A 122443-nucleotide genomic window follows, 5' to 3' on the forward strand; every position below is an offset into this window, starting at 1 on the left:
GGGTGCGGTGGCATCGCGCCGTGCCAAAGGGTTGTTTCTTGCTGAGCCCGACACCGAACCCGGCGGCAGGTGGGATTTGGTGCAGCCAGGGACGTCCGCACCCTGGAAATCGGCCGGGATGGGGCTCAGCACCCCCAGGGATTGGTGCGGGGCTGGAGAGGAGCGGGGGGAATATCCGTGCCGTGATTGCCCCACGGCTGCCAGGGTGGGATGGAGAAATTTGGGATGGAAACCAGGCAGCTCCTCCAGGTGAGGGGGACGTGGAGGTTCAGCTCAAGCCAGGGTGATGGCGGGCGCAGTCTCTGCCCCATTTTCGCCCCAGTGCCCATGTCCTGGCCGTGCGCAATCCCCCGTGTCTCCCGTGGGACGGCACATTTCCCAGCGGGGAGCAGCCGCCTGGGCAGAGCCTCGGCCGTGGTCGCCGCGGAATGGGATGGCATTGACCCCCGCAGCCCCAGTGTTCCCAGTCCCTTCCCAGCAGTGGAGCCCCGGAGCTGCCCAGGGACCCCGGTGAGGGTTTTGTGGGGCGGTGGGTGGGTGGGTGGGTGGGAGGGAAGGGACCGGCCCCCGCTGGCTGCCTGAGCTCATGGGAACAGAATGTGTCCTGCCCATGGAAGCCCAAAAATATCCCCTGGCACCGTCCGTGCCCGGCGCCAGCCCTGCTTCCTCGCGTAACCCACACCGTGCCCAGCCCCGCCGGGGCTGCCAGCCTGCGGCCGTGCCACCAGGTCAGCGCCACGGGGTGGACGCTGTCGTCGGGCTCAGGCCGCCCAGCGTTTGCTTTTGCAGCCGGGTTTTACCCAGATACGTGGGTTTGCGCCCTGCCATCACCCAGCCTGCACACCCAGGTGGGCACCTTTGGGTCCCTGGGGTGGCAGAAGCCAGCCCGCCGGTGGCCAGGAGCCAAAGTGCCTCCACAAGCCCCTCCAAATCAGCTCGATCCTTGCGGGCGCAGAGGGAAAGCTTGGCAGGGTGGGGGCAGATGAACACCCAGCCCTCTGCTCCTTTGCAGCAGGTAATAAGCTGTTTGCTGGGGATTTAAGAGTGACAATTCGGCTGTCACCGGGAAACCGACTCACTGTCCTCACTGGGGACAAACTGGGCTTATCCCGGGGGAAATGCAGGCTCTGGGCACTGCGGGCTGTAAATCCCAACTGGCTGCTGGAGCATTTTAGTCCTTGAAAAGCAGCCAGGCAGCAGCGATGGCACGGCGGCGTGCGGGGAGGGCGGCCGTAATCCATTATGTGTCCCCGAACTGCTGTCACCTCCCTCTGGGTGCCACCTTGCACCCCCAGCTCCATGCCAGCCGGGGGACGAAGCACCCCGATGGGTGCAAAGGGGTCCCCATCACATGCCCGTGTGACATTGGGGAACAAACCAGCTCCGCGGGCACCGCTCACCCCTCAACCCTCTATTTCTTTGCCTGCCCTGGGATTTTCAGCCCAAACGACCCCCGGCCGAGCGGTGCTTCCCGGCTCTGGCCCGGGGCGACCTTCCTACGGCCAGGTGGGACCGGCCCGGGCTGGAGGAGCTGGGGATGGAAGGGCCGGGGATGGAGGGGCCGGGGATGAAGGAGCCGGGAATGGAGGAGGCAGGGATGGAGGAGCCAGGGATGGAGGAGCTGGGGATGGAAGGGCCGGGGATGGAGGAGCCGGGGATGAAGGACCCGGGGATGGAGAAGCCAGGGATGGAGGAGCCAGGGATGGAGGAGCTGGGGATGGAGGAGCCGAGGCTGAAGGATCCGGGGTTGGAGGGCCCGGGGATGGAGGAGCCGGGGATGTCCGGTCCCCGCCGCTCCCGGCTTTCCTGGGGCGGCAGCGCCGCTCGCTGGGGACCGGCAGCAGCGCGGCCAACCGCCCGCTGCAAACCTGCCCCACTGCAAAGCATCCCTGCTCCAAACCAGCCCCACGCCAAAGCATCCCTGCATCCCTGCTGCAAACCTGCCCCACGGCAAAGCATCCCTGCCTCCCTGCTGCAAACCTGCCCCACTGCAAACCTGCCCCATGGCAAAGCATCCCTGCATCCCTGCTCCAAACCTAACCCACTGCAAACCAGCTCCACAACAAAGCATCCCTGCATCCCTGCTGCAAACCTGCCCCACTGCAAACCTGCCCCATGGCAAAGCATCCCTGCATCCCTGCTCCAAACCAGCCCCATGGCAAAGCATCCCTGCATCCCTGCTGCAAACCTGCCCCACTGCAAACCAGCCCCCATAGCAAAGCATCCCTGCATCCCTGCTGCAAACCTGCCCCACTGCAAACCAGCCCCCATAGCAAAGCATCCCTGCATCCCTGCTGTAAACCTGCCCCATGGCAAAGCATCCCTGCTGCAAACCTGACCCACTTGCAAACCAGCCCCCATGGCAAAGCATCCCTGCATCTCTGCTCCAAACCAGCCCCACACCAAAGCATCCCTGCATCCCTGCTGCAAACCTGCCCCACTGCAAAGCAGCCCCCATGGCAAAGCATCCCTGCTCCAAACCAGCCCCACGGCAAAGCATCCCTGCATCCCTGCTGCAAACCTGCCCCACTGCAAACCCACCCCACTGCAAATCTGCCCCACATCCCTGCTCCAAACCCACCTCACTGCAAACCTGCCCTGCATCCCTGCTCCAAACTGGCCCGGCTGCAGCCTTGCCCTGCATCCCTGCTGAAAACCTCCCTCCTGAAAACCTTCCCCGCATCCCTGCTGCAACTCTTCCCTGCTGTAAACCTTCCCCACTGCAAACCATCTCCCCATCTCCCTGCTGCAAACCTGCCCCATAGCCCCACTGCTGGCCCCACTGCCAACCCTCCCTCTGTCCCTGCTGCCAACCCCACTGCAAACTGTCCCCGTGTCCCCGCTGCCACCCCCACTGCCAACCCTGCTGCCCGTTGGGAAAGGCCCCCCCCCATCCCGTTTTCTTGCTGAGAGGCTGGATCACGGGATGGCAGGGGGACAAGGGCGCACTCCAGGAACCAGAAAATGCGAGTTGCAGCCTTCCCTCTCCCATGGGGGATTTGGAGCATCCCTGTCCCTCCCGAGAGATCGGCAAGACCTGGCTGTCCCCCCTCGGTGCGGTGGGTCTCAGACCCCATCCCCAGCGCTCTCCCTGTGCCGCAGTCGTGTCACAAAGGAGGGAGAAGAGCTGGGACCGTGTCCAGGACCCCAGCCTGTCCCTGACTGGGGGCTTCTCGGAGCAGCGGTGCCACGTACCCGGCAGAGCCCGAGCTCTGCCCGCAGCCTGCCTGGATGGCAGCCGAGGGAAATGCCCCATTTTCCTCCCTTCCCACCGGGCACAGCCATTGGGATACTCCCTGGGGACATGGGGAAAGCGTGTGCACCAAGGGCTGGAAGCTGTAATACGTAAAATGTGGGTTCTTATCTAAAAACACCTGGAAGGGGAGGGAGGAGCGGAAAACAAAGGTTCTGGGCAGCACAGAGCCCCAGCCGGGCTTCACGGCTCCCCGCAGGGACCGGTTGCCTGCGAGCAAACTCGCCAGCACCCGGCGCTTCCCAGGAGCAAAGCCTTTTCCTCTCATTATTTTCCTGACACCTCGAAGAGGTCCCTCGAACCGCCGGGGGGACTTTGGGGAGGAGGGTTTGATAGCCAAAGCCGGAGTTTTTAGCGGCTTCCATGGGCTGTCACAGCGGCCCGTGCCTTGCTGGAGCCAGGCCACGGCCCTTCGGCTCCGCATTTCGCTCCTGCGAAGATGCTGCTCGGCATCCAGGAGGTACCGGGGGCAGGGGGGGGGTTTGTGCCCTGCCCTGACCCCCTCGCAGGGTGACACCTCTGCTGTTTAATCACCCGCCGGGTGGGCTCCGAGCACGACGCATAAAATACGGCTAGTCCTGAGCGGCTGATGCCAGCCCCTGATGTGACCGAGGAAAGAGGGGGACGAGGGGGTGGCTCCGAGCACAGCACCCTGGGGTGGGCTCGTTGTCTGCTCTGCCCTACCCCCCCCACCCCCCCACCCCGCACCTTTGCACCCATGGGGTGCAAACACCGGGATGGGGACACAAGGTTTTTTCCCGTGTGACAGACCCGGTTGGCATCATTGCCAGCCACGCGTGCGTGGGACACTGGTCATACTGGTGCTGGGAAGGGCACGTCGCCCGGCGGTGGCTTCTCTGGCTGATAAAAACCGCTGTTCCTGGCTAAGACATTAGAGGAAGCTCCTTGCAAGCGCTGGCTTTGCCTTGCTAGCTCTCCAAGACGGGTTCTCTGGGATTTAGAGGCCCTGGAGGGAGCTGTCGGAGGAGGAAGGACAGGCACGGAGGAGCTGATGGATGTCCCTGGCCATTCCTGCTGGGACGGAGGGTGAGCTGGCAAGCGTCCCACCGCAGCGCCGGCGCGGCTGGAATCCGTGGGACCCCGCCACGAGCTGCTTTATCATCCCGGGTGTTTAAGAAGGGCGGTTTACGGCTTGACCCTCCCTCCTGGGTCAATCCCAGGCAAGGCTGCCTTTGGGTTTTGCTTTGGGGCGAGCGGGATGGTCATCATCATCCTCACCCCGTGCCGGTGCGGAGGCAGGAGAGCCATTTCCAGCCACCCCGGTGGCTTCTCCTTCCGTGGTTGAAACGGGAACCCCAACCGCGGCTGGAGGATGAGTCACGTTTCCCAGAGCCGGCTGCAGAAGAAGGGAATTAGACACATATATTCATGCGGAGGAAGGGAAGAGCGAGCTCTGGGCCTCTGGGCGTGTTTCCAGGGGGACTTAGCCAAAGCCGTGACACCGGGAGCCTGGGGTTTGTCACGGAGGAAGGTGACCCGTGCGTCGCGAGGGGGTGGTGGGAACTGGTGACCCCCCGCCCGGGTGATGGAGCCCGATGGGGAGAAGCCGCTGAGCATCAGCAACGCGCCCACACGCGCTGTGGGAAACCAGAGCCGTACTGGGAGCTGCGGGAGAGTGGCTGTGAGTGATTTTGGTTGTGGATCCCGACGTCGCCTGCTTTCTCCCGGCATCCCGGCGGTGCGTGATGCCGGCAGGCTGCCTGCCTGGCTCTGCTGGAGGCGCCGGGATGCTCCTCGGCTCTCTGGGCAGGGAGAGCTCACCCAAATCGGGGGGCAGGATGCTGCAGCCCCGCCGTCTCCTTGCCAGCATCCCGCAGCTGCTGGGAGCACTGGGATGACTTGAAAATAGCATCAGTGTCACCGGGAGAGTAAAAGCCGTGGTTTCCCGGCTCGGGAGACGGCCCTGGTGCAGTTTTCCCTGCAGAAATCCCTCACAGAGCCTTGAACATCCCAGGATTTATTTGCCGGAGAGCTGGAGGCCACCAATTAATGAGGCTGCGATGGAAATGTGGCACAGAGGAGCCCAGAGGTGGGGGCCAGGGGGCCTGGGGAAGGGGGGTTGGGGTTGTAGGGGATCAGGAATCCCTCGAACAAACCCACCCTGTCCAGGTAAGCGACCTGAGCGCCACAGCCCCCCAGGAACGCCGGGGTTTCGGGGGCCAGCTTTCCCTCACCGGGGTGCCAAGGGCTAAAGCCACCACCCGGGTGACCCAAGGAGCGGCATCTCAGGCTCCCCATCCCTCCTGCCGGGGCGTGGGGGGGGGCGAATTTGGTGCTGGCCGAGGCAGGGATGCCGCGGGGCCGGGAGATTTTGGGTGGTTTTGCAGTGATTTAGGGTTTGCATGGCGGTGCCAGGAGGTGGGGATGACGGTTGGGTGCCGCCGCAAACCCACAGGGTGCCCACCCCGGGAGGGGTCTTAACGCCAACGGGAACAAAGGGCTTTTGAGCCCCTCTTCAAGCACAGCAGCGGATAAAACCAACCTGTTTTATTATATAAATGTGAAGTTTTGCCTTAAGGGGATCTGACACTTGAACCATCCCTCTGGATGGACGTGGGGATCCACTAACGGGGGGGAGCTGAGCGAGACCGGCCCCCACCGGGGCTCCCCGGAGAGGATTTGGGGTTCGGCGTGGGAGGGCGCAGGGATGCAGGGGGGATGCAGGGGGGGGAGATGCTGCGGCGGGAGGGAGCGGTGTGGCCAGACAAATGGCACGGACGGACAGACAACCGCCTGCCGGGACTCGGGGGGTGGCAAATGAGCGGACAGCCGGGCTCGCCGGGCAGCGGGGTCTCGCTCGCGCCGTGGAGTCGGCATTAAGCTGTTGGCGAGGACCAGATTTTTGGGTTTTTTTCCCACTCTGGCAAGCGTTTCTGTAATCTAATGTGTTGCAGTGATTGAAAGCTTGAATATAAAAATTCATCCAAGGAAAACAGGGGTTTGGTGGTGTTCGAGCTTTCGCCGGACAGAATGGAAATTAAAAATATATATTAAAAAATATAAATAAATATCTATTCCCTTGTTTTGTTCAAGGATGTTAAACGCTCCCTCCCTCCAGCAGGTCAGATCTGAAGCCCCGTGTGTGCCCCAGGAGTGTTTTAATCCTGATTTTCTGCCCCTGGGCCAGCCGGTAGCCCCATAAAACCCCTCGCCCCGCGATTTAGGGCCATCGCCCAGCGGGGAAGGGAAGGGGCAGCGGGGTGCGGTGCCTCAGGGATGTACCGATGGCTCTGTCCCCTCGTCCCCTCATCCCTGGCTGGGCCCTGCTGCCCGAGAGCCCCTTTGGGGGTCGAGGATGTGTCACCCTGTTTCCCCAGGGGCTCCCCCACAAGCGGATTTGAACAATTAGAGAGTAAAATCTTCCCCCCACCAGTAATTAGACAGGCTGACGTGGAGGGCGGTGACAGTGTCACGTCCCTTCGGAGCCCCGTTGGGGTTGGGGTGCGGGGAGGGGAGGGGTCCTGCCCCAGCGCCCAGCCCCGGTGGGAGATGCCTTTTGCGAGGTTTTCTCTCCCCCATCGTCCCCGGCTCACCCCACACCTTGCCCCACTCCCCCCACTGTCCCCCAATACCCCCCCAGCACCTCATCGACACCCCGGCCCCAGCTTCCTCCAGCCCCCAGTCCCCCCGTGCGATGCCCGAATTGATGCCAAGTCCCCACCCGGCAGCTCCCTGTGTCCCAACTGCCCCCCCAGTGTCCCTTCCCCCCCACAGTACCCTGCTGTCCCACTGACCCCTAACCCCCCTGTCACCCCAAATCCCTCCATCTGCAGCACTACATGGCCCAAGACCCCCACCCCACAATACACCAATGCCCCAGATGACCCCAGTCCCCCCCCCAATAACCCCAGCACCCTCTTGGTCCCCAGATCCCCCCAGCCCCAAGTCCCCCAGCACCTGGATACAGACCCCAAATCCTCCTGTCCCCAAATCCTTCCTGTCCCCAAATGTTCCCCCCAGGGCACCCCATCACCCCCTGACCCCAAAGCCTCACCCCAAACCCCCCATCACCCCCTGCCCCAAACCCCCCAGCCCCCCCTCACCCACAGTCCCAAAGCTTCACCCCATCCCTCTCAGCACTCCATCACCCCCGCCCCAGCCCCCCTCGGCGCCCCCTACCCCAAACCCCCATCACCCCCTCGTCCCTTGACCCCAAAACCTAACCCCCCCGCACCCCCGCTCCAAATTCCCATGTCCTCCCTCACCCCAGATCCCCCCCAGCACCCCATCATCCCCCACCCCAAACGCCCACGACCCCCCCCTCACCCCTTGACCCCAAAGCCTCACCCCCACAGTCCCCTCACCCCCAAACCCAAAGCCTCACCCCAACCCCCCTGGCACCCTGGCACCCCCCACCCCAAACCCCAATGACCCCTGTCACCCTGGACCCCTAAGTCGCACCTGAACCCCCCCAAGACACCCCAGCATCCCTCACCCCAAATTCCCACAGCCCCCCCCACCCCAAACCCAAAGCCTCCCCCCAACCCCCCCCAGTACCCCCCACAACCCCTGTCAGCCTGTGACCCCAAAGCCTCACTCTAACCCCCCCACAGACCCCCACAACCCCTGTTGCCCCCCGACCCCAAAGCCTCAGCCCCCCCCACCAGCACCCCCACAGCTCCCCTCACCCCCAAACCCAAACCCTCACCCCAAACCCCCCCCGGCCCCCCCAGTCCATTCTGCGCCGAGGGGGCGTGGTCTGTCGCGGGAGGCGTGGCCTGCACCGGGGGCGTGGCCTATCACCAGGGGCGCGGCCCCCCCCGCGGGACGGACTACAACTCCCGGCATGCTCCCCGCCCCCCTTCCCACGGAGGCTTCCGGCGGGGCCGGCCCGGGAGCGGCGGAGGGAGCCGGCGGCGGAGGCGGGCGGCAGGTGAGGGCGGGCGGCCGGCCCTGCTGGGGGGTGGCCGGGCCGGGCCCGGTCCGACCCCTCTGCCCGGTGGCAGCGCTCCGGGCGGGGGGCGGTGTGAGGATGAGGGGCGGCGGGAGGTGAGAGGGGCCTGTGAGGGGTGGGAGAGGCCTGTGAGGGGCGAGCCCGTGGAGGGTCCCTGAGGGGAGGCGGGGGGGAGGACGGGGGCCGAAGGCCGTGCTCTCCTCACCGGGACCCCCGGAGGCTGGGGCTGTGCCGCCGGGCCGGGGGCTTCCTCGGCGGGGAAATCCCTCCGGGAGCCGGCTCGCCGTTCAAACTCTTGCTATAAAGTCGCTTTAAAACCCAAGCAGCGGCAGTTTCTCTGCGCTGCTCCCCTCTGAAGGGCTGTGACTAAAAGTCAAACCCGGTTTTCCGCCAGTGTTGCCGTCCTGGCGCTTTCTGTGGGAGCGCTTTCACCTTTCTTTCAAGTTCTTTCCGAGTCAGCCCCTTTGGTATTTCTTTGTTTGATCTGTTCTGGCTGAATGTTGGCTGAAATTTGAAACGTCCCCGCTGTGCTTTCTCCTTTAATTGTTCTTTCCTTCTGTTTGCGTGCAGATGAATTATTTACCTCTTTGCCTTTGCATTGGGTTGTGTTTGTCCAGGTGAAGGTAGGTGAGGGCTTGGTGCCCCTCTCTGGGGCTGAAGGTGCTGGGGGGGGGGAAAAAAGTGAGTGATGCGAGAAGGTGCTTAATGGAGGCTGAAACGAAGTAAAAAGCTGTTCTCAAATGTTAAGGTGTTTAAACGTTGCTTCTGCAAGCCTGGAAAGAGAACCGGGGATGCTTGTCATTGCTCCTCTAATAGATAAAGAAGCCTTGAGTTATATAGGAGTGAGTTTTAAACTTGAAGCTTGCCTTGGGAAAATATGAATATCAGCAAGTCCTGGGCAGAGCTGGGTTTGCTCGCGGTGGAGGGGGAATGATGAAGTTTTCTGTGGGCCGTTCTTGGTGGGTAAAGGATGGATTCAGCTGAATTAGCCTGATGTGCAGGTGTTATAGAAGGTGCACAGGAGTATAATTAAATTCGTCTGCTATGATTTCAGTATAAGTGCCGGTTGCTCTTCAAACGTACCGTTTAAATTAATCCGGATTACTTTTAAGAGTAGACAAGATCTAAAATTGTAACTTTAAATTGCTTCTCAAGTGAGAGTGTAAAAAGGGGGGAAATAGAGCCAAAAGGAGGTCACTTAGAGGGAGCCGTGTTGGCGCACAGTTATGCCAATTGAAGTTAATACCTTGGTGAAGGTGATGGTAAAAACCCCTTTTCCCGTTCAGAGTAGGTTTAAACTTGTTCTTCCCATCAGTGCTGGAAATGACTGCACTGCTCTGTCCTAAATTAGTGTGGTTTCAAGTGTGTCAGCTTGTACTTTCACAGGGCTTGCTTTGTTAGCGGATAATATCTCAAAGGGTGTTTTTTTGTAAGGAATGTTTCCTTTCTGGACTACCAAGAAATGGCTGGATGAGCTGTATCTGAGGCACAGAGCATCCTCGAGCCCTGGAGGATGGGGAGGGGGGAATCATTTTGGGAGTATGGGGCACTGTCAGAAACAAGGGGAATGTGATTGCATCCTTGTTTTCGTGCTGCTGGATCAGTAATCTGTGATTATACAGCCTTCTACTTCATTCAGTCACTGGTTAATTTGATTTCCAGTTTAATTTGATGACAGTTTTGAGAGCCAAATCACTTGTATTTAAACAAATGGCTTCTATTTTGATCAAATTTCATTGTGTTTGGCATGTGGTGGGGCATTATATGTATTAAAAATCGCTGAGACTGCAGTTCCTGCGGGTCTATTAGTTGCTGATGAATATTCAGTTACGAACTGTACAAAACCTGTGTCTGGCAGGGAGCGGGGGGGGGGGGGGCTTAAAGCAAAACCCACGCGATGCTGGAAGTTGCACCGATACTGGTTTTTTGTCACTGGTCTAAGTGATGCCATGCACAAGACAAGTCACAGATATCCTTGGGATCATCTGGGTCACCTCAAAACATGCTGATTTTTCAGGCAAAACCAGAACTTTGGGAGTACAAGGAAGCTGGTAGGGCTGTTGGGGGCAAAGATGTCATCTCGTTCTTGCTCCCATTAAAGGTGGGAGTGGGAGAAATACTCCATGTCGTTCAGAATCAGTTCCCTAATTTTGTTTAGTTGGGATTTTCTGCCATGTGGGGGTTTTTTTGTTTTCCTGGCGGGTTTGGAGCCCGTGGAAAACTAATGGATGTGTGACTGCGGCAGCGTCAGGCCTTGGCTTTGTGTCGAGGGGAAAAAAAAGCCCTTTCAGAGATCTATTTTTATCGTTTAATTAGTAGCTCTTGCTGACTTGTCAATGCTGCGGTGATAACTATTTCCAGTTCTTTTCTGCGCAGTGGGGTCACGCATTAGTCAGACAGCGAATGCACCAGCCAGCAGTCAGACCTTTGGCTGGGGGGTTTTAACTCCTTCCAAACTGTTCCCCCAAATCCCAGGGGGCAGATTCCAGGTGCGGAATCGGTGTATAGACGTACAGAATTCTGTGAATCTCAAGGTGATTTCCAAACGGTGACTGTCCTTACTTAATTTTTCTCTGCCTTAAGGACTTCCTGTATCTCCCAAGACACTGAGGAGTGGGGAGGTTGGTGTGGCTTCCTCATGGCTTGGGATCACCCGTAGACTGCAGATTTCCTGATTCTGGCTCTTATCTGCTGGTTTTGAACGACTCGGGTCAGTCTTTCAGGGTGGAAGGTGACTGTGAAAAACCTCTAGCGATGACTAATTATGCGTCGTTATTTATGCTCCTCGCAGATGGGGAATTGTGTTTTCCTGATGTCTAAGTGCCGAAGCCCTTAATCTATAGATACTGTTCTCGTGTTGCTGGTTCTATTGCTTGTGGTGTTGACTTGTTTTTGATTATCAGCTGTGCCGAGATGCGGAGGTGAGAGGCAGCTTTCGTCCCCAGCTACAGCCTGGTTGTCACACTATTTGAATTTCTTTGTTTACTGATGACTGTACGCTCTTTCCACGTTGCACTGGGGAAGGGATGGGGGAGGGAGGACTAATTATCTCCAGAGAGAGGCTTTTAATGCTATTAGTCAAAGGAACAGGCTTCATCTCGATACTGAATGAATTGTGTGAAATAACATGAAGCACCGGTGGCAAAGATACGAAAATTGAGAGCAGTCCAAATGATTTCTGTCTGCTGAAAACTGGAAATATATCTATTTTTTTCCCCAAGCGGTTGGCTAGCAGCAGCAATTGGAGGAGGGGGGAATGGGTAAACAGATTGTTAACTTTATTCTTTTGTGTTTGTGCTTTTGGCATGCTGATTACAAAACACGGTTCAGAATTGCTTACCTACCAGCTGCACAGCTAAGTTCAGAAGTCATGATGGGCAATGCATTATCACGAACTAATTAACCATGTCTGCTGAATGTCATGGGGCAAAATAAGGTGCATACTGATGAGGTCGGTTTGTGCAAGTCTGGCACTTCTCTAGCTCCTGCACTCAGCTCCTAGTCTGCTCCAGCTGCGGTGCCTTTTGAAACAGATTTGGTAAAGATCCTTGGACTTTGGTAAAGTCTAAAGGCACTTAAACTAGAGGGTTTGAACCTTTTCACTTTGCTGGCTCCAAAAGTACAAACCTCTTTGCAGACAATTGAGATTCTGGCAGCCAGGTTTTCCTTTAGTTAAGCAACCCGCAAAAGTGAACCCCTTGATTAGAGCTGTGTTGCCATAGACTTAGTTGTCTAAAATCCATCAAGATTAATCCCCACTATTGATTTTAAACCAGAGGCCGCCCCTTACAAGCTTCCTTCCTTGCCTTCCGCTTGCCTGCAGCAGGGCTGAATCTCTCTGAATGTGCCAGCCTTTCTCTCCTAAAGATAGTTAGCTTTTAAGGGTGCAAGCAAGAAAAACTTGGCCCGAGTCCTACTGAGAAGCTTTAATTTGTAAACTTGGAGCAAAGTCTAAGAGGCACTGTCTTGTTTGGTGTCTGCACAGCGTTTCAAGGCTCAGGGCGCTTGGTGTTACAAACACCATGGTGCGGAGGGTGTCTTAGCAAAAAAGGAGGCTATTGCTAGATGTGGCCATCAGGTAGGAGGTTTAGGATCACAAGCCGTGTCTCAGTGGGTTCACAGAGCCTTCTGCTTACAGAGGTGAAGTTTCCAGAGGTGCTTATGGACAGGGGAAACGCCAAAGGTCGTCGCCTCCGGAGAATTTGAGCTTTGAACAAAGCATGTAACTGCCTGAGCCAATTTTAAGGGGACTTTGGCATTAGCTGTACTCGCATGCCTTTGTGAAGGTTGTGTTCCCTGGTCTAATTCTTCTCTCCTACTTAAAGTCAAATCAGTGATGTTTCTGTCACCGACTAAATTCGCTGGAGTAATCGGCTGTTCTAGCAGCGCCTGCTGGAAGCATGATTCCTATCAATATTATTTCTGCCTTGGCAAGAGCTCCCCTGCAGATGCATAAAAGCACCGGTGGTGGTATGTTATTGATTACTCTCCTCTCCAGAGCTCTCTAAAAGTTTCTGCAGGTTTGGTGTGCTGCCAAGATCCGCAGGAGGTGGGTTTGCAGGTACAGCTATTACCAGCAAGCCTTCGTGTCCTAGTGCGGAAGACAGTTCGGTGGCTTTGCGCAGGGATAGAAATGGGGTCAAGAGGGTTTGGACTGGTCTTTGCTGGTTGAACAGGCTGCCTCAGGTTCTCTGGGAATGCCTTTTTTTTTTTTTTTTTTTTTTTTTTTAAAAGCTGCTTTGCTGCAATATTGACAGTGGAAATCTGGATGGACCCGCAGAATTTCAGTTGCTGATCTGTGCTCCTGTGTGGTGTGACCTTGTGCTGCCCAGGTTATCTTTATCCGCTGGGACCTAGAAGGAGGAGGATAATAATTACTGAAATAAGTGATAGGCTGTCTGATTTGTGCTAGCAAGGTTGGTCTTTTGTTGTTGGGGATATTAAGTCTAGTCTATCTGTTGCAAACCAGGTGTAATGGCAGAAGTAGGAAAAGGGCTGTTAAGTCCATTTGGGTTTGTTCCCCTGTAAAGGGTGTTTGTGTGATGCCAAAAGAGAAGAAATATTGAGACGCAAAGGCTTTTTCACGTACTTTTTTTTGATTAGCAGCAGGTGAGAAGTGGCTTGTCCCCTGTAGGGTCACTGAAGCTTCATTTACCTTGTGCTGAGAGTTAAATTAGTGCTTACATCCTGCTCCGAAGTTGATCTGTCTCCTGTTCTTCCTGGCTGTGGATCAGGGCCAGAGGTGAGCAAGGTCGTAGAATTTTTCATCTTGTACTTCCAAATCAATTTTTAACACAGACTCCCACAATTATCGACAGAAAAAACTGAGGTTGTGGGCATGTTTAAACATGATGTCTCTTGGCTCAGCTGCGCCTTTTTAGAGTAACATCAACCTTTGGGTGGAATTGTCAAATGAGTGCTGTCAGGCTCTCTTGGCTTGTGCTATTTTACAGCAGTTTTGGAATTAGCTGTGGCTTTAGGCCATCTGGCTCTTCTCTTACCTGTTCAGCACAAAGTGAAGACAGTTAATAGAGGGCCAGCGTTGGCAGAGCGGGGAAACTTGAGGAAAATTCGTACCTGCTAACTCAACCTGACACCTAACATTACAAGCAGTGGTTTTTGCTGTTGTTATTGTTCTGTTTCACTTGTCTCATAAATATTGGATTTTTTTTGTTTTTGCTGAATAAATAGAGTTTGCAGGGGGAAGTGCCTGGACTGGAAAACTTCACTTGTGCCTGGGCTGCTTGGTTGCCGATGCCTGAGTTCAGCCTGGCTTCTTCTGTACTTCACCCAGCGATGCTGTTACTGGGGAGCGTTAAGAAAGTATCCAGCATCTCTGGGGGGTGCTGGTGGGCTTACACAGAATGCATCTGGTGGAAAGAAATCAGGGAGTTTTCAAGATTAATTTATTAAGCAGGCTTTGTGCGGTGTCTAGAAGACGTTGCAGTGCGTGCAGTGGCATGCTGAAACCTGGGTGAACGCATCAGGCTTTGGAAAGCAGAACGAAGGAGCACTGCGAGACTGCTGGATCTCCAAAACCAATCTGACACTAGTGATTACATTAATCAGTACTATTTCTCATCTGCTTTTAGTTTCAAAACGAAGCCTTCAATCTGGATCCTAATGACTGGGTTCTGTCTACCTATCAAGTAGGCTGAGCACAGGGAAAATAAGGATGCTTGGGTGGACAGAAGGCTTAATTTAGCTCCCAGCTGCGTTCCTGCCGCGCTGTTTGATGTCAGGCAAGTCACTTTTTCCCTGTACCTGTCTCATCCTCTTGCCTGTCCTCTCTAAGATTACATGTGCTCAGCCAGGGCGTAGTCACGCTCGTGTTCATAGCTCGAGGGACGTGTTAATGCATTTCAGCCTTAAGGGCCATAATTAGCCGCCAGGTTATACTGGTCTAGGTCCCATCGTACTACGTGTTGTACGGTGTGTAGATGGGGCCTTTAGTAAACAGAATGTGAATAACAGGAGGAAGCATTTGTCTGAGTATGTTGGGCAAGTCCGGCAATGCAGATGGGTATTGCTGCTGTGCTCGGGTTGAATCAGCAGTGTTCAAGTACTTGTGTCTTAATTTGCACCACGTCCTACATTTTGTGAACGTGTAATTTGAAGTTTTAGCTCTGCATTATTTTTTTTTTTTAATTTGAATGTTTTTCCAGGTTTCGTGCTGGACTTTTCTCCCCATGTTTTCTGTGTTAAGTCCCTTTGCAGGGGAGGATTTTTCAGAGCTTTCCTAGTGTAATAAGAACAAGTTTGCCGTGATTCTTCAGTAAATTACTGCCGCTCTTGGAAAGTGGTATTTATAAAGCTGCTGTGTGACATTTCAGTGTGGAAAGGGAGGTGGGGGGAGAAACTAGGAAAAATACTCTTCTTTAATATGAAATTGTATAGGTGATGCTCATGCATGGAGAGAGCAGCAGTCTTTGCATAAACACTGGCTATATTAACATTTATAACTAGTAAATTTATGGATAATCTCTTCTTTTGGAGGATTTATTCTGATTTGAGAGCATTAGTCTCCGGGAAAATTAAACCTCTTTTAAATCCACTTTGTTCAGACTCTGGACTGGGGAACTGCTGGTAAGCCCTGCCATCTTCCCCCGGCTTTTCTGTGGGCTTGATTGGAAATGCAGTGCAGAGAGCTGCAGCTGGTCCGGAGGCACCTGGGGCTTGGTTTTAGGTGCTTTATCCAGTTGTGTCAAAATGGATTTGGAAACTCTTCTCTCTGTTCCTGTAATGAGTGCGTGCAGCTTTAAGCACTGCCAAAAAAATAAGAAAACACCTAACACCCCCCCCCACCCCCCCCAAGAAAAAGCCCCTAAAGCAAACAACCCAAAAGGTAAGACAGATTAAATGTTCATGGGAACTGGGAAAACTCTTAAAGCTGCTCGTCTGGACGATGCTGTGGTTTTGGGATGCTGGGCAAAAGTGTCTTCAGTGGCCGAAATGTCGGTGTGCCCGCTAGTGCTGGGCGCTTCCGTGATCGCCGAGGCGTACCTTCGTTTCAGATAGCTGATTCATGGCCCTGTGTGTTTAATCATAGTTTCTATAGCAGTGAAATCTCTAACGAGAGGGTGGAGTTCACTCTCAGTTCATCGTGGGTTTTACGTGAATATTATGGCCGATTTATTAATGTCTGCCGCTGATCAGAGTCATTTTTATAGGGGACTGATGTTGAAGGATATTCTGCATTTGTGGTGCATGTAATGAATACTGAAACAACTCTTTTTTTTTTTTAATAGTCGGTATGAGCATTTCTTTAGGTTTGTTTTTACTGTGCTGTGTGGCAGCCTTGCTAAGTAAATGCAGAGTAGGATTCCTTATGTTGGTGTGAGGTGTTTAGTTTACTACCTTTAGATTATCAGTTAAGATAGAAGAACCCAATCATATACGGGTGGATGGCGGTGAGTCCTCCTGCGGCTCTCCCACAAACCGTTCCCTCGGGGTTTAACATTATCTGTTGGCTCGTAAGTTCTCGGGATGCTCTTCACAACTGCGGTTTAATCCTGTCTTACCGAAAGCTCCAATTCTTAGGTATTTCCAAGGTGACTTTGCTGCAGGAAGCAATTCGAGCCTTCCTTCTTAATGCCAGTAGCAAGAGTTTTGATTTGCATGATCAAGATAATGCGGTGGATAGCGTTTCTTTGTGTATTTAAAGCTGCATGTCGTCTCGCTCTCGTGTCCTATAAAAATGAGGTGCATTCTTGAACTTAGAGCTTCAACAAAGCCTGGTGTGAAACTGGTGTTAGTGGTTGCTCTCGGGAAAGTGTGATGGCTCGTGCTGTCGTTTGCCTGCACCACTTGTCCATTCTCTCCATCCTTGCACCCCTTTCGAGCAAGAATGCTTTAAAAATAAATAAAGCTTTCTCCTCCAGAATTCTGGTTCTGCTGTGGCATGTGACTTGCTTGTGACAACGACGGCGGGTGAAATAGGAATCTGTTGGGAATGGGTTTGTATCTGCATTAAACAGAAGGAGAAGGTGTCTATTGCCAAGAGTCTGTCAGGGAGATGCTGGTTAAAAATCATTGTGTTTAACTTACCCTCTGCGGGCTTCACCGGCAGCAGGGTGACTTTTGCCCGTGTCCCCAAGATGAATCATGATTGGGGTTAAACCGCCGTTCAAAAACAGCCGGTAAAGCAGCTGAGAATGTGGTGCACGAGGGGCTGGGGTGGCACATGACAGCATGCGGCTCGGCTCCATCGGCGACGTTACTGTCACCCTCCGTGGTGATTAGCTCCGGCATTATTGTAGGTGTCCCTTGAAGTTGAGATCAGAGAAGCTTTGCCAGTTACATAGGAAGTTTGCAGGTAAAGTGGAGGTCCTGGATTATTTGCCTTTTCCCTTACAGTATCCAAGGCAGAAACACTTTGGTCCTTGCTTTCTGTCTGTAGTAGTTGGGACGTGAGATCTTCTATACCTGTGTTTATGGCACTTTGTCGCAGTTGCAGGCTCGAGTCTTAAATTCAGAGTCCCCACAGGCTGCCTTCAAAAAAGGATTACTTACTAGGAACTTGTGTTTCTGACGGCTGATGCTAACTGAGCTGAGCTGCCTTGCAATTGCTGTTTGACTGGGTTTGAAGTAGCCATTGTGGGGTGAAATGTTTGCTGTCTTTTCGCCGAGTGCCTGTCAAATAGTTTCATTCAGCGGGCTCAGCTTTTTAACAGATGGGATAGATTTTTGTGAGTCTGGGCAACCACAGCGATTGTTTTGCAAGGTGAGACGTTTCTGTTTTGACGGGCAGGAGAAATGATAATGTCGTGTGATTCATAAGATTCATAAGAGTCTTTGGTTTTTGGATTGGTGAACTTTTTTTTTTAAAGGCTATTAGCATTTTTCTTCAAAGAAGTCTGAGTTGAAAGCCGAAAGTTATGAGAAACATTTCCTGCGTGGTGCTGATAGGGTGGGTTCTGTGGATAGAGCTCCCAGTATGTTTGAACTGGGAGAACTGGTGCTTAGGTATGTGAGCCGCGCAGCATCGTGCTCACAAATTCTTCCCCTTGTGCTCGGGGTGCGGAGAGGGAGGATGCCATGGAGGGCAGTGCTGGGTGAGTGAGAGCTCTGCCTGTGTGCCGGTTGTTGCTGTACTGGCAGATCTGCTTCAGGTCTGCTGGGGAAATGATTAACCGCACCAGCATCCAGCCCTGCCAATAGCGCCCGGTATTTCCCATGGAGGCGTTCTGCGGATGGCCAGGTTTGCTAAACGACACATGGGGACCACAAGTACGGGGAGAAAGGCAAGAGATTTCAGTCTCTGGTGCTTGGCGTGCGTTGCAAAGCACTGCAGGAACAGCCTCTCGCACTGATTTTGCGTCTTGGCAAAGGCAGCGGCAAGTATCTGGTTGAATAATCAGCAGTCTCTGGTGGCCAGGAGCTCTGTTTGCAGAGTGCAGCCCGGCTCCTGCTGGGAACCCAGGTCTAGCCCAAATGCCTGCAGACCTGAGGGATTGCGCTGTTGAGGGCAGGTCCTGCCCGAGTGAGAAAAGCAGATCAGCTCCCACTTCAGCATTTTATTGCCTGCTCTCAGGGCTATTGCTTCCTCTGCAAAGGGGTTACTTCCTTCCTGTAACACGGTATTGAATGGGAGGAGGGTGTGCAGAAAAAGTGAAAATCTCTAGTTGTCTGTGGTGAGGACGGAGCCAATGCATTTTAAATTTAGTCACATTTACTGTTGCTATCCGGGGATATCTGGGGCAGGTGATGTGTCAGCTGGATGGCAGGACCTGTGATGCCAGTTGAGAGACACGCTCCCCAGAAGTCAGAGAAAGTGCCATGTGTGTGTTAGCGGATTGTGAGTTTAATTGGCCTAGTGTGAGTTTGAGCTGTTTTTGTGGCTGGAGGATTGCTGATTTATGTTGTGATCCCTTAACAAAACACTTCTTGTGGAGGCAGGCTCTGCCATTAGGCTTTGTGTCTCCGGCCGCTGGAGTACAAAGGCTTTGCTGGAAGTGGAGCGGGTTTTCTGTGCCTGTTGTGTCCATCTGTCTGCGCTGGCTGAGGGAGAGCTGGAATTTGGAAATGCTTTTAATTGTGCGGGGAGCAGGTGGCTTTCCATTGCATCGGTATACAATGAATTGTTTATTCCGGTGTAGATTGGGGTAGGGTTTTGTTGTTGTCTGTTGTTCCAAGAAAATGGGAGAAATGAGGGACAGAAGGGGTGGAACTGGTTGAACTGGAATTCCTGGGTCATTGGGTTGTGAACAGCAAGGTCCTGCTCCTTCCAAAACCTGGGGCTGGCAAATCCTGGCGCATTGGGATCTGTTGGCCTTTCAAGAGTTTTGCTCCTAAGTCGGAGGAGTTTAATAATAGTTTTGTAGCAGAGATCTCGTAAATATGAGTAAACAAGTCCTGTTTTGTCACAACATTAGATGCTCTGGGAGTATCTGTCATAGGTACTCGTGGCTTGGTGATCTAACTGGTTCAAACAGCATGGAAAGATAAGGATGGCACCTTCGTGTTTGCTGTGGAAAAAGGAATAGAGGAGTGGGCAGGATCTGATGATTCACGTCGGATTTTTCAAGCCTGCTTGTGGTGCTGGGAAGCCTGACTTGATGCCTTCCTAACCCAGTCTTACCCCTTCTCTGGCAGCAAACTGTGCTCTCCAGTGTGAGACCCCTCTTCTGGGTCGCAGCTGTGTCAACACCTAAAACTGCTCTCGCTGCTGAAGAAGGGGTCCTGTGTGTTCACTCCCTTCCCTTACACTCAAACAACTGTTTGTGGGCCATGTGACAAACAAATTGAGGAACTGAATTGGATTAAAACCAGCTGTTTCTGCACCAGGCTGGTTTCGACCGGGATCAGCTGCTGGGTGAGATTCCTGATGCCAGCAGAGAGGAGGGCAGCAGAGCTGCTCTGAGCGCTGCGAAGCGCCCGTCAGCTACGGCTTTCCTTGCCTTCCAAACTGAGGTATTTTGGGTTCAAGCGCAGTTGCTCTGGTCTGTGGTTGTGCCTGCGTGTCCTCACCTGGTGCTTGACACTGAATTGCTCCCTGGAGGAAGCTTTCAGGTTTAGGTGTTTCTCCAGTTTTGTTTTCAGTTCAAACTAACCCGAAAGAGCCAGGAGGCTGCAGGTATGGAAGAGCTCCACTGAACTCCACGGGGTCAGGATGGTTTGTCACTGCGGGGCTCTTCCTCATGCCTGTTAATTCTTGTGGGGAGCCTGTTCTTTGGCTCACACAGATGAATGCTTTCTCCTGAGAAAAAGCTCATTTTATCCCAGATGCACTACTGTTATATTTGTGCAAGACATCAGGGATATTGGGGTGCTTTGGTTCTTTTTGTGGTGTGCTCTCATTGCTGCAAAATACAGGCGTGCAACATAAAAACCTAATGTTTGTGCTGTGGTAAAAGCTACTCAAAGCTTGGCTCTGCAGCGAGATAGTTAATACCCAGAGCTAACCCAAGACTGAAGGCAAGTCTTAGTGATGGGAGGCAGCTGAGGAAATCAGGCACTTCATTCCTTTTGGCTGCTGAAGCTGGGATGGAGGTAGGAAAGTGTTACAGCTGAGTGATCTGAGCTAGTCCCCACTGCACAGCAGTTACAGCTCTGCCTTTCCCTGGAGCTCCCTGGCCCATCTGGAGGGACAGGAGAGGCTGCAGAGAAGGTGCAGTTAAAGGTTCCAGCAGATAAATTTACAGTGAAGCAAATGACTGAAGCTGGCAGAGCTCCTGCAGCTTTCTGCCTGCTCCATCCTCGCTGTTGGGATGCGAGAGTGCGAATCTGTTAGCTGCAGTCCCGGTGAAAGCTGCTGGAGGTTTGTGTTGGATTGGGTGTGGGTGTTTTTACAGCTCACTGCGTTCTGGGGTGGCTCTTTATTGCTGTTACGCCACTGTTGTGTATCTAAACACTGGTTTTTATGGACACCACCTTTGTGAATTGAAGTGTTCCTCAGATGGAGTCATTTAGGAAATGTCCCATTTATAGGCAAACCCCGAAGCTGGCTGATAAATACCCTCTGTGGCCTTCAAATGGATTACATCATCTGTCCAGCTTTGCCTTGTGTCAGAGGGGAAAAGGATACCTCTCAATTCTGAAGATTGCTGTGAGCATCATTAATTTAGAGTGAAGCTGGGTCAGGTTGGAACAAGCTTCAGTTCCTTCTTACATCAAAATAGCTATTCCTCAATACCCTTTCTATTGCAGAACTGAGTTCCCTTTTAAGCAACCTGTCCCCGTAGGTCAGTGTAATCTGCACAAACACTTCCTTTGGCCATCTTACTGCGAGGTGTCCTCCTAGAACGGCTGAGCTTGACATTTGGAAGTGAGAAGTGGTGGTGTGCTGGGAGTTTACATGCGACAAAGAAATCCCTCTGTGCAGGGATGGAGCTCTTTATCTCGCCTGGCAGAGGTATGCAGTGAATATGGGCCCTTGCCTGTGTGCTGAGCCACCGTGTACGTGCTGGAGGTGACTGTCAGCAGTGAGTGACAAAGTGGTGGGTTTTGTTCCTTAGAAGGTCGTGTTGTGCTGGAGTAGGGATGGAGAGGGCTTGCCGTGGATGCATCTAACAGGGTGAAGTGCTGAATGTGAGTGGGTATGTGTTGTGCAGTCTCTCTGTGGCTAACGACATCTCCTTGGAAGCAGGGGCCACGCCGAAAAATCTTTCTCCTCCTTAAAATGGAGTATTTGGAATATTTCGTCACCTGCTACCTTCTGTAAGAACTGAACCAAGGCGTGTTTCGCATGACTGATGCCAGCTTTCGTTTAAAACAAGTGGTCCTGCTGTAGGTAAGGATACAGTCCTAACAGGATTTCAGCATATTTTTACATTTCCAGAGACGCTGTCAGCTTATACGTGTGGCTGCCCGATGCTTCTAACTCCTGAGGCTTATTCAGAGCTACCTTTGAAGTCTTAAAAGCCTTAGCAAAGTGCTTTTTGTTTATATGGCTCGATATGGATTTAGGTCCTGCTAGTGTTAACACTTTTTCTTAATATACCTTTTGCCTATTGCATTTTCTAAGTGATCACGTTCTCCTTCAATTTCACTCCTTTTCAGCTCTTTTTGTTGCTCTGATATAGTTAAGTCCATGCCCAGAGACCTTCTTGTTTAAAATTTGCTGGGAGTGCTGGCGTGGGTGGAGGGAACGGGGGGTTTGTAACCATTCCTCACCCTGGCACCTATCAAAAGGTCTTGTTTGCTGAGCAAACCAGCAGTTTCAGGCTTGTCGATAGCTGTGCTTGGGAGTGTGGGGGGGGGTCACGGAGCGCGTTAACGAACCTGCTCTGATGTCCAAGGACACAGCAGTTGAACAGAACTGAAAGGCTGAATCTGGCGTACAAGAGAGGTCACCAGAAAGTCGTAGCCTACAGTTCAAGCTGCTCATTTTTTAAGCATTTTTTCCTTATTAGATTTTAATTCTCTTCTGAAGCTTCTAACAGGCTCTTTCTGGTGTTGGGCTTCTATTATATCAGCTTGTGAGGTGGATATAATTCTTGCTTAGCTCTTAGATGGGTTTATTCAAGGTGACCTGGCAAACCACTCAGGTGTGCTGGTTCCTGAGGCAGGGCTGTGAGCCGCTGGATGTACCCCGAGCGCTCCTCTCCGAGGCATGTCCCATGTGGGAGACCCTCTGCTTGTGAACTGGGAGCTCACCAGGCCAGGTATGCACACCAGAGAGCCAGCTCCAGAGAGCTTCCAGTGAATACACCCCCTCTGAAGGCATTTCCCCAGCTAGCAGCTTCTGTGTGATGGAAACGTGTTTGAGACGCTCGATGCTTTCTCCTTCTGTGTCCTGTCTCATCACTGATCTGCTGGCTGCTGTTGAAATTGATTCCTCTTGTTTAATTTTGCACAGTAGGTAGAAGAGCAGTTTTCACTGTGTTGGCTTTCTTGGATCAGATCAGCTTTAGAGAGCTGGAGCCCCTCTGCTGTGAGGACAGGCTGAGAGTTGGTGGAGAGAAGGCTCCAGGGAGACCTTCAAGCCCCTTCCAGTCCCTAAAGGGGCTCCAGGAAAGCTGGGGAGGGACTCTGGAGCAGGGAGGGGAGCCATGGGACCAGGGGGAATGGTTTTACACTGCAAGAGGGGAGATTTAGATGAGATCTTGGGAAGAAATTCTTGGCTGTGAGGGCGGTGAGCCCCTGGCCCAGGTTGCCCAGAGAAGCTGTGGCTGCCCCATCCCTGGAGGGGTTCAAGGCCAGGTTGGCCGGGGCTTGGAGCAACCTGGGCTGGTGGGAGGTGTCCCTGCCCAGGGCAGGGGGTGGCACTGGGTGGGCTTTAAGGTCCCTTCCAACCCAAACCGTTCTGTGATTCTATGAACTTGCCCGCCTGCCTGCAGGGTGTGATGTGAGATTTACTTGTTCAGTTGGGTGTTTTTCTAGCCATTGTTACGGTTGAAGGTCCTTTTGTGGCCGAAAAGACTCGGTGATAGTTTGTTGAGCTCTTAATGCAGCTAAATGTGTTGGCTGCAAATTGAAATAACTGAATTGAGAGTTAGTAGAGTAGCAATGAGAGAATGAAAGAGGGCTGAAAAAAAAAAAGAATTCCTGTTGATGGAGTTTCAGGAGATCACCACTGCCTTTTGGGGCACTGTGTCAGTCCAAAACCTCCAACAGGCCTGAAATAGCAGCGGCCGTGAGTGAATTAGCAATGGTATTGGTCTGTGGTATTTATTCCTTCCCCTTTGGAAGAGCCTTAAGAAAGGCACAACTTTCCCTTCGGATTAAGACCCAACTTGGGGCATGTTAGGTCAGATTGCTGTAGTAAGCACCATCCTCGTGCGAAGGGTGTTGCTGCTTCATAAACTTCGTGCACAGCAATGAGAACTACAAATAATTATTTTTTTTTTTTTTTTAGAGGAAATGTTCTTGTTCAGAAACTTTATGGGCTTATTTTCACGGTGGGATGCCTTGCTGCCTGTACTTGTGTTGTAAAGAGTTTGCCAGATCAGTAGTGGGAATTAATTTCTCTGTTTTCTTAGTTATGGCTGGGGCACCTTTTTATTAAAGCTGCGGAACACAAGAAGAATAAATTGCCCGGGGAGGGTTTCTTTAAGGAAATTCGATATCTTAATCAGAAGTAATTAGAAATTACTGTAATGAGACTGTGAAGAAAAAAATAAGGCTTCAACTGAACTACAAAATCTACCTGAATTTCTTAGTGTTTGACAAAATCTGAATTAAAAAAAATGAAATTTAAGGCTGCTGTAGATGCAGTGACGTGATTCCAGAGCATCCGTTCAGAAAGAGCTTTAGTTTTAAATAGCTGTGTCCAGTTAACATATGTTGACTCTGTACTTGAAGCTGATAAAGACACCTACACAGCACAGGTTTCCTGTATTTCGTGGTGTTTTTTTTTTTCAAGTGGGAACATTGCGTTGCCTTTCAGTATGCGATTTGATTAGAGGTGCCTGGTTTATGTACTCGAATGTGCACCGGTGAAAGCACGGGGGTTTAATCAGATTGCACGTACCCTGCGGGGTGTTTATCCCAGGAAGGAAGGAACGCGCGAGGTGCTTTGGGAAAGACCCATATGGCGGGACTGCAAATCCAGCTACTGCCTCGACCGCTGCTGGCTTTTTCGGAGTTCAGGTGAGCTTCTCGACAGATTCCTTTTAACGCTTTGATAGTGGCTAAACTCATTCCTGTCGTCTCTTAAAAAGAGGCAAAAAGAGATGCTTTGCAAACTGGTTTTGCGGTGGCTGAGCCCAAGAGCGGCCTCATTTCGGTGAGGAAACGGTGGTTGCAAATGAAATCATCTATCGAGTCATAATTACGGGGGCATTACCACAGCACTGCAATCTCTCCTCGGCTACTTTGTTTTCATTGAAAGTTTGACGAAAATGGAAACCGCGAAACTAAGGCAAAGTTGGGTTTGTATTTTACCCCAGAAGCCAGAGGGAAATAAGTAACCCTATTATTATGCGCCTTTAGGGTGCGTGGTATGGCGCAGTGCAGACGCAGGTTATATAGAGCCCAGATGATATGTGCAACCCACTCCTCAACTGCGCGTCTTAATGGTAGGTCGAGGCTGGAGGCTTTTGTTGCTGATAAATCCAAACGAGCTCATTCTCGTGCTTCGTGGCAGGCAGCTCCAAGCAGAAGGCTGAGTTTGTGTTTTCAGTAGCATCCCTCAGGTTAAAAATGGATTTTGGTCAATAGATGCCGGGTTTTTCTTGGGAGGTGCTGTTGGGTTGTAGAAGTGGCTTTTGCTGCTTCAAAAGCTGTAGGCTTTCTCCGGAACGGAAAAGCTTTTTCACGAAATCAAGAGCTGTATTTAGTGCTGAGACCTAATGAACGTGATGATTATCTCTCATTAGTCTTTTGTGGCGGAGGTGTGAGATTCTTCATTGGTCTCTGCGAATTCAAAAAGGGCGGAAAATCGTTAAAACTGGGGGCAAAAAAATTGAATTTCTTATGTACAGTCAAACGCAAGCCAGCAGGTGTATTTATTTACATCGTGAAGTTGCCATCATGAGCCTGATTTTTGGATTTTAGCTTCAGAGAAGCTGTCTCGTGCTTTCAGGCCGTTGCAGTTTCTTCACCCTGGAGTCCGTAATCCTCTCCCTTCTAATTGTGCCCATGGATAGAGTTGGTCAGAGGTTTTTAGAGTAAATTGAAATTCCCTGCGAGGTGTGGTACGAGAACAAACTGTTGTATGAGCAGGTATGTAGTGATCACAAAGGCGTTTTTAATTTCTGACAGGCCCCATTGTACTGAAATCAGTTGTGCAGAAAGACACGGTGGAAACGTGCCAGTTCCAGAGTTGGAACAAGTGTGGTGCTGCTGGGACTGGGATTTCACGGGCCCTGTGAGTAGCTTTTGGAAGGGAGACCCGCAGCCCTGTGTCTACCATGTTTTCTCCCTTAAAAAAAGATGGGGTTAGTATTTCTGTGGCAATGCAACAAACTGGGAAAGATCTAGGTGAAGATGAATCCTTTCATCGGTGGCCTGCATTTAGGGTGGTTTAAGGCAGTCAGATTTTTGGGTTTGAATCTTAGATGCTCGTTGTTTAATATGGTGTGTGTTGTTTTATAGTCTTTAGGGGAGAGAAAAAAAAAAAGGCATCTCAAGACTTTCTGTTCTTAACATTCACAGGTCTGAGGACCAGGAACCACACTCCTGAATGCTTTCCCTTTACGCTAGTATAACCCTCTCTGAAAGGTGAATTGGACTCTAGGCATTTCCCGGTCTCCTGCGTGCTTCCTATTACTGCGCTAATTAATTTATACAGCCCTTGCTCTGGTGCAGAGGCTGGGCTGTGGGCTAGGTTTGCCGAGGCGCAGCTGGTATTTTCGTAGCTGGTGAGGGACGCTCGGCTGCTGCGGTGGCTCCAGCAGCAATAACGGTATTCCTAATCTGGGATTTATGCGGTCAAGAATTCAGTTTGTCACCTCCTGCTTTTTGGAAAGAGGGAGAAATAGAAAGTACAGCTTAGATTTTGGGCAAATGAACTCTGCACTTCAAATGCTCATTGGTTTTTGCTTGCAGTATCCTGAAGCAGGTGCAGGTGGAACTGGTTCATTTTCTTAAGTCCCACCGTGCAAAGATGAATTTGGGTACTTGGATAACTGGGATCCTGCGTGGAAACCACTTTACAAATACATCAGTTCTTTTCTTCTCTCCTTTTGGTGTGCCCAGACTTCTCTGGGTAATAGCAAAATGTGTGAATTGTGTTCTTCAGTATTAAGAATTTATTAACACTCACGGTTTGGGGGTTTGTATGTCTTGATAGGTTAAGTAGCGTGTTTTAGTTTTGTGGATGTCCAGAACATCTTTAATATCCTGGGTTTAATTATATCAAGCTTGCTCTTCTGGCTTTTTTAAAATTTTAGCCCTGGGTTGCTTGTAATTCTCATCTCTGATCTCCAAATGGGCTATTTTGTTTGTTCTGTGTTATAATTAAATGTACATCATCCTCTCTTGAAAAGATGTCTGCAGTAGAAGTGTTTTGCAGCTGCGGTGGGGAGCTTTGAGCGTTCTGGTTCAAGTGTTAGGTGTTGAACCTTCTTGCTGAGCCAAGCTGAAGTCACGTCTTCTCCGAAACTTTTCCAAGCTGAAACCTGCATTGCTAAACGTTGGGCAGACAGCTCATGAAACGGAGTTTTGAGAGGATGGGGCACTAAATACCAGCTGCAAACAGACGTGTGGTAACCTGCAGGTGATGAGTCCGTCTGTCAAGCCTTCCAGGGAAAAACTTCCACCTCTCCTCAACAGTAGAGGTAAATCTAAAGTTTTACAGCCTCGCTGTCCGTCAGGAATCCAGAGGGTAAATAGCCTCTTGTTCTCGGGTGACTTAAGACTTCTGTCTTTTGGGAGGTTGATCAAGGAGTAGCCATGCCTTGCCACCTCCCTTTGGATGCTCTTATTCCTGTGTCGTCTTCCACGATAATAAAAAGAGCATCTGCCCCCTGCACAAATCAGCCATTCTGCTTTAATTTTTACCCTCTGCTTTTAGCGGGAAGATAATTTTGGCAGAGGCAAGCCCTTCAGCCGCTTCAAGGACAGCGAGCAGGGAGGTTGGTTTGCTGTATTCGTACTGCAGGGTTTTTTTTCCCCCCCTGCGTGCATCCATACCACCGGAGTGGCTGATCAGCTGCCAAAAGGTCTGGAGGCGAATTATAAGTGTTTACCCTACTGATAGCTGAACAGAAATAGCATTTGTCACTGGGAGCTGGCTTGGAAGTCATGTTGTGTTCATCTCTGTGCCATGCTTCTCTATAGGCTGCTGGCTTTTGTTTAAGGTTTGGTAAATATGGCTCATTCAGTGAACTGAAGCACCTGGGAGGAGCTATAATGGCTTTTTTGAGACTTTGTATGGTTTGTTTCAAGTAGAAGAATGAAAAAAATTTGCTGTGTTTGTCTTGTTGGCTGAGTGAGGTGTCCAGGTGCTGCTGTGGGAGTCCTGTACAAGGCAGCGGTTTCGAAGAAATGGAGGATTGCGAGGTTTCATTTGGTTTTGAATTGCTTTACAAAGGATGTTAATCCCCTCTTGAAGAGGGGGAAACTGAGGCACAGACAGACAAAGGGCCTTATCCAGAGTGGAACGTGCTGGTCAGTAGCAGAGCTGCGAGTGAAGGTGAGTCTGGAATGGTTCAACGTTCCGCACAGCGCGTCGATGAGTATTTTTAAGGCTTACTTTGCACAAGTGATGAAAACACCCGCTCGCCTACCACATCTCGCAGCTCCCTTCCCTTTCCAGTTCCTCTCTGGTAATGTTATATTACTGTGCCACCCACAGGCAGCTACCGCGCTGCTGAAAAATATTTGCCGTTTGCATGGGGAGCCGGTTATCAAATGTTAAATCTGTGACGAAAAGCCGCCGGTTTCGTTTGCTGTAATATCAACTGTATTTAGATTTCTCAAACCTAGTTATTCTAGTTAAATTGCATTTATAGTCATTATACTATTTTCTGATTTTTTTTTTTCCACAAAACCTTTTCCTTGTGCTGAGCAGCTGCTGCGTTCCTGCTCGAAGGCATTGCTTTCCAACAAGCGAAGAAACGCAAGCCGTGTTCCCGTTTGGAGTGTTGGGATCCTCGTGAAGGGAGGAAAACTGCAGGGCTGTTAATTACCGGTGCACCCCGTTCATTGACGCATTGCCGGATGAGGCTGGGAGAACGACTTGGTTTCATCTGTGTCTTTTTATTGAAGGCGGGGGGAAATAACTCTGATTTATCTCCAGGATGTGCAGGAGTTGACCTCTCCATTGCTCTGGGCGCGATTAGCGCAGAACAAACTGGGTCAGCAGAGGCTGCTTGGAGGATTTTGAAACCAGCATACCCGTTTGTAGGGAATGATATCCAAAACACGTATCCAAAGGACATGAGCAAACCAAGGGTTTTAGGTGGAGTCGGTTGGTTGTTAGATGAAGTCAGAAAAACAGACACGCTTTTTGGCATCTGCTGATCCGCCGAAGGGCTTGCGCGTCTCTCTTCCCCTCTGTACTGCTCAGTCCCACACGAGGTTAACTCTCCCGTCACACCTTGTCTTGTAATTTATAGTAGGGCATCGGGCATGGTTGATTTGTTTAGGTTTTTTAAGAATTTCCCTTGTGATATTTAAACTCTGGTCTGTGCACCCGTGCTAGAAGCTGCCCCTTGGGAGAGCTGTTCTGTGCTGTTGAGTTATTCTGCTTTGTAGGACAGAATTTTAATATTGTTTACTGTGCTCTTAATCTTATGACTGGCAGATAAATTGAGTTACTTTAGCCCTTCCTCTGGGGACCTCATGGGGCTTCATGGACAGCATACCCAGAGCATTAGGTGGAGTTATCTCAGCTTTGCAAAAATCCGCTCATCTGGCTTCCCGGAATGAGTAATTGATTGGTGAGAGAATAAAATGCTGATTTTTTTTTTTTTAATATTTTTTTTAATTGCATTTATAAAAAGGGCTGGACAGACAGATCTGGTGGTGCGGTTGGGAAGTTTGTGCTGGGAGCCCAGCCTTTCGGAAACACCTGCAGCTGGGCTTGGCTCAACCATTTGAGTAAAGGTTGGAAGCCAGGGATGAAGACTCAGAATCTCCCTGGATACCCTGTGTGATGAAGAACAGGCTGCTCGGTGCCTGGCCTCGGTCTCCCAGCTGGCCTTATTGTTGTAACTCTTGTTATTCTTGTTATAACTTTTTCTTGTTATAACTGTGAGCTCTCGCAGGCAGGAGAGTCCCTCACGAGGCTCATCTGGTCCAGCGGGGACCGGCTCCGGATTTGGGCTTCTGGGTGCTGCTGGAGTAATATAATTTTTAAAAGGGTGTAAAGCCAAAGGAGTGAACGAGCATAATTAATTATAATATATTCATTTATCGACAGTTAGTAGCACCATATTAGGTCGAAATAAAATATCTTCTGGGAGGCTGTCAAGTGATTTTGGTTTCCTTTCATGGGTATGTCGCTTGAGCGCTCGGAAGCGGTCTGTATTAATGCAGGACCTTGTTCCTCAGGCTGCTGAGCGTTTGTTAACGCTTCCCTTTCCCCTCCCTCTCCCTCCAACCGACGGGTAGAGTTCAAGACTGTTCTAAGAACATCCTTTCTTTCCCCCACATGCTTTTTTCCCCAAGACAGCCTCCGGTTTTGTGTCTCATTACAGTAAGAGCCCTGTAGGAGCTGCCCAGCCGCTGTCGCGTCCCTCGCTGGAATGGTGATTTAGAGCTGAGCCAGCATGGAAACTGGCTTTCCACGCCTAAGGCAAGCCTGTTAGCAGGCACTGCGGAGACGTCATGTGCCACCTCTGTTTGGAAGAGTTGTCAGTTTCCTAGTTTAGTTGGGGAAAAAGAATCAAAATTGGCTTGGTTTTTAGTTGGACTTTTGGAAACATCCCTTTGCCTTTTGAAGGAAGGTGCTCAGTGTCGCTGGAGGAGATGAGCAGTCCTAGATCACAAACGCCTCTGAGGACAGAACTAATGAGCTTCACCGTGGAGGAAGCTGAAAGCGTAACGTTCCAGAGGTCTGGGTAAGAGCTGCTGAAAATGAGACCATGAGAAAGTGGATAAGCTGGTAATCAGTAGAGCTCGTAGCTGAACTAGGTGGATTGCCCGAGGCTGGAAAAAAACAAACCAGCAGCACCTTAGTGTGCAGCTTCGTGGTGACTTGGTGTTTGGAGTTGGGGCTGTTGAGGTCCTGACCTTCCCAACCCACCGCGTGCTCCTCTTAAAGTGCTGAGTTTGCATCTGGGTCAGCTTTCTGGCTGCTCCCTGGGTGGCTGGAGCGGTGCTGGCCAAGGAAGGGCTGGGAAGGCACGGGAGGAGGTCTGGAGTCCGGACTTCAGTCCATCTGTGTTGCCGTGGGACTGCACCCTCTGGAGGATGCAGAGCTGGGACAGATGAAATTCCTGGTTTCAGCAGAGAGCGCGTTAAGACTGAAGAAATGGGATAGAAAACAGCATAGAAAATGGTACAGCATGGCTGCGGAGCAGTCGTTTTCTATTGTGTGTGGATTAGCTGCCTAGCTGGAAAAAAGCCATCACCTTGCTGCTGGGAGTTCAGAGACGGGTCAACAGAACGAGAATATATTCTTAGATTGGTACGAAGAGCTGGAGAGGGGGGGAAGGCGAAGCGTTTGAACTAACAAGCCAGACAAAGGCTGCGCTTCTGCTGGCTGCGCCGCTGAGCAGCAGCGAGGGGCAGGAGCAGGGCTGCAAAGCAGCGTGTCCCCGAGCGGTGCCGGTGACAGAGGAATTTCACACAGTTGTCAGGCCCAGGGAATGTCTGAGCACTTGGAGGACATGAATATTCAGAGGGGCTGTAGCGTGTGTCATACCAAAGGAAATGCAAAATCCAAGTTTTCTCAGGCTTACGTACCTGGGAAATGTCTGACAGTAGAGGATAAAAGTAATTTTCTGTTCTGCAGGGCAGGTTATCTCAAACTGTCCGTAGCAGCGTACAGCTTCCCAATTAGCCAGTCCAAGTTAACGCCGGCAGCGGGATCTGCGCCGCTTCATCCATTGCTTCGGTGAGAACGTGCCTGTTTCTTAGCGCTCCTGCGTGGGCAGCCTCCTGGCAATGCTGCGGGAGTCCTGACTGTTCCCTCTTGCTCTAACCTGGCATCACTTTTTTCCCCTTCTCCGATGTGCCTTTTATGCTTGTTCTATTAATAACGGTGGATTTAGTGTTTTGCTCAGAAGGATCCCTCCCCGTAGAGGCTGAGGTGCTTCCAGCCGCGCTGTCAGGCGATGACAGATGTCCTTGGTGCGTACAGCGAGTGTCCAGCAGCGACACTGCCAGCATTAGTATTCCAGGCACAAATGTGCCCCTTGTAATATGCAAAGCTCAGCGCAGCCTGTGCAGGAATGCCCTTGAAAGGCAAATTAAACCGAACTCCCGGGTGGCTCTGGGGGAGTAGGAGGGTTGCTGTCATCTATGCTGAGGTTCCAGTAGGTTTTGAGGTGTCTGCGTTTGTTTCTCTTCTGCCTTCCCTCCCCAGAAGGGCTCACTGAAAGGACAGGCAGGGAGACCTTACCTGCAAACGCCCTGTACGGTAGAGTTGCTACTAACTTGGGGGTTTGTGTGAAGATGCTGACTTGATAATGGTATTTGTAAAAAAAAAAAAAAAAAAAAAAAAAAAAAAAAAAAAAAAATCGTTATGGCTCTTCTGCCTTCAGTGGGGGGAGCATTTGTTCTAGTTTTTGCGCGTGGTGTCCTTGATGCAGCCTTCAGAATAGGCGCATCGCGTGGCTGTACCGAATGGCGCATCCAAAAGGCACGTGAAAGTTAGCTGTGTTTTAACAGTGTCAATGGATTAAGCTGGAGGGGTTCTGAGGGTGTTTCCCAAGTAACCTCGTGGCGATCTGCCTCTGACAGGAAGACCATCTGACGTTCTTGGGCGATTGACTGGCCACACAGATAGCGCGGCTTTTTGCTAAGCTGTTTAAATGCTGTGCTTGCCGACGGTGTTTTGAGAGTTTAATGGCTTTGTCGAGGCGTTCTCCCCATTTAAGAATAATGCTGCCATGGTATTCTAGCTGCCACGGAGAGAAGTAGCCTGGAGCGTGGTTGTCTGATCAAAAGAAGCGTTTCGCCCACGCAGTTGAGCAAAGCAAAGCTAAAAAGCCCTGCTGGCGATCGCTTGTTGAGGCACACTTCCAGTGACGGTGTGGTGGGGTTATCTCCGCCGCCGCCGCAGCCCTGTGATGCTCCCACGCTGTCTGTGCAAGCTGTGCACGTGCTGTAAAATCAGCACATCGTCAGATGGAGATGATCCACCTGAGCTGATGGGGCGTTACAGCCAACAAACTGCGCTTTGCTGCCGGGAGGTGCAGTGATGAGCCGTCCTGGACTTGGTGGGGAAGGGCGAGGCTGAAATGGGCTACGCATAAAAGCTAGCTTTGACTGCTGAGCACTGGAAACCAGCTTCTTTCGTAGCTCTTTCCCAATCACCCCGTGCTGTGCCTGTTGACATTTCCTATTGTGGTTGTCTGGGTTTGAACTGCAAGCTCTTCAGGACAGAAGCTCTCTTTTTCTAAAACGCTGAGCACGTTTTTACCGTGGTACGTAATCTATCGGAATCAAGATGTCTCCTCATTTCCCAGAACTTAGTTCCTCTTGCACCTCATTTCAGAACTTTCTCCAAAGAAAAGCTGGGTTTGCTACTGAAATCCTAGTTCCTCCTTTTTGTCTTCCCCCCCGTCCCCCCAGTACATTCAGAACTGTCTTGATGTTGTGTGACATCTAAAATACTTCCTGTGCACGCGCTCTTCTGCCTTTGCCAGATAAGCATTAGCTGTTCCCTTTTACAGCAGACACATGCCTCCTTGAAGAGGCAGATGTGGGACGCTGGCCCTGGGAACAAAACAAACATTGCATGCTTTGTAATTATTACACCTTAATTTTGTTTCCCTTTTCTTCCCAACACAGCATGTGTGTGATTAGAGGTTAGTGATACCTTCAAAGAGGGGCGAAGATGCCACACGCTCTCGTTCCTAGTTCGCTGGGGCAGGATTTCTGCTCTGGGTTCCCTCCACGCTGGTTATGTGTAGACTGAGCAGAGCTGATGGAGAAGTGAAACTGTAGATTTTGGTCGCCCTTGGAATTTTAATTTGTGTGTCAATTCTGTTTCCTGTTTTTGTAGGAATTGCTCAGAAAGCTAGTGTGCAAGAGGAATGGAAGAGAACACTGGTGAGTACACTCTTGGATATCTTACCGTGAGTTGTGGACCTATTCTTTCCTCCTTGGTTAAGCATCATAAAGAACCTTATTGCTTTATACTTCATGTCTTCAATTCGAATGTAGAAGGTGATTAGAAAATAAGCTAGTTTGGCAGATGCATCAGTTGCAAGTGGACTGCACTAATGGTGTGGACCGGATCTGATTAAAGCTGTGTTGTGTGTCCGGAAGGTCTTTTTTTGAAATCCCCACTTTGTGAAGCCTGGAATACAAGTCTATTGGATATCCCAAGCTCTTGAAAACAAATAGTATCCACTTTCTTGACAGAGGCTAGAAGCATCGAGCTGGTGTGGGATTTGAATAAGGTGCACAGCAAGCCGTAGAGAAGGATCAGCTCATTGATAGCTCCTGACTTCTCTTTCTGTATTTATTTCTCTAGGCTGCTTTGTCTTGCAGAAGATGTAGGATTTTTTTTTTTTATTAAACAAATTTTGGCTTTAAAATTCTTGCTTTAGGCACTATGTACCGCTTGCCCTGAGGCAAGCAAATCCATCGCTGTTAGGCTTAACTGATGCAAGGATGGTTGCAACTAAAACTGGTAGATTTTTGACTTAGAGATTGCCTTGAATGTTTTTTTCCATCTGTTTTGCCTAAAACGGCTATGGAAGGCACTAGCTAAATGGCCAATTTTTTCCTTCCCATTGAAAGGAGATTTCCATGAAAGCTCTTGCCTGCGCTGCAGGAAGCTGGTCTCCACGAAACATATTGACCTCCCATCTTGTGGGCCATGATGTTGCAGCTGGTGACTTCTAACTCTGTAGTAATTGCCACTCCGGGACCAGAAATCTTATTGCTAGCTTATTCCTATGCAGCTGGGTGATGCCATCCTTAAAACTTGAGAATCGATGTACTTGTCAGCGGTGCGGTGTGCTCGGATGTACCGGGCCTGTGAAGGTCATGCTCAAGGCCAGTCCTTGACTTCATGCAAAGGCAGTTGGTTGGAACCCAGTGGCCCAGTTGGAACAGCTACGAGCCAAGTGTACATGCAAAACCATGTCATGCTTTTATAATCCTGGTGGCAAGAATTGCTGCTGTGCCCTCAAATTGTTAGCCTGTAAGGTGCACATTTAATTTGTGGTGATTGCTTTCCCTTATGATTTGCTCATGGCAAACTAATCCCAAATGATGCCTTTGGAAGGGGGAGGGTGGGTAGAGTGAGTGTGGCGCTGGCAGCTGGTGTAGAAGCGGTGGCTGTGGAGATGACAGCTCCCTGCTCAACCCCAGGACAAAGCACAGGCAGCAGCAGGGCGAGTTTTTTCCATCTCTCCCGCCTGCGTTAATGGGATGGCTTTGAGCAACACTGCGAGCTCTGCTTATTCACCAGGACTCGGCCTCTGCTGGGACTGCCAGCAGCCAGCTCTGTTCATATCACAAAGCTTTTTCTCCCTTTTTTTTTTTTTACATGCAGTTGAACTCCATTTTTTGGGTAGGTCAGTGAGCTGTGGGGTTGGAGCCTGTCGAGGTTGCTGAGAGCTTTGACTCCTGATTTGAGCAGCGCTGGGGGCCTGGGATGGGAAAGGCCTTATGTTCTGTTTGCCTTTTGCCAACTTAAGTAAAATTACCTCCCCTTTCCCTCTGAACGAACTCAGCTGTGCAGGTTTAGGATGGAGTATCTCTACTCGATCTTTGCACGCACAGACACCCCACACAGCTGGTTGTGAAGCTTTACGTGTTGCCTTCTCAGTGCTGGGACCTAAGAGCCCCATATTAAAGGCAGAATAAACAGATGGGTCTTCTATTATTATTTCCTTAAAATTACTTTGCTTTTAAGGACGCTCATTCTCCAAGTGCTGCTAAGCTCAGGACCCCTGGGTTGTTCCCGGCCCTGAGACTGGAGATACGAGGTAAGGCGGAGCTGCGTGCAGGAGCTGAGCTGAAGTCGATGCCCTTTGTTCCCTCAAAGCCTGGTGCTTTTTTTGATGTATTGCTGTCCTTAACTGGTTGTATATTAACCGCATTCACAATGCTGCATGGCTGGCTTTTGTGTTAACTGCATTGGCGCGTGTTCAGAGTCGGCGTGCTTCGAATGGCCACTGGGACTGCACAGCGAAGCATAAATCCTTTTTAGCTGTCAGGCTTCGCTAGCCATGGGTGGGTGGGGGAGCCCTCCTCGGCTGGCTGCCCTGGCTAATTAAAAATGAAATTTGCTGTTGTCTTCAGATTTTAATTCATGCTCATCCCTGAAGACTAGTGGAAGCATGGTCTCCAGGCAGCTGCAGTGAAGTTTCAGAGCTTTGCTTTAGAACAGGTATGCAACTTAAAACTTGCTCTCAAAACAACCCTACCCTGGGTTGTTTTTCAAGTATAGAGAAGAATATACAGAAACTTCTTGTGAGCCTTGGAACACAGCCTTGAGCAAGTGACTATAGTTTAAGTGACCATGTGTCCATTATCTGCAGTAATTTGGACGTGCATGTGTTGTAGGTAGGGCGGCATCAGGTGGTTTAGTTTTTCACTCTAATGCTGGACTTAAGCAAAACCAAATTCCTTTGCTGTAATGACTGGCATTGGCTTTAATGAATGCATAAACTGTTCAAGTCACAGCAACTTGTGTAGCTTGTCAGCCTGAGCCCTCAGCTGCTGACTTGTGCTGTGACACCACCTGGAGATGGAAGAGGTTGTGAAGTGGTGGGAACCTGCAGGGTTCCGTGCAGGAGCTGAGAGGTGGCAGCGGCGGCGATGGATTGTGCCTCGGTGCGAGGTCTGGAGGCAGAGTGCGGCCCCCGAGTCGCCAGTGGAGCTGGGAGGCAGGTGGGAGGATGGAGGTTAGGGAGAGGAATAAACGAAATCTAAATATATACACGTTGCTGGGCTGAGTTTCCCCGCTTTCCAAGGTCCCACCTACACAAGTGATCTGTTGAAGGGAAGTATCACTGGAATACCTTTCCCCTCTTCAGATCCTTCCTGTGGTGCGGGTGAAGGATCACACTCTATTTTCGGAGCCTCTTTCCGCTGTTCCATCTCCTGCCCAGACCCCCTCCCAAAGGCCACGCGCTGGTCTTAGCGTGATGCGAGACAAATTGGGACCTTTTTCTTAGTCAAGGGATTGTCTTATCTCGCATTTCATCTGCCTGTAAGCCTCCGTGATCTTAAAAAGCAAAATATTGAAGAAGTGGGAGCTTTGTGCTTGGCAGGGCAAGTCTCACCTTGTGCGTGTAGTTCCTTGAAAGCTCTGCTGGGGCGTTGGATTGCCCTAACGTGGAAGCGGGCCTGCAGTTCAACTGCCCGGCAATCTTTGGGCTAATCATTCATGAATAGCTGTGGAGGGAACACGGCAATACCTTTCTTGGCGGGAAGTGTTTGCTCTTGGGTCCTTTGACCTCCTGTGCTTCAGTGCTCTGTTTACAGTTTCTGCTTGTGGCTACACGCTTCCTCTGCAGGTATTGGGAGAGGGACCTTTTTAGTAGCTTCCCTAAAAGGTTTCAATCTCTGCGGGGCAACTGCGAAGCATTTTGGGAAATTAGTGAAGTAGCCTTTGTACACACAGGCTTTTCCCCAAAGCTGCTTTTATAGAATAGCACTTGAATTACTAAGTTTATGGATGCTTCTGCAGTTATTTCTTTATTCGAGGCTGACTTTCATCCCCTTTGACTTTCATCCCCTTTATCTCCTGCTGTGCTACTTTTTTTTCCAATTCTTTTCCTACTAAAAATAGGAAATACTCTTCGAGTCCTTAACCTTTGTGCAAACAAAGAAGTAATTTGTTTTAGCGTCTATGCTGACTTCTGGGCTACATGCCTCATAAGGAAACCAGTGTGATATGAATCTGCTGCTTTTGGAGACTTAGACTCCAAATATAGTCTGAGTCGAGGAAACGGCTAGAAATGTGAGTACTTGCTTCTTATGCCACCAGCTCTGCTACTTGTTCCTGGCAGGATGCATGGCTGGCTACCCGATTCCCATTTTTATCCCTAAAAATGCAAACAATACCTTCAGATGCTTGGAGGTTTGAAACCATTAAGGAAACGAGTGTGTGATCATCGCATGTGCGTAGGTAACGGGATTTTTAGATCGCTTCTGGTTCAAAGCATGTCCGTAGAAGCAATACGGTTTAGTATACATCCATTGCTGCCAACTTCTTAGCAGCTCTGCTGTCTGAAAGGAAGTTTGAGATCAAAAATACATATCAAGCCGTTCCAGGGCTAGATTGTCTGAGCAAGTTCTGGCATTGCTGCCTTTTAGAAGACTGACGCTCAGAAGGGAGATGGACGCAATGGTAAAGGTGTGATGACCATGACCTGTCCCAAACACCCTTTAATCACTGGTTTCCATCAGCCTGTTGCCTTGGGATCTGAAAATAGCACTTTGTTTTCATATGGCTGGTGTGCGGAACATGCATGGGATCCCTCTTGTCCAAACCATGACAGCTTGGCCAGGACCTCTCGCTGCTGCTGCTCATTGCCAAGGCCCACCAAGCTTGGCATCTCCTCTGGGTAGGCACCACGTGCAAGCAGAAAAGAGCAAAAGACTACGGATGTGCGACGTCTCTTATGAGAAAACAGAACCTGCTCAGGAAAACCAGTTTTCTGCTTCAAAGGTGTCTGCCGAGTGACTTTTCTTCTCGCTATTCCTTTGTTCGCAAAGCCTTTTGTGTTTAGCAGTGGTGAAAGCTGAGGGAGGGGCTGCTGGGATGTGAAATGTTTTGCTTGTAGGTTGTTGGTTTGAACCTAAGGAGAGGGATCGTGAGGATGAGTTTCCGTCTCGTGCCATCAGTGGGTCGGAGGCTGGTGGCAGAGACAAGGACTTTGCAAGGACCAGAGCTGCGGATGGAGCTTCCTGCGTGGGAAGGTGGTCTCCACCCGCACCTCCCTCTGATCTGGTGGTGACTGCCACCGGGCGTCAGGGCTGAGGAGGAAATACGTGCTGCTCTCGGTGTCTTGTGTTCCTCAGAAACCTGACAAGGCTTCAGATCTCTAGGACAGTCATTCTGGTACTTGGGGTAACGCACTTCAAGAAGGGAAGGGCGCAAGCAGGGGCAGGGAGGGAGAGGGTGAGGTGGAGGGCGCTTTGTTGTGTTCTTGGCGTTTGCTGAAGAACTTGAATCCGAGGGTGGCCTTTCATCCGGGGGTTGTTCAGCTTGCTGCCGGTGCTGGGGACTGGCTGGGTGGGAATCCCCTTTTCGTGACTAAGTTTCAACTGGAAATCAGCTGCTTGGAGGCCGCTGCCAGGACAGGCACTTAACCATTCAGCAGCATTTAGGGAAAAACTTGTCAAACGTGCACTTTTATGTTGAGCTAAAGTGTTTTGACGATGTGGTTCTTGGTTTAAACTGGGCTGCCGGAGATGGTATTGGTTGTTTTCTGGGTATGAAAACGCCAGTTCCAGAACAAAAGAACAGTTTTGGTTTTTTTTCCAGGAAGACATGGAAGCTGCAATTCCCTCACGAGATCCTGTATGTTATGTATACAGCAATAAAACTGCTATGTGCCATACAACAGGAGGGAGACGAAGTGGTCAAAGTGCCTGAGATGAAACATTTAATTACAGTTGAAATATGCTAATTTGCAAGCACGCAGCAAAGCAAAATCCTGCCGTGCTTAGTCAGATTGACCAGAGGGTTGAACTGATCTCGGTGGGGACCGTTTGGCTTTCAAACAAGGTGCAGTACAGAAAGCTTGCTTACCTATGTGAAAGCATTATTGTAAATAAGTCGAGTGTACTCGACAAATTATAAAAATACTTTGGGACGTTATCCCGACAGCCTTTTGTTCTTAAATTTGTGACGGACGTTCTAGTTCTTAGCGTATTTAAGGTGCCGAGCGCTGTCAGGGTGCTTGGGGCAGTTAATGGGACGCCAGTGCTGCTGTTCTGCCTGCTGCATTTGCAAGTGATGCAGATCAGCTGTCCATCTACTAGTTGGTATGGCATTTAAGAAAATAAATACCCGATAATTCCACCCTCCGAACAAGCCCCGTATGATTTGAGTAGGTGTCTGAACTCTTGCTGCCTTTCCCTCCTGATCTACAAGCCAAGTGTTTTACAGAGATTATTTTGCTGACCTGCCAGAGACCTTGTAATTCCGTGGCACCCCATTTCAAGTGATTTTTTTTTTTTTTTAAAGCTGTTTTGTAGTAAATGGCCATGCAGTTCCTCCGGATCGCTCTGCCTGGAGGAAAGCAGAGGTTAATTTTGCTGGTTTTGTGGTTTAGTGGCTGAGCTGGGGGTGTGCTGGGAATGAGATGCTTTGGCCTCCAGGCTGGCTGGAGCAAGATAGTAGCAAAGGCTGATGTTGAGTGAGAAATGTTGTATCCGCTGAAGTGCTTCGTGATTGAATTGAATGATCTTATTCCTTGTATGAAGAGATAAGACCTTGTAGGACATGTAATCAATCCTCCGGATAATTCAGGCCGACTCGCTGTGAAATAGTGAGTGTGGAGTTATTGTGGTTCAGTAAGTAGGGCACGGAGCAGAGGGGTCAGATTTCCAGAGTTTCTAGTTTTCATTTTCAACTTGTTGGACCTTAAATTCACCTTGCTCTCTGGAACATTGCTGCCTGTAAATTCCGCCAAGGGATTTAAGCAGCCGATTTTATTGGGGCTGGGGGTAGAAGAGGAGCCTGCCTGGAACCAGAGGTAAGTGGGTTTAGGATAAATGAAGTGATTTTGGTTATTACTGTTTTTCTTAGTTCGCACAGCAGCAATGTGTCCGGGCTGAATGGCAAACCTGGCTTTTTTTAAAACAAAATACTGAATGTTCTCATTAACGTTGGTGCCTTGGTGAGCTGTAAATAGCGTTAGCTGAGCCGTTGGCTGAACAAAGCTGCGCCTCAGGCTGCGGGGCTGGTGCTGAGCTGCGGGCCGGTCGCGAGCACTTGCATGTTGTCACCGCTGACGTCACCGCTTTATCTATTTCTTTCTCGTTTGTCTTGAAAAGGAGCCTGGCTCTGATTTCTGAAGGTGTCTTTTGTCTCCTAAAACACTTGAGCGCAACAAGAAACCAGAGGTCTGGCGTGGCTTTTTTACAGATCCAACTGTGACGGGACGAGCGATAACCCCGGCTTGATTGGGAACAATATTGCTCTTCAACCCAGCTGGGTTTTGTCTTGCTCTGTGAAGCGCGGATTTTAATATTTCTGAGGGACTTTCCAGCTGGGTTATGGTAAATTTGTATTCCCTGGTACATTAAAAATAATATTTAAATTACACTTAAAGATCGGTCTAGCCTGTTGGTGCTCAGGCTGTTCTGAGCTGAGCTTTGCAGCCTCAGGATCTGCTGGGGATCCCGGTGCCCATTAGAGCTTGTCTTAAGGCTGCGTAAGATGCAGTTCTGCACGCTGGTGTAACTCAGCTCTGCGCTCTCCATGCAGCATCTCAGTCCTTTCACCAGGATCCTCCATTTCAGCCTGGAAACCTGCTTTCGTCTCGGGTGTATGGGGCATCACTGCTGCTAACCCAGGCGGTCGCAGAGTGGTCGCTGGAGAGATCTGGAGATGGAAATAGAAGCAAATTGTGCTAAAGTCATGTAAGGAGGGCAGAATCGGTGCAGAGATCTGTGTCTGAGAGAGCACCCCACCTGTGAGACTTCTCCCATGGGATGAACATGATGCTTGCCTGCAAGGCAGCACGTTCCTCTCCCTGCCTGGAGTGTTGGTGGCTGGGACTGAGTTTGGTTCCCCACTGGTGGACCCTAGCACCCATCTCTTTCATAGAATGGTTTAGATTGGAAGGGACCTTAAATAACATCCAGTGCCACCCCCTGCCCTGGGCAGGGACACCTCCCACCAGCCCAGGTTGCTCCAAGCCCCGTCCAACCTGGCCTTGAACCCCTCCAGGGATGGGGCAGCCACAGCTTCTCTGGGCAACCTGGGCCAGGGGCTCACCCCCCTCACAGCCAAGAATTTCTTCCCCAGATCTCATCTAAATCTCCCCCCTTTCAGTGTAAAACCATTCCCCCTCGTCCCGTGGCTCCCCTCCCTGATCCAGAGTCCCTCCCCAGCTTTCCTGGAGCCCCTTTAGGGACTGGAAGGGGCTGGAAGGTCTCCCCGGAGCCTTCTCTTCTCCAGGCTGAACCCCCCCAGCTCTCTCAGCCTGTCCTCCCAGCAGAGGGGCTCCAGCCCTCCCAGCATCTCCGGGGCCTCCTCTGGCCCCGCTCCAACAGCTCCGTGTCCTTCTGCTGTTGGTGCCCCAGCGCTGGAGGCAGCGCTGCAGGGGGGTCTCCCCCGAGCGGAGCAGAGGGGCAGGATCCCCCCCCTCGCCCTGCTGCCCACGCTGCTGGGGATGCAGCCCAGGCTGCGGGGGGGTTTCTGGGCTGTGAACGCGCGTTGCCGGCTTGTGTGGAGGTTCTCACCCCCCCAACACCCCCGGGCCCCTCTCCCCGGGGCTGCTCTCCAGCCATTCCCCCTCCAGCCGGGGTTGGTGCTGGGGTTGCCCCGACCCCCCTGCAGGACCCTGCGCTTGAACCTCATGGGGTTGGCTCGGACCCACCTCTCCAGCCTGTCCCGCTCCTTCTTCCCCGCTGCCGGGGGGGACACGGGGTTTTATCCCGCTCCGGTACCCCTGAAACCTACCCCGGGCCCCGCAAACTCCCCGCGAACGGCCGCCAGAGGGCGGGCGGCACCGGGGAGCGGCGGCAGCGGGCGGGGAGCGGCAGTACCGGCACCGGGGAGGGGGGGGGCTCGGTGGGGACCCCCGAGTGCTGCCTACCATTGTTTCACCTTCGGGGGGCCAGAACTGCGTGCCCCCAACCAAGGCGCTTTGCTGTTAAAGCTGCGTTTCCCTAGGGCACCCCCAAGAGCAGGACCCCCAGTGATTCCCTCTTCTATTTTTTGGGCTGGAAAAAGCAACAAATGGTGAAGGTGCAGCTGAGCAGTGGCTGTGGATGTCGACTTCCACCGGCGGTGACCCCGCAGGATGCCGTGAGATGGGGTGACACGCTGTGGTTGCATCAGGTTAGGGGCAAAATAATAAAGGTGGCCAAACCTTTGTTGTGGTGGTGTGGTGCGTCCAAACCAAAAGCTTCCCCTTGAGCTTGAAAAAGTGGAATTTAATAACTTTCCGTGCTCCGTGTTCGAATCCTGTAGAAAAACAGGGCCCGGCTGCTGTGGTTCTCCCCAGCTCTCCGCCGCGGGCTAGGAAAGGGCTCTGTGTACTGTTTGCTTTGTGTGTTTTCCCTTTACTTCCCCAGCGCGGCTGCAGTAAGGGGCTTGTTTCTAAGGCCAGGCGAAGAGTGAGTCATGGCTTGGCAAGGAAAATAGCTCCCAAAGACTCGGGGTGATCCTCGCTGGACCGATCTGGTGGTAGCATTGGTCCCAAAGGGTAGCTCAACACCTTCTCCTGCTCCTGGGAAGGTTAGTCAGGCATCTGAGCCTGCCCCTTGATCATTGAGAGGTCTATAAACAGCCCCTGCCATGACTTTTGTGAAAATTCAAGCAAAAAGTTGAAAAAGCTGCCCCCTACCCCCAACTCTTTGATCTTAAGGTCAGATCTTGGAGACCTTAGTGGTGATTAAGAAAGTAAACATTGGCTCTTCCAGGAGGGAAGGTAGAAGTTTGTTCTGCTCGAGCATTGGGCGTTGCAGGGGTTAAGTTACATCTTGCTTTGGGGAGGAAAGGAAAATCTCTCAAAGTAATTAACTTAAGATGCTGACGCTAATGAACAGGGCTTTCAAAGCTGGGGCTGGTGGGGGGGTTGGTGGGAATCCCCTGTTGAATCGATGACATTAGGGCCTTAGGAGTGATTCTGCAATTATTAGGCTGAAATGATGTTGAACATGAAGTTAATCCTGTTATCTCGCAAATATTGAGCAAACTGCTTGCTCTGGATAACTCTGTAATGGGATTATTCTAGTCAGTCTGGCACCCTCGACACTCCCTATCTCTGGGCTTTTTCTTATTTTCCTGTTCAGGATAAAGTATTGATCAGTCTTCCTAGAGTTCATTTTGGGAGGTGCTGGTGGGGCGCTGGTTTCCAGTGGTGCTGGATTATTATTATTTTTTGGAAAAAATGATTTTGATAATGAGCACCCTGTTGCCTTATGAAGCCGTTCGCTCTTCCACAGCAAAGATCCCTTGAGCCCATCCCTGAATAAATGTTTAGGAAAAGAACTGAAGAACAAGGACAAGTATAAAAGGAGACTTCCCTTCGTCATGCCTTCCTGGCATCGAGAATCTGCAGTGGAGTGAGTTCCTGTGCTGGAGACTGTTCCCGGGCCATCATATTTGCAGAGTATAATCATTTCTGGTTTGAAAGCGTCATTTTGCGTCCGTCATAGCCTGTGGCAATTGTTCTAAAGAAAAGTAACTGGTGGGGCTTTTTAAAAGGATTGTCTTGAGTTTGTTTTTCAGCGCTCTGATAAATTGCAAGGTAACCAGTGTCAGGAAAACACAAGAACCAAAACGATCGTGTAGGGAGGAGAGAGAAAAGCTCTAAGGCGTGTTCCATCACTTGCCGATGTTTGTTACAGACGTGATTGCTTTTCCTGATGGACCTGCAGACCTCCCAAGTTTTAGTGGCCTGACCGTCGCGCAGGGTTTGTCCTCAGCTGGCACAATGGCATTGTCACTGCCAGGCCAAGGTCTGTCCTTGGTTGCAGTGGGGCAAAACGTAGCGACTTACGGTTCGGATAGAAATCAGCTATTGCTGCCTAGCGTGCGAGAGGGAGAGACCTACAAACCCTGGTGAGAATTAGAGTTTCAAAGTCAGGGAAAACATATTTTTTTTTTCCTCTACTCTGTAGCCAGAGGCTCAATTAACAATGAAACAGTCCTTTTTCTTTCAGCATCACTAGAGTAAGGAAGTGATGCCTACAACACCCACTTAAATGAGCAGATGTTTTTGTGCCAAACCAGAAATTTCCATAAATGTGGGAAAGTTCCATTGAAGGGTCAGGCAGCATTTAGTTTTCAAGCTTTATTTTTTTTTTTTTTTTTGTTATTAAGGCTGATCTGAATCTCGGTAAGAACTGCAGATTTTTTTTCTGTGAAGTTTCAGTCTTTTCTGCCCCCTTGACAAAGGTGAGAATTGCTTTGGAATCTCCGAGGAGCTCCCTTAGAGCAGAAACGAGCTGCCTCCGAGAAGGCAGGGAGAGGACGCGGGCTGGCATAGCCAAGGGGCCACCTAGGGTTTCAGTTTAAGTGCCCGGGGGGCAGCTAGCCCTGCTGTTGATAAACTAATGGATTTAGATGGCGTTGCTGTAGCCTGTAATTTCAGGGGCCTTGGGGGGGAAGCCCTGGGATGGCGTTCGTACGGCAAGGGAGCGAGCGCCTTCTGCAGCTTGTTTAGAGGGGAATCCAGCCCCAGAACAAACTCCCTGTCTCAAACCTAAAGCGCGTGGAGAAGTGGTTTCATGTTTATGTTTAAACACTCTGAATTTTGTGCACGGATTCAAACGCTTGCTCTAATGTATCCTTGCTATAACTGCTGCTTGAAGAATACGCTTACTGCTTTGCAACTTTTCGTTGGTGCAGCTTTGAACGGTGTCTGACGGGAGGCACAGACCCCTGCGAAGTCAATCCAAATGTGCCTCCTTTTCCCAGTGGCTTCTTTTTGCAGCCCTTAAAGACAGTTCTTGCTCATTCCTCCTGCAAGCTGAAAAGCCCTGAACTCGAGTTTTGGCGCTGCTGGGTCTTGTGTCCTGTGGATCTTGAGGTGGGAACTCTTTGGTGGGGAGTTTGTACTGATATTTTGCCTGTAAGATTTTTCTCCCTAATGAGCAGCGTTGACTTCTTTGAGCGTTGGGAAGCGCGTTGTAACCTCCTGGAGCCCTGGGATGTAGCGTGGAGCTCCGTGACTGCATGATTCTTTGATCCAAGCCCCTATCTCAGGGTGTTTAACGTAGGTGTGAGCCTTACAAAGGCTGCCACGGGCAGGAGCGAGGTGAATCGCGCTGCGCTGTCTGGCCCCTGGCTTGGGGGTTATCTGCATTGCAAGTGGAGGTGGGACCACAGCTCACATAAGCCTTCCCGGGTTGGCTGTAAGCTCGTTAGCTTACATACTTGAAATAGTAGTGTGCTATAACTCTTGTGCTGCAAAATTTGTCTGAGAAGGTAAGTAAATATTTGAGTAGCTTGCCCTTGCAGGGCTCGTGGCTGTTAGGAGCAGGCGGCTGTTGGTATCTGACAGTCCCGATGGACTGCAGTGGTCATGCTGGGCTACAGTCAGACCTCGGGCAGGCAGAAACGTTCCCGTTTCAATTTAACCATGTTTCCTCCCGGCAGCGAGGTCTGCAGCCCCACGTGCAGCCATGCCAAGTGTGAGTAGACGGGAGCATTCTTCAATGGTCTTGGGGAGGGGACTTGGCCACTGTTTTGGTATGGCGCTACTTGCTCCTAAACAAGGTCGCTGCTGGTGGCCTGCAAGTGCAGGAGTAAGAGAATTAGGTGAAATTACGTGACATGAGGATTCTGGGAATGTGTGAAGGGTCGTATCTACAAAAGGGGGAGCAACTGTGGGAGAAACCGCGTCTCACGAGGTTGCGATTAGGCGTACCTCCTGAGCTGTGGGTGTTATCTCATCTCTTGACGTTTCCTTTAATTATATGAAATGGCCTCGACACTGTAAACAATTGCCATGGCATTGTCCCTGCAGCTTGCGTGAGTCAATGTCATGCATAAACAGTGTTGGCTTTGGGGGATCTGATCTGGGTATGTCGTGGGATGTAAGCGTACCTGTTTGCGATTATCGTGTCTGCTTTTTGTGCCATATTCTGGGATGGCGCTTCGTGCTGGTGTCTGTCACCGGCTTGGTTTCACAAGAGCTCTTGGTGCCGGCAGAAAACACCGGAGCATCAGGGCAGGGACTGAGATTTCAAGAGGAGCCTACGGGGGTTAGGTAGGGAGCTCACACTTTGCTTTCGGCTCCTTTGGGCCTCCCTAATTCTCTCCCCAGCGAGCCAGTTCGAGAGGGGTAAGGAAGGGGGATGCTTCACAACCCAAACCCAAGAGTTGCTTTAATCGCTTTAGCAGCAATCTTTTACTCGGCGGGTTTCAATCTTAAGCTTCGCCGCTGCTTGGAGACAGCGTGGTGGTTGAGCAATGGTAAATATTTGGAGGGTTGAGGTTCACTCACTGTCATGCTGGTGGCTCTTGTCTGGGTGTGCCCCGTGGTCTGGATGTGCCACCGTTTAGGGTGGTCCACGGTCGATCTATGAAACCTATTTGGCTAGATGAACTTCCTAAGCGTTATCTTGTTCCTTAAATAGCGAATAAAGCTTGTATCAACATGAATCACAAAGTTGATAAACTGGAATGGTTCCTCTTGGAGCTGTCTTCTTGTATTGGGCAAATATTTATCCACATTGTTTCAAAAGGCATATTTGTGCAATAGACGGAGGTCAAACCTGTAATTACCTGTTAGATTCACTCCGGTAGAAATGGCTTGTAAAAACACAACACGCTTGAAGGAAGCTTTTAAACCTGTTGTTTGTGTGTGAATCCGAAGTTACGGTTTAAAATTTCAGATTTTATGGGAGTTTTCAGTTGCATGGGTGCAAAAAAGCGTTTTTCGTGCTGAATTTAAGTGCCTTAAGCCAAATCTATCTGCCGTTTCTTTTAATTTCTGAACCGGGGCAGGGAATCTGGGCTTCTCTTCCAAATATATCTGCTCGAGAAGATCAGAAGCTGAGATTGTGTGCCAAACTTGCCTTGCATTTTAATAAGGAGTTTCTAGCCTAGTCAATAATTAAAGCAGAGCAGGTGCGGTGGGGAAGTTGGGTGTTCCCCAAAAGCTAAACCAAGGCGCTTTTGTAAGTCTCCCTGGGCAGAGCCAAGTGAGTGAAGGATGGTGGTAGGATGCCCTGGCACTGCCTGGCCTTCGTGCAGTAATTTGGAAAAAATGTAACTTCAGACTGAGGAACTCTAGGTGTTGAAGGATAATTTGGCTGATTGGTGCGGCGTGCCTGCGGTGAGCCCTTCGGGGTGGCAGAGGGAACGCTAAAATCTTTTGCTGCAGTTTCATCTTCGGCTCTGAAGAGCGAGTGCGCTTGCTGAGATTTTTGTGAAACGCTAGAAAGAGGAAATAAGGCTCGTACAGAGAAATCCTGCCGCCTTTCTTTTCAGCTAGCATGCGGGCAGAGAGGCTTTCAGCTCAAGACGTAGTTTGTCATCTTGAAGGATTAGAGGTAGGAAGAGAAATTTGGGCTCATTAGTCTTTTAATGAATCAGAGCAGAGATACTAGCCTGTGGACCTTGACCTGTACATTGCAGACTAGAGTTAAATATAGTGCTACCTCTGAGGGTTAACTTCAATTTAATCTTATTTTAGAGGTTTAATATTTACTGCTGTTCTTGCTGTTAACTCGCAATCCCCAGTGTAGTGCTTGTCCCATCAGTTTTATAGGTGGCATAGACGGATTTACTTCAACCAAAGGACTCGGTTATTTTGAATAATATCTGTATTAAGCTGTAAAATCTTAGGTTTGTCCCGTGAGGTAGTTAACACAGACAGAGGATGTGTCTGTCAAACACATCTGTACTGCAGCCGCTCGCTTAGGAAGAGCACTGTGTCCTTGTGCTGTGCCAGTCCTAAAAGCACGTGCCGGGTAGTGGTTTGAAAGGCGAGGGATGTATTTTTGATTCGTGCTGAAGCTCTGGTAGTTTTGTCATTCTTTATCTCCAGTGTTTTGCAGTGGGAAGCCTTAGGTGGTGTTAGTTTATGGGCTCTTCTGAGTGTCTTAATTTTTTTTGCTGAAGGAGAGGGTTAAATAAGAGTTAAGCTAAATGCCATGCCTATTTCTTCCCTAAACAATGGAATAATTAATGTAATTTTCTTCTCTGTGTTTTTGCTTAATGTGTTCCTAATAACATAGCTGGAAGTGGCAGATGGGTATCCTGCCTCTGAGCGCTTCACTGTTGGGAATATGCTGATGCTTTGCTGATGCCTGATGCCTTGCTGGAATGTGTCCTATATCTGTGCTTCCTTTGGCTTCTGACCAGTGTTTCTTTTATTGCTGCTTCAAGGTGCTCCAAAAAGTAGTTTGTCAGCTTTGGAGGTTCCCTTGCCTCAAGATGGCATAGCTGTGAATCACTGCGGTGATGGAGTTAGCCAAGATGTGACTGAATCTTTAATTTTGTCGGGATGACATTCCTTTGCCTTCCCTCACTAGTAAACAAGACAATGTTTAGCATGTGTTGTAATTATAGTGAATGGTGAGGAGGCATGGAAGATGATACGTTCTCAGTACTAGCTGAAATGGGTTCTCATTGAAAGTTGCACATCTTCTGCTGGAAAACAAGGCTGGGGGATGTTTGGCCTTAAGCTCCTCTTGGCCCCAAGACCTACTACGCAGTTTTCTTTAGCCTGGTCCTTGTGACGATTAAGCGATTTCCTTGTGTTCCAGCCACCCGCTGTGATCACGAGGCTTTCCAGGAGCATGTCCTCAGCTTTATTTTCCTCTTCTAAACGTGAGGCTGGACGTGCTGTCAGTCAGCTCGTTGGCAGAGGCTGCTGCTGAGCCCGGAGCAACGCTCTTCCTCCAGCTGTGCTCCATCCCGGGTCAACATCTGGGCTGCTCTAGGACATGGGTCGCTCACTTTCCCCACCACCAGCACATACATGGTGGCAGCAGGGCAGTCCCTGGTGTGGTAGCTCTGCTGGGGCAGATCTTGCTTTCTGAGATCGAGCAGCTGCTATCGCCGTGCTGGCGAATTGTTGGGGACAAGGGGACTGGAATGCTGTGGGAAATAGGAGTTTCCCTCTTGGAAATGTCACAGGAAGCGCGGAGGAAATCATGTGGCTCAGGAGCGGTTACCTCACTTGTCTGTCTCATCCGAACCAGCGCCCTTTCATCAAAGCCTACAGAACCTAAACAATGCGATGCCAGCTGGCTTATAAATAAACCATTTTCCATTTCCACACCGGGTATCGGGCTGACTTTTAATACCACGCGAGGAGAGAGGAAGAGCGTCACGTTGTGTTGCCTTGCGACCTTTCAGATCGACTGCCCGGCTTCCTACCCGCTGGCTTCCCCTTGGGCTGCTCTCCTACTTAATAACTCTTCCACATGCTCCCTTTCGGAGCACAGCCCAGAAATGGTCAGCTTTGTAGGTGGCCAGAGCTGTTACATATATATATATTTATTTTTTTTTCCATATTCTCCTTGTTCTGCCAAAGCTGCCGAGGATTGCTAGCAAACAGATTGTGGTGAGACTCATCCAGAGTTGTGGGGCTGCCACTTCTCCTCCTCCTCCTCCCTGCCCAGCCCTCCTGGTGTTGGCAGGTACCATGGGCCCCTGTTAGTATTTCAGGTGGGTACATGTCCAGCAAGGAAAGAGCCTGGAACATCCTGTAGCTCCTGCTGACTCTTCTGCTGATGGGCTCTAAAGGAAAACGCCCAGTATCGCTGGTTTTAAATAGACAGCTCCGTCTGCATGGATGGGATAACGCAAGAGTCCTTTTTAATGTTCCCGTGGCTGAATCATGGAACATAAATGTTTGAGTCACCGTAGATGAATGCGGTGTTTCACGTTGGTGTGAACTGAAATGTGAACAACAGTGCCTTTATTAGAGGAGCTAATATTTGTGCTCATTATGGGTTTCATTAGATTTTAAAGTGAAACAAGCCAGAAGAGTTCCTTTTACAATGTATATAAACAGACTATTAACATTTGAATGCCGGGTTTTTAATGGGATGCTGCTCTGGATGGAGAGGAAACGAAACTTCAGAGGAAAGCGATGTACCCCACTTCTGGGGCGTTTACTGCCCGTCACCAGTCCTCTTGTTGTTTTATTTCAGCCATCTGACTCTCCTGAAATCCTGTAAAACTTTCATGTAACTGGCATTTCTTGGTTACTGCATTTTTAGCGGAAAATATTCAAAGGCCTGTCAGCCATATCCCTTTTTGCGTTCCCGTAGAAAGCTCTTTGCTATTTCAAGTTCTTCCTTCTCAAAAAGGTCACCTGTCCCTGAGGAGTAAAGGCTTTGCTCCAGTTTCTTCTAGTTGCTGCTGTGTCAGGTGGCCCTTCTGCATTATTATGGGAATTTCAGACATTTTGTTGCTCGAAACGTGGATTTTCCTTTACCCTCAATGTGCAGTTGTTTGGGGGCTGATGTTTTGTCTCGCTGCTGTTGGTGGAGCTGAAGCAGCCTTAAAGGACGCTAAACCCTGAGCGTGGGTGCTCTGCACGGGAGCTGGCGGGGAACAGGGACAGGTTGCTTTGTCCCATGTTTTTCCCCAGCTGTGAAACAAAGCGCTATGAATGAAAAGGGTTATTTAAGAGCACAGTAAGTACGGTTGCTCTTACGCTCTGTCCTCGGGCTGGAGGGAGACAGAAACATTTTTTCGCATTGTGTCTGCTGGTACAGAACTTCCACTTTCCTCAGCGGAGCTGGAACTGAAGGATGGACGGGCAGGTTTTTCTTTTGTCCACGAGTCCACCTAGAAATGACGTTAGTGTTACTTTTGATTTGGATTTCTGTTGTTCTTTGCATTTTGTCGTTCCTCTTTGTGAGGGTCCAGAGGAGGCCCCGGAGATGCTGGGAGGGCTGGAGCCCCTCTGCTGTGGGGACAGGCTGAGAGAGCTGGGGGGGTTCAGCCTGGAGAAGAGAAGGCTCCGGGGAGACCTCAGAGCCCCTTCCAGTCCCTCAAGGGGCTCCAGGAAAGCTGGGGAGGGACTCTGGAGCAGGGAGGGGAGCCATAGGATGAGGGGGAATGGTTTTAAACCAAGAGAGGGGAGATTTAGATGAGATCTTGTAAAGAAATTCTTGGCTGTGAGGGCGGTGAGCCCCTGGCCCAGGTTGCCCAGAGAAGCTGTGGCTGCCCCATCCCTGGAGGGGTTCAAGGCCAGGTTGGCCGGGGCTTGGAGCAACCTGGGCTGGTGGGAGGTGTCCCTGCCCAGGGCGATGGGGTGGAACTAGAGGATCTTTAAGGTTGTTTCCGACCCAAACCATTCTGTGATTCCGGAAGGGTTTTGGTTCTTTCTGCCCCAAAGAGGAGAGAGTTGTGGCTGATGTTTGAAGTCTAAACCCAGATGCAATGAGAACTGATGCAGATTTGTAGCTCTGCTCCTTGAGCATCCCTGCATGTCGGAAGCAAATATTAGTGCTTCTGGTACAAACTTTATTACAAGTGCCTTTGCCAAATAGTCGTCTTAATCTCTTTGTGATGGTTTGTGAGGCCTGATCGATGATCCAGAGTGCTTTATTGCACGATCGTCTCTTCACAGCCCAGTGAGTTACCGCGCAGCACCAGAACCCAAGTAACTGTCATGCGTGTGCTTGGACTGCAGCTGCTGTGAATTTAGAGGTACTAGTTTAAATCTCTTTCATTGAAATTTAAGCTAATGTTGCATGTTTTACTAATGCAGAAATAAAGGGTCAGGCACATGATTGTGCTGCTGTTCTTTAACAACCTCCCCTGCGTCATCTGTTCTGCAGCAGAGCTTTGCGCACTCTTAATTCACAGCAAATGCAATATAAAATGCAATGGCTTTAATCTCCTTGGAAGTCAGGCAAGTCTAGATACAGTGTTTAGCGTTCTGTAGCGTTCCCAGATGCAGGGATATTTTTTCCAGACCTCGGTCCAAGCTGGACAGCTGATTTACAGACTTGGAGGAGTCTTCCAGCCTCTATCTCCAAACTTTGTGGGTCCCTGCCAGATGGCAGCGTATTTAAATGGCTTGAAAATGGCTTTTTTCTTTGTTTCAAAGCAGAGAGTCTTCAATGAGGTGGAGCATGCCTGTGAATCAGGATGGTAATTGCCCACAATGAAAATCAAAAGTACTCGGAAGACTGACTGCTCTGGCTGACCAGACAGAAACGGGCACGGAGATGTCTGGTGGTGGGAGGTGGAGAAGAGCAATGCTTTCGGGAACGTCCATATGTTCCGCGCGAGGGAGGAGAGTGCTATTTGCTCCTCCGCCCCCGTGGGTCTGCTGATCCCTTGCTCCTCCACCTGCTCGTGCTGTCCATGGGGATGGCGGTCACGTGCTCAGCCGGCAGGTGAAGGACAAGTTAGGTGTGCCGAGGACCTGGGGGGTTAAGGATGAGCGGGTGCTGGTAGGGGCGGAAGGTGCAGAGGCGTCCCGCTTCCTCCCGTGTTTTTATAGCTGTGCTTCAGAAAGGAGGAGTGGATTTTCCAAGGTGTCTGGATGGCATGTCTAGCACGTTAGTGGAAGAACCAAGAGCATCAGCGGCTTCCAGGTGTGTTTGTGGCTTAGGTGGAGTTTTACTAGATCTCAAAACCACCCCTTCCCTTTTCTAGGGTCTGTTGGCTGCAAAACTGCCTCCCACTGCGACGTGCGGTTGTGAGCGGCGATCTCCGTGGCTGGGAAGCGGGCGTTCGCTTCGGGTGTCTGTTCTGACTAACGCGCAGCATTGATTGCTCCCAGCTGCACCAGCCCAAATTGACAATCTTGGATTTTGTTGTTTCCCAGAATAGCAGATTTTTACTACTGGGACTGCTGCAGTAGCGAGCTCGTCCTGAACTCTTCCTGGCTGCCTGAGTAACATTCAGCGATTTTTTTTTTTTTTTTTTTTTTTTTGAAGTACTGCGGCTGCTTGGCCTGACAAGGGCAGGGACCTCGAGGGCTGCAGCAAATCTTGGTGTGTTTAAAACTCCTTTTTCCTACAGCCCTTCCTACAGTGGAGAGAACAAACCTGGATGTGTCAGATGGGTTCGAGTTCCTGGTTAGTCACTGGTGTGATGCTGCAGCAAATTCCTGTATGTTTTTGAAAATGGTTTTTCCTTTTCCCCTGAGTTGAGATTAAGCTTCTGGATGTTTAAAGGCTTTTTTTTCCCCCCGCTCCTCTGTGGTGTGGTGTACAGGGGTTGGAAATTATATGTACATTCACTGAACTCCTAACACAAATTTTCGTGAAGAATTAAAGAATCCAAGTGGTCATATTTAAACTCTGGAGATCTTTCTTATTGTGATGCAAACGTTGAGGGGGATATTTGTTACCTTAACCGTCAAGTTGTGATATACAAATGAAAAACGAACTCTTATTTTCCTTCTTATGTTTAAATTGAATGAGAAGACACGCTCCCTGCTCCTACCTTCTTCCTGCTAACTTTAGTGGAGAGAGGATTTGCTGTGAAATTGTATTTTTTCTTAGACATCTGGCTAGACGCAGATCAGTTCAGGCACTCTTTTTGAAATTCCCTTTACTCTGAGGATGGCGCAGCTGCTACAACAGTTAGAGTGCCGCGCTTTCTCATTGACGGCCACCTCGGTCTGTATTTTACAGGCTCGGGTACGCTGTTACCTCCTTGATCCCATTTGGGAGGTGAAACCCCTCCGTGCGTTGGCGTGCGTGCTTTCTCCAAGCCCTTCCTCGAGCAAAACACCCCGCTTTCCCCCTCTCCTCGCTCCCAGCTTTTCTCTCTTCTCCCTAAACTTGATGCGGGGAAGGAGCGAGGCGTGTTGATGATTTGGATTATGCAGCTAAGTGGCTGGAGCGTGGCTGGCTGTCTCCTCCCCTTCCTGAGCTTCGGCCCTAGCCAGCTCGGCTCTGGAATGACAGGCATTCCTGCGTGAAGGGAGCTGGCACGGACGCCTATTTATGAGAATCAAGTGCCCGACCATGGGGTACGGGGAGCACAGGACCTGCGCCGGACCGTCGGACACTCATGCCGTTGCCTGAGAGTTGGCAGCCGCCTCGCTCGCCGGGCTCTTTCCCAGTCCGAAGCGTGGATTTATCATTTTAAAGGACTAAAGTGCTCTCTCAGGGTAGACTTTTTTTTTTCCCTCTCTCCCCCTCCCGCCTGCTCCTGGGGAGCTGCTTAGAAAAGAATCTAATGGGGCAGCCGCACTTCTCGAGACCGGTAAATCCAGCTGCTTTTGGTGAGTAATGGAGGGCAAGGGAGACGGAGGAAACTTTGGGGCTGCGGCGGGGCAGGATTGCAGGTGAAACGGAGGAGTCGGGAGGAGTGGAATGCGGGGCTTGTGTAACCTGCGCCCGGCTTGGGAGCTGGGAAGAGAAACCAGAGAAATAACTCCATTTCCTTCCTTTTTCTTACTCATGTCACATGCACTCACAGTGTAACGTGTTCTGCTGATCTTTGGACATTCTCCAAGCTGCAGTTTTTAGGGATAGCCTCTGTCTTGCATGGCCAGGTTGAGGAGACGCAAGCTTTGCAAAGCGCTTGGACAGCGGTAAAATTCACCGGAGTGGGGTAGGAGCCATCCCCGATAGTCTGCCCGGACCAAAGCTGCCCAAAATCACCTCCTTGTGCGGGATGTCACCCAGCTTTTTGGGGCAGCTGTGGTAGTTTTGGGGGGAGAAAGGGCTTGGCAGATATCTTCCTGCTTGTTTTCTCTCTCTACTCTGCGAGGTATCTGAGTAACTGGCAGGCTGTGTAAACACAACCTTGCTTTAAGTCTTGGAAGTAGCACCACTTCCAGAGCGCGGTGCGTAGCTCAGTGGTGTTTCCAGGTCTCTGTCTTGGGTGCTGTTCCCAGCGCTGGGACTGCCGTGCCCTGACTATAAGAAGGGGACTTTACACATCTCGTTCTTCCCTTTTATCTCATCCCGACTCGCTGTCAGCTGTCTGGGCTGAGTTGCTTACTCTCATCTGTAAAGTGGAATTATCTGATTTTTAGAGAAACACTTGACATTTGCACATGGAGAGAGCACCCTGAGATACAGAGTATTTTTTTTTCGTTCTCTTTCGCTTTTACAACTTTGAACCTACCAAGTATTTTTAGGGCTTGGATTAAACCAGTGATTCTCTCTTCCCCACCCCCAGTTCACTCCAGCTTGTCTTGTTCGAGAGCCGCTAAAAATAAGTGGTATTGAGAGTGGAAGGGAGAAGTAAAACTTCAGTCTTCTTCGTAGCGTCGGTGGAGATTAACAGCAGCATCTCCTTGGGTTTATGTGCTGTTAGAAACCGACCTGTTCAGTCTTGGGCTCTTTCTTTCATCAAGCACCGGAGATGGTGGTAATTTTTAGGGGAGCGGGCTCACTTGGTGTAACGGCGTTGTCCTTTGTCGGAGACCGGAGGCCAGCAGACCCGGTGTTTCCTCAACTGGTCCTTTGCTATCTGCAGTCTCTTCTGATGGCACAGCTTGTGTAGCTCCCACTGAACAAATTGTGGACTTGAAGAGATGGTTCTCGCATTAACTTTGGCAGGATGCTGTTGAAAATAAAAGTCTAGTGAAGATTATAGTGATCAGAAACATACAAAAAACAGGGAAACTGAGGGCTGGGACTGTTTGAGGCTGTTTTGTGACCACAGTCTTTTATTGCTTTAAGGTCAGGATTCACATCTTGCCTGGACCATTCAGGAAATGCACATGAAGTTTTTAAAGCTGTTATAGGAAGCTAGAAACATTTACCTAAAGTGCTTTTTTTTGATACTTTAACCTTAACAGCATTTCCCTCAAAAGACTCTTTGTTTGCCTTTTTTTTTTTTTTTTTCCTGAGTTGTAGCTGTTTGCTTGAAAGCTTTTTTGGATTCTTAACTGCTCTGCCCGGCACAACAAAGCCAAAGAGGAGGGAGCTGAATTATTCTCCGGCCTGTGCATCAACAGTGTTTTGGCAACGGGAGGGTTTGTTGCGGTCCCACAGCGTGAGCCGGTGAGGATCCCGCGCAGGCTCGGTGTCGCGAGGCAGTCGGTCCCGCTGTAGCCTTAGGTCCAGGCTGTACGGCAAAATACGCCAAGGCTGCCAAACGTCGGGTGTCTAATGAGCAGCCACGTTCTCAGCAGAAGCTTCTTGATGCACCTTCTGGGGCTTTTGTGATAGCAGAACTTCAGGTGTGTGCGTGACTTAGGAAAATAAAGGTGATTAAGCAGAAGTGTTCCGAGTTGCTGCCGTGGCATTGAAGCACCTAATTTGTCTGAGTGCTTTTTAGCTCTCAGCTAAGCGTTTACGCTGTGTTTTGCTGGAGCGTAGTCTCGCTGCTGCGGTTCTGTCTGTCTGCGAGCCTTGGGGCTATGACTGTGAGACAGAAAAGCCCGGTGAGCTCCTCGGGAACAGAAACTCGTGGGATTTGTGGAAAATCTGTAGTAACTACTACGATAAGAGCTGGATCAGGTTCTGAGTCAAGTGGGGTTTGCAGATGGAAAGAATCTGGCTCAAGCTCATGATTTACATGCTGTGCGAGCCCTGTGTCAAAGCAAAATACTGAGGCTTTCTTGATTCCTTTGGGAGGGTGTCTCTTAATGAAGATCAAATTTAACAGATCTTACACTTCTGAAAAGGACTGGGGCGAAGAGCCTGTTGTGGTGCCGGCAGTGCTGAGACCCGTCGTCTTCTGGAGTTAGTTTGCTCCACCAGCTCTTGGATGCCTGCAGAGATATTTCGGGGAGAAAAGCCGCATGTTCTCAGTCTTTTCTGAACAACTTCAGTCTGCAGTCCTGTCCTGGGGCTCCTGACCCCTCATCCTTAAAGGATTGTGCCGTTTTCTTCATGAACACTGGAGAAATCAGTAGTTTCCCTCCCAGGCATGTAGCAATATAATACGAATTGTCAGCATCTGGGATGCAATTCTTTGATTTCTTCGTAGCCTTCAGCCTTGCTTTGTTAGGGTCTTGAACTTGAATCTTGAAGTGATTTTTTTTTTAGCTTATGTAATGGCGTGCCAGTTAAAAACAAAACAAAACTTCTCCATAGCCATGCTGGCTTTTGATGGTGTGGGGCCCGAGTTAAAACGGTTTAAAAATTCACCAGGACTAATCCTGTGATGATGTACACTAGATGCAGCCTGGGTTATTAATTTTTGTTTTTTAATCCTGTGCGTCAGAGGTGCCGCACTCTGTTGCAGGGATCTTCCCTGTGAGAGATGATCCTTTGTGAAATAAATGCGTTTTTGTTTGTTCATGTTGGTACCTGAAGTCTCTACTGTGCCTTTTTCAAGGCTGGTGGTGCATTGCTGTACAAAAGGGTATTCTGGGGCTTCATTTCTGAAGGTGGGGGTTAACTATCTGCGTTCACACGATGGCTTTTCCTCCCTCGGACCACGGTGTGACCATTAAAGCATTACATTTATACGTTGGTATTTCCTAAAGGTCAGCTAGAATGGCTGCTTGCTCTTGCGAGTGTCCCGTGTGGATGGCAATGATGTGAACACGTGTGGTATTTTTAATTGACCCCGCGGATCCTGGCTCTGCGGGTTTGAGCCATTGAGAGCAGCAGTAGAAGTGAAAGCTTTAGCGTCTTTAATAGGAATGACAGCCCCAAGCCTGACAAAAGCTTTGGGAGCGGATGACACATGCAGCACCGCAGCCACTTGCCGACTGCGTGATGAGCTCGGAGACCAACTGCGAGTCTCCGGCTTCTTCCACTGGAAATGGTTTCTCTTCTCTGGGGGGGAAAAAAACAACATTACAGCTCAACACCACCCGTGTTGTTGCACAATGGTTTGCACCTAACACAAGGTGCGGTGGGAGAAGAACGTTTTCTGTCAGCATTTTAACGGCAAGAGTTGAGTAAATGTGTGTAGCTGTCTGCAGGGGGAGGGTTTGAAGGACCAGCTGGCCAGGCGTACTGGTGGAGAACTGCATCCCTGGCTGCTTGGCACTGCTGGAGCTTTCTGCCGCCTTGTGTCTCTAGGCTGTGCCAATTTTGTGACGTTTCCCTAGACTATTTCAGTCTAAACATTTTGGGTTAACACAAAATCTGCTGTTTCAACAGCTCAAATTCACCTGCTTGTTTTGATGGAACGGGATCGGGGTGTCTTAAGTGTTTTAGAGAGAAGAGCTGAAACGGCAGTAGGCTCTGGTAGGGATGCCAGGGCATCGCTCCCTCCCCAGACCCACTGGGTCCTGGGGGTCTGTCCGAGGTCGGGTGCTCCAGGACACCTCCAGGAGAAGCACCCACGCTTGCCTAGGATGATGTGCTGAGGTTGGAGTAGATCTTTTGTTGTGGAGTTGTTCTCAGCCAGGGCTCTGGAGCAGGTCGTGGCATTAAGCATGGCGTGCTGGTGCCAGGGTGGGCTCTGCGGCGCCCTCCCTGCTTCAGGGTCACTTCTCTGAAGTGGGTGATTCATGGAGTTCTTGCAGAAAGGTTAAACAAGGTCATGCTTTGGCATGGGGACACAACAGAGACCTGCTTTATTGGTAAGCTCTTGACCTTCTAATGAGGACTCTGCTGGGTTCACCTAGGCCTGTGTGACCTCGCTTAACCTTTTTCATAGATTTGAAATGGGTTTTCCAGCCTGGCACCGCAGCGGAGGTGAGGCTGTTCTCTTGGACACGGACTTGCCGTGCAGGTAAGCAGCCTTGGTGCCAAGCAAGGGACAGGTCGGGCAAGGGCATCAGCTCCCTGATGCTTCTCACCCTTCCCTTCAAGTCCAGTTCCTCTTTTTTTTTTTTCTTTTTTTTTTCTTCCCGTTCCGTTCCCCAGGCACTGTGCTGTGGTTCCTTAGCAGTTTCCCCGTGCATGACTGGGGTAAGGAGGGATTTCTGCCTTGCCTTGCGAAGCAGCTTTGGGACCCTCCTGTACCTTGTAGAGCCGAACAAGAGGAGGCGCAGAGAATCCACCTCGCTGCTCCCTTCGAAGTGAAGGCAACTTGGGCCAGAAATGTCCTCGCTGCACCATTTCATGGAAGTTTGAGCTGGAAATGGGCTGTGAATGGAAGGGAAGGCCCTTTTGCAAGGGAGTGTGAGCGCTATCTAATGTGAACAATCACTGAACAATGAGGTTATTTAAAATACAGATCAGTAAAGCACACCTACAGCTGCAGATCCACCTACTAATTAGCACTAAATGCAATTCATAATTGCATCACAACAGGCTATTTTAAATGTCTATGTCCGTCTGGTAATTAGGGATGGTAAAAGGAAGAGTGCTGTGGAAGGGATCCAGGCACTGCAAGCCCTCCTGGGAGCAGCCTGCGCTGCAGAACTGGAGAGAACGAATCCCATTTTGTATCAGGGGGAGAAATCGCTTTCATGGCATCGGTATCACCCTGTCTTGGGATGTTCTTACCGTTTAGTAACGTGTATTGAGTTTTATTCTACACAGAGCAAAAGGGGTGGTGAAAATTATTTGGATTGTGCTTTTATGCTACAAAGGGATACATGGTTTGCCTGTCTCCCCCTCTTCCATCGCTGTTTTTAGACAAGGAACTGATTATAAAACACGAAAACCGAGTTTGTTCATGTTGGACAAGACCTGATGCACAGCACGAGCCTACAAGCAGTCGGTGGCATGGCGGATGGAGCGGCACGGCAGGGAAGCACGAACCGAGTTATTCAATATCGATGCTGAATGTCATTGTGAAACCCAGCTTTTGTGTTAACCTGCGTGATTGCAATTAGTGGCAGTGAGGCACCGGGTGTGAAACTCCACCCCGAGATGGTATTTGATTTGACAGGCAGACCTGGACTGCGGGAGCTGCTGAAAGAGCTTCATCCGCCTGGAGTAAAACTCGCACGTGGGCTCTCCCCCACCCTTCCCGCTTTCAGCTGCTCCTGCGTTGGGGGTATCGTGTGTCTCCTGCAGTTTCGGCTCATCCTTTCATGTCCACTCTTCCTCCCTGGCTGCTTGGAGGCCACTGTGGCAGGGGAATGCTTGTCACTCTCCCTCTAATTGGAAATGGAGACATCGCAGCTTGATGAGGTCTCCGGTCATTAATCCGCGGACCTGATGGTTGAGTTTTCTTTTAATAACTTATTTTGCTTAGTGCAGCACTCTGACACCTTGGGTGGCAGAGAGCACATAAGTTACATTCCTCGGAGCGATTCAGGGAAGGGGTATGTATGAAGTGAGCTTGGTACGACTGCCTTCAGCGCTGTTCCTGCTCCTGGGGAAGGTGAGGGAAATGCCTTTGCCTGGCATTTGGGATCCAAATTCAATCCACAGCTTGTGCCTGGCAAGCGCTCTTGCCTGCCTGGTAAACTTTGGGAACGCTCTATTGAACAAAGTGAATACTGCTTTTTAAAATTACATGTACAACTCCAGGGCTAATGTTCTAGTCTCTGAAGAAAGTGCCTCTAAACATCCAGACAATTTCTCTTGGGTTTCTGGGAGCTTGAAATGCCACTTTTTTTGTCCCCACTTCCTCCCTCCCACCCTCCCAGCAGAAAATCGCAGAATAGAGACGCAGAAAATCACAGATCGGTGCTGACATCTTGTATGTTACTTTCCACCCAATTTCTCTCCTGTTATGAAGCCAGATTTTTTTTTTTAAGAAGCAGTTCAGATGCTGAATTGATCTTGCTTTTTCAAATAAATGTTGGCTGGCATCAGCTTTTCTCTGGTTCTGAGTGAGCTTTCTGTTAGGTGGCTGATTTTAAAAAAAAAAAAAAAAAACAACAAAAAAAACCCAAACCAACCAAACAGAAAAACCTCATCAGCCACCACTGTGTGAAATCTGGAGTCCCTGGCTGCTCTGAGACGACTGTGGCAGGGGAATGCTTGTCACTCTCCTAATTGGAGCGAGAGGAGAGAAACCTGGACAGAGCTGGAAGGGTCATGCATTTTTAGGTAAGGTCTGAAATGGCCACAATTAGCCTTTTTCTTCCTGCTGGTTAGCACAGTGGTACTTTCTTGCCACTCCAGCCTCTCGGTAAACCGGAGTCCTGGGCTGGTTTTCCTCGTCCTCCGTCATTTGGTGAAAGATGGCACTTCTCATGTGTGATCTAGATCCTCCTGCTGAGATACCCTCCGGTTTCCCTTGTGCTGCTAGCATGGCCTCTGCTCTTCTCTTCCCTATTATACAGTGATTTTCCATTTCACTTGTGCTCAGACTGAAAGATTGGGGTCTGTCAGTCCTGCGGTGTTGCGCAGTGATGGCCTGTCCCCAGCCCAGACGGCTGCTTGGGAGCCTGGGGCTGGGGCTCCCCGTGCTTGACGCATCCTGGGGTCTGAAATCTCATGCTGGGAACCAGTACAGGGTTGCAGGTAGAGTTCCACCAAACAACTCTTTTTTTTTTTTTTTTTTTTTTTTTTTTTTTCCTGTTTGGGTTTGTTGTGGTGTTTTGTTCCCCGCCCCCCCGGTCCTGAATCTGCCCTTCCCCATGTCAGCGGGAATCCACTTTCCCACATCTGGGTCTGTATCCTTGGTGGATGTTTGTAGGATATAGCAGATACGTTATTAGCTCTTTGTCCTATGTGCAAAATGGCTTTCCCCTAAAATTCCTTTCCCAATCTCTTTGCCTCAGGAGACGGGATTTTTGGCTGAACTTTCTGCGCGGCCTACAGGGTATTGTCTTTTCTGCAGGCGCGTCATACAGACTTGTCTGAAGTTGACTAAAAGGTCTTTTGCGATCCCAGAAGGCTTGCAAACTCCATAACATTTGACTTGGAGGCTCAAAAATAAGACGCGCAAGTGCAATTTGTAACACGGCACCTCAGCCTGCGGTATGCGGTGTTTGGCAGGAGCATGTCGTAGGGCTGTAGGAAATCTCGAGGCTCTGTTCTCGACATTGCGTATTTTCACGGAGTTCTGCGACGCAGCTTGGGTGCTCCTGTCTTTTGCAGTGCTGAAGCCAAGGGATTCTCGGTCTGTAAATTAAGACCGCGAAGCGGGCCACCAGCTGGCTTCACTTAGGTTGTGTGCGCTCTGATTTTTATTTTTTTGCAGGCATTGCTAGATTCTGCTGATTGTAAGTGTTCCCTTATGTTTCATCAAATACCCAGAAAGCAGCCGCACCAGGCAAGCCAGAACTGACAGTCACCAGCTTAGCGTTTCATGCTCTGGTTCTGCGTCCCAAGTTGTTTCTTTTTGAGCTTTTTTTTTTTTGTTGTTGCAGCAAGTTGGGGGGTTTTTTTTGCCTGTCCCTTCCCGCCTCCGTGTCCTTCTTGTGTTGTTCTCCAGAGACATCGAGTACAGTAGGTGGAGCGCGGGCTTGCATTGTGTTGCTTTCCTGTGTAGTTGTTGCTCTTGGCCAGCTTTGCCGGCCTTATTTATAGAGGGAAAAATCAGAGAGGCTAAGTTCTAGCACATGCAGCTGTTGTAATGGGGCTGGTAGTTTCAGTGTGTGTAGACAGTCGTGGAAGTCGTCTCTGCAGTCTGGAAGGTATTTGTGTTCATGTAATTACTTGTGTCTAGCACCACTTGCTTCCAACTGAGGATGAGAAGCTGCAGCAAAGTGACTCGTGTTCCTGGGGCGAAGCCGCGACACTGCAAATTTAAACTAATCCCCGTTTCATGGGAAAGCCTCTTATCGGTTACCCTTTGCACTGTTAACATTGGAAACCCCACTCTCGTCTCTCCCCCAGCTAACGTGAAATGCTGACGGGTTACGTGAAGGCATGGAGTCTTGCTACCTTCTTTGCATGAAAGTGCGCCACCGTTTCCCAGTGTACAAGGGGCAGGCTGGGGGGAGATGGCAGCAGCTATCCGCAGCACAAAGGTGACTTCTTTATTGTTTTCCGTACAGCCGAAGAGGTGGATCACCCCCCAACTGATGCCAGCATGGGGGTAGACGTTTTGGAAGCGGGTGACACCACGCCTCCTACAAAGAGGAAAAGCAAGTTCTCAAGCTTTGGCAAGATCTTCAAACCCTGGAAGTGGAGGAAAAAGAAAAGCAGTGACAAATTTAAGGAGACTTCGGAAGGTAGAGTAATCGGGGCTGGGTGGGAGTCCCTTCCTCTGCTTGAGAAACCTGCCATTAGCCACCTGGCTAGTGAGAAGGGCTTGCTGTCACAAGCCTGAGTGCTGACACGTGTAAGAACCAAAATGTGACTTTGGTGATGGGCCGGCACCTGCAGTCTCTCCAGAAACACCTTGCCATGGAGCAGTAGTTTCAGACAAACAAATTCCTTTCTTGCGAGGAACCTCCCCAAGCAGCTGTGGGGAGGGAGGGTTTGCTCCACGATCACCAATCTAGTGTGAAGCGCAGGCCTGAACGTGCAGTTCCCTCCTCCCTCCTCTTAATCCACACAAAAACAGTGAAATCTGAAGCCCTTTTATTTCCTCCAGAGGATCCCTTTAAAAAAAAAAGTATCTTCTTGAACTTCTAGCTTACCCTGTTTTCTGAGTGCTTTTTTTCAATTTAATATCAGTTTTAGAACGAAAGATTTCTATGCGAAAGCCAAGAGAGGAGCTGGTAAAAAGAGGGGTTCTGTTGGAAGACCCTGAGCAGGGTGAGTCTGCAAATGAACTTCTCCTCCTCCTCCTCCTGTCTGTGTTCTGTGTAGCTGATCTTCCTCTGGCAAAACCTCACCCTTGCAACCATTTGTTTTTTTGGGAGACAAATTTGATGGCTCTTTGCTAAAGTAGTTCCTGTCTGTTTGTCTTGCCCTCTTCAATATCCTCCCTCGTCTGACTTTTGCACCTGGCAAGGAAGGCAGCCCGCTCAGTTAGGAAGATGTTGCTGAGAAGGAGCAATGCCTGTCCTAGACATCTTCCTGTCTGCTGCCAGCGGGGAGGGAAGGGGTGTTCTGTGTGTCACTTCCTATCCTGTCCTCCTTGTACGTGTCCCTCTCCGGCCACCTTGTCTTGTCCTGATAAGCTCCTCTGTCACACTTGCGCTCGCCAGCTCCAGACCGTGCTGTCACCATCGCGGGAGAGGCGCTGACCTCGGAGCTGAGGTTCGCAGGCCGTAGGCTTGGAAAAAGAAACCGATTGTTAACTTTGGAGCTGCCTGGGTAGGGGCATTTCCTCAAAGAGTTATAGGCGAGATGCTTCATGGTACGGTGTCATAGTTAGTCATGCCCTGCTGTCAAAGTTGTCTTATCTCTTCTGTCATCCCTGATGCCCCTGGGTTGGGGCCATCCTGCGAAGATAGCTCTTCAGGCAGATCACTTCACCATCTAGTCACCTGGCTACGTGTTGGGTGATGTGGCTACAAGGGGAGGGGCCAGGAACGTGTGGTGGGAGAGCAGCCCACCTGTCTGGGTGGCAGCCTGGTCTTTGGCTTAGAGCGATGTTAAAATTGCACCCCAAAAGGCGTTCTGCAGAGACAGCCTTCACCTCATGCAAATCTCAGGGTTCTTCTAAGAAAGACGCAAAGTGGAAAAGTAGAGGTGGAAAAGTGGAGGTGAAAAAGTGGTTTTCAGACCAAACCACTGAAACCAAAACTGAGAGGAAAAGTCTTAACGCAGTTGTTCGCGGCTATACTGTAATGAAAGCCATCTGCAGCTACCCAAGGGTGTAAATGGTGGGCTGGAGGAAGAGTTCACTGGGGTACAAAAGCGCATGAGCTCACAGGATGAAACTGTGGAAGAGAGATCAAAGGCTTTGGGTAACAAACTTACAAGCAGAGATGACAGAGGAGAGATCTTCCAAACTGCTAGGGTGTAACAGGAGCGTGGCGGAGGGATGGAATTATTTTCTGCTTTGAGTCATCTGATCTGGCTTAAGAACCAGAAGATGGCTATAATCTGGACAAAGTGCAAACCCAAGGTACGAGGGAGCAGTCAGTATTGTCAGGAGGGTTAGATTAGAAAGCGCATTATCTTAATCCCTTCTCTGAGTTTAAGACACTTGGGCAGTCATAAGACGGTGGTGGTAGGTTATTGTATTTGCTTGCAATTTTAAAACTTACAAGGTCAGTAAATTTCCTTAGGCAAGTTCTTAAGGGGGGAAAAAAAAGCTGGAAACCCTTTGAGAGGAGTGAGCGAGGAGGTGGGGCAGCGGTATAGCAAGGGCTTTCAAACCCGGCGCAGCCGGGAGAGGGGACCTTGCTGCTCTCTGGGCTGGTGGTCAGCAGGTTGTGCTGGGCTCACAGTAAGGAAAGACGATCGCGTTGGACTGTGACCTTGAATGAGGTCACTGGAACTGAAGTCGAGAGTAATGTGGTGTGAGGAGGCCGGCAGGAGCATTCTGTGTGTGCCAGAGAAGGGCACGCAAGGTTTGAATCATCAGGAAAGCTAGATCGTACTGTTCCTGTCTCCTGGCTGAAAACGCCAGCTAGACAGAGGCGATTGCTGCCACAGAAAGCCCCAGCTCAGCTCTTGAGTTTCAGCCCTGACTGGGGAGGAAACTCCCTCTTGTTGCTGTCTGCGCTTCCTGCGTTGCGGGGAAGGGCGGCAAAGCAAGTGAAGTGAGGCAGCGCCGTCTTCCAGCTCCTCTCAGGAACCAAGGCTATTTATTTATTTATTTATTTATTTCAGAAAAGAAAGCAGGGGGAACTTTTGGCTTCTTGGCATCTTTGCTTTCAGCTTCTGAATAACACCAGGTTAGGGAAGGGGAGGGTAGTACCTTGGCGGGGGGTGGGGAGAAGAGAGGTAAAGGCGGCAGTGGAATAAAGAATAAATCAACAAAAATCAGAGCAACAGAGCATGGTGGGGTCTAACGCCTGGGGGGCCCATGCTGCCATACACTGCAACTGCTTGAGAGATGGTAGCCTGGAAATGCTAAGGATTTTTTAATCAAATTGAGGACGTATCTACTGAAGTTTTCTTGAGTCGGAAAGCAGTCAAAATGGGCCCCTTTAGAGTGGATGCTAACTCTGATTTGGGGAATAGTGTTATGAAGAGTTTGTTCTGTCGGGGCGATTAGAGGCAGAGAGTGGTTGAGTATTTCCTCATTGTGACTAGGGCTTTAAGTGCTCTCAAAAGCATGGGCTGAGAAGAGGATAGTGGTTTTTCCCAAAAAGAGATCTTCAAACATTTGGGAAACTCCACCTGTAAAAGTAGAAATAGTCAAGATGAGCTACATCAGATTCTGGAGATGTATCACTACCTCTGATTAAAACAAAGGTAAAGAAGTGAGGAAATATACCTTTGCTGTGGGATGTTTTGATTAGAGCAGTGATTTTTGTGCCAAATTCAGGGTAGAAACAGAAAGAAAATAGAGGTGCTTAAACTAATGTTAAGACTTTACCAAAACCTAATAGTGCACATCCAGTAGATTACTTGGCCAGTGTTGGAATTTGTATCGCAGCAGAGAATTTGGGAATACTCCGTAATGGTGGGTAGATACAGAAACTGCTAGAGGCTTTTAACTGCGATGGCAGCTTCCTTGGGCTGTGGCACAGCGTTGGGCATACTCCTTTTCAACGCAGTAGCATTCTTTCTAAACAAGGTGGTAGATTGAGGCTGCTGAAGAAGAAAAGCACTTGATGGGATACGGGGCTGTACTGTTTTGCTTGTTGCTAATGAAATCAAGGGCTCTCAGCTTCAGCTAGCTGGTGTTGCTGTGCTCTCCTCTGCAGAAGGTAGACTGAAGACCAGCTGTTTCGGAAGCCAGAGAGAAGCTGATGCGGATCGATGGCAGTTCGATCAGCTCAGCCGTGTCTCCTCCGTCTCCTGCTTTCTGAGTGTTTTCTGTTTGCTTCCTTCCCCTCCCGTCCCCTTGCAGATGCTGAAGAACCAGACAAGCTCAACCCGCCCGCACTGAAGAATGGCCACACAGTCCCGATCGGTGGTCCTGGGGTTTGTAACCTGGCCAACCAGGAGGAAGAGGCCACAAAGCCATCCAGCCTTAGGAAGATTGTTCCAGCTGAGGAACCAAAGAAAAGGCAGGGTAAGAAACCAGATGTGTACAAAATTGGTTGCTTCACGTTCTCCCAGGACCAGTTTTGGATTCTCTTCTGATTCTTCCCACCCCATTCTGGGTCTCCCAGTCTCTTAAACTGAGGTGTCTCACTTTTCAGGCTCATCCAGCAGCCACTCTGGGCCTGAACCGGAACCACCTCAGGAGCCACATGTTCCCAGACAGCCTCTGCTTCCTCCAAAAAGACCTCCCTCCACTTCTCAGGAGGCAAACGAAGCACAGGCAAAGGATCCAACGCCTGTCAGCAGCGCTGCAAAAACTGCACCCTCCACCACAGCCCCTGTTGTGGCAAAGACAGTCAATTCCACAGCTGCCCCTTCCCCAGCCCCCAGGACTCTGCCCCCAGCTCTTGCCAGTGCCAACACTACTGCTCCCACGAGTACAACCAGTACAGCTCCTGCCAAACAGCCGCCCGTCCCTCCTCCCAAACCTGTCAACAGAAATAGCAACTCAGTAATAGGTAAGTGCCTCCGTAAGCTGGTTTTTGTACCCTGGGTACCGTTCATAAGGGACAACTTTTAGTATGATGTAGCACATGTTGTATAATGGATGTGTGACCACCTTCCCTGAATACAGTCCAGTTTGGACTCAGAAGATCTGCCAGGGCACACGTGTGCTGAGAACAGTGTAATTACTGGAGTCTTCTGCCGTAAGCCATCCAATCTGTCAGACGTGCGTGTTTCCAACAGCTACCTGCAGGAGGGAATCTCTGCCTGCTTTTGGCAGGAGGCGGGATGGCGCAAGGAAGAGGGGATGGCATTTCTCTGTCAGCCATAAGACAGCGCCTTTGAATGCTGATGATTCACGGAGGGATGGGTTTCGGCTGTGGGCAGCCAGGATTGGTGGATGGTGTATGAGATTTTTTTTTTTTTTTTTGCTTTGCAAGACTATGGTCAGTGAGAATTGATACTTTGAGCTGGTCTTTGAAAAAAGCAAAACCAAAAAATCCACATCACACCAAACAAGGTCCGTTATGGCTGTCGTTGTTGGGCCATGTGGTTTCCACTTTGGGCAGAAGCGCCAGCAGCTGGCAGGGGTAATTCAGACTTCTCTGGCTATACTCAGGCACCTTCCCTAAGGTCTGTGGCCAGCGCATTGCCATATTAGTCTTGTCCTGAAGTCTTGTCCCATGGATAAATCAGCTCAACTGTAATTTGAGCTGAGTCTTCCCACTTAAGGAATTAAAGGTCTTTATCTCTGTAACTTTTTTAAGCAGAAGGTCTGCGGAGCGTTTCTTAAAGCTGAATGAGTCCTTACTCTCTTTAGAGGTCTTAAAGATGCAACACTGCTGGAGTAAATGAGATGACTTCCATCCAGTCGATGGCCTGTTGATATTTCACAGACCGCCTGCTAATCTTTGCGCTGGATTAGCAGAGGCTAGTACAGATCAGGAGGGAGGTTCCTGGGAAGATGAATCCGACAGGTCTGCGCTGTTATCGCAGAAACTGGAGGCGTTACCCAGGTGTGGTTTGGGAGGCAGTGGCAGGAGCTTAGATCGGGTGCAGGTTACCATCTGAAGGAGCCTGGGCCGCTGCTTTCAGTACAAACTGCATCTCTTGTTCTGCTTGGGGCTTCTCCTTGCTCTAGCAGGTTTTGCAAGCGACCTTGATAAGGTATTAAACACTCCTGTATGCCAGACCAGCTTGATTAGTCTGACCATGCCTGAGCACTCGATGAAATACTTTCTTGTTTTCCTTAAGCTGCTTGCACACATCACAGATGGTATTTGAAATGCCCCAGCGCTAATTGCAGGAGGTACTTGCGGAACAAAAAATGTGGCTGAAGACAACACTCTATCAAATCTATGTTGAGACCCAGCCTGTCGGGCGACACCATGGGGCCGGGCTCGGCGCACCTGCGGCTGCGGGGGTGTGGAGGGGAGGAGAGGAGAGCAGCCAGCCCCTCTTTTGTCTCCTGGTTGAGAGGCTTTGCAGCTCTGCAGTGCCCTGCATCCAGCACAACGGAGCTGTAACTGCAGCACGCGTGCAGGCGTTGCTGTGCCAGCCTTGTTTTGTTGCTGTGGATCAACAGCAGCAGCGGAATTGGCTTGGCGAGCTCTCCACAGGTCTTTGATGCATGCGCTGACTCGGGCATGTGTTAGTTCTTGTGCTGCTGCTGCTATTATAACCTAAGGCAAGGGAGGACTCAATGTGCAGATCGCCCCTTTGTTCTGTCGTGAAGATGTTCCCTTGTGTTCATTCTCTGAGCAGTTCTGGTGTCTGATGCAGTAGCTGAAAATAAGGCTCAGGAATCACTTACTTTTGGGGAGTGGGAATTTAATCAGCATCAGATTGAAACGCTTTTGGGGACTGGGAATTTAATTGGCGTCAGCTTGAAAAAAAAAAAAAAAAACCAAAACCAAGCAGTGCAAATGGTGCTCGGTGCCGCTGCTGGGTTTCAGGAGCCACAGTTGCTGCAGCCTGTGCTAGAGCACCGGATCCGGCCGCAGTGGCATGTCACAAGGGGCTGTGCCTGCGTTTATCGCACTGAAGGGAGACAGGCTGGCTCAGGAGGATGCTCTGAGCGGCGCCCAGTCCTCCTCCTCTGTCTCCTCTCCCTTCTGCCAGCTACTCGGTCCCTTTCAAAATCTGCCTGTCCTTACTCGCGCCTGGTCCTGCCAGGCTTTGGGCGCTGCTGAGGAGATACTGGAATACCTCTGGGCTGAAGTTGATGGGAGCTGAGGGCACTCGGTGTTTCGCACAATCTGGCCCTTAATCTACAAAGGGAAAGTCTGAAAATGCTAAACATCCCAGAAATGTGCCCACCTCTCTCCAGTTATGCCGCTTTATCTCGGTGAAACACTCCCCGCTTGCAGCACCCTCTTGTGGTGTTTGGTGCTGCGGATTCCTCCCAGACCCGTCCTGGGGCCACCGCTGTGTGACCATCACCCGCTCCAGCTGAAACGTACAGGAAACCTGATCCTCTTCAGGCAGGTGGGCAAAACCTTTCCAAGCCCTACAAGCCATTGCTACATGAATGTTAAAGGCTACAAACTGCTAAAGCAAGAGCAGTCTTCACTGGTGCAACTTCTTCCCTAGGAACCAAAGGGTGTTTGAGGAACCTGAGACCTGCCTGCCGCAGGCATTTTCTGTGATACGACATGTTTTCTATTTCTCCCTCTCTCCTCCACCGCACAGCAGACAAACTCTGTGTAGACTCAAGGCTCTTAAATATTTTTGGAAGTTTTCTAGTTATTTTATAGTAGCAGAGACGTTTATATGGGGCTTGAGGAACAGAGCGCAGAAGGAGTACAGCAGAACCTCATCCGCAAACAGGCAGGAGCTGCTGGCAGCAAGGTGTTCTTAGGCTGGGTCTGGCAGGTGAATGGAAAGGGAGAGAGCACGTTGCTGCTTGCACTTCTGACTTTTGCCTTCGAGAGCGACTTCCCAAAAGGTTTTTTTAATGTGCAAGGGAGTTGTTAACACAACTGGAGTCTGAGGTGTCCTGGATGTCTCAAATTCCTTTGCAAACCGATGCTGTAAATATAGCCATAAAGTGCCCTACATACCTGCATTCCTTGGCTGAGGCAGTGCGCTGGTCGGGGTGAGCTCCATCTGCCGTCACTTGAGGGCTGCTGCTCTTTCTCTCTCTCCAAAGCAGCAGGATGCACGGACCTCTCCCAGCCTGCTTCTTCATGGCTGCTCTCCCAAGTTTTACCTTTGCTGCCGGAAGGACAAACTAGAGGCTTGCAACCTGGTTATTTCTGGCACCGTGTTCTAGCAGAAAAGCAGCAGAGATCGCTTGGTCCAAAGCTCTGAGTGCTTTGCCATGCTTATTCCGCACTGGTGAAGGATATCTGGAAAATGCCCTGTTAAATATAGTGGCTTTTATGATGTTGTGGTTTTGTTTTTTTTTTTTTAATGTTCAGCTGAACTTTCTCAAGCAATGAACAGTGGTACAGGCTTGTCCAAGCCTTCCCCTCCTCTCCCACCGAAGAGAGGCATCCTGCCTAACAACACATCAGAGGTAGCTACCACTTCCAAGCCCCCGAATGACAGGACAGTGACAGCTAACCGCCCTGCACCAGTACCGATGCACATGACCTCTGCTTACCCACCACCCTCGCCTTCGCCGCCGCTGCCCACGCACATACCCCCGGAGCCTCCACGTACGCCCTTGCCTGCCTCCACCCCTGTCTTGGACCCTCCACGCTCCCTGGACCTACCCAAAGAGACAACAACGACTCCTCTTCCTCCTCCTGAAGACTTCAGGTCCCTGGAAACGTCGAAGAGGATGGCAGAGCAAGGGTTCGTCGAACCTCACGTGCTGCCTCGCCTGCCCCAAATCCCGTTGCACATCCGTATTCAGCAGGCTCTGGCGAGTCCTCTGCCTGCCACCCCTCCTGCCGAGGGGTCGCACAGGGCTCACTCGCTGCTCTTTGAGAATGATGGCTTTGGAGAAGACAGTGGCACCCTGGGCAGGACGAGGTCCCTGCCTGTCACCATTGAGATGCTGAAAGTGTGAGTACCTCCTGTGCATTTGTGTAGCAAACACCTAACAGTGGTGTGGGTCACACTGGGCTCTAAAATGTTGGTGTCATATTCCCTGCTTCTGGCCACAAAGCTGTGATGGTGACGAGGGCTGTGGGCAGGGCTGGCTTCTTTGCTGGTTTTTGCAACAGCCTAGAAACCACTTTGCCTGTTGGCTGAATCTGTGTTTCAGGCTCTTAGGGGGCCAGTGCACGATTCCCCATGAAATTAAACCTGGTTCTGGGATTTTATTGCTCACAAAGGGAAATGGGTTCCAGACTACAAACACAGGCTGATGCCAGGAATCCAGGCCTGTCTTTAATTGCACCAAGACAAAACAAGGTCCTGGATTTCATCCATTTGTGGCCTTCCTTAGCCTTTCATTTTGCAAAACAGAAGTGGGAAAAGGACTGTCTTGTATTATAACAGAGTTGAACCTGTAAATCCCAGACTAGGGAGGGGGAGAGGGCTGTTTGGTTCTGCAAAGAACCTGCCTCTGGCATTTCCTCTGCCAGAGCTCCCCTGTGCTTTGGAGAGAGGGGACGGTGCAGGATCGTGAAGCTGCTCTTGCATCTCTGGTTCCTGGGCTCCCCACAGACTTGCATTCTATGAGCTGAGGAGAGATAATACGGTGTTGGTCTCAGGGGTATTCCCCAGGACACTGTGGCATGTGTTAAGAGATGTAATAGTGTGCTTCTCGTTAGTCCAGACGATGAGGAAGAGGAAGAAGATGACCAGGAAGAAGAGCAGAATTCGGGCCCTCGTGTGTATATTGGAGATGTCACAGTCATCCCAAAACTGGTGCCCCAGGTCCTGCCAGAGGAGCAGGAAGGAGAGGAAGGGATGAGCGACTCTGACTCGGAGGGACCCATCCTGTACAAAGATGATGAGGATGAGGAAGAAGATGAAAGCCATAACAGTAAGGCTTTGACATTGCAGCTGGCTGCTTTTTTTTTTTTCTCTGCTGAACTTGTGCCTGGCTGTATTGAGATCTGGATCAAAGAGCTAGTTCACACAGTGCTTCAAAGCAGCTGGTTCTTGGTTTCATGATGTACCACATGTCCTCTCCCTCGCTTTTTCAAAGGCTCTCCAGCCAAACCTGTATGCTCACCTGCTGAGATGCATCCACTCCAGTTGCAGATGGCTCCTGCAATAGCTTGTGCTGTCCCAGCCCTTCAGGTTGGGATAGCATTAGGTGAGCATGTGGGCATCACGCAGAAATGCTGGCTGTTGCCGTCGTGACTGGCTCTGGCTAGCTAGGGAGCTGTAGTGCAGAGCTGGGAAAGCAAGCCCCAGGGGAGAGCACAACTGCCAGGGGCACGTGGCCGATATCGCTGTGCTCAGGGCACCGCCGTCTTCAGTCGCATCCCATTTCTCTTCCTCCCCGCAGGCACGCTGGCTAACAAAGTGAAGAGGAAAGACACGCTAGCTATAAAGCTGGGGAACGCAACCACGCCACAGGAGGAGAAGATTGTCTTCCCTCGGAAGAGCAAGGAGGAGTGGAACGAAATTCGGCACCAGATTGGGACGACGCTGATCAGGTACAAGGAATGGAGGAGGGTGTTACGTTTGAGCCCTTGGCGTGGCGTGTGAGGGGTGGGATTGGACAAAGCTGCTGCCTCATCTAAGCAGCCTGTGCTGGAATGCGATGGGTGCTTGGGCACTGCTGCTGGATCGGGGCTAGGAGGCTAAGTGTTGCTTTTCCCCCTCGGTTATAAAAGTTGGAAGTTCTTCCTTGGAGTTGAGCAATATCCCCTGACAGGCCCCTGTTTCCAGATGTTAAATGGACTGGGTGGGGAAAATCTCAAGGATTACTGGAATGTTCCCACTGTAAAATATGGACGGTGTATAAAGATGTGGACAGATGCAGCCTGGGTGCTGATGTGTTAGGGGGTGGATTAAGCTGGGGCTGCTGATAGTCCAGGCTCTGCCATTCCTGGAGTTCCCTGCGAAGGTGCCTCTGAGCTTTTGAGAGGCCGTGGCGCTTTCCAACCCTGTGCCTGTGGGTGACCAGCTGTTTGAGCGGAGGAGAGTGCAAAAAGGGGCAGCAGTCTCCGCTGGTGAGTGAGGGGTGTTGAGGAGGCTTCCCAGTGCACTGAAACCAGGCAGCCGTATTCTTTGTCCCCCGCTGATAAAACGTTACGCCTTTTCTTCAGGCGACTGAGTCAGAGACCGACAGCAGAAGAACTGGAGCAGAGGAACATACTTCAGCGTGAGTAGTGCTTCTCTAGTGGGCCTAAGTAATAAAATAAGTTTGCCTTTTAACATCTTAGTCCAGGTGTACCTGGAATCTGCTTGAAATGTAGGGATGGGAGGAGTCTGCTTTGGTTGTATCATGGTAGTGAAGCAGTTCCATTATTTTTTCCCAGTACTTCGTTACCATCAGAAACCAGCTCTGGATAAAACCAAGCAATACAGCTCAAAGCATCCTATTCTAGAAAGGCCACCCATCCCCTGCCTGACACCTCAGGGGAAAGTATGTGAACTGGTTACAACTCTGATATTAAAAGCAAGGACCGTTAAAGCTCTTTTTTGTTTGGGCTGGACTTTTGTTTGTGGGCCAGACGTTACAGCATTGTCTTGCATGATCTGAAAAGCAGCAGTTCGTTGCTCAGTCAATGGTGTTTCTCTTGGCCATACCTTGCTCTGCAAAAGTTTTAAATAAACATCTTGAGGAAAGGGAAATACCAGTTCAGGAAGTTTCCATTTAGAATATTTATCTGCCCTGCTATTCTCTTTAAACTATTAGTATAATAGCTTTGGGGAGGAGCGATCTGCCGAGTGGCTTGGATGTATTTCGACAATATGGCCATTAATCTTTAACATAGCCAGGGCTGGAGGGAATGACTCATTCCTGCTGTGCAAAGGCCCACATTGCCACTGCCAGCCGGGGGGTGCTCGGTGAGTCAGGGCATTGAGTTGGACCACGCTCTCTGCCTGTAATAAGTGCAGACACGCCACAATGAGCTTTCAGATATGTAGATAATCTGATACAGCTCGATACTCTCCTGCGTTCGAGTCCAGAAAGCGCTTTTCAAAGCCTGTGATGCTTACAGGAAAAATGTCTTTCTTCTTTTCCCTTGGCAGCGAAAAATGAAGCTGACCGTCAAGCTGAGAAGCGAGAGATCAAACGCAGGCTCACCAGAAAGGTACTGCTGGCCTCCGTGCTGTGATGGCCATCTGGCAGAGCTGGCGGGGATGGTGGTGGCTATGAGCACATCGTAGGTACCTTGCTGTGGGTGAAGTCACGGGGCTATTGTGTAAGTGTCCCCAGTGCCCTCTGACTGCAGTGACTTTGGAACGTGGACTGTCACCAACGGTGAGCCGTTGGCACTGCAGCCACGTTTGTCGGTGATAGATCTGAGCTGGCATCAAGCGTAACAAGCTAGATGAGAACTAAATTTGGCATCTGGCACTTGAAAGGTTTGCTGGTGCTGGTCCGGCTGTTGTAACACAGCACTTCAGTGGCCACCACTCTCACACCAGGCTCCCCAAAATCTGTTTCTAAAGTAACAGCAGTGTGGGAGAGGCTGAGCAGAGCAACAGCTGCTTTTAGCTATCACGTCCAAGTTACTTGTGGTTGTTCATCGTGGCTGGGAAAAGCTTCCCAAGGGCCTGTGAGTGTTGCCATTGCTGAAGCGGGGAACGGGCTTGCTTGGTTTAGGGGTGTCATGCAAGGCTCACTCTTCTGATGGCTGTTACTAAACACCTCGGTATCTTCCTTCTCCTTGGCCATGTGGCCTCGGTTCTGCCCTAGCCTGGCCTCGTGATCCAAAGGAAACGACGCTGTCTGTAAGAGGGTTTGCTTTATTCCCTTGCAGGCTGTGAGCAGGACCTAGTAGTGTCTCTGGTTCAGGCCCAGTGAGGGAACTGGTTTTAGTTTTGCTCGGGATGGTTAGTCCTGCGCTGCTTTGTGGACAAGGCACAAACTAACTTTCTTTGTTCTTGCTGGTGTTCAGCTTAGCCAAAGGCCTACAGTGGCGGAGCTGCAGGCCAGGAAGATCCTGAGGTTTAACGAATACGTGGAAGTAACAGATGCTCAAGACTATGACCGGCGAGCGGATAAGCCGTGGACGAAGCTAACACCAGCTGACAAGGTAACAGGGAGTGCCCTGTCCCCAGGTGCGGGGAGAGCAGCTAGGTTGGGGTGTCCCATGCAAAAGGGTGTGAGCCGAGATTTGCTCTGTTCCTTTTGCTTCATTTCTTCATCTTCCCCTCTGCCACCCACCAAGCACCATCAGTGTCCCTTCACCCCCCTGTGCTGTACCCGGCCCTGCCTGCTGCCCCCTCTGTAGTGATGTGGAGCCCAAGCGGGCACGGTCCGTATGGCGGCGTGCCCTCTGCCTCAGCTCCTGCGTGATACCAGAGGGTGCCCAGTGCAGGGCGTTCGTTGGTCAGGAGTGCTGTTCCTCGCAGGCTGAGGCAGGCCCAGGCGAGAAGATGGCAGGGAAGCAAACTGGTTTTGTCTTCCCTGACCGCTTGTGGGGACGGCCCAGCCCTCAGCGGGGAGGAAGCGGGGCAGACTGAACTCAGCCGAGTGTGAACGGACTGCGAAAGCTGGGGTGGCTGCTGCAGTCTGGGCTCCGACCTTCACCAGAGGGGCTGTGGGACTCAGCCCTGCATATCAAAACTCTCTTCACCGCTGAAAGGTGGTACAGATCAGCCCTGAGCAGGGCTGTTGGAGGTACAGCACCTTCTTGCCGTGTCTGAGCTCACTTGAGTTGGGCGAGAGGGTAATTAATATATTTGTCTTAGCAGGAGATAAAAAAAGACCTCTCTCCCTTTGTGTAGGCTGCCATCCGGAAGGAGCTGAATGAGTTTAAGAGCTGTGAAATGGAAGTCCACGAGGACAGCAAGCAGTTCACGAGGTGAGTGAGAACACGTTACTCCCTTGGTTTCGATCTTGTTGGGAGAGCTGCGCTGCAGGCATAGTGCTGAGAGGCAAAATGTTAAAAACTTTAAAAAAACAAACAAACAAACAAAAAAAAACCAACCTGTGCAGCAGTTGTGGATTGAATGTCCCTTCCTGCCTTGGGCGGGGGGGGGTGACAGGTGGAGTACCAGACATGAAGTGGGTTGTTCTTCCTTTAAACTGGGGCTTTGATCCTGGAAACTCAAAGTGCCCAGTGGCTGATCTGAGGTGTATCTGAAACCAGTGCGACCTTGCAGCTGGAGTGTGCTTTTCTGGGGCTAGAGACATGCGCAGCAGGAGCCACAGCCACAAAACCCCTTGGTAGTTAGCTCAGATGTTATCTGTGAAGTAATCTGTGGATCCCAAGTGATTATTTCTCCCTGCAACAGTTGCTCTCTGTGGCTGAGTGTTTGCAGAGCAGAAGAGCTTTCTAAGGCAGAGGTGAAATTGTTTGGCATTGAACTCTCAGCCCTCAGTGTTAGAGATAACGCAGTTTACTCTTTTTGGCCATCTGTAGCGCCTCAGTAACCATTTAACCCGAGTCCCAAGGGTGACGCTTGCTTTTTTTTCCACTTGGCTTTTTTAGGTACCATCGACCATAATCTTCCAAGAAGGGAGCAAGAGACCCAAGAGGACTGGAAGTTCTCTGCATCCCTCTCCTAGGCAATACAGAGAGGGTGGAACCTCGGCTCTTCCAAGGTTTGCCTTCAAAACATATCCAGAAAAGGGCTTTCGGCCAGAGAAGGGGAATCCTGTCTGAATGTAGCATTTCACTGGAACAAACACGTCTCGAGTGCCATCAGGCTGGAACTGAACACTATACCTCGCACGGCTCAGCAATACGTCTCTGCTCCGGCGCCAGCGTCCCTGCCAGGAGACCATGCACGTGTGAACCAAGGGTTCCGTTCCCCGGCTCCCTTTCCCAGCCGGGACAGGTCCAGTTCTCAGCTGTACATACTCCTTTTGGGGGATGCAACTCCTTCGTTTCCTCCTCCTTTACCTAGAGGAGGGGGGGGTAAAAAAAAACAAACAAAAAAACAACAAAAAAAAACAAAACAAAAAAAACACCAACCAAGGCAGCTCTAGTGTTGGAAAGCTGAGGAATGGCGAGTGGATGTGCTTGGAAGCACGTGTGTATATTAGCTGTGTACAGAGAACCCTGCGCAGACGCTGACCTGGCAGACAACTGACATGCGACTCGTAATTTTTTTGGTTTTGCTTGCGGCTCTGTCATGTCCTTAATGTCCTTGAATCACTACTGACCAACGGTTTGTTGTCCTGGAAGGGAATTGTATAGATATTAACATATGCTGCATCTTTTTGTAAAAAAAAAAAATTTTAAAAAAAAAAAAAAGACAGAGGAAAAAAACAGAACTTAAATGTTATAAAACATTCCCTCACCATTCTGTCACACTTGCTGTGATGTTAACAGAGCTCGTCTCGGGATATCTAGGCTTGTTTAACAGAACCAGGAAAAGACTGTTGCCTTTTTAAAACTTTTTAATTTGGGGAAGCTGTGAGAGTAGTCAATTCTTTTTATTGTGGCTTCCTCTCAGATGTTTTTTACTCTCCCAAATGGGGGTGAAACTTGCCTTTTCTCATTTTTACAGCGAAACATACTGGAAACTTGATAATTTCACTGTGTGGGTGGAAGGGAGGGGAAGAAGGGGGTTTAAAAAGTGACCTTAAAAGATATTCTTTCTCTTCTGAGGATGGTCTCATATTGGTTCTTCCTAAACGTGGTGTTTTTATTAAAGAATTCTGTTATTGGCCACTACTGTATCATGCACAGACGTAACCCCTCTGTGAGATGCCACTTCACCTGAAGAAGGGAGGACAACGGAGGCGTGTGGGAATGGAGAGGACTTGCCTTGTTCACAAACCTGTCTCCTTCCTCGCTCGGGATGGGCCTGGCTGTGCCACCAGTCCCCCCAGGCCGTGCCAACACCAGGCGGACGGGGTCCCCCCCGGGGCCTGCCCTCGCCCCGCTGCCATGGCCAGCCCTGGAGATGGCGGCGGGTCTCCCCTCACAGCTTCCCCTTGTACAGCCTGTAGACTAAATGATTGCATTGTATATCAGTCTCCTCATCAACAGATTTTAATTATTGAATAAAAGTATTTTAGGATTTTTTTTTAAAAAAAGCCAACAGCCCTGCTTGCGTGGTCGTGTTTTTAAAGGCATTTAACAGAAGGATTTGGGGGGGGGGGGGGGGAGGGGGAGGCCTCAGCGACGGCGCGCGCCTTTCCCGCCCTTCCTACCGCGCGCGCGCCAACTCCGCCACCCCCCGGGGACTACAATGCGCAGGCGCCCCTTAGCCCCGCCCCTTTCTCACTGCGCATGCTCCCTTAGCCCCGCCCCCGCCCGCTCTATAAATACCGCGACGCGCGAGAGCTCGGTCTCTTTTTCCGCGGGCGGCGGTGGCGGCTTCAGGTGGGTGCGAAGGGGGCGCCGGGGCTGAGGCCTTCGCGTTTTCCTTCGTCTGCTCCTTTTCCCCTGCTTGCTGGCGTGGGGTCCCCACACCCCGAGGCCGGCTGTGGGGACACCGCGTCCCTCTTTCCGCGCTACTGATCGTCGCTGCTGAGGGGGCGAGTGGGGGGTTTGGTGGTGGGTGAAGGGGGCTACGGCGGTTTAAAACCTCGACCCAACGTGGATATCCGGAGAAGTCGCTCTCTCTCGGCTCTGTCCGTGTGGCGCAGGGGAGCGTAGGCCTTCGGGCCCATGACGTATAGTCCCGTTCCACGACGTTGGAGAGCAAGCCGGGCCTCGGGCCTGCAGCCTGCATATTCCTACTGCTTCCCCGAGCCCTCGGGCCCTGACGGGGGAGACAAACCATGCAGGAAACAGCTCTGCCACCCAAAATGGCTTCGGGGGCGGGGGGACATGGGGAGACATGTGTCGCTCTGCACGGGGCGGGGGGGGGATTAGAGGAGAAATTCCCGGCAATTGCTTAAAATCCTGTTTTTCTTTGTATTTCCAGTTCTCAACTTGAGAAGTTTGAAGTGAGTGGAGCACTGATTTGGAAGGTGAGTAATATTGTACTGATCGTGTCATATTCTTAGCTGTGCTTTTAAGGTTCTGCTTAAATAATGATGCGTTTCTCTTCGGTTTATGCTTCAATAAAGCTTGAAGTATTTCTAAGTGGTTTACGGAAACTGAATTAGATCGGATTTAAGTAATTGTGTAGCGATGCAGACTTCGTAAGTGTTGTTCAACAGCGAAAGCTTACCTTAGATGTTCCCTAGCTTTTAAGATATTTTTGGGCTCTGGATGGAGGGGGGAAAGAAAGCGGATTCCTGAATTCTCTTAAAGGGGGAGGAAATCCTTAGTAAAGCGGAGGTGAATGATATTTGTTTGATTAGTTTTGAGGCCTAATTTGTGCGATTCGTTAACTGGGGAAAGAGCAGAAACAAAGATAGTAGAAAGTCACGGAGGCTTAGACCCCTGTAATTACCCGTTCTTGTGTGTTAATGGGTCCCAGCAGACTTTCACCCCTTGTAAAGAGGAATGTATCATTAATACCGAGCACTGGGGTGATTTTGGGGGAAAGCACGTGGTAGGCAGGTGTCACACTTGCTCTAGAACTGGGAGCATGTGGCTGGACTTTACCTCATCGCGTACCTAATAACGTTATGTGCTTCTTGACAAGTAGTAAGCTTTCTTTATTTTATTTTTTTCTAAATTGTTGCAGATACTGATGAGTGTTTGTGATGAGATGCTAACAACTGAAGAGAATCGATGTGTCTAGTGGGAGAGGGTGAGTATATGGAGACTACCGGCCCAAATAATAAATAGAGGTGATAACTAAGGGTCAGTTCATGTGTTATGCGTAGTCAAAATGTAGCCACAGAGATCTGAAACGGCTGGAAGCAGGAGAAGATCCCTGTGTATCAGAAGAAAAGGCTCGGTTGCATGATGGGTTGTGTTGCTGCTGAATTTTGTGGTACAATGCAGCAGGGCCTGGGGTGAGCTACACACGAGAGAAGCAGACAGAGCCATGGGGCTGTGATGACTTTAAGATGTAGATGCCCGAAAGGCACCGCAGAGTCACGGGCAGGACTCGAGTGGCCTGGCCCACCAGGAAGGAGCTGCCTTTGGGGTGCTCTCAAAGAGTGGGAGCCCGGGGTGAAAGAAGAGTGTAAGAAAAAGAAGCCATGTGTGGACTCAGACTTGCCGCCCGCTGGGCTGCAGACTCGCATCCCCCCAGCAGTGGGGCCACCCTTGATGCCAGCTGCCGGGGAAGACATGAATTGGCCTGATGCGATCGCCTGATGGCGAGGATGTTCCAGGGGAAACTTAATACCGGGGGTTGTTCATAGGATGTGGGCGAGAGCAGGAATTTGTACATCTGTGTTACCTCAAATAATGCCTTTAAGTATTGACTGATTGTAAACCTATAGCTGCAGTAGAGAACTAAATAAACTTTACTTCTTTTTGGCTTGGTGTGTGTTTCTTTGTGAGTGATTTGCTTGGTTAGTCACGGAATGTGAAAGAAATCTCAGGTACTCCTGTAGGTGCCTCTCACTTAGTCAGAAGTGGGATTCCCACTATTCCCACATAACCAAAGAAGGTTAATTGTCTGTCCTCTTAGGAATGTGGTGGTGAGAGGTGCAGAAGCCCACTTTGTACTCGTGGTAATAGCTGCTTGGGCTGGATTAGGAGGAGGTGATGCCTTTGGTGTAGTTTTGGATCATCTCCTGGCTGATGAACCTTTATGTTGGCCATTGTGGGCTAAACCCGGAGCAGTTAATGTGGTCTGTACCCCGGATTTGCTGGGGGGGGCGCTGCTCCTCTGCAAAAGAACAATGCTGGTGGCGTCAGCAGCCTTCTGAGAAGGTTCTGCTTAAATAAAGGGTTAAAACACCCGTTAATGGGTTACTTTCTGCCAGCCCCCAGCAGTTGGCTGGATATTGTTCAGCCTGGAGAAGAGAAGGCTCTGGGGAGACCTTCCAGCCCCTTCCAGTCCCTAAAGGGGCTCCAGGAAAGCTGGGGAGGGACTCTGGATCGGGGATGGGAGCAGCAGGGCAAAGGGGAAGGGTTTTATGCTGAAAGAGGGGAGATTTAGATGAGATCTTGGGAAGAAATTCTTGGCTGTGAGGGGAGTGAGCCCCTGGCCCAGGTTGCCCAGAGAAGCTGTGGCTGCCCCATCCCTGGAGGGGTTCAAGGCCAGGTTGGCCGGGGCTTGGAGCAACCTGGGCTGGTGGGAGGTGTCCCTGCCCAGGGCAGGGGGGTGGCACTGGATGGGCTTTAAGGTCCCTTCCATCCCAGACCGTTCTGTGATCCTAGGATATCCTGAATACCAAAGGGAAGGGGTCCGTTAATGAAGGTGTATGTTCATGCCCAGATTGTTCCTGATCCGCGTGCTAGAGTTGTGACCCTCTGGGCGTGTTTCCTGGACACCTGGGCCACTGGCTACAGGAGCAGGAGAATAAAAGAGCATTTTCCAGTTAAAACGGTGGGTTGATGGTGGAGTGGTGTGTAGCAGATGAGGATGGAGGGCCACAATGGGGAGGAACCCGGTGGTCTGCGGGGTGTGCCCTCAATCAGCGAACCCCATGGGAAGCCAAATAAATAGGGCTTTTGGCTTAAGATAATTGTATTGTCATCATTATGAGGACCAGAAAATTGCAATAACTGGACTCTTGAGGAGTCCTTGCAACTCTTGAAGATGAATCTTTGCTGACAAATGGCACTTTTCAAATAAACAGAATCCTGGAACCTTACTTAAAACATTTGGCACAGATGCCAAAAATACTATAAATTCATCAGTCTCAGTTCCACGCAACGGGCAAAGTCATGGTCGGGTTCTGACCGCAACTGGGAAACTTGCTGTCCAAACGATGTTTGACCCTGTTGAACAGTTCAGTTGGGTCAAACGTGCTTTATGAAACTCAGTTTCTCTTCAAAACCCAGCAGTTGGTGCCGTTTCTGCCAGCGCCGCGGTGGTTCACAGCACGGGTGGTGGTGACCCATGGGCAGGAACACCTACTGAAACCCTTTTATATCCTAAACAAGATGCTTTTAGTCTCCTGCATTCGTTATTTCCACAATTAGACATTCAGAGATGGAGAAGGCTGTTGGGAACATCTCTGCTACGCTGGAAATGGTTCAAAAGGCTACTGTAGGTGCTTTGAAAAATTCCCAGTGTGAAATCAACTCTCCCTCTCCGTTGACTACGCCGAATCGGTGGGCTTCGGAGTACCTCCTAGCGTCCTAGTGACCGAACTTCTGGCTTTTGTACAAACCAATCCAAACAGATCGAATGGGGCGTAAATAAGTTAAATCGCAGAATGTTTTGGCTCGGAAGGGACTTTTAAAGGCCACTTGGTCTGTGAGCGGCGACGTTTTCAGGTAGATCAGGTTGCTCAGAGCCTCGTCCAACCTGACCATGGATGTTTCCAGGGATGGGATATATCCCACCTCGCTGGGCAACCTGTTAGAATAATAAATTAGTATTGTAAGTTCATCAAATAGCTGAATAACAGCCTCCATTAGATGGTATCGCTGTTATGGCCCTGTCTACCAGACCAGAGAGGGTGCACGTACCGGATTTTGCTGATAACTATCCTGCATCATTATCAGCACCCAATTAGTCTCTCCTTGGGTTAAATATCTGATTTTTTGGGTGGCGGGTCTCTCCCCCGCCCGAAGGAGGGCGGTTCGGTCCTCCCGGCCGGCAGGGGGCGCGCTGTGCCCGGCCGAGGTGTGTGGGGGGGGAGAGCGGGCGCTGCCTCTCTGGGCGCATGCGCGCTGCGGGAGCGCGGCGGCGGAGCGGAGGTGGGTGAGCGGCGCGGCCCCGGGGGCGACGGGGAGGAACCGGGGGGGGGCTGGGGAAACCGGGGGACGGGGAGAGGTGTGGGGGGGGTCTCCCCCCGAGCTTCGGCCCGCCCTCGGTGCGGCCGGTCCCCGCGGCGAGCGGGGGGGAAGGCCGGGCCGGGCGGCGGGGCCTGTGCGGCCACACGTGGGGCGGGGAATTCAAACGGCGGGAAGGGGAGGAGGGGGGGGGCTCGGTGAGGCGGGTCCATGGGGGGCCGTGGGGCTGGGACACCCCGCCTGGCGACACGGCTCCGTCCCTGGGATGGGGGACACGGGGGGGGTCGCGGGGTCGTCCTTCCCCCTCCCCACCCCCCCCCCCCCCGCGGCACCGTGTTCCTGTATGGGGAGGGCAGGCGGGGGCTGGGGCCCTCCCCGGCCTGGCCTGGCCGCATTCTCCGGGTGCCGTCACCCGACGGAGGTTCAGGTCTGCCTGAGAGTGGGGACCGTGGATAAAAAAACCCAAGGGAAAAAACCCTACGTTTTTTCTAAAAGTGGGAGCTCGGTGCTTGAATCCTCAGTCGCCGCCCCCTCAGGTGATCCGAGGTGATTTTAAAGCGAAGGAAGGGAGAAAAAGACCCCAAAGAACTGCTCACCGTGCCGTGACTCTCCAGCAAAGCCCCTAACAGGGTGTCTTTGGTGTTCAGGTTCGAGGCATGATGCCAGGGAAACGCACTGCAAAGAAGAGCCCGGTGCCAGAAGATGACTCTCCTGGACAGAAGAAGATTAAAGGTAAGAAAAATCCCCATCAGTTTTCCCTCCCCATTCCCGGGGACCAGCTTTAATGGAAGGGTTGTTTTCCCCCCGGTATGTTGTATCTGTTATTTTTCTGCCCTGCAGTCTGCCACTCGTCCCACCGCACGCAGCCCGGCCTGGTGCTGACGCTGGGGCAGGGGGATGTCGGCCAGCTGGGCCTGGGGGAGGATGTGATGGAGAGGAAGAAGCCGGCCCTGGTGACGCTGCCGGAGATGATGGTGCAGGTGGAAGCCGGAGGGATGCACACGGTGTGCCTTAGCCAGACGGGAAAAGTGAGTGCAGCATCGAGGGGAGCATGGGGAGGCTGAGCCGCGCTTCCCTGCAAGCTCTGGGACGTGTTCTGGAGCAAGAGGGTCTGAATCAGACCCTGCTCTGTCCACATTCACTCCAGCCCTGGGGATGAGTGTGGTCTCCATGCCATGGATCACAAAATTTTATGGGGTCAAAGGGATAGTTCAGCCTGCTGGGTCTCTGTCCCCCAGCTTCACACTCAACCTGTTGCCCCTCCGGATCCCATCCTGACTGTCTCGCTCTCGTATCTGCAGATTTACACCTTTGGCTGCAACGATGAAGGCGCCCTCGGGCGCGACACCTCGGCAGAAGGGTCGGAGACCACACCGGGGCTGGTGGAGCTGCAGGAAAAGGTGGTGCAGGTCTCTGCGGGGGACAGTCACACAGCCGCGCTGACGGAGGACGGCAGGGTGTTTGTCTGGGGCTCTTTCCGGGTACGTTGATTTCTCGGACACTGGAAGCTCTGCTGATGGTGGTTGCTGCCTTTGTGACTCATGTCCCCGTGTCTTCTTTCCACCCAGGATAACAACGGGGTGATCGGCTTGCTGGAGCCCATGAAGACGAGCTCCATTCCTGTGCAGCTCCAGCTCAGTGCACCCGTCATTAAAATTGTCTCAGGTGAGCAAGGTCCTGGGGTGCGCGCGGGTCGGGCGTGTTGCAATGCTCGGGAGGAGGTGAAGGTCCAGAAGGTCCATGTCCTTTTCCTCCCCCCTTGGCTGCTCTGAGCCAGGTACAAGGCTGTGCTTGCTCTCATCTGGCTCTTGAGAGAACAGACCTTGTGTCTTTTCTAGCCCCAAAAATATTGTTAATATTTGACCCAATCCGATGAAAAATGCCTCACAAGAGCGCCCTAACCGCGACCCCGCAGGGTCAAAGCGCTCGCCCTCTTCTAGACTTGGGGAAGCTGAGCAGAACAGCTGGTGAACTTGTCCAGAAACTTCTTTGGAGTTTCAGATGGGGAACTGGGATCAGGAAGAGGGAGATCCTCCTGTTTTAAGTTGTGCCAGAAGCTGCCATCAAGGTATCCCCACCGAATTCTAGAAAGCTGGGACAGCCGGGGTTTACGTGTGGGTTCGCAGCCCCGGGGTCTTGCTGGCTTCCTGGAGCGTGACTCCTGCTTCACTCTTCCGTCCATCTCCTCCCAGGGAATGACCACTTAGTGATGCTGACGGTGGACGGTGACCTCTTCACGTGCGGCTGCGGCGAGCAGGGCCAGCTGGGGAGAGTGCCTGCGCTTTTTGCCAACCGAGGAGGAAGGAAAGGGCTGCGTGAGTCACTTTGGTGCTCGGAGGCGCGTGGGTGCTGTGTCCTTCGGTCCCACCTCTGCGCTTTGCAGAGGAGCAGAGAGACCCAGTCTCTTCCCCTGCTGCACAAGGGCTTGTGTGTAAATCGCTTGCTTGGATTCAGTAAGCTGGATCTAAGGGGGGGATGAAAAGGGTGTAAATCATTAGGCCTCGTGTGACACCTTGTCTCCTGCCCGCAGAGCGCCTGCTAGTCCCCCAGCGCGTCCCTGTCAGAGGCAAAGGCAACAGAGGCAAAATGCGCTTCCAGGATGCTTTTTGCGGGGCTTACTTCACCTTCGCCGTCACGCAGGAGGGACACATCTATGGATTCGGCCTCTCCAACTACCACCAGCTGGGTGAGTTTTACTTATGTCCCTCCACATCTCCTGCCTGCTTCGGTCCCGTTGCAGACTCCCCGGTCCCGTGCTGCCCTGGCCTGCTCGGGAGACGCTGCTGGGCACCCTGAATCTGAACACCAAGCACCCGCTGGACACACTGGAGCTGGAAATTGGGGTGGGGGTCACCTCGCATAGCTCTGGGTTTAGGTCCCAGCCCCTGCAGCTCATGGGTTTGAGCAGAAATTTGATTTTGGGGGTTTAGGGTGCTGTGTTAGTCTCTGGTGGGGTGAGCCCTGGGGTGGATGGCTCGGTGCTGGCGCCTGGCCTGGGCTGTCTGTACCCGCTGACCTGATCTGCCTGGGATTGTGTGTCCCACCCCGCAGGGACCCAGGGCACCGAGCCCTGCTTCTCCCCGCAGAACCTGACGTGCTTCAAGAACTCCACCAAGTCCTGGGTCGGGTTCTCCGGTGGGCAGCACCACACGGTGTGCGTCGACTCGGAGGGTGAGCACCGGCGTGACGGGTGGGCTGGGTGTCACACAAACCGGGATGGCGGGGGACTCCCCATGGCTTTTGTCCCAGATGGGGAGGTGTTGGGGTGAGGGTGACGTGCTGGAGCCCTCCAACCTCGGTGTTCAAGGCAACAAGAGTGGTGTGAATTTGCAGCAAAGAGGGGGAGGGGAGGATGGCAGGAACCCGGAGTCGCTTGTGACCTCTGCTCTCACAGGCTCAATAGTCTGTCCAGGCACCCACCCACCCTGTGGATTTTGGGGAGCTCGGGGGTCTCTATCCCACCCTGCACCCCCTGGTTGGGATCTAGGGTGTGGTAGGGAGGAGCGACGCTCCTCCAGGAGTCACACCAGGGGGAGAGGGTCCAGCTACGGCCTGCTGTGGTCTTCTGCCCACCTCGAGTCACCTCTCCTGTGCGTCTGTCGTGCTCCAGGTAAAGCCTACAGCCTGGGCAGGGCCGAGTACGGCCGGCTGGGCCTTGGGACAGGGGCGGAGGAGAAGAGCACGCCCACGGTCATCCCGGAGCTCCCCAGCATCTCTTCCGTTGCGTGTGGTGCATCGGTTGGCTACGCCGTCAGCAGTGACGGTGAGTGCCGCAGGCCTCCGTGGGCTTGGGAATGCCACCCTGTGTACCTTCCCCACCCCTCATCCCTCCATCCTGGCCCCCCTGGATCCATCTGGCCCCACACAGCTTCATCACACGCTGCTGGCTGGGTTGGGACCGGAGCCAGGTCCTGGCACTGATTGAGCACCCGGCCTGGGGGGCAGCTGGGCAGCAGCTGCTCAAATATTTTTGTGGGACCTTGGCAGCAAGGTTGGTAACAGGGTGTTGACCGGGAGGGGGTCGTTGGCCTGCCGGTCCCTTCTCTACACCCTGAACTCCGCTGCTGTGAGACCCCTGTGCTCTTGTGCTGGGCATGCTTGTGTGCAGCATCCCACGGCTGTGGGGAGGAGGGTTTGCAGTGGGCTGGTGGATCTGGTTTTCTCCCTGGGGACAAAACGCTGCCTTGGTTGTGTGACGAAACCCCTCTCTGAGTTGCAGGCGCTGCTCCTCTTCCTTCTGCCTGTCACCCATTGCTCATCCCTCTGCCGGGGTGCGAAGTCCCCTTGGGTTTGGCTGATGGGTCACAGAATCCCAGACTGGCAGGGGTTGGAAGGGCCCTCTGGAGACCATCCCATCCAACCCCCGGCCAGAGCACGGTCACCCAGAGCAGGTGGCACAGGAACGCCTCCAGGCGGGGTTGGGATGTCTCCAGAGACGGAGACTCCCCCACCTCTCTGGGCAGCCTGTGCCAGGGCTCTGCCGCCCTCACAGCAAAGAAGTTCCTCCTCGTGTTGAGGTGGAACTTCCCATGTTCCAGTTTGTGCCCGTTACCCCTTGTCCTGTCCCCGGGCACCACTGAGAAGAGCCTGGCCCCATCCTCCTGACACCCGCCCTTTAAGTATTTATCAGCATTGAAAAGATCCCCCTTCAGTCGTCTTTTTTTCCAGAGACCCAAATCCCTCAGCCTTTCTCCATAAGAGAGGTGTTCCAGTCCCCACCCCATTGTGCAACCACTTCGAAGTCAAAACTTGCCTCACCTCCATTTCAGGACGAGCGTTTGCCTGGGGCATGGGCACCAACTACCAGCTGGGCACGGGAGAGGAGGACGACGTCTGGAGCCCCGTGGAGATGACGGGCAAGCAGCTGGAAAACCGCACGGTCCTGGCCGTGTCCAGCGGCGGCCAACACACGGTGCTGCTGGTCAAGGACAAGGAGCAGAGTTGATGAAGCGACGCCGCGCAGCCGAGCCCAGCGGGATTGCGGGACCCGTGCACACACCCCCACCTTCCACCCGGGTCGGGCGACCGGTTTCCAGCTCTGGTCTCCCGCCGATGGTGGTGGGGAGGGCAGGGGGGGGCTCCCGGAGCCGGGCCCCGGGAGCGTCTGCGTGGCTGGAGCAGGGCTCTTCAGGGATGCTCATGATTTCTCCCTGCGAGCGCGTGTCTGTCTTCCCGTGGTGCCTGGTGCTCTGTCAGCTCCCCCGGATCGGCTTGGTCCTAACCTGATCTCAGTGCTGTGGCCGGATGGGTTTTCCACTTCTTGTTCGGTTTGGGTGTTTTTTTTAATGTTTCTCGGCGAAGCTGAGGGCCTCGTTCTTCACTACACAAAAGGGTTTGGGCATCGGGCTTTCTGCCATCCCCGTGTTCCCCCCGTCTTTGGGTGCTCCCCCCATCCCCTTACCCTCAACATCTTTACCTCCGACTTGGATTTGTCTGCTGCCGCCCAGCAAACCCCACTGGGGCTTGTTCCGGGTGAGATCTCAGTCCAGCAGAAACTCTCTGGGGGGGGGGTTCTCTCCTGCACCCGACGCTCATGGCTGCGGTGGGGAGATGCTCCCGGGCGGCCGAGAGCCCGCAAGGAGGGGGAACGCTGCTGGACGATGCCCGTCCTGCGCTACGTACAGAGCTGGGGCTGCTGGAAAAGGGGGGCTCCTGCCTCCCCCCTCCCATCACCGCTTATTTATCTGAGCCAGAATCCCCCAGGCAGCGGGGCCGGGAGCAGGTTCCCCCGCGTCCTTCCGCCTGGAGCAGCCGCCTCCGGCGCTGCTTTTTGCAGTCCCGGCCACTCTTGTTCTTTCCCATTGCCTTCGGAAACCCAACAAAATCCATCCCACGGGTGAGAACTTTTGTTATTTTCACGATTTTTTGATTTTTTTTTTTTTTTCTCTTCGCTGAGGAAAGAGCTTCATTTGCTGTTAGGGGCCTCGCTGAGAAGACAACCAAAACCCAGCTATGCATGGAATTGCTCCGAACAACGGGACTCCCTCCCCATCGCCTCCGGTCTCGGTCCAGCTGCTCTCGTTCCCTGCGCCCGGCCTTGCCCCCATCTTCTCTTTCCGTGCTGCCTTCCAGGTACCTGGACTGAGAAAGGGGGTCTGCGACGATTAGATTTTACCTGTTAAGTTATAGCAATAGGGGGAAGCGGGAGGTGTGTGCGGGGCGGGGGGTGGGGCGGGGCTGGGGCTCAGGCTCAGAATAGGTTGAATATTTTTTTTTTTTTTTTAAAGAGAAAATGTAAAGTATTTTGGTTGATTAATTGAGGAAGAGAGGAAGAAAACTGTTATCTTTTAACATTTGGAATAAATGAGTTTTGATAAACCCGGGGTTTTCCTGTGGCGTGGAGGGGCGGGCAGCCCTCCTGGAAGCCGGGGGCGGGAGGGATCATGTCTGAGGCCAGGAAAGGGCTGCTCGGTGTCCCCTCCTGCCACCTCTCTCCATGAACCCTGCCACGTTCCTCTTCCCAAGCTGCCAGGGGAGCCGCGCTGCCACCTGAGCTTTGGCATCTGCGCCGAGGGACCCCAGGGCTGAGCAGAGGCTCGGCACCCTTCGGCCGGTGCTTGGGGGGAGATGGGGACGGACCGGGGACGCCTTGGCCTCCTGCCACCCCTGGCCAAGGGGCTGCCGTGGCCACCGCGGCGTGGGGCCAAGTCCTCTGTTGCCACGGGGCGTGGGGACGGGCCGAGGTGGGTGCCTGCTTTGCAGGGGCCACCCTTGGATGCTGGCGCGGTCCCAGCGTGGCCACAGCCCCGTCTAAGTGCCATCCGTGGGCGGACATGTGCAGTTGTGGGACATGGCCGCGGGATGGCAGCAGGAGAAGGCGCTGGGGACACCTGGGCCACTGGACTGGGGGACGTGGGGCAGGGAGACGGGGGACGGTCCCCGTGGGACCCTCCCTGTCCCCACGGGACCCCCTGTTCCTGGCACATTTGGGCCTCCAGAGACACGGCTGAGGCCACCAGCACGGCTGGAAGGTGACTTGGCACATCCCTGCCACCGGCTGGGCACTCACGGTGACTCCATTGGAGCCGAGCCGGATGTGCGTGTGTGTCCTGGCACCGACGGAGCAAAATTCTGTACCCTGGTGTGACCAGACCCCCCCCCTCGCCACTGTCTGTTTACTCTTAATTAGTTTAGGAGGGAGCAGGTTCCTTAATGAGCTTTTAGCCGGGGATAGGCTTTGGGCAGGAGGTTGCTGGGGACTGGGGGCAGCTCGGGCTCCCGCAGCCTCTCGTCTCCATTGCTCCCACGTCTTTTGGGCTGGGAAAGGATGATTTTTAACGTGCAATGAGATACGGCCTCAGCGCAGAGCCGGTGGGGGTCCAGCAGGAGGCTGGGGGTGCTGCGGGCACCCGCCACTAAAGGCCGGGTTTGCGTTTGGTGCGCTGTTGGCCTTGCAAAGGGCTTTTTTATTTTCCGTGTAAGCCTGAAGGTGGGATGTGGACCCATGGCGGCGTATTTTATTGCCAAAGATGGAGCCTGTAATTTGCCACCACCGCGGGCTGAGCCATGGGCGAGTGTTCGCTGATGTCGTGGCTAATGGGGCTCCCTGGGGACCGTCACCCTCCGTTTGATGCTCCTCCGTCCGCGGGTGCTGGATGGGGAAAATTGCTCGTCGTCTCGGGCCTGATTCCCAGCGACAAGCTCGGTGTTAATGTCTTATTTCCCAAAACAGCACTGATATTTTTATAGCCCTTCCAGGGGGGAAAAAAAAAAAAGAAAAGAAGAAAAAAAAAAAGGCACCTCCCCCTGAGTTACTTTGCCACCCTTTTTCCGAGCCCGTCGATGCCGCCGTGACACCGACGGCTCTGCAAAGTCCCGCTGCGGCCGCTGCTTTTCACGCGTCTTCGCGCCCTTCGCTTTGAACCTCGCCGGCCTATTTATAGCTAAAAAACGCAGAGAGACTTAATAAAGGGAGACGTGGGACGACTCCGGCAGCGGGGCGATGCTGACGAGCCACGGTGGCTTGCTGGGCTTGGAAGAGCAGCTTCTTTTTCTGCCGGGTGCCCGAGTGAAGGAGGCGGCTCCGGGTTTTGGGTTGGGGTTGGATGCAGATGGGTTAAGTTGTCGGTTCAGCTGGATTTGGGGAGTCTGAAGTGTGGGTTTCGGTGCAATTCCTGGATAGCGCAGCTGCCAAAGAGGGTAAGGGCTCTGTAGAGGTGGTGTCCTGTTCAAAACCCCATGGAAAATTATTTTAGGAAGGATAAAACTTGCTCTGATAAGGGCTGGAGCCCCCCGCCAGGCGTTGCTGGCAGCACGGAGGGGAAGGGGATGTGCGGGGGATCTGGGGAGGGACCCGAGGGACCTCCAGCCTGGCACCAATGGGTTTGGCTTTGGAACCTCCCCGGTGCAAACCCGGGGCTGGCTGGGGTTTGGCTGTCACCTCCTCCTCGCCCCTTTGGCTGCTGGTCCCTGGGGCTGGTGTCCCCGGTGGGTCCGGCTCCGCTCCCAGCTTCTCCCACACCGTCAGCTGGGGGCGGCTCTTCCCCATCCCTCCTTCTCCGTCCCACCCTTGGACAGGGAAGAGGTTCACGGTGCAAAACCGAACCAAGAAAAGCTGGTTCAAGGGGCTGAGTTGGTACGCGGGGAGGTTTTCCCCGGGGCTCCTGGCCTGCTTGCACCAAGGAGCTCCCGTCCCTTTGAAGCGGGGTGTCCCCATCGGGGCGCAGCACCTTGTGGCACAGGGCAAAATGCCGGGTGGGTGGATAGGATTCCTCCCCGCTTCTGCTGAGTGGGATTTTTCCTTATTTCCTCGGCTGCCGGTGAGCTGGGAGCCTCTCGCAGTGGCCGGGGTCTGCTCCCGGGCACCATTGACAACCTCCCAGAGCAAACACCCATCCAGCCTCTTGGCCAAGGGACGGTTTGTCCCTTCTGGGTAACACCGACGCCGGGGCAGGGACACCTGCCAACCTCCACCTCTTCCCCAGATTGCCCTGCAAGCCGGGAGCCCCCATCCCAGTGCTCCCAGTTGCTCCCCGTCCCCTTAGCACGGGCAGATTTTGGCATCCGTCCCCCAGATTGGGGTAATTTCTTGCAGCGCGAGCAGGGACCAGGCTGGTGGGACCGTCCTGCGCGGTCCCCCCCTGGGGCCGGATCCTGCCAGGAGCCCGACGCAATTCCCTCCTCCATCACCTGCAGCTGGGGACAAAATCCTGATAGTTCCCAAATGGGATGGGATCGTTCCCATCCGTCCGTCCTCAAGGGAGCGGTCCTGCTCCTGGGAAGGGGAAGACATCCCCTGGTGGGTAGGGAGCCCGCCGGTGTTTTCGAGAAAGAGGGAAAAACAGATCTGGGGAGAACAATAGGGTTTAAAATATTCGGAGCTGATGAATCAGCCGGTGTTGTCTTGGGAGCCGGAGTGACACTTCAATGGGAAGCCGCTGGAAGCTGGGGGAAGGATGAGCCCCCGCGCAGCGGGGAGAGGGTGGGTGAAGGAAAACAGCTTAATTGAAGAAAGGGAAATGTCTTATTAATGAGGGTTTTGCACCAGCGGGACCAGGTGGTGACGTTTTTGGGGAGGAGGAGGAGGAATTTGGGTCCCGGGGGGGGTCCCATCTGTGCCAGGGTCCGGTTGCCGGGTTTCCCACCACTGGCACAACCGGACCCTTTCCCATTGCCGGGGGGAGTCCCCGGGTCGGTGGCTCCGATCCCACATTCCCGGTCCCCATCTGTTGCTATTCCAAGTGCGTAAAAGGCTTTTAATTGACAGACAAAAATGGGAACGTGGGATTTGGGGCTTTCAGCATCCGCGGAGGATGAGCTCCGGCGTTGTGAGGCTCTTTTGTCCCCGAAATAACAGCACTCGGCGTGTTGTTTGAGCCATGGGTGGGTCGTTTGTTTTTTTTTTCCCCCTTGTTTTTTAACATGTTGCTTTTTGGGATGCCAAAAAAAAAAAAGAAAAATCTACCTCTGCGATGTTCCTGCGGGATCTGCCGGGAGGGAATTGCATCTTCGAGAGGGTTTGGGAGACATTTGAGTTGATTTCTTGTCCTCCTTTTCCTGCCTCAAAGAGCAAAGGAGCTTTAATTGTTGCCGAGTTCCCCCCTGGCAGGGCCTGGGGGGGGGAGGCGGGGGGGGTTTCCCTGGGAAAGCGGAGAAATTAGCGGGAACCGGCTAATTAATCAGCCCGCTGCAGCGCGTCGGGTGGCGCGGGTCGTTAATGGTGGGTCTGTAAGCAAAGGAGAGGGGTTGGCCCCCCCCTTGGCACTGGGGTCTCCCCACCTCCCTGAGTCTCGTCGTTAAGGCCGGGAACCTGACCAGTACATGACCAGTACATCCCAGTCTCACTGGGGTGCGCGATGCTCTGGTGTGGCTCCTGGTAGAGGAGCGCGTTGAGTGTTTCGGAAGTGGGATTTGGGATTTGGGAGCTCCGTTCCTTCCCAAAAACTGCCGGACTCCTGGTTTTTCTCCATTAACAGCCCAAAAATAAGAGAAAACGGTTTACCCGGCTCAGGCCATCATCCCTCCGGAGCTGGGGAAGGGGAACCCCGGTGCTCCCAGGGGACACCAACCACCCCCCCCACTCCCCCCCCCAGCCGGTCCCTGGGCTCCGCATCCCTCCCCATCCCCGCTTGCGGGGCCGGGGGGGGCGGATTAAACAGCCCATTTGAGCCGAATTTGTAAGGACGAAAGGAGATGAGGGGGAAGGGGTGGGGGAAAAAAAAAAAAAAAAGCCCTAGGAATTATTCATAGTGTTTGGGTTTTTGGTTTGTTGGGGGTTTTTTTCTCTTTTTAAATGATGAATTGCAAGTCAAGAAGCGTCTCTTCAGGGCTGAGAGCCTGAATCCAGCCCAGGCCGCTCCGCAGCGAGGGAGGGGGGGAGATATCGCCCGCGTCCTCGCCGGGAAAGCCGGCTTTACTCCTTTCCACCCGTGTAATTCCGCAATTACAAAGTCAGCCTCGACCCGCGCGCGGCGCAGACAAAGAAAGAGGCGGCTTCGTAATTAATCACAAGTGTGAGAAGAAAGCCTGTTACATTAGGGTTCATTATTTGGTGGATTAATTAAAAAAGGGGGGGGAGGAGGAAAAAAAAAAAACAAACCAGACTGTTTCCTGCGGTAGGAAATGTGTTATCAGGTTGCGAAGACGGTCCCTGGAAATAGCTTGTGGGTGCGTGGCTGCTCCCGTGTCGCTGCATTATTCAGCCGGGCCGGCTGCTGGTTTAACTGGGCTGTGAAATCGCTGGAGCCGGTGCCCGGCGTCGTTTTCCGAGGGCGCCGGATGACGGCAGAGGGGTTTCGGAGCGATGCCGGAGCGACGCCGCCCCTGCTAAAAATCACCTCCCGCCTGGAAATCTGCTTTTCGCATCCAGCCCGTGCTCTTTAGGGTTTTCCCGTTCTCTGGGAACTCACAGAGCGTTTCGCAAACCGAGGCGGCAGAAACGATGAGGAGTTGAAAAATCCAAAGGCCTCGTTTAGCGGGAGCGGAGTTACAGGCTCCGATACCCTTTTCCATTGCTTTTGCACTAAATCCTCATTTGCATTTAAATTACAAACTTAATTTGGGCCGGCGTTTGAGCTGCTGGGCTATTAAAATAAAACTCTATCTTGATGACCGGCAGCAGAGGGACGCCTGGAATAGCCACCGGTGCGGTGCAAAGGCTTTTTGGTTCCCAGGGCTCGCAAAATAACCTCGGGATTTCAGGAAAGTGGCTTTTCCCAACACGGGAGAGTTTTTAAAACTTGAATTGAAAGGTAGATCCTCTCCCCAAAACACCACCCGGAGCAGGACCCGGCTCGTTTTCAGTGCCTGGGAGTCGAAGGAGAGCTGGAAACCGCTTGCGATCTCTTATTTATTTTATTTATTTTTTTTTTTTTTTAGAAAGCGCGGCTCCCGTACAGAAATGCCATCGAAAGCCCAAAATCACGAGGGCTGGAGCTGGAAATATTGGCTGAAGCACTTTGCGAGGTCCCCGGCTCCATCACACGCAGGGGAGGGGGGGGGGCTGCTATAGCGGGGGGGGGGTGTGGGATGGGGTCAATTTGATTTCATACAGCTACAGACAGAGATATACAGGGATATATAGATCTATATATAAGTACACAGAGCGCCCTCCGAGCATCCCAGCCGCGCCGCGGCTCTGCCCCGGGGGCAGACACAAGCTCCCGGTGATGTTTCCCTGGGTCAGGATTCGACCCCAGTTTCCCAGCCCGAAACCAGGGGCTGGTGGAACTGGTTTTTCGGGTGGGTGCCTGTTGCGGGGAGAAGCTGGACCAGCCCTCGGGCGCCTGCCGGGATGCAGCTGGAACGGGCAGGCGGGTGATGCTCTGGGTCCGTGGTGGCGTTGGGAAGGTTCCGGTGTGGCGTTTGCCATTAGCGTCCTCTTTTCCCTAGGAATATTCTCTTTTTTTGTTGGTTTTTTTTTTTTTTTTTTTTCCTATTCAGCAAAACCTAAGCTAAGAAAAGCCACGTTCCTCGCCGCATCCTGGGCTCCCAGCTCTGCCCGAGCGCGGCCGCGTTTAAAAAAATCATGACTTGAAGCCTTTTAACCCGCTTTAAGGCCGTTGCAGGCACGTCTCCCAGCAGGCTGGGAATTTGGCAGGGCTCCCCGGGATGGATGGATCCCGTAGGGATGGGAAATGGAGGTGGTTGAGCTTTGGAGGTGGGGGGGGCCGAGCTGCCCGCGGAGTCCGTGCAGCCCCCAGCACTCGTGGCTCGGTCCCCCCAACACGTCCCACAAGGGGCTGCGCTGGGGCAGAGGAGCTGGGTTAAAGAGATCGGTGATTTTGGGTCATGACGTTTTTGGGGGGGTTCCCCCCCAAAAATCGAGATATCAAGCTGGAATTCAGCTTCATGCTGAAGCCTGGAGTGAAACCCAAGGTGTCCTGGTCCACAGCGTGGGACATCCCACCTTTGTCCGGACATCCCACCCTTGTCATGACATCCCAGCGCTGCCGGGACATCCCACCCCTGCTGGGACATCCCATCCTTCCCAGGACATCCAACCCCTGCCGGGACATCCCACCCCTGCTGGGACATCCCATCCTTCCCAGGACATCCAACCCCTGCCGGGACATCCCACCCCTGCTGGGACATCCCATCCTTCCCAGGACATCCAACCCCTGCCGGGACATCCCACCCCTGCTGGGACATCCCATCCTTCCCAGGACATCCAACCCCTGCTGGGACATCCCACCCCTGCTGGGACATCCCATCCTTCCCAGGACATCCAACCCCTGCAGGGACATCCCACCCCTGCTGGAACATCCCATCCTTCCCAGGACATCCAACCCCTGCTGGGACATTTCACCCCTGCCAGGACATCCCACCCCTGCTGGGACATCCCATCCTTCCCAGGACATCCAACCCCTGCAGGGACATCCCACCCCTGCTGGGACATCCCATCCTTGCCAGGACATCCACCCCCTGCTGGGGCATTTCACCCCTGCCAGGACATCCCACCCCTGCTGGGACATTGTCAGGACATCCCACCCCTACCAGGACATCCCACCTCTGCTGGGACGTCCCACCCTTGCAGGGACCTCACCATGAAGCGGCTCTAAACCAAGAGCCTTTCCCACCTGAGGGTTTTCCCCCCAGGTTGGGTGGAGGTGGGAAGCTGAAGGATGGTCTCCAGCTCCTTCTGGACACCTTAGTCTCTCTTCTCGTGGAGCTGAAGCTCAGTCTCGTGGGACCCTGGGGGTTTTTCCCCAATTCCTGCCCTGGAGCTGATCCTGCTCACCCTCCCGCACCCGATGCTCCATGAGCAGCCGTGCTTGTGGCAGCAGGGGACAAGGAGACCATGTGTGGCTCTGCTGGTGGTCCAGGACTCCCATCAGTGCCTGCAAAGGGATCCCAAGGAGCCCTGGGTGGGAGATGGAGATGTCTGGGCTGATGCAACGCCGAGCGAGAGGGGGGCGGACACGGTGCGGGCAGACGAGGAGGATCGCTCGCGCGCTCCAGCGGCGATTGATTTGAGATCCGAATGGGCAATTTCACCCTTTTCGGTTCGTTTGAAAAAAGAAACGGGGTTTGGCTGCCTCGGCGGCCGCTGCCTTCCTACCGGGGAGGCCGCAATTTCCACAGGCTCCGGAGAAAGGTAGGGCTGGTAAGGAGAGGTAATGGCTTTGATTAGGCTTAATTGATGCAACTGGAAAAACCAGAGACGCGACCCAGGCTCCCCAGCCAGCCCACCAGCCCCAGGTGCAGCCCGGCGCTCGCCTGCTTCCTCCAGCTGCATCAATTTGTCCACTAAATGCTATTACGGCTCCCTCCGAGCCTCCTCCTCCTCAGCTTGGTTGACCTCCCGGCCATGGTGGGAAGGTGAGAGGAAGAGAAAGTCGCGGCTGCCGGATGCCGGTGGGGAGGAATTCAGGGAGCGGAAGGTTGGGAGGACCCATCAGTCATCGTTTAGCAGCAGATAACGCGGTCCAGAGGTCGCCGGCTGGTGGTTCCTGCAGGATGTTCTGCCTTGGAGCTCGGCCGCTTCTTCGGAAGGATGGTTGCTCCATCCAGGTGAGCACCGAGCACCAAATTCCCGAATCTCTGCCTCCTGCGGGCTGTGGGTCCTTTCTCAGTGCTTGCACGACCTCTGGCCCTGCTTGGGGAATTATGAAATGATGGTGATGTTTTTCCCATCTTCTACTAAAAAAAAAAAAAAAAAAAAAAAGTTAAAAAATCCTCTCCTTTTTGGCTTTGCGACAGGAGTTCTGGGCAGTGCGGCTGCTCGTCCTTCACCCAACGGGCAGGGGAGGGAGAGTCCTCGCAGCGCCGCCCGTTAGTCCATCCTAATTGCTTTAGCGCCGCGAGGAACTCCTCAGGTCCCTACAAATTGCTCCCGTAACGAGATCTTTCTCGAGCTTAATGGCATTGGAGGCAGAAGGGTGAGGAGCGGTTCCCCACCACCCTGACGGATGCTGGGCCTGGGGAATTTGGCATCGGCACGTGGACGCGGGGTGAGCTTGGGACGCGCCCCGCTCCCCACCGGTCCCCTGGCCGCATCCCCAGCATCACATCCATGTCTAGGGTTGCCCTGGCTGCGGTCAGAGGTCTCTAAATAATACAGTAATGACTTCAAGAGTAGGAAGTTGTCCTCGGGGGCCAGTCCCGGTTTGAAGGACTCCAGTAAAATTTTTCCTATGGATGTGGAGCTCTTTGATAACACTGTCTCTGAAGCGGCATCGTTTTCTCTTCCCGTCTCCGTCTGGTTTTTGGACACAGCTCGGAGGGGGATGGAGTGAGGTCCCATGACGTGGCATCGCCCCCCGACACAGTCCCCTTCTGCCGTGGGAGCGTTTCGCCCCTTGTTCAGACTGCGATGCCGCCTTGGCCCATGCAGGAGGAGAAGCACATGGTCATTGCAACCGTGGTGTCCCAGGATGCCTGGGCTTTGCTGACAGCCACGTGTCGGAGGGTGACAGCCCTTGGTGGGTGTATGGGGCCGTCGGATCTCCCCAGCCGCGGTGGGAGCAGCAGCAGAGCAGCTCTGCCCAGGTTGCTTCTCCTTTTGGTCCTCTCCCTACATGACTTGGGTCATGGGATGTTCCCCCATCCTCGGTTCTCCGAGATGAAAAAGTCTTTGAGGCCACCGCTCTGCTAGAGCTCCGTGGTGGTGACCTGGGTCACTTCTGAGTGCAGGTCGTCCCCTCCGTGGCCCCGGCAGCCCCCTTGGAGGCTGCCCACGTCTAGTCATGCCGGCTTGTTGCGGGCTTCAGAAGGGGTGCAGGTGGAGACGCGCTCCCGCGTGGTGTTTCTGGCACGGGAGAAGCTGTTCTGGTCCACGCGGGCTCGGAAAGGCAGACAAAACTCTCGGAAACACCTCTTGAAATTTTCATCCAGGAAAGCGTAAAGGACGGGGTTGAGGCTGCTGTTGGTATAACCCAGGGCGATGCAGAAATGCAGGCTGGCCACCACGTAGGGGTTCTTCTTATCTATATCCACCAGCGTCCAGATGATGACGAAGATGTGGATGGGCGTCCAGCAGATGATGAAGGCTGCCACCACCACCAGCACCATGCGCGTGATGCGCCGCAGGTTGCGGTCCTTCTCCTTGGAGCCTGAGAGGAGGCGGACACTCTTCAGGCGAAGGATCATCAGCCCGTAGCAGATGGTGATGACCAAGATGGGGACCATGAAGGCGAAGATGAAGACGCAGATCTTGGTCACGGTGTCCCAGTAGATGGGAGGATCGGGAAACTGGAGCGTGCACAGCACCATCCCATCTGTGGGAGAGAGGACGATCAAAGAGGGAGCCGGTGGAGTGTCTGCCATGAATACCGTCTGCTTGGTCATGGCTGGGGCATGTCCATGCTTGATAAAAACACAAGGAGACCCATGCCCACCCACCAGCTCTTTGGAGAGATTCCCCAGGCGCTTTGTGCCACCAGCCCCCTGCCCTTGGGGTGCCGATGGGATGTAGTGGGTGCAGTGACCCAGGGACTTGCTCCCTGCAGAGCCTCCTGGGCCATCCCCACGCTGTCCCCTCCCCACCCCCGTGGTGGACATGTCCCCATGTCACCTTCCACTGAAACCTGTCCACTTCCTCAAGATGCCCAGAGCTTTCCTAGCAGCCAAGGGCTGGTGTCCTCACACGGGAGCTGCAGACCTTAGCGTGGGCCAGCCGGGGACTCTGCATCACCATTGGGGGTGGTTTTAGGCACGTGATTTGCGTGCCAGGAGCTGGGGAGAGGCACTGGTTGGACTGGAGATGGGGAAGCGGGAAGACAGTTTCTGGGACTGTTTCCAACCTCTGCAGCCAAGATGGAAAATAACACCGTGAGGATTTTCCATGGCAGGGCATGGTTACGGCCTCACGGAGGTGTGCCCATCCCTGAGCTCAAACCTGCTGCAGAATCAGGGTTTGCCAGGAGGGTCACAGATGGGACAGGAGGGGACCTTTCCCCAGAAGCCACTTGCCTTTTGACTTGGTGACCGCCATGGCCATGATGGGCACGCCGATGAGGGAGGAGAGCACCCAGATGCAGACATTGATGATCTTGGCCTTGGCTGGCGTGCGGAAATCCAGGGCCTTAACTGGGTGGCACACGGCGATGTAGCGGTCCACGCTCATCATGGTGAGGGTGAAGATACTGGTGAACATGTTGTAGTAGTCAATGGAGAGCACAACTTTGCAGAGCAGCTCCCCGAAGGGCCAGGTCTCCATCAGGTACTTGGCGCTCTGGAAGGGCAGCGTGCTGGTGGCCAGCGCGTCTGCCAGGGCCAGGTTGAAGATGTAGATGTTGGTGGCTGTCTTCATCTTGGTGTACCTGGGGGTGGCAGAGAAGGCCAGATGGTCAGGGCTGGCTTACCATGGCCAAGTATGTGTGTGGGCAGTCAAAGTGATGAGGAGGGGACACCGCCTGGCTTTCCTTGGCTGCTCGCAAGGTGCCATCACCCTCGGTGGGCAAAGGTACATGCTTGCAACGTGCCCTTCTGCAGCGTGGCCGTGCTCAGCACCTTTTTGGATGGACCCCAAGGAGCACGTTGAGAAAGGACTTGGGTTCGTGCATGGTTTTAGTGTGTGTTGAAGGCCTGGTGCCTGAGCAGGGGGTCACACGCACACATGAGACCTTATCCAGCACCTGCAGAACGTGGCTTAGAACCTGCCGAAGCAGCTATCCCTTACCTGACCAGGGAGGGGACACTCATTCCCGTGGCTGCCTTTATTCAAAGGAAATCTGCAGAAATTTTCAGAGGAGTCGCTTCTCTAATTAAATCGATTTACTCCATTTCCCCGAATCAGTTGCACAATGTCCTTTTACCTCCTGAAACCTCCTTTATATCTGATTTTCCACCCAGTAAATTGTGATTATCTAGCTTGCTTCCCTGTCGAGTTTACTTGCAGAAATTGGATCGATTACCCCCGGAAACAGGCCATCTGGAAGCAGCCCAATTAGCCAGGCTGGAGCTCCAGAGCCTTTGGGGAAGCCTGGCTGCCTCGGCCACGCCACGTGGCTCGGGGTACGGTGCCGCGTCCCCCAGGGTGTTCGTCAAGGGCTGCGGCCACCCGTGGCTGGCACACCGGCTCTGGTCCTCGTCACATCCCGGTAAGAGAAACGCCCGGTCCTGGGTGCCAAAAACCCTTCCTGAAGGGATGAGGCATCGTTTTGGTGGGTGCTGGGGAAGGGTGCGTCCCTGGAGGGGTTCAAGGCCAGGTTGGCCGGGGCTTGGAGCAACCTGGGCTGGTGGGAGGTGTCCCTGCCCAGGGCAGGGGGTGGCACTGGGTGGGCTTTAAGGTCCCTTCCAACCCGAACCATTCTGGGATTCTGTGGTTCTATGTCCTCAGGGCATCCAGCCCTGCAGGTGTTGCTCAAGGTGATGCCTTGAATGGCACAGCTGGTTTGAAATGGAAGCTCATCCCTGCTCCCAACGGGGCTGTTGGGGGTCCCCAACGGACAACACTTTGGGGTTGGGGTGGGGGCTCTGCAGCCCTCTCCCCCTCCCCGCCGGGTTGTTTGCGAGGCTGAAGTCAGGGCTACGCCAGCGGCTCCAACCCTCCCCGTGCGCTCCCATCCAGCCGGTGCATTCCCCGCAGCCCCGAGCTCATTTAGATGCACCCTCATTAATTACCAAAAGCGTCGGTTTGAAGACAAGCCTCTCCGTGCCTGGCGAAACCTGCCCGTAGCATCCCCGGGGTGGGGGTCCTCAACAGAGGAGGGGCTGAATTCGGCCCTGGTGCATGGGGGGAGACAACCCCTTGGTTGCCAGATGAAAAGATACTGGTCCGGCCGGCAGAACCCCATGGCGTGACGGGGTACGTGGAGTAAATTGGGGTGAGGGCATCGAACGGCTCCGATCTCGGGTGGTTGATGCTCTTCCACCCAAGCTGGAGACCAGGAGAGCGGGTTGGCGTCGGAAAAGCATTCCTGGGCTTGCCGATAACATCAATTCCCTTCGTTTTATCCATTTCTCCGTGTCAGGAGGGTCAGGAGAGCGTGCCGACGGGGGTCGGGGGGGGGAAAGACACGGTAGAGCCAGGAGACGGAGGCTGCAAACCCCATCTCTCTTGGGGGTAAAACAGCAGCTGGGGTGGCACCCAGCTCCAACGGCGTCCCCTCCCCATCCACCTCCGCTGCAAATGGCGGCCCCTTGCCCGAGGGTGGAAATATTTGAGTTGAACTCGGTTTTTTGGGTTGTTTTTTTTTTAATTTTAAATATGGCATTAAAAAAAAAAAAAAGTCTTTTCCTTGAAAAGCCCTTTTCAGTTCTCTTCAGCGTTATGTTCCGAGCTCTTTTGCGAAGGCGTCTCTTAGAAAAAAGTTTCATTCCAGGTTAAACAACAACCTGAGAATTTGTGTTATTGTCAGGTTTTTGCCTCACCTAGTTTTAAAAAAAAAATTAAAAAATAGTCGTTTCGGGTAGATTCACACTTCTTTGATCTCTGCTTTTCGAGTAAAGTGGGGAAAAAAAATCCCTTATTCACGCCGTGCTCGGCCGTGCGGGGTAAACGTGTCCCCAACCCCCTGAGAGATGGCGGGGGGGGCCGGGGCTGTAGCCCCCTCCCTGGGGCAGGATGGGGCTGTTCTGGTGGGGGCAAAGCAGTGATGGGGATGAACCGGGATGATGGGGATGAAGCGGGATGATGAGGATGACTGGGATGATGAGGATGACTTAATTTATCCCCCGGCGCTGGGGTTTTGGGGCAGGATTTGACCCCCTCCAGGACTGGGCTGAGGGTCAAACCCACTGCATGGGGTGGGGGGGTGGGTGGGTGGGGGGGTCCATCGTGGTGACCCCCCCTCCCCGCCAGAGCTACAAACGAAGCCGTCGCTCCAGGTTTATCCCACCGCAGCAGAGCCAACCGGCCGCTCCTGCTGATGGAGCTGCCGGGGGCTGCCAAAGCCGTCGCCAAACCCATCGCAATTAAGCCGGTGCCTTGATTGGGAAGTTACGCCCTTGAACGAAACAATCTGGGAGGTGTGTGAGGGAGGGATGATGCTCGAAGGGACGGAGCGAGCGCAGGGCGGCTCCACATCCCGGCATCCCGGCGGCGATGCCGGCGTCTGCGTTCCCCCTTAGCTCGCCAAACCTCTCCGGGGGGGGGGGTGGAAATAAATAAGCGAAAGAAACCCCTTGCAAAACTCTTGGAGACGCTAAAAAGCTTTAAGCCTTGGGTTTAAAGAGTCCCGTTGAACGAAGCCTGCGCCCAGCGAAGGGACGCCCTGGCAGCCCCTGGGGGGGGCTGGCGAGGGGCTGGTGGGCTCTGGGGGGCCGTGGGCGCTCGCAAGCCTGAGCTCGCAGCTGCGAATTGGCTTCCAGGGGTGTTTTTTAAAAGCGTCTGACGACGATGCAGCGGTAATTGCAATGCCGGTCGCCGTCAGGGCTGTCGGAGGGTGCTGGGGGTGGGGGGGTTGGCTGAGCTCCCCGGGGGCTTTGGGTCCGGGCTGTGCTCGGCTCTCGGGGTGCTGGGTGTCCGAGGTGTCCCTTTGGGGAGCTCAGCCGGGGCCACGGCACAGGGTCCTGCGTGTACCCGCTCCCTGGCACCCACGGCCTCTGCGGCATCCTCAGCATCCCCCGGGGACGCCGAGGTCCCCGAGCCCCGCAGGACGCGCTCCAGCTGTGCCCGCAGGCTGGCGGCGGCGGGAGGTGACGCCAGGAGACATCCCCCAGGGCCGCAAGGCAGATTCCCAGCATCTCCCCGGCAGGGAGGTCTGAACCCGAGCCCATCCCATTTCACAGCCCTATCCCACATGGATACGGGGTTCCCCAGCGGCGCTGAACCGGTCCCAGCCCAAACCAACGTGGAGCAGCTCTGCCAGCGAACACCTGACAAACTCCAGCCGGTCTCGGCCACGCAAGGGACAAAGGCACATGCCGGGCTCTGTGGCTCCCCACGGCCCCAGCGGCTCGGAGGACGGCATTTAATTCCGTTTAATTAAGACGCATTTAATTCCAGTATCAGCCGGTGGGCTGGAAAACGGGGGGCTGGAAACGCCGGTGGCGGGATGCGGGGATGCTGCAGTCAGGCTTTCTAAGGCGACGTCGGTGAGTTAAATAGGGAGGACGTTGTTTGCACGTTAAAACCTTCTCTTCGAAATGCCTTCCCTCTTCTCCGAGAGCAGCACCAGCTGGAGGGGGTCTAATAACGCTCATCCTTCACCGTGACACCGTACGTGGCGTATGCCTCTGCGACAATTACCTTCATTTGCTTTTTCAGTCTAGGGCCGATTATTTTTTTCTTTTTTTTTTCACTGAAGCCGCTTCGAGTCGATGAAAAATCCCCTCTGGCATCAGGTAGGGTCCGGGAGCGACACCCCCGCCCTGCCACCCACCCTCTCCCATGGTTAAAAATACACGGGAGCGGAGCTACCCGGCAAGGGGGGAGCCAGACGCAAGGGTGATGGGCAGCCCAGCGGGGCTGGTGGGCACGTTTCAGGCTGGGTTCCTTCCCCCGCGGTGAGTCACCGCATTTGTTTCGTGCGCAGGCAGTTGCCAGGCTGTGCTGACCCTCCTGTAAGGACCCTTACGGACTGCAAGCACCGGGGGGAAGCGGGGGGGAGAATGGAAATGGTTAAAAAAATGAGGATTTGGGGAGGCGGGGGGGTGTGTGCGGGGGGGTTTTGCCTAAATCCAGCCACAGGTTTTGATTTGGCCCTGGGGTTGTGGCTCTGGGCTGGGGTTACAGTAATTCCTGGGGTGATGGGAATTGGGATTTACACCATGAATTCTCCCCGGCCCCCCCCCACCCCAGGACAAGCCCCCTCGGGTGTGGGATGGGGTGCGTTGAGGGGGCCAGACGACCGCTCCGTCCTGCCGGGCCGGAGGTGGTGAAGGCTCTGCCCCATCGACAGCGGGGTGTAGATGGTGAGCGCAGCTCCCGCTCCGCTGCCATCCCGCAGTGGACCGGGGTGGGGGGGTCTGGGGACCACGGCGGGGGGGGCCCTGGTGGTGGTCTGCGAGATTTGGCTTTATTGGCCCGTATTAACTCGAGCCCTGGCCACGTTAACCCGTCTGACCCAGAGAGGATCAACCAGTGGCTCGGATAAAGGGGCTCTTCCTACGGGCAGGATCTTTCGCACCCCGGCAGAAGCGCTGGCCTGGACGCAGCAGCGTCTCACCCTGCCCCATCTGCCAAAAGGGGGGGCGTTGGGGTCCTGCAGCTTGTCCCGGGGTGTCAAAACCCAGCAGAACCCCCCTCCCTGCCCAGGGAAAGCCTCCGCAGAGGTGCCTCCACCAGCCCCGGCGCCTGCTTTCCCCCTGTGATGCCGGACGGAGCCAAAGCGGGGTTCGGGGTCCCCTGGGACGTGAGGGGGGGTCTCTGCGCTGTGGCGGTCGGTACTAGGAGCTTGGCGGGGGGGTGCTGAGGATGGGTCGGGCGCGGTGTGAGCTGGGGCTGGGCGATGCGGGCTCCTGCTCTTTGTTAGAGAAAGGCAGGAGTCAGCGGCTGCGGGAGATGCCGAAGGCAGGAACAGGAGCTCGCAGCGGGGCCGGGAATGGGCTGGGGCGGGTAATTCGTGCCCTGAGCATCTCAGGTCACGGCGATGGAGGGGGGGTTGGTACAAGTGGGATCCCACCAGCCCCTCTCCCCCGGCGGCGGGGTGGGTGCTCGGGGATTCGGGAGCCTCCCCGCGAACAGGGCAGCTCTTAGCGGTGGCATTTGGGTGTTGGAAATAACCATCCCCCAGCCTGTCACCTCTCCCAAACCACGGCGTGACCAGCCCTGCGGCTCCTCTTCCCCCAGGTCCTCACGCGGGGGTGAGGAACGCGCGGATGCCGGGGTCGGGGTGTGTCCCCCAGCTTCCCCCCCCCCCCCACAAATGCCCACTCGCGTGCTGCTCCGCGCACAGTCTTTGCTTTTTACCTCTCGCACAGCACCTGGACATCCTCCGCACACGTGTGTGTGTGTGTGTGTGTGTGTGTGTGTGTTCACACACACGCTGTTCACGCACATCACACCTCTCGGCTACACCCATCCCGGTGCTACCTGCTCACGAGCACCCGGTGCGTGCCCACCCTTGCTCCTGCTGCCGTCTCACCCCCGGTGCACGCTCGCTTCTGCTGCCATCTCACTTCTTGCACATGGTGCACGCTCACCCCCAGGTGCACGCTCACCCCCGGTGCACACCCAGTCCTGGCGCACACTCACCCCCCCAGTGCACACTCACCCCCCGGTGCACACCCCGTCCTGGCGCACACTCACCCCCCAGTGCACACTCACCCCCCGGTGCACACCCAGTCCTGGCGCACACTCCCCCCCGGTGCGCAGTGACTCCGGCTGCCGTCTCACACTCGACGCACGCTCACCTCGGTGCACATTCACTCACCCCCAGCGCACGCTCCCCTCTTGCACCCGCTCCCCCCATCCCCCCCCCAACCCCAGACACCCCCTCGCTCCCCCTTCTCGCCCCCTCCGGCGTGGGGTGCCTGCGGGACGCCCCGCTCTCACCTGACGATGCCGTACATGACCAGGACGTTGCCCAGCAGCCCCACCACGCACACCACGGAGTAGAGGGCGGTGATGACGATGGCGATGAGGATGGAGGTGGCGTTCTTGGCCCGCTGAGGCCCCGTGTCGTTGGCCCCGTGGCCGGGCAGGGGGACCCAGCCGGTGCCGTTGCCCCAGGCGGTACCGGCCGCCGTGGGCAGCTCCGTGGGCAGCTCCATGGCCCGCGGCCGGCCCTGGCCCCGCCGCGGCAACCTCACGCATCCGAGCGCCGCGGGTTCGAGTCCCGCTCCCGCCCAGCGCCGCCGCCGCCGCCTCCCGCACCCCCCCACCCCCCAGCGGCCGCGGACGCCTTATAAACCCGGCGTGTCCCCCGAGCCACGTGGGGCCGGGGGCGGCCCTGCCCGCCCCCCTGCCACCACCCCTGCCTGCCTCCCACCGGCAGCTCCCTGCCTACACCCCCTGCCTCCTCCCCGCTGCTCCCTAGCTGTCCCCCCCCCCACCTCCCCTCGGTCCGTGTCTGCCTTTCTCCCCGCGACAGGTCCTTGTCACACGCCCCCCCCCCGGGTCTCTGCGTCCTCCCCGTCGCTGCCTGCGCCCCCCTCCCGCCCCTCCATGCCTGCCTCCCCCCATCCCTCCGTTCCCTCCTGCCTTTCTCCCCCCAGGTCCCCACCTGCCTCTCGCTGTCTCCCCGCCCCCCCCCTCCCCGGTCCCTGCCTTCCCAGCCCCTGCCTGACACCCCCCCCTTCCCACCCTCCAGGTCCCTACCAACACCCCCCTCTCCAGCCCTGCTTCTCCCCGCTCCATCCCTGCCTTCCCCGCCCCAGCCCCTGCCTGCCCCCCCCCCCGCGGCAATGGTCCCTGTCTGCCGCCCTCCCCCGGAGCCGGCGAGGGCTGGGGGGGGCGAACACCCCGGGGGTCCCCGGGCGCTTGCGGGGCGGGGGGTGATGTATGTCGGCGCTGTGGCTGTTTCGGGTTTTCTTTGTCTGGAAGAAGCCTGGGGAGGGGGGGGACAAACAGCCCTCTTGTCCCCAGAGCAAAGCTGGGGTCTCTCCAATCCACCCCACCCCTGCCCTGTGCGTTTCCCCCCCTCCCCTCCTTCTCTCCCCCTATGTGCTGGGGGGGGGGGGGTGTGAGGGTGCGGGATGGATTTGGGGGATGCTGAGGAGGTGTGGGGGGACGTTGCCGGGGGATTCGGGAGGGAAGCTGTGGGGTGGGGGCTTGGGGGAGGGACTGGGAGGGATGCTGTTTTTGGGGGGGGGCTTTGGAGGGAAGCTGAGGGGCAGATTTGATGAGGCAGTGGGGGAAATCGGGGGGGTTGCTGTGGGGTGAGGGGTTGGGGGGGGGATGCTGAAGAGGGACTTGGGAAGCAATGCTGGGGGGGCTTTGGAGGGATGCTGGGGGGGATAAGGAGGGGTGCTGCTGCAGGGTGAGGGATTTAGGGGGATGCTGCAGGGTGGGGGCGCAAACAGGGACCCATCAGCACCGCCTGCTTGGCAGAGGTGGGCTTGTGGGATGCTGAGGGTCACCCCCCCACCGCCTCCTTGGGGCAGGACCCCCCTAGCAGGTCACCCCTTTTTCAGAGTCTGCAAAGCAGGAGCCTTATTTTTCCCAGAGACCCGGCGGGAAGCCAGGTTTGGGGTGCCTCCATCCTCTCATTGCTTTGGGGGTGGACTAATTCCTTACCCTGTGCCCTGGGACAGAGCTGTCTCGGCCAGACAGGAGGTTTTGCTGCAATTTTGGGTGCTTTTGGCTCAAGAGGGACGGAGCAGGGGACACAGGACATGGAGGGAAGGCCAGCAGCTGGTTCAACCCTGGAGATTCAGGCTGCGCAGCGCTCTGCCGGCATAAAACTCCCGCAGTGTCGAAGCATCCAGATATTTCATCAAGAGCCTCATAAAACCACCTCGGAGGGAATTAATGGCTTTTCATTCATCCGATGGTTCAGATGGTAAACAGCTCCTGGGCCGCTGACCGAGGAGGCAGCAACGACGCTGTGGCGGTGGGTTTTTGCCTGTCACGGAACGAGGGTTTCGGTGGCAGCCGTCCCAGCTTCATCCCGAAGGGATGGTGGGATGGGCACGGGCGGGAATTGGGAGCACAGGGACGGTTTTAACGTGCTGTATCTGCCCTGGGTCCTGCGCTTTGCATCCTGATGGGATGCCGCAGCTTCTCCGGCTGTTTCACCCCCCGGAATGGGTTTCCATCCCAAGGAGGCACGGAAAGCCGGAGCGGGGCAGAGGGCTGCATCCGGCACGTGCGTGTCCTTCGGGAATCAGGGTTTAATCACCTTCCCGGGGTGAAAGAAGCTTCCCAGGCCCCGAGCAAGGTGCTGCGTCTCTGCTGTGCGCAGCTCTGACGCAGTCCGGCTGCCCATCGCTCCCGGCGGGAGGAAAATGCCGGGTCGGGGAGTGTGAAATAGCTTTTAGCATGGTTGAGAAGCTCCCTGGGAAGGGGCTCATCCCTTCGCTTGGTTTCTGGCACAGCCAGAGACCCTGCACTGACCCTTTTCCAAGGAGTTAGCTGCAAAGGGCTAATCATCCTGGCAGATTCCAGCAAACGCAGCCTCTCGGCTCAGCTTGGGCATTTATTTATTTTTTTCCAGCTGGAATGTTAAAAATAAACCCAGCGGATACATAAAACAAATGGAAAATCTTTAAAGGGCTTTGCTGTTTATCCGCCTGCATTCAGTTGCCGCTCCGCCTGAAGAGCCGGGTGACCGCCGTGGATGTAGCTCTCAAAATCGGGGAAACTGAGGCAGGGAGGTCCCATCGGAGGGGAGAGCATCGCCCCATTGGGGTGTGCGGAGCCCGAGGACTGCGCACGGGGCAGGCGAAGGGAAGCGATGGCTCCTGCAGGTCCTCACCCATCGCCGGTGGGAGCCGGGGCTTCTCCGCACCCTGAGTTTTACCGGTGCCACTTCATCTTGGCTGGAGCCCTGCTCCGCTGTGGGGATTGCTCCTCTTAGGAAGTTCTCCGTAGCATCGCCTCAGCTCGTATTTTCTCCTCCACAATCTGGATAACTGGGGGGTGGGGGGGGGGTGGGGGTGGGGGATGCTGCCTCTCCGCCCCCCCTCCTCCAACCGACCCCTGCGTTAAATCAAACCGAGGAGGCGAGAGCGATGCCTGGGCTGTCGAGGAGGAAAATTCATGGTGCTCATCGGCCCGGGGAGCTGGGGTCCGTCCGGGGAGGGGGGGGGTTGCGATTTACAGCCTCGGTTGCTAACAGCGGCGTTTCGATTTATTCAGAGGCTGCAAACTCGACGGGGCGTATTTCACCATGGGAAGACCCTCTTCCCCTGCGGAATTTATTGGTTTTAATTAAAATGGCCGTAAAAAAACAACACGCAGGAGCCGTGAATCTGCTCCGTCAGGACTCGGGTCAAAATCCACGGGAATCTCTGGAGGTTAACGGAAGAGGAAACAGTGGGAGACGATCTCTCCCGGAAGATTTTTGGGAACTCGGGAGGACACCGAGCCTCCGTATGTGCCGCTCACCTTGTCCTGTCGCAGAGAGCCTCGCACCGGGGCTCCGATGGCCATGGAAGGCGGGAAGTGGGGAGTCAGATCACCAGGGCAGCTCTGCTGGGTATAGAACTACAAGAATACAAGTCTATCTATAACTATATATGCATAAATTATATTTATTTTTATATATATAAATAGAATTTAAATATAAGTTTGGCAGCCAGCTTGAGTCCTGCCTGTGACGAGTTCAGGGCTGTGACACACAGAAGGGGAAGCTACTCCTTTTATTCCCCCTTCCCCGGTGTTTGAGTTCCCTTTTTACTGCATTTTTGCCCCAAATTGGAAGAAGCGACGCTGGGGCAGCCGGGTGCAACGGCTTCCAGCGGGGCTGAGGGTTGCGTTTGGCAAGAGGAGCGGTCGGCCGTATGGGCCTTGCAGCTCGCGTGCCGCTTTCTCGCCTGCTGAAGCTGCACAAGGAGGTTATTCCGTTTGTCTTTAAAGCAAACACGGCTCAGACCCGGAGCTCCGCGTCTCCGATCGATCCTGCGGGGATGGGGACGGGCTGAAATGCCACGGCGGGTGCCGCATCCTCATCCCGTCGCTGCCCGTGACCCTTCCTAGCGCTCTGGTGTGACCCGGTGCTGGACGGTACCTGCGGGCAAGGACACATCACCTTTTTTCTCCACCTCCTTGCCTGCTTTTCCGCTTCCCCTCGACAAAAGCATTTTGTGGGGCCGGTGGTAGACGGAGGGTCGCATCCCCGGGTGTGGAAGAGGAGCCAAAACAACCCCCGGGGTGTGGGGGGGTGGCAGCCAACGAATAAACCCCTCGACAAACCCACAGCACCAGAAGTCGAAAAAAAAAATCAACTCGGAAAGTTTCCTGGCGCTCTCATCTGCACCCTGCCGGGAGAGGGACTTTAGTCGCACGGCTTTGCTCCCGGTAGCGAAGGCAGCCCCTTTTCTGCGGGGAAGGAGGGAACGTGGATCGAGGAGGGGATGTGGTATGGCCAGGGAACGTGGTACGGGGAGGGAACGGCTCCCGTCGAGCCCACCAGCTCCTTTCCCTTCCGCTCGGCGAAGCCGTCTGCCTTCGGGGCTGCGAACCCGTCGCCGGGGTCTGCGGGCGAAGCCTAAAAATAGCGGGATGCGTAAGAGGAGCCGGGAGGGGGATCGTCAGGCGAGGAGGCAGCTGGGCTAAGCGAGGCAGACAGCAACCTGGGCAGAGCAGAGCGAGCTAAAATAGCTCCTGCTGCTGCAGGAGGAGCCTCGCCGGGACGGCTGGAGGCCGAGCCGCCGGGGTTTTCCAGGTCAAAGATGGCAAGTTGGAGACGGAATCCAGGCTCCCACAAGGCTGGAAATCCAGGCTGCCTCATCCGGAAGAAAAAAAAAAAATAAAAAAATCCACCAACATGTAAAAAGAGCAGGGTGGTGTTTGCACCCTGTGGGTGCTGCGGGAGGGCTGGGGGGGAGCTCTGCACTGAGACACCCCCCCCCAGGGATGGACCCTGGGCACCGAGCCAGAGACCAAATGGGCTCCCGCAGGGAAACTGCTTTGAAAGCAAGGCACAAGGAGCGGCGGGGAAGTGCTCTAACAAATCCCCCGTGATTAATGAAGCTGCCAGGCAGGGACTGAGTGTGGCCGGGCCGGAGCCACATGGTCCCCACAGACGCCGGTGTCCCTTCGAGCATCCTGGGGATGGGATACGTGCTGGGACCAGACTCAGTGAGAGGCAGCGACCAGGTTACGTGGTGGTGAGAGCGGACCCATACGGGTGACCCAAACAGGAGTCCATCCATCCATTCATCCATCCAACCTTCCATCCGTCTGTCTGTCCATCCATCCTTCAATCCAACCAGCCTTCCATCCATCCATCCATCCATCCATCCATCCATCCATCCATCCATCCATCCATCCATCCATCAATCCAATCATCATTCCATCCAACCTTCCATCCGTCCATCCATCCAACCTTCCATCCATCCAACCTTCCTTCCATCCATCCATCCATCCATCCATCCATCCATCCATCCATCCACCCATCCATCCATCCATCCACCCATCCATCCATCCTTCCATCCAACCTTCCATTCATTCGTCCAACCAACCATCCATCCATCCAACCTTCCATCCATCCATCCACCCATCCACCCACCCATTCCCTAACACAACTGATATACCAGATGGGATTTACCAACCCCACCACCTGCTCCCCCTGAGCTGCCATTATACTTCTTCAGGACCTGTTCCACCCCATCCTAACTCAGCCCCTTCAGGCAGGATGGATGGATGTCGGTGCCCGGAGGATTTCTGTCTCTCCCACTGCATCTATGAGGAACCACCTGGATGGAGCCCAGCTTGTGATGAACCACTTTTGGGGGCGGGGGGGCCTCTGTTTGCACCCTCTTTCCCTTGATTAGAAGGATGTGCAGAATCACACCTCGGGGAACTGCAACAGAAAAGGTCGCCCTGTTTTCTGTAGGTCTGAGATGTTTTGGGGCTCGCAAGAAAGGGAGTGAATGGAGCAGATGTTCCACGAGCATCAGCCCAACCTCACTGGCACCCACCGAGCTGCGGGTCCAGGCTGCTCCCCCCGGCTCCCATCGCTTCCCCCCACCCCTCCACTGACAGCTCCAAGTAAATTGGCCTTGAAGAGGAAAATGGGCTGATTTGTGTGTTTTATTTTCCCACGTCAACAGATCCGAGTGTTTTCATACCTTGTGGGGCAGCTGCTGGGAAAGAACAAAGCCCGGCCGTCAGGGGAGTTAAAATTAGATGAGATTCTTCTCTGCCTCGCCATTATGCGTGGCTGAATGGCGAGGGGCGGGGGGGGGCGCGTTTTCTGCAGCATTATTTCCTCGGCATTGTGCGCGGGGAGGCTGTCTCCAAGGGCAGGGTGTTTGCACGGCGCTGGGAGACGGCCGGGGGCTCGGAGCCGGGTCGGGAGGTTGGATGGGAAATCTCAGCTGGGCACTTTGCCGGCACCGAACCCATTCCCGCAGATCAGCGGCGTCCTGGGCGAGGCGGGAGGGTGATGCCACCAGCATCCCCCGAGGTGTTCTCGGTGTCCCCAGGGCACAGAGGGAGACTGTCCCCAGCCAATGCCAGCCTGCCCCGAGCCCCCTGCTCCCACCCGGGGCTGGGCGCACCGAGGGTCCTCACAAATACAGGGTGGGTGCATCCGCTGGTTCATCCCCTTTCCTTGAAAAATGCCTCCGAGCCGATTATTTTATTTGAGGGGTTACCGAGCCCTTTTCCTTCACCCCAGCTGGCGCCTGGCCCCACAGCAGGGCCGGGGACGGGGCCAGCGTATGGCTCACAGACACCGCCAGCGTCCCCTGAGCCGTGCTGGCAGCCGAGGACGCTGCACCGTACCCCAGCCCCGGGGGACTCAGTCCCCACAGGAGCTTTTTTTTTCCCTGATTGTTGCTTATTTTGGTATTTTCACACCCCCGCTCGGTGCCGCCTTCGCCTGACAATGGAGCATTGATTGGGAACTGGCAGCGTCTCCCCGGATTTCGGGGAGCTGTGAAGGCCAGGCTGTCCCCCCCTCTCCCGCCATGGCTGGCTCTCGGAGGTGGCATCACCGCTTTCCATCCGAGGCGCCTCGGGAGCGTTAACAACCTGTGAGTCATCTCATAAATGAACCATCTTGGGGAGGGGGGGGGTGGGGGGGGATCCAGGCGGGATGCTGCTCCGAGATGGAGCTGTGGTGGGAAAAAATAAAGCTTTGAGCTGCTGCTGGAGGGAATTGGTGTCAACGTGAGCACTGGGCTCCCCAGCGGGGCTGGAGCCGGGTTTTCCTGGGCAGGGAGCAGGTCCCTTGGGGATGGGACATGGGGACTGTGTGTCCTGGTGCCTGTCCTTGGTCGTGACACAGGGACCGTGTATCCTGGTGCCTGGGGCTGGTGGTGACTTGGGGACATTGTGTCCTTGTGCCTGTCCTTGGTTGTGACATGGGGACGTTGTGTGTCCTGGTGCCTGTGCTTGGTCGTGACACGGGGACCATGCATCCTGGTGCCTGGGGCTGGTGGTGACATGGGGACATTTTGTGTCCTGGTGCCTGGGGCTGGTCGTGACACAGGGACCATGTATCCTGGTGCCTGTGGCTAGTGGTGACATGGGGACATTGTGTGTCCTGGTGCCTGGGGCTGGTTGTGACACAGGGACCATGTATCCTGGTGCCTGTGGCTAGTGGTGACATGGGGACATTGTGTGTCGTGGTGACATGGGGACATTTCGTGTTCTGGTGCCCGGGGCTGGTGGTGACACGGGGACCATGTATCCTGGTGCCTGTGGCTGGTGGTGGCATGGGGACTGTGTGTGCTGGTGCCTGTCCTTGGTTGTGACATGGGGACCGTGTGTCCTGGTGCCTGGGGCTGGTCGTGACGTGGGGACCGCGTGTCCTGGTGCCCGTGGCTAGTGATGACGTGCTGGAGGGAGGAGGGCCCCACGCGCATGTGCGTGTGTGCAGACATACGTGTTGCACTACCAAGGGACAGGAAGGAGTTTTACAGCCAGGTTCCCTAAGGGAATAAGGTCCGTTTGTCCATCTCCCACAGGTCTGACAGGATTTGCCGGCGCCTGTTGCCGTACCAGCAGGACCGGAGTTAGACCCCCTGGGCCACCTTGGACCACCCTGGTCACGGAGGAGGCCATTTTCCTTCTCGGCATATAAAGTATTTACTTTTTCTGCAACTTTTTAGCTTCATACCACAGCTCCTGGAGCAGACGGGATGCTCCTGCCATGGCCCATGGTCCCCACAGCCGAGCCGCCACCGGCACATCCGCCGCGGAGCAGGTGCCGGGAGCGGGATGGGACGGACAGACACGTGGGCGTTCAGCCCATCGATTCGCCGCCTCCGAGGGCTCTGCGGCGAGCAGGGAGGAAGCCGGTGTCGTCTTTGATGTTGTGAATCCAGGTCAGCGCTCGCCCAGCTGCCGTCCTGCTGCTCTCCGACTGCGCCGAATCGCAGGGCGCAGCCCGGCTCCTCTCCCCCGACACCGTTTTGGTGCCTCCTGCTCCGGGCACAGAGTTTGCATCTCCCCTCTACTCCTTCACGCTCCTCCAAATGTCCGTGGGATGGGTTGGTTTGGGGTTGGGAGAGGAGAGGAAACCTCCTCAGGGTGGAAAACCGATGGAAAAAGCACAGGAGGGTTTGGCTAAGGTTTGCGTTTGGGCTGAAGGACGGGGATTTGGGTGGTTCGGACCTGGAGGGATGCCAAGAGGGAAAACTGTGGCTTGTTCCCATGCTCTCCGGGAACCGCTTTCATCGCCCCACTAGCCGTGGGGTGCCGGGCTTTCCTAGGCACGGCAGCCTCAAACCCACCTCCTCCACTCGCCGCAGCCCCGGCCGGAAAAATCGCAAACATCCGGGGATCGCTCCCAAGGTGAAGATTCCAGGAGGGAAAACTGAGACCTGGTCTTCTGCTCTCTGGGAACTGCTTTCATCGCCCCACTAGCCGTGGGGCGCCGGGCTTTCCTAGGCACGGTAGCCTCAAAACGACCTCTCTTCACTCTTCCCGGGTCTGGCCTCAAAAATGGAAGTTGTCCGGCGGTTGTCGGCTTCAAATTGTCCCGTAGGATTTGAGGAGTCGCAGCACGTTTCGCACAATATCCAGTCCTGCGCTGTTTTCTTTTACGGAAAACCGCCGCTGCAACGCATTCAGGGAAAGCCAGCAACAAAATTACGGTCTTACGGCAGTAACATTCGTTTTCTAAACAGAGCAAAACCTTCCCGTCCTTTCGCTCTATTTAATGAAACGTTAATAATTAAATAAAAAGGAAATAGTGAAAGGGATGCAATATTTACAAATCTGTATACAAAATCCTACCAAGCTCCCAGGGAGATCTCGCCGGCTGGGGGAGTTCCAGCCTGGACGCAGCGACGGATGGGAACTGGAGTCTGGGAACCACTTCCATCGCCCCGCAAGCCTTGTGGCCCCCAAGCAAAGCCTTGTGGCCACCAGCCAGCCACTGGCTTTCCACCCCGCTCATCCCTACCTTGTCCAGAGAGCATCTCCAGCAGAAGATCCAACATCACTTGTTGGTTGGGTCTTTTCTTTTGAAACATCCCCCCGCTAAATTAGGCGGCATTTCAGCCCCCGAGCGCCCCCAGCAACGTAGACGCAGGGACCACCACGCACATATCCCCAATGGCTGCCGAGGGCTGAAAGCATCTGGCTGGAGGTGCCAACCCTGCCTGTGTCTTCAAATAAATTGCTGTAGTTTGGGGCTTTGGAGGTGACCAGCCTCTTCCTTGAGAACCGCAACCACCAGTGGAACGTATGGGAAGCTCCGTGGCTGCGGCACCGGTCCCTCCAGCTCCGCTGGGTGTCGAACACGCAGCTGTAAGGTCAGGCCTTGCCTTATTTCTCATGGTGGCACCCATGCATCCTCCTTTCCCGGGTGTTGTGAGCACTTGCAAGCACCCGGCGAGGAGCAGAAGGCAAGAACCTGCCTTCAAAGCTTCAAATGAGGTGATGAACCTTCCCACCCTCACCGGAGAGCTGCAGAAGACACACCTCGGTGTTCGCGGCGATGACACCCCAGCTGGTCCCTTCTCCAGCCCTTTGCCAGCACCGAGGATTGTGCTTTGCTTTGCTTCCCAGCCTGATAAAATGAGATGCCGGCTGCCATCTGTCCTGGCTTGTCCCGCTGGCCTCGGGAGAGCACCCGGGGCGCGCAGCACCTCCTCCACCCAAAAGGACACAGATGGTGGCTGCCCAATACCATATTTTTCCAAGACGGCCACCTGCTTCCCACGCTGATGCCCGGAGCGATGCCGTGCCGTGGGACAGAGCTGCTGCCTGCGTTCCCGGTCCATCAGCCAGTCCCGGGAGCCTCCGGAGACCGGGGAGATGGCATGGCTCTTCTGTGGTCACGACTGATGCTGCTGGTGTCCGTCTGGGCTCAACCACTTGAACGGGTGGCCTTGGTTGCAAGGATGAAGTGACATGGGCTGGGAGGGAATAACGGCTGCTCCCAGCAAAGCCAGCGGGTGTTATCCAGGGAAAAGGGGTGGGAATGCCAGAGAGGTCTGGGATGGAGGGTCCTCGGGGGGCACTGGCACCCCTGGTTTTTTCTTTACTAGCAAAGAGGAGATACCCAGACACGTCCGCGCCGATGGTGGCTTAAACTACAAGTTGAATCCCATCAGTGATGGCTCTTGGAGGAAACCCCTGGCAGAGCCAGAGCCCAGCGTGGGAGCACGACCGAGGCCCTGGTGGGACGCTGGGCACCCCCGATCGGGGGTTTTGGCCATCCCGAGGGTGAGCTGCCAGCACTGCGGAGCCGGTGTGGGGCTGGGCGAGGGCAGGAGCGGGAGGAAGAGGAGCAGTGCCGGCGAAGGCTGCTGCACTCAGCCGTCGCCTGTTCCTGCTTCTCCCAGCTTCCAAGGCAGCTCCCCCTCCTCCAGCCTGCCAAACCTGCGACGGCTGAGCCCAGAAGGTGATTTCTCCCCCCCCCGCCACTTTTCTTTCTTCTCCTGAAAGGCACAAAAATCCCCCCCACCCTCCCCCACCGCAGCATCTCGCAGGTGTGCGACATCTTCCTCCCTCCCCGCTCCCACTCTTCCTCCCCAAAGCCATCGCAGCCCGGCACGAAGCCGGGGACAGACTCAGCTCCCTTGACCCCCCCCGGCCACGTCCCTGTCCCCTTCCCGCACGCCACAGCCTTGGGAAGACATTTGGGGGGATGATTTCTCCTCTGGTGATGGGGTCGGGGGGGGGGTTGCTTTTTGCTGGAGACCCCATTTAGGGCTGCAAACCTGCGGGTCCCAGCGCGCCCGTCCCCGGGGAGCTGTTGGCCAGCCCAGCCCGCGGCTAAGTAGAGAATAGTAATAAGGAAAAATTGAAAGTGGCAGTTTAATGGCTGGAACAGCTCTTCTTCCGTATCTATCTGTCTGCCCACCTAAATATAGACATACATTTTCCAAACGCAAAACGCCAGCGTCCCCGCTCAGAGCCAGGTGAAGCGGCTGAGAGCCAAACACAAGTATTTAAAAGCAATATTAAATGACCGATGCCTAACGAAACCCTTGGGCTGGAGGAAGCGCTCTGCCGATAGGAGATGTTTATTGACGGAGGAGAGGAAAGCAGGCTGGAAACAGACTTTTTTCCCACCCTCCCCGCCAAGTTTTTTGGCTGCAGCAGGTTTTTTTTTGGGGGGGGGAAAGTTGTTTTTGATGTGTAAAACCCTTCTCGCTCCCCGGCTCGGCCTTCGGGAAGCAGCCCCGGTGCACGGAGGTGTTGGCTTAGCCACAGTGCTGTTGATTTAAGGGATTGGGGTTTTTTTGGGGGGGTTGTTTGGGTTTTTAACTCTCCTTTCCCGTGCAAAAACGCAGCTGTGCATCTCCCACGGCACAGCAGGGAGCAAAGCTCGGTCGGGGGTGGCCGTGGTCCCCAGGAGATGGGGACCCTCCTGTCCCCGTCGATGCCGGAGCTGGCAGAGATGCGGCTGAGGGACTGGGAGCAGGGATGCTGCCACGGGTGAAGGGAGGCAGCGTCTGCCCATAATCACCTTCAGGGGGTTGCTCCAACCTGATTCCCAACCCCAGGGTGGATTTTTCCAACCCGCCTGACGGAGAGACCCCTCCTCCTCCTGCCCGCAAAGAGATACCGGCTACCGGGGGGAAGAAAAACACTAATAATTGTGCTCCGCTAATGACTTGAAGTGTTCCCAGGCTAAGTGCTCCCACTTCTCTGCTAAACGAGCCTCTCTCCTTGCCCACCCAACAGCAAACACTAAATCCCCTCCTCCCCGTGGCCTTGGGACCGGAGCCGTGGGTGGATGGCAAGGGGACATTTTTGCTTCGCTGTAGCCAAGATATCTTATGAGCGAAACGATTGTTTCTTGTGCTTCTCTCGCCTTGTGCTTCTACCTTCCTCCGTATCCAAGTGCAGCCGGGATCCTCCGAGGGCCTGGATGACTCACCGCGGCAGCAGTGTAAGGGCATTAGCGCATGATTCCTCCCAGGGCTCCGCATCGCCCATCACCAGGAGTTTTTACAGTCTGAGCAGTTCTCCCGCCCCGAGGAAATATCACGTTTACCTGCAAAATGGCTGGGCAGAGGGAGCACGTCCCCTTGATGGAGGGGACAGCAAGGGATGGAGATGGGGACAAGTGATGAGGGCATAGCTCGGGATGGAGATGGGCGCTGGACCAGGGTGGTGATGAGGGGACAGCTTGGGATGGAGATGGGCGCTGGACCAGGGTGGTGATGAGGGGACAGCTTGGGATGGAGACTTGTGTTGGACCAAGACAAGTGATGAGGGGACAACTTGGGATGGAGACAGGTGCTGGACCGGAGTGGTGACAAGGGGACAGCTCGGAATGGAGACGGGGATGAGTGATGAGGGGACAACTCAGGATGGAGATGGGCACCGGACCAGGGTGGTGATGAGGGGACAGCTTTGGATGGAGACTTGTGTTGGACCAAGACAAGTGATGAGGGGACAACTTGGGATGGAGACGGGTGCTGGACCGGAGTGGTGACAAGGGGACAGCTCGGAATGGAGATGGGGATGAGTGATGAGGGGACAACTCAGGATGGAGATGGGCACCGGACCAGGGTGGTGATGAGGGGACAGCTTTGGATGGAGACTTGTGTTGGACCAAGACAAGTGATGAGGGGACAACTTGGGATGGAGACGGGTGCTGGACCGGAGTGGTGACAAGGGGACAGCTCGGAATGTAGACAGGGATGAGTGATGAGGGGACAGCTCAGGATGGAGATGGGCGTTGGACCAGGACGAGTGATGAGGGGACAGCTTGGGATGGAGACGGGTGTTGGACCAGGACAAGTGATGAGGGGACAACTCAGGATGGAGATGGGCGTTGGACCAGGACGAGTGATGAGGGGACAGCTTGGGATGGAGACGGATGTTGGACCAGGACAAGTGATGAGGGGACAACTCAGGATGGAGATGGGTGATGGACCACGGTGGTGATGAGGGGACAGCTCAGGATGGAGACGGGTGTTGGACCATGGTAGTGATGAGGGGACAGCTCAGGATGGAGACGGGTGTTGGACCAGGACGAGAGATGAGGGCACAGCTCAGGATGGCGATGGATGCTGGACCAGGGTGGTGATGAGGGGACAGCTCGGGATGGAGATGGGGGTGAGTGATGAGGGCACAGCTCGGGATGGAGACGGGTGCTGGACCAGGACGGGTGACACATCCCACATTTACGACATGACACGCATGTCCCCAACACAAAGTTATTGTCCTCACCCCTAGTCATTGCTGCGGAGCTGAAGTTGGTCCCTGCCCGGCATGGCCGACGGCAGCTCGGTCGCCCCTTCAGCCCCAAGCCCGGCGCAGGGGCGGTTGCAGTTAACTCACTAATTGCACGCCGTGCTCGGCCAGGCTGCTTTGCAGAGTGCAATTAATTAGCATTTGCTTCCCTGACGGTTGCTGACCCTGCCAGACTCGGGAGTAAATTGGCTGCTGCGGGTAATGGGTTTGCTAAGAGCGGCTGGCGGTGGTGGCACGGCTCCTGGGTAATCACTTCGTTACAGGACGAGCTATTTATATTTTCACTTTGGAAAGACAAGGCGGCTCGTTGGAAGAATGCGGCCTTCGGTGCCAGGCGCTCTCGGCTTTCCGGCTCGCGGGGACCTTGGAGAAAGGAGGCACAGACATGGCTGGGGCGAACCAGGGCTTGGGCACAACCCCAACCTGCCACCCTGGGGCACTTTTTGCTCGAGAAAACCGTCGGCCGGGGGCTGCGCGTGGGCGGGACACGCCGGGACGCTGCTAAAAAAAAGGTGGAAAGATGCTTCGGGCGTGCCGCGGCCAAGGAAATCGGGGTTAGAAAATGCGCAAAGATGGTTTTTCTTCTGCAGCCCAAACCCCGGCCGCTCCACGCGGTGGGATGCGGAGGACCAGGGGAGGGGGATGAGCCTCGGGCATCCCGCTGAGCGCCTCGCACCCCTCCCCAGCCCCTTCCGCTTTCCCACCTCCCTCCCACCCTGGGTGCTCTGCCCGCACCCAAACCGCGCTAATTCAGAGGAAAAACCGCCCCTGCTCGCCGGCCCCGTCCTCGAGCCGCGTGGCACTTCATTATATCACTAAAGATTAATCTGCCGCTCCTAATTGCCGAGTGCCCGAGAGCTCCTGGCGGGGAGAAAAAGAAGCGTCAGGCGAAAAAAGCCAATGTGGTTTGGGGTTTTTTTTTGGTTGGTTTTTTTTTTTTTTTTCCTCTCTCCGTTAATATTTAGGTCGACTTGCTGATGTGGGAAGCACAGGGATGGGAATTCATGTGGACTAGGGGAGCCGGGGGAGATGGTGGGGGTGGGTTTATAGCGTTTCTCGAGGTGTTTTCCCCGGCATCTCCTCCGTCCTGGCCCCGAGAGGGAAGAGAATACCTGGCTCCAGCTGAATGTCGAGAAAGATTGATTTTTCTGGGGTTTTTTTTTTTTTTTTCTTTTTGCTTTTAATGGGGGAATCTTTGCTCAGTTCTTCCTCCTCCGCCCGTTCGGCGAAGGCAAGGGGAAAATGAAAGTCGCTGCCAAGTGCTGTGATTTTAGGAAGGCCGAGATGAAAGTGCTCTGCAGACTCAGCAAACCTCTTTGGCCGGGAAACCAAAGGACACGGGTTTTTTTTCTTTCGGGAAAAGTATATATTCCCTAACTTTCCCTGCGACGCGTTTCATTTTAGAAGCAAAGGTCTGGGGTCCGCTTTGGCCTCGTTTGATGCATTTAAGCGTCAAAAAGCCTATGGGGAGGCTGGGGGATGAGGCGGGGCACCCCTACAACGCAATGAACCGTTTCCCTCCCGTGGATGGCGAACGTTGCAGGTGACAAACCGAATTATTTCCACCACCCCCACACCCCCCCCGGCCTTGTTTTGCAGGAAAAGAAACCCCAATATCCAGTCAGGCCAAATCCACGGCTTTATTCCGAGTATTTTGGCTCGGCCGGGGAACAGGCGGGCTGGGCCTCTGCCTATTTTAGCAATATTTCTGTATTTTGGGGGGTGGGGGGGGGCGGAATCCTGCTCTGATTGCCCCGTACACCCCTACCCGGCTCCTCCAAGTATTTAGGGAACCCGCCACCCCTCCGCGTCCTTTAACAAACTGGTACCCGGGGGGATCCAGCCCCAATTCCCGCACATCCCATCCTCCTATGCACCTCGCGCTCGGGAAAACCAGAGCTTTGGGGTTTAATTAAAACAAAAAGCCCCCCAAAAGCCCACCAGCAGAGCAGCTTGAAAGGCTCCGACCGAGCCACGGCTCGAAGGAGATGCAGCAGACGTTGTCCCCCGAAAAAAATCGAGGGTGTCCGTAGCTCTTGCTTTCATCTGGCTTCAAGTCACGGGCTGGAGAGGGGTCTGCTCGGATTTGGGGCTATTTGGGATTTGGGGAATAGCTGTTGGTGTCCCTGAGCTCAGCAATGCTCTGTATTGGGGGGGCGCAGTGGGTGCCTTTCCCAGCTTTCCCAGTTCACGGGGGAACGGGGAGTTTTCTGGGCTCCCCCCACCGTGCTCAGCACCCTCAGCATCATTTTCGCCCCCCCCCCAAAAAAAACCCACCAGCGCTGCATTTTCCTGCTTTTTAAAGCGAATCAGCTCAATTCCTGAGCAGGGCTGGCCCCTTCCACTGTCCCCCCACACCGGGCATGGTCCCCCCCCCACACACACACCGAGCATCACCTCGGGGACGTCACCCCTCGGAGCAGCCCCGACGGGAAGGTGGGAGCGACGTGGCTCTGCGCCGGCGGGTTTTTCCCAGGAGAGCCAAATCCTATCTACTGCCAACGGCGAAGCAGGTCATGCCGATAAATCTTGCGCGTGGTTTTCGAGGCCGTTAGCGCCCAGCGAGGAGCTGGAGGTGTGGAAATCACATCTGTGAGTCCTTCTGGCTACAAGAAGGGGGGGAATACTCCCTTGGGGAAGTGGCCGTCACTGCGAACGGGGGCTTGGGAAGCTGG

General features: G+C 53.4%; 4 protein-coding genes and 1 non-coding gene across 13 annotated transcripts; 3 read left to right on the plus strand and 2 right to left on the minus strand.

Moving 5' to 3' along the window:
• Window positions 1-1496: 1496 nt before the first annotated feature.
• LOC134525401 (mediator of RNA polymerase II transcription subunit 15-like) lies at window positions 1497-2820 on the minus strand. Its single transcript, XM_063356242.1, has 3 exons — window positions 2246-2820; window positions 1981-2188; window positions 1497-1940 (listed from the first exon to the last, which is right to left on the minus strand). The coding sequence occupies exons 1-3, from the start codon at window positions 2761-2763 to the stop codon at window positions 1497-1499; spliced, it is 1170 nt and encodes a 389-aa protein (XP_063212312.1). The 5' UTR covers window positions 2764-2820.
• Window positions 2821-8081: 5261 nt separating this feature from the next.
• On the plus strand, window positions 8082-76979 carry PHACTR4 (phosphatase and actin regulator 4). Of its 8 annotated transcripts, XM_063355588.1 has the most exons (17): window positions 8108-8147; window positions 8739-8791; window positions 33172-33218; window positions 35038-35110; window positions 35427-35514; window positions 62471-62647; window positions 63096-63176; window positions 66337-66501; window positions 66632-66991; window positions 70400-70991; window positions 71705-71919; window positions 72391-72541; window positions 73157-73212; window positions 74088-74149; window positions 74960-75097; window positions 75792-75868; window positions 76499-76979. In XM_063355588.1, the coding sequence occupies exons 6-17, from the start codon at window positions 62506-62508 to the stop codon at window positions 76512-76514; spliced, it is 2055 nt and encodes a 684-aa protein (XP_063211658.1). In that variant the 5' UTR covers window positions 8108-8147; window positions 8739-8791; window positions 33172-33218; window positions 35038-35110; window positions 35427-35514; window positions 62471-62505; the 3' UTR covers window positions 76515-76979. The 8 variants fall into 8 exon arrangements, with proteins under 8 accessions (XP_063211654.1, XP_063211659.1, XP_063211655.1 ...); XM_063355587.1 differs by lacking the exon at window positions 35427-35514; XM_063355589.1 differs by lacking the exons at window positions 8739-8791; window positions 35427-35514 and having other exon boundaries at window positions 8088-8147.
• A 1554-nt stretch (window positions 76980-78533) lies between these two features.
• Window positions 78534-88864, plus strand: RCC1 (regulator of chromosome condensation 1). Of its 2 annotated transcripts, XM_063356050.1 has the most exons (11): window positions 78534-78936; window positions 79602-79667; window positions 83371-83455; window positions 83564-83751; window positions 84025-84204; window positions 84292-84388; window positions 84916-85038; window positions 85254-85409; window positions 85775-85894; window positions 86334-86486; window positions 87493-88864. In XM_063356050.1, exons 3-11 carry the CDS (start codon window positions 83380-83382, stop codon window positions 87666-87668), a joined length of 1269 nt encoding a protein of 422 aa, XP_063212120.1. In that variant the 5' UTR covers window positions 78534-78936; window positions 79602-79667; window positions 83371-83379; the 3' UTR covers window positions 87669-88864. The 2 variants fall into 2 exon arrangements, with proteins under 2 accessions (XP_063212120.1, XP_063212121.1); XM_063356051.1 differs by lacking the exons at window positions 78534-78936; window positions 79602-79667 and adding an exon at window positions 82632-82687.
• On the plus strand, window positions 78555-78759 carry LOC134525420 (small nucleolar RNA SNORA73 family). The gene has a single exon (XR_010073765.1). It is a non-coding gene; the product is annotated as a small nucleolar RNA SNORA73 family (small nucleolar RNA).
• Window positions 88865-98330: 9466 nt separating the features above from the next.
• OPRD1 (opioid receptor delta 1) lies at window positions 98331-106355 on the minus strand. The gene is made up of 3 exons (XM_063356046.1): window positions 106044-106355; window positions 99575-99924; window positions 98331-98880 (listed from the first exon to the last, which is right to left on the minus strand). The coding sequence occupies exons 1-3, from the start codon at window positions 106259-106261 to the stop codon at window positions 98348-98350; spliced, it is 1101 nt and encodes a 366-aa protein (XP_063212116.1). The 5' UTR covers window positions 106262-106355; the 3' UTR covers window positions 98331-98347.
• Between the last annotated feature and the right edge of the window lie 16088 nt (window positions 106356-122443).

Source organism: Chroicocephalus ridibundus, chromosome 19, assembly GCF_963924245.1.
Source record: "Chroicocephalus ridibundus chromosome 19, bChrRid1.1, whole genome shotgun sequence".
Classification (NCBI taxonomy): Eukaryota; Metazoa; Chordata; class Aves; order Charadriiformes; family Laridae; genus Chroicocephalus; species Chroicocephalus ridibundus.

What these genes read in the sequence shown, in the direction of transcription:
- LOC134525401 (XM_063356242.1), bottom strand. Translation starts at nt 2,763, where the DNA reads ATGGGGCAGGTTTGCAGCAGGGAGATGGGGAGATGGTTTGCAGTGGGG. An exon ending in GCTGGTTTGCAGTGGGGCAG is followed by an intron (nt 2,189 to 2,245) that starts GTTTGCAGCAGG and finishes GCAGTGGGGCAG; the next exon opens with GTTTGCAGCAGGGATGCAGG. An exon ending in GCAGGTTTGCAGTGGGGCAG is followed by an intron (nt 1,941 to 1,980) that starts GTTTGCAGCAGG and finishes GCCGTGGGGCAG; the next exon opens with GTTTGCAGCAGGGATGCAGG.
- RCC1 (XM_063356050.1), top strand. Translation starts at nt 83,380, where the DNA reads ATGATGCCAGGGAAACGCACTGCAAAGAAGAGCCCGGTGCCAGAAGAT. An exon ending in AGGAGGAAGGAAAGGGCTGC is followed by an intron (nt 85,039 to 85,253) that starts GTGAGTCACTTT and finishes TCCTGCCCGCAG; the next exon opens with AGCGCCTGCTAGTCCCCCAG. An exon ending in GGTGTGCGTCGACTCGGAGG is followed by an intron (nt 85,895 to 86,333) that starts GTGAGCACCGGC and finishes GTCGTGCTCCAG; the next exon opens with GTAAAGCCTACAGCCTGGGC.
- OPRD1 (XM_063356046.1), bottom strand. Translation starts at nt 106,261, where the DNA reads ATGGAGCTGCCCACGGAGCTGCCCACGGCGGCCGGTACCGCCTGGGGC. An exon ending in GTCATGTACGGCATCGTCAG is followed by an intron (nt 99,925 to 106,043) that starts GTGAGAGCGGGG and finishes TGCCACCCCCAG; the next exon opens with GTACACCAAGATGAAGACAG. An exon ending in GGCGGTCACCAAGTCAAAAG is followed by an intron (nt 98,881 to 99,574) that starts GCAAGTGGCTTC and finishes TCTCTCCCACAG; the next exon opens with ATGGGATGGTGCTGTGCACG.
- PHACTR4 (XM_063355582.1), top strand. Translation starts at nt 53,938, where the DNA reads ATGGGGCAGCCGCACTTCTCGAGACCGGTAAATCCAGCTGCTTTTG. An exon ending in GGAACCAAAGAAAAGGCAGG is followed by an intron (nt 66,502 to 66,631) that starts GTAAGAAACCAG and finishes CTCACTTTTCAG; the next exon opens with GCTCATCCAGCAGCCACTCT. An exon ending in AGCTAACACCAGCTGACAAG is followed by an intron (nt 75,098 to 75,791) that starts GTAACAGGGAGT and finishes CCCTTTGTGTAG; the next exon opens with GCTGCCATCCGGAAGGAGCT.